Source organism: Cyanistes caeruleus, chromosome 22, assembly GCF_971803275.1.
Source record: "Cyanistes caeruleus chromosome 22, bCyaCae1.hap1.1, whole genome shotgun sequence".
Classification (NCBI taxonomy): domain Eukaryota; kingdom Metazoa; phylum Chordata; class Aves; order Passeriformes; family Paridae; genus Cyanistes; species Cyanistes caeruleus.
Window position 1 is genome coordinate 6,504,128 of NC_141722.1, and position 121,896 is coordinate 6,626,023.

At 45.3% G+C, this 121,896-nt stretch overlaps 7 protein-coding genes across 18 annotated transcripts in view; 5 read left to right on the forward strand and 2 right to left on the reverse strand.

The window, feature by feature from the left end:
- Nucleotides 1-17,876, forward strand: part of ACAP3 (ArfGAP with coiled-coil, ankyrin repeat and PH domains 3) — a 67,840-nt gene extending 49,964 nt beyond the window's left edge. For 2 of the 6 annotated variants that reach the window (XM_086860168.1, XM_086860170.1), the window contains 14 exons: nucleotides 1,535-1,586; nucleotides 2,278-2,378; nucleotides 2,927-3,038; nucleotides 3,617-3,825; nucleotides 4,267-4,336; nucleotides 4,440-4,534; nucleotides 5,435-5,649; nucleotides 8,368-8,475; nucleotides 8,899-8,982; nucleotides 11,501-11,593; nucleotides 12,278-12,498; nucleotides 12,864-12,973; nucleotides 13,417-13,527; nucleotides 14,060-17,876. In XM_086860168.1, the coding sequence (XP_086716294.1) occupies nucleotides 1,535-1,586; nucleotides 2,278-2,378; nucleotides 2,927-3,038; nucleotides 3,617-3,825; nucleotides 4,267-4,336; nucleotides 4,440-4,534; nucleotides 5,435-5,649; nucleotides 8,368-8,475; nucleotides 8,899-8,982; nucleotides 11,501-11,593; nucleotides 12,278-12,498; nucleotides 12,864-12,973; nucleotides 13,417-13,527; nucleotides 14,060-14,207 (1,729 nt within the window). In that variant the 3' untranslated portion in view covers nucleotides 14,208-17,876. The remainder of the gene's footprint in view (nucleotides 1-1,534; nucleotides 1,587-2,277; nucleotides 2,379-2,926; nucleotides 3,039-3,616; nucleotides 3,826-4,266; nucleotides 4,337-4,439; nucleotides 4,535-5,434; nucleotides 5,650-8,367; nucleotides 8,476-8,898; nucleotides 8,983-11,500; nucleotides 11,594-12,277; nucleotides 12,499-12,863; nucleotides 12,974-13,416; nucleotides 13,528-14,059) is intronic. The other 4 variants (XM_086860172.1, XM_086860173.1, XM_086860169.1 and 1 more) reach the window with 3 other exon arrangements.
- Nucleotides 17,877-21,831: 3,955 nt separating this feature from the next.
- Nucleotides 21,832-43,944, reverse strand: SCNN1D (sodium channel epithelial 1 subunit delta). 3 transcript variants are annotated; one of them, XM_023940535.2, is made up of 13 exons: nucleotides 42,400-43,944; nucleotides 36,167-36,492; nucleotides 34,798-35,266; nucleotides 33,013-33,206; nucleotides 32,210-32,313; nucleotides 30,893-31,056; nucleotides 29,661-29,759; nucleotides 28,474-28,594; nucleotides 27,558-27,636; nucleotides 26,634-26,691; nucleotides 25,987-26,042; nucleotides 24,943-25,018; nucleotides 21,832-24,094 (listed from the first exon to the last, which is right to left on the reverse strand). In XM_023940535.2, the coding sequence occupies exons 2-13, from the start codon at nucleotides 36,475-36,477 to the stop codon at nucleotides 23,798-23,800; spliced, it is 2,028 nt and encodes a 675-aa protein (XP_023796303.2). In that variant the 5' UTR covers nucleotides 36,478-36,492; nucleotides 42,400-43,944; the 3' UTR covers nucleotides 21,832-23,797. The 3 variants fall into 3 exon arrangements, with proteins under 3 accessions (XP_023796303.2, XP_086716660.1, XP_086716659.1); XM_086860534.1 differs by lacking the exons at nucleotides 21,832-24,094; nucleotides 24,943-25,018 and having other exon boundaries at nucleotides 25,930-26,042; XM_086860533.1 differs by lacking the exons at nucleotides 21,832-24,094; nucleotides 24,943-25,018; nucleotides 25,987-26,042 and having other exon boundaries at nucleotides 26,234-26,691.
- A 3,718-nt stretch (nucleotides 43,945-47,662) lies between these two features.
- On the forward strand, nucleotides 47,663-58,918 carry UBE2J2 (ubiquitin conjugating enzyme E2 J2). The gene is made up of 7 exons (XM_086860531.1): nucleotides 47,663-47,854; nucleotides 50,423-50,553; nucleotides 51,645-51,685; nucleotides 53,025-53,127; nucleotides 53,217-53,355; nucleotides 54,161-54,241; nucleotides 55,490-58,918. The coding sequence occupies exons 2-7, from the start codon at nucleotides 50,423-50,425 to the stop codon at nucleotides 55,769-55,771; spliced, it is 777 nt and encodes a 258-aa protein (XP_086716657.1). The 5' UTR covers nucleotides 47,663-47,854; the 3' UTR covers nucleotides 55,772-58,918.
- A 3,523-nt stretch (nucleotides 58,919-62,441) lies between these two features.
- On the forward strand, nucleotides 62,442-76,177 carry C1QTNF12 (C1q and TNF related 12). Of its 2 annotated transcripts, XM_023940214.2 has the most exons (9): nucleotides 62,442-62,594; nucleotides 63,327-64,775; nucleotides 66,851-66,970; nucleotides 67,782-67,893; nucleotides 68,971-69,158; nucleotides 71,451-71,559; nucleotides 72,300-72,390; nucleotides 74,697-74,775; nucleotides 75,308-76,177. In XM_023940214.2, exons 2-9 carry the CDS (start codon nucleotides 64,611-64,613, stop codon nucleotides 75,404-75,406), a joined length of 963 nt encoding a protein of 320 aa, XP_023795982.2. In that variant the 5' UTR covers nucleotides 62,442-62,594; nucleotides 63,327-64,610; the 3' UTR covers nucleotides 75,407-76,177. The 2 variants fall into 2 exon arrangements, with proteins under 2 accessions (XP_023795982.2, XP_086716308.1); XM_086860182.1 differs by lacking the exons at nucleotides 62,442-62,594; nucleotides 75,308-76,177 and adding an exon at nucleotides 74,896-75,109 and having other exon boundaries at nucleotides 63,251-64,775.
- An 18,051-nt stretch (nucleotides 76,178-94,228) lies between these two features.
- On the reverse strand, nucleotides 94,229-98,285 carry B3GALT6 (beta-1,3-galactosyltransferase 6). The gene has a single exon (XM_023940215.2). The coding sequence runs from the start codon at nucleotides 97,540-97,542 to the stop codon at nucleotides 96,526-96,528; it is 1,017 nt and encodes a 338-aa protein (XP_023795983.2). The 5' UTR covers nucleotides 97,543-98,285; the 3' UTR covers nucleotides 94,229-96,525.
- On the forward strand, nucleotides 98,238-110,871 carry SDF4 (stromal cell derived factor 4). Of its 2 annotated transcripts, none has more exons than XM_023940537.2 (7): nucleotides 98,238-98,446; nucleotides 99,100-99,486; nucleotides 103,059-103,195; nucleotides 103,561-103,674; nucleotides 106,864-107,022; nucleotides 108,114-108,289; nucleotides 109,505-110,871. In XM_023940537.2, the coding sequence occupies exons 2-7, from the start codon at nucleotides 99,182-99,184 to the stop codon at nucleotides 109,679-109,681; spliced, it is 1,068 nt and encodes a 355-aa protein (XP_023796305.1). In that variant the 5' UTR covers nucleotides 98,238-98,446; nucleotides 99,100-99,181; the 3' UTR covers nucleotides 109,682-110,871. The 2 variants fall into 2 exon arrangements, with proteins under 2 accessions (XP_023796305.1, XP_023796306.1); XM_023940538.2 differs by lacking the exon at nucleotides 98,238-98,446 and adding an exon at nucleotides 98,592-98,894.
- Nucleotides 110,872-111,722: 851 nt separating this feature from the next.
- Nucleotides 111,723-121,353, forward strand: TNFRSF4 (TNF receptor superfamily member 4). 3 transcript variants are annotated; one of them, XR_015278691.1, is made up of 7 exons: nucleotides 111,723-112,002; nucleotides 114,137-114,259; nucleotides 116,099-116,238; nucleotides 117,234-117,300; nucleotides 117,952-118,199; nucleotides 119,321-119,446; nucleotides 120,056-121,353. XR_015278691.1 is itself a non-coding variant. In XM_086860389.1 (7 exons), the coding sequence occupies exons 1-7, from the start codon at nucleotides 111,855-111,857 to the stop codon at nucleotides 120,124-120,126; spliced, it is 882 nt and encodes a 293-aa protein (XP_086716515.1). In that variant the 5' UTR covers nucleotides 111,723-111,854; the 3' UTR covers nucleotides 120,127-121,353. The 3 variants fall into 3 exon arrangements, 2 of the variants coding, with proteins under 2 accessions (XP_086716515.1, XP_086716516.1); XM_086860389.1 differs by having other exon boundaries at nucleotides 116,099-116,197; XM_086860390.1 differs by lacking the exon at nucleotides 117,952-118,199.
- Nucleotides 121,354-121,896: the final 543 nt, after the last annotated feature.

Genomic DNA, 121,896 nt, shown 5'->3' on the forward strand with positions numbered 1-121,896 from the left:
AGAATTGGGGATCTTTTAATTGGCCATGGGATCCACACAGGGCATCCAGCGCGGCTGGGCTGTGCTTAGGCTTTGGAATAGATACGTGAAATAAATGAATTAATTAAAAGCTTCAACAAACTGGTTTTATGCACAGAAACTGCCTTTGTTTGCATGGAAAAAAGGGCTTGGAATTAGAGATTTTTGAAAGGCTTGGATAAGAATTCCTTCTCTTCAAATCTTTCCGAGGTTGAGGAGATTCCAGGGAAATTTAACATCAGTCCTTGTCCCTCAGGCTCCCTGGCAGGGAGGGAGGGAGCAGCTCCAAGGCTCTGCTGGGGTTCAGAGCTGTGGGGAGGTGTCTGGGCTGAGTTTTTATGCACATTTCAGGATTTCCTGCTCGGTGTTTCCCTTGATCCAGCCTTGCTCCATAGCTGCTTCTATCACACCACATGTGGAGCAAATGCCATCTCAAAATGTGCCAGGTTAATCCAAGATCTTGGCTCTTGGGACAGGATTTACCTGGAGTTATTCCTCTCCCCTAGAAACTCCCTGGGAATTCATGGATCCCTCCAAAGGGTGCTTATCCTGGAGGGAACACCATCCTCTTCTGCCTCAGCGGCTCCAAGTTTGTTCCCTGCCTTCAAATCCCAATTTTCTTCCTGAAATCCTTCCCCAGCCCAGTCCCAGCAGGCAGCAGCCTGCCGCAGCTCTGTCCCTGTCTTCATTCCCACCCACAGCCAGCTATTCCCAGCTTTTCCCAGCTCCTGGAGCCCACTCATCACCTCCTCGCTGTGCTCAGCTTCTCCCTCTCCCTGGAGCAGCAAAATCCTCCCCAAATCCCAAAATATCCTGACTTGGAGTGGAGCTGAGCGCAGCCTCTCTGAACCTTCTCAGCTCATCCAGCTCATCCCACACGGATGGAACACCCTCCAGTCACCTGGATTTTCCCATTTTTACCCCACATCTGTCAAATTCTTTTATCTCTTTGATGTTTCAGCTGTGACAAAAGGCAGAGAATTCCGTTTTATCTCCTTTTCCCTGACAATTTTTTATTGTTTTTTGCCAGCAGAGCAAAAATTTACATTCATGTGTAATCCATGAATGACTCTGTGCTCAGGTCAGTGAGCACATCCCAGTGTTTTCTTCCTGCTGGGAATGTTTTTCTCTGCTTTCCCTGAAGATGATCAGGTTGTTAAATAAATTAAATGATTTTTAATGGAGGCTCCAACAGAGCCTTGGAGCTGCTCCCTCCTTCCCTGCCAGGGAGCCTGAGGGACAAGGAATGACACCAGATTTCCCTGGAATTCCCTTCCCCTGCCTCCTCAGCACCAGGGGAAGCTTCAAAGAGAAGGAATTCTTATCCAACCCCTTCAGAAATCTCTAATTCCAAGCCTCATTTTTGTTTCCCTTGCAAAAAACAGGCAGTTTTTGTGCACAAACAGTTAATTGTATTTAATTAATTAATTTATTTAATCTATTCCAAAACCTCATTAAAATTGTAATTTTTAATGGGGAAGCCCTGATGTCTGTCTGTGTGTCTGTCCCCCCTCAGGAGGTGGTTTTCCATCCAGAACAGCCAGCTGGTCTACCAGAAGAAGCTAAAGGTCAGTGGGGCTGCCCCAGGTGACAGCAGGGGATTAACCAAGTGGTTAATTAATTAATTAACCAACTGCTTCATTAACCAACTGCTTGGCTGGGGGGTCCTGCAGGGAGTGGGGATTTAGGTCAGAGGGACAGCAAGGCCACGAGCGTGCTCCAGGGTTGGAAAAGGGCAGCAAATATTTATTAAAGAATTCTTTATTAAAAATTGCTTATTAAGTAATTCTTTCATTTGGATTCGATCTTCCTGCTCAGTGCAGGTGGTTGGGGAGGTGCCCAGCAAACCTGACGTGATCTTGGGTGATTTTATTCCCATAAAATCCCTTCCTGTGGCCCTGGAATTACCTGGGGAGGGGCTGGCTCTGCTCTCGGCACACTCAGCTTGGGCCAGGAGGGGCTGGGCGGGAGTCTGGGAGCTTGGGCAGGAGTTTGGGGGTTTGGGAAGGAATTTGGGAGCTTGGGCAGGAGTCTGGGGGGTTTGGGAAAGAGTTTGTGGTGTTTGGGGGGTTTGAGCAGGAGGTTGAGAGGGTTTGAGGGGCTTGGGAAGGAGTTGGAGGGGTTTGGGCAGGAATTTGGGGGATTTGGGCAGGAGTTTGGAGGTTTTGGGTAGGAGGGAGTTTGGAGGGTCTGGGCAGGAGTTTCTCAGTTGTGCCCCAGGCCCTCCAAGCCCCCCCAAGCCCTGCTGTGTCTCCCCAGGATGTCCTGACCGTGGTGGTGGAGGACCTGAGGCTCTGCACGGTCAAACCCTGCGAGGACATCGAGAGGAGGTTTTGCTTCGAGGTCGTCTCCCCCACCAAGTGAGTTTGGGGCTCCCCAGGGCTCCCTGGGCTGGGCTGAGATTTGAGCAGAGGCTGCCCTGGCCTGCTAAATTTTGGCTGGGAGATGCCAGAATCCCTGGGAAGTTCCTCAGACTCCCCCAGAAGCTGGATCTGATTGTATAACTATATCTATTATATTATTCATATAACATTCATTATTTCTGTTGATAATTTATACTTGATAGATAATGCCCAGTTCTATCATGCCCAGCTTTTAAAAACAGTTTCCAGACTTTCCTGGAGGGTTTGGATTGGGAGCACCTCTGGCTGTCCAACCTTGTGGGGTTTATTTTTACCTGGAAAGTTTGGAGAGGGAACACCCCAACCTTATGGGGTGATTTTTTGCCTGAAGGGGTTGAAGGGAGAACACCCCAACTTTGTGGGTTTAATTTTTACCTGGAGGCTTTGGAGAGGGAACACTGCAAGCTTGCAGGGTTAATTTTTGCAATGCCTGTGCTGAGGATGAAGAACAACAGCCTGACCCCAAATATCCCCTGTGGTTTTTGGCTCCCCTCCCTGCTCTCCAGGAGCTGCATGCTGCAGGCTGACTCCGAGAAGCTGCGCCAGGCCTGGATCCAGGCTGTGCAAGCCAGCATCGCGTCTGCCTACCGGGAGAGCCCCGACAGCTACTACATCGAGGTGAAGGAGAACCCATGGAAAAGCCAGAATTCCCTGTTCCCTTTGTCAGCTTGATGCCTTGGAGTGGCTGCCTGGAACAGAGGCTGGGCAAGGTTAAGAGAATAAAAGTGGGGATTTATTGACGGCTTTGGCCAGTCAGAAAGCCACACCCAAGATGGACAATGGTCACAAGTTTTTAGGCAATTATAAGTTTGTTTATTTATTTACATACCAGGGGTTAATCCTCCAATTCCAGCTTCAGGAAATGAAGGAATTTACCCCAAGTTTGCTGTCCCCAACTCACTTTTGTTTCCATCTCTCAGGCCTGGGGCAGTGAGGTGTCCTTGATTCCCAGGCCTGGAGAGGAATTGCTGTGTCTGCCCAAAATGGGAAGGCAGCAGCTCCCACTGTGTGTGGAGTGTAGAGTTCTGCACTGAAGAGCTGCAGGGTTACAAATCCATGGAAAATAGAAAAGCTGAAATCCTAAATTACCATCCCACTCCTTCAGAGCCCCTCCAAGGCATCAAACTAAGCCCAGTTCAGTCTCCTCCAGGCGTGTTTGAGGTGTTCATATCCTGATTTCTTGCTTTTCCCTGCAGAGGCTGGACAGAACAGCCTCCCCCTCCACCAGCAGCATCGACTCGGCCACAGATTCCCGGGAGCGCGGCGGGAAGGGGGAAACAATCCTGCAGAGAGTGCAGAGCGTCCCTGGGAACGACCAGTGCTGTGACTGTGGGCAGCCAGACCCTCGCTGGGCCAGCATCAACCTGGGCATCCTGCTGTGCATCGAGTGCTCCGGGATCCACAGGTGCTGCTGGGCTGTGGGATTCCAGGGGGAAATCCCAGGAAAACAGCCAGGGATGGAGTGCAGGGGTCTGGGCAGAATGGCCAGGGGTGGACTAAAAGATTCCTAGAAAAATGACCATGGATGGAGTGCAGGATCCCAGGAAAAATGGCCAAGGATGGAGTGCAGGATCCCAGGGAAAAGAAGCAGGGATGGAGTGCAGGATCCCAGGGAAAATGGCCAGGGATGGGGTCCCAGGGAAAGTGGTGGAGCTGGAATTGCAGCTGATGCAGTTTGTGCCAAGAGATCCAGCAGGAATTGTCACTGTGTGGTTTCTATGCACAGCACCCCTGGTTTAGCTCCATCTGCACAGAGATAATTAAGAACTGGACTAACCTCATTAGGGAAATTCTGGGTTTGTGGAATTATAATAATTTTTGGATTTTCTTCCTCTTGGCTGAGCAGGAGCCTGGGTGTTCACTGCTCCAAGGTCCGATCCCTCACGCTGGATTCCTGGGAGCCGGAGCTGCTCAAAGTGAGTGCTCGATTTTACCAGCCAGGCAGAAATGGTGGGAATCCAGGGATTCCCTGGAATTCCTCACTGAGGCTTTAACTCCCTCCCTGAATTTCACTTTCAGCTGATGTGTGAGCTGGGCAACAGCACCATGAACCAGATTTACGAGGCACAGTGTGAGGAGCTGGGGCTGAAGAAACCAACAGCAGGGAGCTCCAGGTGAGCTGTGCCCCAAAATCTATGGAAAAGCACGTTCAGGGGTCCCCACGGCAGCCCCAGTGCCACCAAATCCATGGAAAACCAGGTTCAGAGGGCTGAAGGTACCTCAGGTACCCCCATCCCATCCCACTCACTGAGCTGGGCTCTCATGGTGGTCGCTGGGATGTTGGAATGTGCCTGGGAACCAGGAATTGCAGGATTTGCCCCCGATTTGGGGAGTATCCCAAATATCTAAAACTTGTGGTGGTACCTGGGGCTGAACATCTCGTTCCACTCAACCCCTGCACCTTTTGGTCAAGCTTTGCAACAACCAAAAAAAAGAGACAATTTTAAGTTGGAGAAATGGGAATTTTGGGCCTCAGGTGGACAAAATGCCCCAGAGCAGCAGCTCCATCCCCTCGTGGCTGCTTTGGGCAAGCCCAGTACCCCCAAATCCATGGAAAACCAGGCTCCAAATGCCTCAGGTACCTCATCCCATCCCACTCACTGGGCTGGGCTCTTGTGGGGCATTGGAACATGCCTGGGAACCAGGAATTGCAGGATTTAGCCCCAATTTGGGACCTCCCAAATTCCTGAAGCACCTGGGGCTGAACATCTCAGTCCACCCTCAACCACCCCCTTTTGGTTGTGTTTTGAAACGGGACAAGTTTTAAGTTTGAGAAATAGGAATTTTAGGCCTCGGGTGGACAAAACACCCCAGAGCAGCAGCTCCATCCCCTCATGGCTGCCCTGGGTGAGCCCAGTTCCCTCAGAGGGCTGAAATGCCTCTTTTGGAAGTTTCAGAAATTGGGAATTTTAGGCCTCGGGTGGACAAAAAGCCCCAAAGCAGCAGCTGCATCCCCTCATGGTGGCTTTGGCCAGATGCTCTAAATTGCCGTTCCTGTGCTGTCCCTCCCTCAGGCAGGACAAGGAGGCCTGGATCAAGGTGAAGTACGTGGAGAAGAAGTTCCTGAGGAAGCTGCCGGGCGGGGAGGTGCTGGCGGAGAGCGAGCGCAAACCGCGGCGCTGGTGCGTCAAGAAGTGCCAGAGACACAACAGCAGCTCCAGGGCGCCCACGGCACGCAGGAAATACCGCCAGGAACCGGGCAGTGCCTCCCCCGCCATGCTGGCCTCAGGTGGGCACCTCCCGCTGGCCCTGCCGAAACAGGGCTCCTGCTTGGGAACATTCAATGCTCCTTAATTATATATATATGTGTGTATATATATATATGTGTGTGTGTATATATATATATATCTCTTCTATTCATTCATTTATTATATCTTTAGATTATATTTTTTTATCCTATTTATTTCTATTTATTCTATTTTATTCTATTTTATTTATTATAAATAATATATATTTAATATATATTATTTCTATAGAATCTATTATAATAATAAATAAATTATGATAAATAATATAGTAGTAATATATTAATATTATTATACAATATATAATATATATTATTTACATTTATCTACTTTAAAATGTATTTAATAAATATAATAATACATATTTATAGTTATAATTACATATAATATTTATATATAATTATGTATAATGTTTATATATACTATATATTATATATAATATTCATATATAAATTATATATATTATAATATAATATATGTTATAATATATTATAAAGTTAATAGGTAATATCTATATAAACTAATAATATATAATAATGTATGTTATTTATATTTATATCATTATATATTAGATATAGAAAATATATATAATAAAAATTATTAATAGTAAATTGTATAAAATTATATAGAAAATTATATATAATGTGAAATTCTATTATTATATATAAATAATAATCTATTATATGAAAGAATAAGTTTTAATTTAATAATAAATATTAAGTTACATATTGTATAAATATAATGTTAATGGTAAATTATAATAATAACTTAATGCATTTTAAATAACATTTAATTTAATAAATTTTAATAAGGGATAAAAGGGACAGTGCTGGGTGCTTGCTAATCTCCCAGAGGCACTCCAGTTAGCTTTAAACAATTTTCTTACCTAATTTTTCATTGCATTTGGTTAAATGCATATTGATGAGGATTTAATATATTCAAATTTGCCTTTGAGTTCCATGTTCTGGGAATTCTGCTTGGTTCAACCCTTGTCCTGAGTTCCTAAAGCACATGTCACAATGCAGGTGGAATTTAGGTATTTTATATCTTCACAAGGAGGTTTTTGATAGGGTCAGTGGTAAATTCCTCCTTGCCTACCTTCTTTCACTGTTTATTTTCCTGCTGCTTTTCAATACAGATAAGATGCTCCATTAATCCATTAAATCACCATCAGCTATTTTACAAAATTATCGGAATTATTCTCACCATTGTCAGCTATTTTCACAAATGAAAGCATTAGCTACTTCTGTAAAAGTTAACATTACACACTGTCTCCATCTTAATATTTACTATTTATTATTAATATTTATTTATAATTATTTAATATTTATTATTAATATTTAATTTTAATATTTTGCCAAAGCCAAAATATTTCTATATATAAACATAGTTATAAATGTATAAATAAACTGTACATATTTATAATATTATTTATAATATTTATAATTTAGATTTAAATTTATTTATAAATTATAAAATTATATTTATAAATTTATAGGTAATTAATAATATCTTAATTCAATTAAATTATCAATTAAATAACTAGTAGGAAATAGTAAATAATTAATTTATACTATTACTTATAATACATAATTTATAATTATTTATTAAAAAATTATAGTGATTAAAAATAAGCTTATTAACTATATTATATATAATGTATTTATCACGCTTAATACATATATTATATAATATGCATTTATCACACTAATATATACAAGCTACACAGGGTTAGGTGATAAATTATATTATATTAAAGCAGTTAAAAGTGGTTATAAACTGTACTATATCAAAATCGTTGTGATTAAAAATAATAATTTGCAAAAGCCAACAGAAAATAGCAAAAGCCAACAATACATACTTATTAATAAAATAAATATTTATAAATAAGTATCCCCAGATCCCTGGGATCCCCGTTCCCTCCCGGGACCTGCCGCAGCTCTGAGTGAAATTGCACAAATTGTGGTTTTTAAAGCCATTTCCTGATGTTTTGCAGCTGTTCAAGGAGGTTCCTGTGGCTCGAGGGGATCACCAGGGTGACCCTGCCATGTCCAAGCTCGCTTTGTGCACTTTTTGTCTTCAGATTCCTGCTTTGAAACAGATTTTAAATCCTTTTTGATTTACCTCTGCGAGAGATGCTGTGCTTAGGAAGGGTTCTGGCTGCTCTGGCATGACTCTGGTCAAAAAATTGTGTTATTTTGGGTTCTTAGGAAGGTTCTGGCTGCTCTGGGATGGCTTTGGTCAAAAAATTGTGTTATTTTGGGTTCTTAGGAAGGTTTTGGCTGCTCTGGCATGACTCTGGTCAGACATTTCTGATATTTTGGGTTCTTAGGAAGGTTCTGGCTGCTTGGGGATGACTGGTCATCAGTTTGTTCTTTCTTGGTTTCTTTGGAAAGGTTCTGGCTGCTCCCAGAGCTCTGGGATAGCTTTGCTGAGGAGTTTTTGCTATTTTAGGTTCTTAGGAAAGTTCTGGCTACTTTTTGGTGAGGAGTTTGTACTATTTTGGGCTCTTAGGAAGGTTCTGGCTGCTCTGGGATGACTCTGGTCAGTCATCTCTGATATTTTGGGTTCATAGGAAGGTTCTGGCTGCTCTTTGGTGAGGAGTTTGTGCTATTTTGGGCTGTGTGACCCCAGCGTGGCGCTGGGAGAGCAAACCCAGCTGGGGAATTGTCTCTCACTAACTCTGAATTTCCCGTGTGAAGCAGCCGCCACCCTGGAGAGGAAGTTCCGCCGGGACTCGCTCTTCTGCCCGGACGAGCTGGACTCTCTCTTCTCCTACTTCGACACCGGGGCTGGCTCCGGCCCTCGCAGTAAGTGCCAAGCAGCTCCTCCCTGCCCTCCCAGCTCTCCCAGCTCGTGCCCAGGCCAGCTATCCCAGGAGAGGGTGACCATTCCAGCACAGGGATCAGGAGTTGGTTGCACAAACTCCAGCCCCATTATTGCTCTTTTATTGCACCAATTTTAATGCCACACTGCTGTTTCTGCCGGATTTTTTTTTTTTCCCCCAGCATCTTTTACTCCCAGATTTTGCATTCCATTGGCTTTTTTTTTTTTAATTATGTTTCTCATTTTGGCTTTTAATTAATTTTTTTATTTTTTTATTATTATTATTATTATTTAGTATTTTTTTAGCCAAGCCTCGCTGCAGACAAAGTATTTTTTTTCTCTTTTTCTTTTTTTTTTTCTGTTTGTGCCAATGAACTCCCCTCACATTCCCGTCCACCTTCCTCTAGGTGCCAGCCACATCTCTCTGCAGCACCCGCTGGCAGGTGGCCCTTGGAGTGGGATGGGTCCCGCTGGGTCCCTCCTGGACGGAGGTAAGGTGACGCTCTGGCAGCCAGCAGCAAAAGAGACACCCAAGTTTCACTTGTTCCACCCCAAAATTCCCAGGCAGTGATGGATTTCTGGTCAGGGATTCCTTAAATTGCCAACTCCTTTGGCTGTGGCAGGTTTTCCACAGGCAAAACGTTTCCAAAACTCCCTTTATGGAATCAGTTCCTCAGAGGATCTAATCCTGGACAGGTGGGATCTCAGACAGGAAATTTATTAACTTTATTTATTTAGTGTTCTACATCCCAGAGTTTTTGTAGTCCATTATCATCCTTAGCTGAGGAGGTATTAAATTTCCTGGCTCGGTTGCTTGTCCTTGTCAGAATTCAGAATAAATATTTACAGCCCTGAGTTCAGCACAGCAGAAACTCACAGGTTTTTCTCCAAGTCCATGTTTTCTCTTGGAATTAAGGAAGAAGGTGCTTTAGGGCTTGTCTGAATCAGGGCTTCGGAGGCTGGTCCAGTTTCGAGGAATTTAGTGCTTTTTTTGTGCCTTTTTCATACATTCCACAAGAACGGGAAGTTCAGGACTTCAGAGTCCCTCAAGTCGCTCAGAGGGAATCTTGCTCCTGGAGAAGAAAACAGCAAATTCCTCAGAGCCTCATCTTGCTCCTGGAGGAGAAAATAGCAATTTTATCCCTGATGCAGTGAGAACAGGGCTGGGAATGTGAGGGATCCATATCCACATGCCAGATCCTCCCTTCTTGTTTTGCTGGGAACGTGGAGCAGAGGCACGAGGCCTGGCTGGAATCACGTTTTCCCTCCTTGCCAGGCCGTGGGTTTGCTTTCTATAAAAATCTGCAGCAGCTCTAAAAAAATCCCCTCGTGCTCTGAAACCTTTCCTGCCGTGGCTTTGTTCCCTCCTCCGGCAGTGCTGGAGAATTCCACATGATCCAGGATTTCAGGAGCCTGATCTTTAGCTGGGATTTTGCTCTGGGGAGTTCAGCACCCTCTGTGGTTCAGGCTCTGGTTCTGCCAGGCTTTTCCAGGCTCTGTGGTTCCTGCAGCCTTTCCTGGTGTTTCTCTTTGCACGGAGCACTCAGCTGGTGCAGGAACATTTTCCAGGCTTGTTTTCCTTCCCAATCTCAATGGTTTGGGATTAGGGGCATGGGGATTGAAGCTCTGGAGTTCTGGGGGGACAGACTGAGACAAAGCAGCAAGAAGGTGAAAGCAGAGAGAATTCCCAAGGCTGGCCAGGCATCCCTTAGGACACAGGGGATGTGCCACCCTCAGGGGATGTGCCACACCTCTTCCTGCAGGAGCGATTCCTGCACTGCTTCTTCCTTCCTTTCTCCCATTTTCCTGACTGTTTTGGGTGGAGGCTGAGGAAGTTTCCCTGCCACGGACACCGTGGACAAGTGGCTTCATCTCATCACTTCCATCCCTGCAAGTGTCCCAGGCCAGGCTTTGGAGCACCCTGGGGCAGTGGAAGGTGTCCCTGGCCACAGGTTAGGAGCAGGATGAGCTTTAAGATCGCTTCCAACCCAAACCAGTCTGGGATTCCAGGATCCATGAATTTCTTGCATGGAATCAGCCAGCTTTTAACATTCCTTGGCCAAGCAGGGAAGCTCTGTAGGAAAGGGAAGAGCTGTTGGGAAGGTGGATGAGCCAGCGGCCGATGCTTTCGGATGTGATCTGGCCCAGCCCTGTCAGTTGATGCCTTGAGAGGCCACTGGAACAGAGGCTGGGCAGAGTTAAAGGAATAAAGTGGGGATTTATTAAAAAGCCTTCAAAGGATCACCTTGGGCAGTGCAAGAGCTCAGCTGAGGCTGCACCCAGGATGGACCCAAAATGGACACAATATAGACTCCATGTCACGAGTTTTCACCCTTTTATAAGTTTTGGTCCATGTCCACATCGGGGTTAATTGCCCAATCACAGCTTCAGTTAATGAAGTCCCATCCTCTCAGTTTGCTCCATCAATTCACTGTTTACACTTTTTGGGCCTGAAGCTGTCAGGTGTCCTTGGTTTTGGGGCTGGAAGGGATTGTTTTAACAATCCTTTTAGTTAATTATCTAAACTGTGAGGAGAGCTTGCTTTCTATGAAGTCCAGAGTTATCCCAGTGCAATGCAGGGTCTGGAAAACACAAAAGCTTAAACTTAAGGCATCACAATAAAAACATGCCCAGTGACAAACGAGTGATCCCAGAGTGTGACCAGCGCTGAAAGCAGAGTGGTGACACCGCCTGAGCTCGTGCCACGCTGTCTCTGCTGCTGCTCCGCTCCAGTCTCGTCACAATCCCGTCACAATCCCGCAGGATTGTCCCCAACAGCCCCAAGTGCCATGGCAGTGCTGCATGAAGGGCAGAGCGGGGACACAGCCACCGTCAGGGGCTGAGCGGGGTGCCATCCTCCCTGTCCCCATGCCATCCCCCCTGTCCCCAGCTGTGTGCGTGTGACATCCTGCACAGCCCTGTCCCCCCGGGCTGGCACTGGGGCTGTGCCTGGCGCTGCGGGGCCGGGGTGTTAAAGTGCCCTTGGTTTGTGTCCTGTTGGCCCTGCAGGTCTGAGCAGTGACAGCGGCCTGGGAGGGAGCACCGATGGCAGCAGTGACGTGCTGGTGTTCGGCTCCGTGGTGGACAGCGTGACCGAGGAAGGTGGGTGGCACCAGGGAAGGTGGCACAGAAGGTGGGTGGGTGGCACATGGGAAGGTGGCAGATGGGAAAGTGGCACACAGGAAGGTGAGTGGCACAGGGAAACGTGAGTGGCACATGGGAAGGTGGCAGATGGGAAAGTGGCACACAGGAAGGTGAGTGGCACAGGGAAACGTGAGTGGCACAGGAGGAAGGTGGGTGGCACAGGAGGAGGAGATCCAGCTGGAGTCAGGCCTCAGGGGTTTTGAGGGATTGTTTTGTAAAATCGAACTTTTCTATGAAATCAACAACCTGAGTCCTGCCAGAGGGCAGAGATTGATGGGATTTTGGGAAGGAATTTGGGATTTTGGGAAGGAATTCTTCCCTGGGAGGGTGGGAGGTCCTGGGATGGATTTCCCACAGAAGCTGTGGCTGTCCCATCCCTGGAAGTGCCCAAGGGCAGGTTGGAGCAACCTGGGATGGTGGAATTTCTTTGTCTGTGGAATAAGATGAGCTTTGGGATCCCTTCCAGCCCAAACCAGTGTGGGATTCTGTTTTCTCACTGAATTTCCCCTAAACAAAGCCAGAGCCCCCCAGATCCCGGCAGGCCCAGCTTAGGCAGGGTGGGTGACCAGGATGCCAAAGGGATCACCGAAAATGGGGTGAGAAGCTTTGGCCTGATGTCTCCCACCTTTCCTCGCCTGGCAGAGTGTGAAGTGTCAGAGGAATCCAGCGGGGAAGCCGAGATTGAGCAGGAGGCATCAGATTTGGAGGATGTGCGGGAGCTGCAGCCCGGGCTGGTGATGTACCGGGCGGCCCGGGCGCGGAACCTGCCCCTGATGGCCGAGGCGCTGGCCCACGGCGCCGAGATCAACTGGGTCAACGACGAGGACGAGAGCAAAACGCCTCTGATCCAGGCCGTGAGCGGGGTGCGTGCCACTGGGAAACCGTGCTCGGGATGGGAGGCTTTGGGGAGCGGGAATTATCCAGTCTGGCTGAACTGGCGTGGAAATTCCCTTTTCGGAATTGTCCCGTCTGACATTGATGTGGAAATTCCTTTTTTTGGAATTGTCTAGTCTGGCTGAGTTGATGTCGAAATTCCCTTTTCGGTGTATAGAATTGTCTGGTTTGGCTGCATTGACATGGAAATTCCCTTTTTGGGATTGTCCAATCTGGCATTGATGTGGAAATTCCTTTTTGGGAATTTTCCAGTCTGGCTGAATGGATGTGGAAATTTCCAGTTGTCCAATCTGGCTGAATGGATGTGGAAATTCCCTTTTTCCCCCTTTTCCAGGGCTCCTTGATCGCCTGTGAGTTCCTGCTGCAGAACGGGGCCGATGTTAACCAAAGGGACTCTCGGGGCCGGGCGCCCCTGCACCACGCCACCTACCTGGGGCACACCGGGTGAGTGCCAGGCTGGCACATTCCCGCCTGGAATGGAACCCGCAGCTGGAATCACACAAAAAGTCTGGGGGAGCTGGGAGTGGGGGGAATCGACTTGTAAAATGTGGATTTTGGGGCGTGGTAGCAGCTCGGAGCTGGCACAGGACAGGGTAAGGTGGCATATTGGGGGAAAATCTTTCCCTGTGTGGCTGGGAAAGGGCTGGGATGGAATTCCCAGAGAATTCATGGCTGGGGAGGGGCTGGGTTGGAATTCCCAGAGAATTTGTGGTTGTTCCATCCCTGGAAGTGCCCAAGGGCAGGTTGGAGCAACCTGGGATAATGGGATGGGTTTTGGGATCCCTTCAACCCAAACCAGAGGAACTCTGTGTGTCTGGGAATTCTGTCCCTTGGGGCTGGCATTCTGTGCCCCTGGCACCGTGTGGCTGAGGCGCCGCTGTCCCCAGGCAGGTGTGTCTGTTCCTGAAGCGCGGCGCCACGCAGCACACGCCCGACGCCGACGGGCAGGACCCGCTGAGCATCGCGGTCAGCGCCGCCAACGCCGACATCGTCACCCTGTGAGTGCACCCGGGAAATAGTGCCAGGAAATGGTGCTGGGAAATACCGGGAGATACTGGGAAACACCAGGAAATACTGGGAAATATTGGGAAACACTGGGAAACACTGCCTGGGAACTGGGAAACACTGGGAAACACTGCCTGGGAACTGGGAAACATTGGGAAGCACTGCCTGGGAATTGGGAAACACTGGGAAACACTGCCTGGGAACTGGGAAACACTGCCTGGGAACTGGGAAACACTGCCTGGGAACTGGGAAACATTGGGAAACACTGCCTGGGAACTAGGAAACATTGGGAAACACTGCCTGGGAATTGGGAAACACTGGGAAACACTGCCTGGGAACTGGGAAACACTGCCTGGGAACTGGGAAACACTGCCTGGGAACTGGGAAACACTGGGAAACACTGCCTGGGAACTGGGAAACACTGGGAAACACTGCGTGGGGCCCGGGAAACAGCGGGAAGCGGCAGCAGCAGCAGCAGGGGAAGGAATAACCAAAGGCTCCCCGCCGTGTGTCCATGGGCTGCAGGCTGCGGCTGGCGCGGATGAACGAGGAGATGCGGGAAGCGGAGGGGCCCTTCGGCCAGGCCGGCCAGTACCCCAGCAGCAGCCCCACGGAGCTGCAGTACAGGAAGTGCATCCAGGAGTTCATCAGCCTCAACATCGACGAATGCTAGGGACAAACCCGCGTCCCCTCGGCCGCCCCCGAGCCGGGCTGGATCCCTGGAGAGCCCCGTCCTTGGATATTTGGTGTTTTCCTTGCAGATTGGTCTGGTTTGGACGCCTGCGGCCCTCGGGTTGAGCTGCCCGCAGGAAGGCCGAGGGCTTTCCCCGTCAGCTTTGAGTTCTCATGCTTGACTACTGGATGGTTGATTTTTTGTTGTTGTTGAGTAGGAGCCTCCCAGGGCATAACCACGGACCATGGGATGTGTGGGGAGTGTGGGAGATCGGTTTAAACAAAAAAAAAAAAAGGAAAAAAAATTAAAACTAGAAGGAAAAACCCTCCTGTGGCCAGGAGGGAGCCACCAACACCAGGAGCAGGCAGAGCTGTCCCTCGACAGCTGGCTGGGAGTTCTGGCAGGGAGTATGGCGTGGAGCCTGCTCTGCCCCTGGGAGGCCCAGGCTGGTTTTTGGGGCAGGGATGCTCCGGAGGCCCAGCAGAGCGGGATCGGGATCGGGAGCTCCAGCTCCTCACCCTGCGCTGCTCTCAAGACTAACCCAGCCACGCTGCCCTCGTTCGCTGCCCTGGGTGCTTGGCTGCTCAAAGCCATAGCTGCCCTGCTTCCTGGGAGGATTCCCACCCTGCAGGATTTCCTGGAAGCAGCAGCACTGATCCCTGCAGCTGGTAGAAGCTTGTCGCTGGCGATGGGCTCGGGGCAGGGAGGGGAACCAGCTCAAGCTGCTCAGTGCAATTTCACAGAATCCTAGAATCATGGAATCCCAGAATTCCAGAATCATGGAATCCCAGAATCCCAGGTTGGACAAGACCTTTAAGATCATCGAGTCCAACCCAGCCCTAAAACCTCAACTAAACCACTGCCACATCCAATCTTCTTTTAAAGACACCAGGGATGGGGAATTGGACTCCACTCGCTTCTCTGCTCCCTTCAGGTTTCCGTGGAAGAGAATTCCACTCGCATGCGTCCCCTCCGTGCTCTCTCCCCGCTTGCTGGAGCAGCTCAGCAGCTTTGGAGCTCCCCAGTTCCTGTTCCCAGCAGGATTCTGGTGTTTCTCTCCTTTTTCCCGCGGGGCTGCAGTGAGGGAATGTGGTTCTCCTCGGAGCCCTTTGGTGCTGGCTCGTGTCTCATCCCGTCTTGGGAGGGTTCAGCGAGCACAGGCTCCTCTGGAATCCTGGCTGGAGGATTTTTTTTTTCCAATGTCCCCAGTGAGGAATTGGGGTGACATCCCTGCCTGGGCTTCAGGGTCAGGCCACAGTGCCTTAGGGATCATCTTGGGATCTCCAGGGCCTCCAAGGAAACCACGAATCCCAGGCAGAGTTCCCCACCCTCCTGCCCTCCTGCGGCAGATCCACAATCCTCTGATTTCCATCCCATCCTCTCTGGAATTCTTGATGTTTTCGCTGCCAGGCTGCTGCCCTGCTCAGAAGCTTCAGCAGGGTTTGCTCCTGGGGCTGGAACTGTGTCCTCAGGTTCTGAGGGAGCAGCTCCTGACCCTCAGAACTCACCCAGCAGCCCTCTCTGTCCTCCCACACCAGGCTTTCTCCTGGCTCGAGGCAATTCCTGCTTCCTTAGGAAGTGCTGTCCCAGGTTTTCCTGTGTTCTCTGGTTGTGCGATCCCTGTTCCAACTGGAGCTTTGGGATGAGCAGTTCCAAGGGCTGAGCTCTGTTCTCAGTCCCAGTCTGGAACGGTCCTGGCGACTCTTCAGCACAAAATCTGCCCCCAGGGCCTCCTGTGCTTCCATGGATCAACGACCTCCTGATCCTGGGGAATGAAGATTCCCCCTTTTTGCCTGTCCAGTGCCTGGGCTGGAAATCTCTGTGGAACTTGGGCAGGCAACGCTCCCTTGGAGCCTGGGAGTGGGAAGTGGAGGATGAGCAGCTCCTGTGCTCATCCCTGCCCAGCTCCGGCACCCTCGGGAGCGGCCCTGGCGTGGGGCATGAAATCCCATCCTCGCTGCAATCCCATTGGCGAGGTAGCGGGATGGAGAAACCCCGGAATTCCCAGCTCTGGGAACAGAGGTTGTAGCTCTGATTTGGGGTTCCCCCAGCTGATTCCGGCTGTGGCACAGCTGCTCTGGCCTCTCCTTCACTTCCCACAGAACATTCCCAGGATCCAGCACCTCCTGGCCCCATGGGCGGTGGCACAGCCCTGCTGCTCCCTGTGCCTCTCCGAGATGAGCAGCTCCTGGAGCTCATCTCTGGCTCCTCGGCTTTGGGATTTCTCTTCTTTCTGTCCCAAATCACCCCCAATTTCCATGCCCCCCCTCTCCTGAGCAGGGCGGTGCCATCCCTTGGCTGTCGCTGCCACCTTCTCCTTCCATTCCAGCCTCTGGATCCTGCTGGTGCTACTGCCATTGCTTTCAAAGTTTCAAAAAGCCAGGTTTAAAAGTTTCAAAGCCAGGGTTTCAAAGTTTAAAAAAAGTCAGGGTTTAAAAGTTTAAAAAAGCCAAGGTTTGAAAGTTTAAAGGGTTTGAAAGTTTCAAAATTAGGGCTGAGCAATGTTCTGTAGCCCTGGCACAGCTGGGATGGGGCTGGAAGTTATGGTGCTGATCCTGCTCCTAAATCCAGCCCTAAATCCAAATCCTGCAGCCTTGGCACAGCTGGGATGGGGCTGGAAGCTGATCCTGCTCCCAAATGTGGCCCTAAATCTGAGTCTGCCTTCAGCAGGACATCCCCAGAGCCGTCTGGACCGCCCAGCCCCTGGAGAGCTCCAGGAGCCAAAATCTGGCTCTGGTCTCTGCAGGGAATTCCCTCTTCAATCCCACCGGGATTTGTGCCGCTCTCCATCGCTTCGGGCGTTTTTTGGTGCTGATCCCCTCGAGTCGTGCCCTTCCCACGCTGGAAATGTTTCCAGGCTCCTGCAGAGCTCTGGAGAGCCAAGGGGAGGTTTCACCCCTGCCACGGTCCTGCTCTGCTCATGGATTTCAGCATGGTCATTGTTGGTTTTTTTCACCTGTACAGCGACTTCAAACTGGTTTTCAAACCCCCTCTGGTTTCCCCAGCTTTTTAGGAAGGAGTTAAAAACCTGACTGATCCTTTCTGTGAGCCAAGAAGCACAGCTTCCGCTTTTGGGTCGTTTTATTTCACTTTTTCTGGGAATTCTGGCCAGAAATCCTGGCTGGTTTGCACCCTGGAAGCTCAGACTCACTGCTGAAGTACATGAAGTGGAAAGAAAAAATGTAAATATCGATGCAAAGAGCGGCGTCTTGCGAGACAATGGATTATTTAACATGTATTGGTACTTTTCTTTAGAGTCGATGTATAAAAGCGACTTGGTGCACTTTTCCTACCTGACAGTATTGGGGGGTTTTATGTTCTTTTGTTATGGGTTTTGTGCTGTCTTTTTTAAGCCGTGGAATTGTTAAGTATTTAATTTATTATTGATGTGCCCAGAGGACTAGTGCAATTTTTATTCAATACAGTTGGTCTGTATTTAATGTCAGGATTTTTTTGGTAGCGTTTTTAGGGAATATTTTTCCAAACCTGCCTTTTTTTCCCTGCCCCCTCTTTTCCTCATTTTCCTTTCTTCCCCCCTTCTCCTTTCTGTTTCCGTCACACAGCTCCCGAGGCATGAAACACCTCGGATTTGAGATATACCTACGTCCTGCAGTCCCTAAAACCAAAATTTCTCCAGGAAAAAACACGTTAAGGATGCACTTCTCCCTATTTGCTGTGTTTCTTTGCTTTTCATTTCTCCTTGGGGGGGTTTGTGGAGGGGTGCGTGCTCCGAATTTCAGCGCGGAAGGTGCACAGAAAATTTCATTTCAGCAAAGGAAATGCATTGTCAGGCTCTGAGGAAGATGAAAAAATGAACATTTTGTTGTTTTTCCCGCCTCAAACGCAGCTGGATTCCTGTTCTACCATCCTGGTTGGAGTATTTGCTGCCCCAGTCTGCTGGTTTTCCATTTTTCCATTCTCCCTTTTATTTTTCTGAGGGTGTGAGAGTGTTCTCTCTGGATGTAACCACATTTAACAGGAGGAGTTTGCCTTTGTCTGCAAAGCAAAGTGCCCAAAGCCTCCTCAGCCACCAGGATCCTCCATCCTTGGAATTTTTTGGGATCTGGGGGAGTATTTCTGTCCCAGCCCTCACTTTTAGTTGACTCAAGTGCCTGGACTTGGACTGAGTCTGGGTTTGGATCTCTGGGTTTGGCTCTCTGGGCTCTGTCCCCGATTCCAGGTGGGTTGAGCTCAGCTTGGATTTTCTGTGAAATCCAGGGTCTTTCCAGCTCATTTCAGCGCTGCTGCCTCTAAGCTGGGACATTTCTTGGAGTATTTTAAAGGAAAAAAACCTCCGTGGGACTGGAAGATTTTATGCCTTTAGCCAAACCCCAGGTGTGACAAGCTGAGCTGCGGCCCAGACGGAATTATTCATTGGGAAAGGCCTCTGAGATCATCAAATGAACGATGCTGCGGCTTCAGAGAGAGAGCTGGAGGGAGGATTTTGGGATCAAGGGATCAGGAACATCTCAGAGCAGCACAAACGCTGCGATTTGTGCAGGAAAGGCCCGGAAGCTCCTCAAGGAGCGCTCGGGACCCTGCAGGGCCGGGCCAGCCCCAGCGGGGCCGGGACAGCACCGAGACAGCGCCGGGGAAGGGCTGAGCCACGGCCCGCGGGAAAAAAGGGAAATTTTACATTTGGAGAGGCCGGGATGGCTAAGGGATGTTTCCACAGGAACATTCCCACCTCCCTCCTGGCTCCTGCCGGGCAGCTGGGGCTGTGGCCGGAATTCCCGGTGAGAATGCGGCAGAGCTGGGCCTCAGGGAGGGGGCGCCGGGCGGGGCCTTCGCTGCGGGACGGAGCGGCCGGGAATGGTCCTGGGCCCGGGGGTGGCACCGGGACCGCGACCGCGGACACCTGGGCCGGGACGGGCTGGACAGGGCCGGGCTGGACTGGACAGGGCCGGGCTGGACTGGACAGGGCCGGGCTGGCTGGGCTGGACTGGACAGGGCCGGGCTGGCTGGGCTGGGCTGGACTGGACTGGACTGGACTGGACAGGGCCGGACTGGGCTGGGCTGGGCTGCCGCGACCTCGTGTGCCCACAGGGGGGATGGGATGGGGACGGGGCAGGAGCAAGGACAGGACAGGGACGGGGATGGGACAGGGGTATGGACAGGGATGGGACAGGGACGGGGATATGGACAGGGACGGGGATGGGACAGGGATATGGACAGGGATGGGACAGGGATATGGACAGGGATGGGGATGGGACAGGGATATGGACAGGGACGGGAATGGGACAGGGATATGGACAGGGACGGGAATGGGACAGGGATATGGACAGGGATGGGGATGGGACAGGGATATGGACAGGGATGGGGATGGGACAGGGATATGGACAGGGACGGGAATGGGATAGGGATATGGACAGGGATGGGACAGGGATATGGACAGGGATGGGACAGGGATATGGACAGGGACGGGGATGGGACAGGGATATGGACAGGGATGGGACAGGGATATGGACGGGGATGGGACAGGGATATGGACAGGGATGGGGATGGGACAGGGATATGGACAGGGATGGGACAGGGACGGGAATGGGATAGGGATATGGACAGGGATGGGACAGGGATATGGACAGGGATGGGGATGGGACAGGGGTCACTGCAGGTCCAGGGAGAGGTCCTTTGGTCAGCTCAGAGATCCTTTTTGGCCAGCTCAGAGGGTTTTTGACCAGCTCAGAGGATTTTTTGACCCACTTAGAGGGTTCTTGACCAGCCCAGAGGGTTTTTTGACCATTTTGGAGGATTTTTGGCCAGCCCAGAGGGTTTGGGTCCAGCCCAGAGCCTTCTGTGGCCAGGCCAGAGCTCAGGGGCTCTGCCCTTGCTGTAAATAAACTCTCACCCCTCCCTCCCTTTGCTCCAGGATTTTCAGCCCCTCTCCCCACAGCCCGTGGGCACCTCTGGAAACCCAGAAATTCTCTCTGCAATGACCTTTGTACGATCTCAAAGTTCCTGCTCTGCTCTCAGCCTTTTTTCCCTCCTCTGTCTCCCTTCTCTGGTCTCTTGAAGCACTGTTAATAAAGATCTGGAGAAACTCCTTCCCTCCTCTTCCTCAGCTTGGTTTATTGCTGGAGGGATCCTTGCCTCACTGCCTGGATGAACAAAAATCAGCATTTTCTAACATTATTTTAACATTTTACTTATTTTACATTACAAACATTACATTTCTTTATTTTTAATGTTATTTTAACAGCATTTTTTAACCTGTTTTCCTTCTCCAGGCTGAGCTGTGGGGCACTGCATGGCACAGAAAAATCTGGGTTTTTTTGTTTTGTTCTGTTTTTGTGCTGGGATTTCTGTGACTCTCTGGTGATGGTGATGATGGGATTCCTTTCTGTGGGTTCATCACCAGGAAGAAATTAGTTTCAGGAAAAAAAATCCCCCAGAAATGTGAAATCAGGGCCATCATTAATGGCATGAGGGTGCTTAATTACCCCCAGAATCGCAGCACAAACCATCCCTGCTCAGGAGATTCTCTCCTGAACTCTCTGCCTTCCCCTGAGGCAGAAATTTTGTTTTGTTCCTGCTCCAAGCAGCTCTGAAAAATCTGATTTGACCTGAGCCTGGGTTGATCCCCTGCCCTGGCACTCATTCCTGGGGGATTTTGTCACTTTTGGGGGCTGGATTTTTGCTGGAAGGTGGAAATCTCCATTTGGGACCATCCCAGGCACTCAGGGGTGACCCTAAAACAGAATTTGGGGTGAAATCCAGGGTTGGTTCAGGTCATTTCAGTGTTGTTGCCTCTGAGATAGGAAATTTCTTGGAGCATTTTAAGGGAAGAACCTCTGGGATTGGAAGATTTGGTGCCTTTACCCAAGCCAGGGGTGAGGAGCTGAGCTGTGCCAGGCACCAGGAGGAATTGTTGAGGTTGGAAAAGACCAAGCCAGAGGTTCTGGAATAAAGAGGAGCCTCCTAAACTCAGAATTCAGGCCCAATCTCGGTGCAGAGAGTTCTGAGCGACCTCCGGTTGGGATTTTGTGCTTCCACCACCTCCAAAACCATTTCATCCCACTGAATTTGGCCTGTCCCGCCCCTGAACTGTCCCCAGTTCCCATCCCTGGCCCCAATTCCCATCCCCAATTCCTGTCCCTGTCCCCAATTCCTGTCCCTGTTCCTAATTCCCATCCCTGTCCCCAATTCCTGTCCCCTATTCCTGTCCCATATTCCTGTCCCCATTCCCATCTTTGTCCCCAATTCCCATCCCTGTTACTGTTCCTGTCCCTGTCTCCAATCCCTGTCCCCGTTCCCATCCATGTCCCCATTTCCCATTCCCAATTCCCATCCCTGTTCCCATTCCCTGTTCCCTTTCCCATCCCATTCCCATCCCTGTTCCCATTCCCATTCCCAGTTCCCATTCCCTGTCAGGTCTCCTGTGCCAGACCCTCCCTGGTGCAGGAATCTCCCCCTCTGGGCTTTCCCGGAGTGTTGGATCCCCCAGTCCCAAACTGGAGTGAAATTTCTTCACTTGCTCCTCCCAGGAGGAAATTCCCTGACTTTTTATGCATTGAGGATTAAGCGAATCGAGCCAAGTTCTGACTCCAAACTGTGGATTTGCCTTGGTCTGTTCCGCTTTCCCAGCGTTCCCGGCATTCAGAAATAAAATGGAGGCAAAACGAGCCCCAGGGATGAGCAGGAGGCAGAACCAAACCCAGCCCAAGCTGGGCCCAGAGCATTTTATTGTTTAAAAAATGACAAAATCCCCAAATTTGGGCTTTCCCGCCCCCTGCGAGGCTCCAGCAGCCACAGCGACCCCACCGGAACAAAGCTGGGCTTGTTTTGTGTACAGAAAAATCACTGCCAATATTGACATTATCCCTGGTAACATCATCAATTAATAACAAATAATAACATTATATCTGTTAATATTATCAATTAATAACAAATAGTAACATTATCTCTGGTAACATCATCAATTAATAACAAATAGTAACATCTCCATTAATATTATCAACTAATAACAAATAGTAACATCATCTCCATTAAAATTATAAAATAGAAAATATTATCTCCATTAATATTATCAATTAATAACAAATAGTAACATTACCTCCATTAAAATTATGAAAGAACAAATATTACCTCTGTTACAATTATCAATTAACAACAAATATTAACATTATCTCCATTAACATTATAAATTAAAAACAAATATTAACAAGATCTCTGTTAACATAAATTAACAAATATTAACAATTATCTCTGGTAATATTATCAATTACCAACAAATATTAACAAACATTATCTCCATTAAAATTATTAATTAACAACAAATATTAATAATTATATCTGTTTACATAAATTACTGTCAAATATTAACATTATTTCCATTAACATTATTAATTAACAACAAGCAGAAACATTTTCTCTGTTTGGTGGGAATCCGCTGCTTTTCCTGGCACCCAGAACAATTCCCAACCTCGGTTTTAACTCTTAATTTCCCTCTGGAAGAGTCAGATTGTGGGAATTTTCTGGAGAAATCCAAAAGCATCTCAGCAGCCTGGAAAGGGAGAGGGCAGGAGATGCTTGGGAATTCTGGGATCAGAGGGCAGGAGATGTTTGGGAATTGCAGGCGGGATCAGGACAACCCTGGATGTGAATCCCAGGGGCAGGGAATGTTTTGGGGTTGGAAGGGTTAAACCCATCCCATTCCAAGCCCGTTCCCCATCCCACACAATCCTTGGCTTCTCCTGGAATTCCCTCCCTCGGTGAAACCTGGCTGGGCCCGGCCCAGCCTCAGAGTGGGCTCCTCACCAGGGCTTGGGAATTACAGCTGGGAACAGCCTTTGGAGAGGATTCCAGGACTCCCAGAGTGCAGCTCCCCCTGCCCAGGGGGAAAAATCACACAAAAAAAAATCCCTGGGAGCCAAAACCTCAGGATCCAAAACCTCGGGATCCAAAACCTCAGGATCCAAAACCTCGGATGCAAAACCTCGGGATCCAAAGCCTTGGGATCCAAAACCTTGGGATGCAGGACCCAAGGATGTGCTGTAGGAACCTGCAGGGGCAGGGGGAGCTCAGCTGTGGATCCAGGACATCCCTGGCACCTTTCCTACAGAATTAAGGGAATTCCAGGCATTTCCATGCTCAGGGAGCTCCCAGAGAGGATCCAGGACATCCCTGTGACTTTTCCAGCAGGATCAAGAGAATTCCAAGCATTACCAGAGCTCCCAGCTGTGGATCCAGGACATCCCTGACTTTTCCAGCAGCATCAGGAGAATTCCAAGCACTGCCACTCTCAGGAGAGGATCTTGGCACATTTCCAGCAGGATCAGGAGAATTTCCAGCATTTCCATGCTCAGCTGTGGATCCACAATGTCCCTGGCATCTCTCCAGCAGCATGAAGGGAATTCCAGGCATTTCCATGCTCAGGGAGCTCCCAGAGAGGATCCAGGACATCCCTGTGACTTTTCCAGGAGCATCAGGAGAATTCCAGGCATTGCCAGAGCTCCCAGCTGTGGATCCAGGGTATCCCTGGCACCTTTCCAGCAGGATCAGGAGAATTCCAGGCATTTCCATGCCAGCTGTGGATCCAGGATGTCCCTGGCACCTTCCCCAGCCTCAGGAGAATTCCAGGTCTCAGTTCCTCACTCCTGTCCCAGCTCCCGGCTGCTCTGGAACCCCTCCAGTTCCAGCTCTGGGTGCTGTGGGAGCCCCATTCCCGATCCTCGGGCTCCCTGCTGCCCTTCCCGGGGCTCCTCCTGCCGCTCCCTGGAGCTCTCCGGGGCCGGGGGCCGCTCCCTGGCCCGGAGCCGGCGGAAGCAGCAGAGCAGGGCCAGGACCAGAGCATCGGCGAGCAGCTCCAGCACCTCGAGCACCGACAGCACCGAGGAGCCGAACCACAGGCTCCACTGGCTCCCCATGCTGGACAGCAGCAGGTTCTCCTGGAAAAAATTCCATGCTTTTATTGGCAGAGCTCTGGGAAAGGGAATTCTGCTCTCATCAACCCTGTGGGGTTGGGGAAAAGGTGAAATTCCCAAGAGTTTTTCCAGAAAAATCCCTCCCTGCAGCCAGCCCAGCAGCCTGGACTGGAGGCAGGGACAGAGCTGGGGGTGGAATTCCAAGAGAAAAAATTCCAGGGTTGTGGTGATTAGGACAGCAGAGCTCTGGGAATGGGAATTCTGCCATTGTCACCCAGAGAGAATCTATGGGGTTGGGGAAAAAGTGAAATTCCCAAGGGTTTTCCAGAAAAATCCCTCCCTGCAGCCAGCCTAATAAATTAATAATTATCACATTAATAAGCACAGATTTATATATATATCAAAATAAAAATGAACATATAAAAACAATAATTAAAAATGAAAATTTAGAATTAATATTATCATATGAAGATATATATTTATATATCATAGAAAATGAACATAGTAAATAAACAATTAATATTTTAATTAATACTATTGTATTCACAAATATATATTTATATATCACCAAATAAAACTGAAATTATAATAATATTATCATATAAATAAATATAGATGCTTATATAAACATGAAAAAATAAAATCTAATAAGTAATTTTAAATTAATGCTGTCATATTCATAAATATATGTTTTATACCACATACATTAAGAATAAAAATACAATATATTAATTAATAACTAATATTATCATATTGATAAATAGATATCTCTAGATATATAAAAATAAGGGGAAATGATTAATTTCCAGGCATTAATCCCTTCTAAAATTCAGGAATTCTGTTGGAAGTTGATGGGAAAGGTTGGGACGTACCGAGAGCAGCGGGGCCTCGTTCAGGGCCTGGGAGCGCAGCTGCCGGTAGAAGATGGAGACCTTGGCGAGCTCCTTCCTGCGGAAAAGCGGGAATTCCTGCTGGAATGGGCATTCCTGGCTGGAATGGGGCATTCCCAGTGGGAACAGGGCATTCTTGCTGGAATGGGGCATTCCCAGATGGAAAGGGGCATTCCTGGCTGGAATGGGGCATTCCCAGTGGGAACGGGGCATTCCTGGCTGGAATGGGGCATTCCCAGATGGAAAGGGGCATTCCTGGCTGGAACGGGGCATTCCCAGTGGGAACAGGGCATTCTTGCTGGAATGGGGCATTCCCAGATGGAAAGGGGCATTCCTGGCTGGAATGGGGCATTCCCAGTGGGAAAGGGGCATTCCTGGCTGGAATGGGGCATTCCCAGTGGGAATAGGGCATTCCTGGCTGGAACGGGGCATTCCCAGTGGGAACAGGGCATTCCTGGCTGGAACGGGGCATTCCCAGTGCGAACAGGGCATTCCCGGTTGGAACAGGGCATTCCCAGTGGGAACAGGGCATTCCCGGCTGGAATGGGGCATTCCCAGTGGGAACAGGGCATTCCCAGTGGGAACAGGGCATTCCCGGCTGGAATGGGGCATTCCCAGTGGGAATAGGGCATTCCTGGCTGGCACTGGGGACATTCCCTGCCAGGGTTCTGGTGCTGATCTCTGGGAAAAAAGAGATTTCCCCACTGCCACCAAGTTTTTCCTGGAGGTTTTTCAATCAGAGCTTGGAAAAAGTTCCAAATTTTACAGTGAGGAAAAATTGGGATTTTTTTTTGGAATTTATTGTGGGTTTATTGTGAATTTATTGGGGATTTATTGAAGATTAATTGGGAATTTATTGGGGGTTTATTGGTAATTTATTGGGGATTTATTGGGAATTTCTGGGAGGTTTATTGGGAGTTTCTGGGGGGTTTATTGGGAGTTTATAGAGTTTTTTTGGATTATCCTGCACATTTTCCCCTTCCCAACCCCACATCCTGCTGGATTGGGAATGAGCCCTGGATTTACCTGCTGCTGCTGGAATTGTATCCGTTCTGGTGCCTCAGAGCCTGCAGAACCCAGTCCTGTGTTTGGAATATTTGTTGTTGGAATGTTTCTATTGGAATGTTTCTACTGGAATATTCATTATTGGAATGTTTGGAATATTGGAACAGGATTGAATTCCAGTTTGGAGCTGAGAATTGAGGCACTGAGGGGATTTATAGGGAATTTTGGGTGGGAACAGGGAACTGGAACAGGATTGAAGGAACTGGAATGGGATTGAAGGAACTGGAATGGGATTGAAGGAACTGGAATAGGATTGAAGGAACTGGAATGGGATTGAAGGAAATGGAACGGGATTGAAGGAACTAGAATGGGATTGAGTTCCAGTTTGGAGCTGGGAATTGAGGCACTGAGGGGATTTTTAAGGAATTTTGGGTGGGAACAGGGAAGTGGAATGGGATTGAAGCTCCGGGAGCAACCTGGGCACTGGGAATTGTCCCGAGCCATGGCTGAGTGAAAGAGATGAGGTTTAAGAGAATAAAGAGGCTTTTTAAGGAAAACTCTATTCTTTCCAAGGCTTTCCCAAAGATCCTGGGATTGTATCCTTGGAGCTCAGCCCAGGAGCATTCCTGGCTTTGCTTTGGGGCGGATTCCGGGGTTTTGTGCAGTACCTGGGATTTTGCCGAGGGCCACTTGGCTGTGCCAGCTGAGACCTTGTACAGGGATTCCCTGAGGAGAGAAAAACCAGGAATTCTGAACACGAGGAGCTTCCCGCGGAGAATGTCCCAGAAATCCCGAAAATTCCCAGGGCAGCTCTTCAGAACCTTGGGAAAAGCTTCCTGATTCAGCTCAGAAAATCAGCCCCGAGGTGGCCTGGAAACTGCTCAGGTCAGGAGGAAAATCAGAATTCCCAGGTTTCAAAATCCTGGGAACTTTGGGATGCATCCAAAATGAGAACTTTTGTTGTTTTTGCTTTAAAATTTTCATTTTGAACCCATCCTGCAGTACAAAAAAAAGGTGAAACTGAAAGAATTCAGGTGGAAAAGTGACACAAACAATTTGGGCTGGGCCCTAATTAAATATTCCAGGGTGATTGAAACAATTTCTGCTTTCACAGATAAAGTTCTAATTTAATAAATTAAATTAAATTTTTATTTATTGTATTATATTTTATTTACTGCTCCCATTTTAATTGAATTTTAATTTAGTTTAAACAGAAATAGGAATAATTTTTGGTTGAATTTTAATTTATTAGATTTATTATTTAATAATTTCAATTTATTTAATTTTAGGAAAAAATTTGGTTGAATTTTTATTTACTAAATTTATTATTTAATAATTTTAATTTATTATTTAAATTTAGGAAAAAAATTGGTTGGATTTTAATTTCATTTAAACAGAAATAGAAATTAATTGGGGTTGAATTTTAATTTCCTTTTTCATTCCTTTTACAGAAATTCAATTTCAATTCCATTTTAATCAAAAGCTCCCAGCTTGGTCACACTGGGGTGCAAAACCCCCCCAATTCCATCGGATCCATGGATTTCCCGCGGAATTCCCGGCATTCCCGGCTGTTCTGGCGCAGTTGGACTGACCTGCAGGGCTTGGGGCACTGCTGGAAGCAATCCAGGCGGTGGCTCCGGAGCCGGCGGTACAGTTGGTAGAAGCAGTGCCCTGGGAAAGGGGAACGGGCTGAGGAATTCCCTCTGCCTTCACAAGAATTCCAGAGGCACGACCCGAGTGCGACCCGCCGATTTCCAGGAAAAGAATCACAATTCAATCCTCAAATCCCAGGATTTGGAGCTGGAAGGGATCTTAAAGATCAATTCCCACCCCATCCACGGGTGGGGATATTCCCATTTATCCCGATCCACATTCCCACGATCCCAGAGTGCCCATGACTTTTCCAGGGGTGGGGCGGCCACAAATTCTCTGGGAATTCCATCCCAGATTTATGAATTTCAGCCATAAATTTCTTCCAGGTGTTGAGGAGATGAAGGAGTCGGACCCCAATTCCTTAAAAAGTATTTTCTAGCTCAACTTGGTATCCACAAAAAAGTGCCTGGGATGCAGCTGGAATTCAGGGATTCAAGGAATGTTTGGAAAACACTCTGAGGGACAGCGTGGGGGTTTTGGGATGTCTGGGCAGGGCCAGGAGCTGGATCCACGATCCCTTAAACTCAGGATATTCTGGAATTCCATGGATCCACGATCCTTTAAACTCAGGATATTCTGGAATTCCATGGATCCACGAGAGGGAAGAGCCTCAGCAGAGCATGGGAGTGACCCAAGGAATCCAGGGAGGGATTCAGGAATGTGTTCCTTTTTCAGGGATTTTCTAGGGATTCAGGACAAGGGATTTTTCAGGGGTTTAGGAATTTCCCGGGATTTTCCTGGGTCTCAGGAATTGCAGGGATTTTTCAGGACTCTGGAACTGCTGAGATTCCCGGGCCTCGGGAATTCCCAGATTTCCCAGCCTCGGGACTCGCGGGATGTGGGAGCAGCCCTTACCCCAGGCCGGGTGCGCGCCATAGTCGCAGTGCCGCGCTCTCCCGGCGGGCAGCGGGTACCGGGAATAGCCGCAGCCGCACTCGCGGAGCATCCAGCGCTGGAAGCAGGAGTGCAGGCAGGCCTGGTGGGAAAATGGGAAAGAAAGACATCGGGATAAACCAAAACAAATTCCAGTTCTGTGGGAATGCAGCTTGGAGGTGAAAAAGGCAAAATAATGGAATGTTTCGACTGGAATGTTTCTTACTGGCATGGTTGGCACTGGATTGTTTCCATTGGAATTTTTCTTATTAGAATGTTTCTACTGGAATATTTCTTATTGGAATTCTTGTTATTGGAATTTTTGTTGTTGGAATGTTTCCATTGGAACATTTCCATTGGAGTGGTTGTTACTGGAATGCTTCCATTGGAATTGTTGTATTGGAATGTTTCCATTGGAATTGTTGTTATGGGAATGTTTCCACTGGAATGTTTCCATTGGAATGGTTGTTATGGGAATGTTCCCATTGGAACGTTTCCATTGGAATGGTTGTTATGGGAACGTTTCCATTGGAATGGTTGTTATGGGAATGTTCCCATTGGAATGGTTGTTATGGGAATGTTTCCATTGGAATGTTCCCATTGGAATGTTCCCATTGGAATGGTTGTTATGGGAACGTTTCCATTGGAATGTTCCCATTGGAATGGTTGTTATGGGAATGTTCCCATTGGAATGGTTGTTATGGGAATGTTTCCATTGGAATGTTCCCATTGGAATGGTTGTTATGGGAACGCTTCCATTGGAATGGTTGTTATGGGAATGTTTCCATTGGAACGTTTCCATTGGAATGTTCCCATCGGGAAGGTTGTTTCAGGAATGCTTGGTGGATGCTGCCCAGTGACACCTCCAGGAGCAGCCCACAGGCTGCAATTCCTGCCGGGATCAGCGGCCAGAGCGCCGGGAGCTCCCCAGGGCCTGTGGCTGCCATGGCTCCCGGGGTTCCTCCCAATTCCTGCTGGGGAGCTCCTCGGGCCTGAAACGTCCAGGAGAGGAAGGAACGAGCTGCTGGCTCCTGACACAGCCTGGCTGAGGTGGGTTTAGCTAAACTGGGTTTGGCCAAGCTGGGCTCAGCAGTACCTGCAGCGTGTTGGAGTCCTGGCTGAGGCAGGTTTAGCTAAGCTGGGTTTGGCTAAGCCATGCTCAGCAGTACCTGCAGCGTGTAGGAGCTGTTGTAGAGCAGCTCCACGGCCACGCCAGCGCCGTTGGTGGTGCACTTGCCGTAATTGCCACCCAGGCGATTCACCTCGTCCTGTGGGCACAGAAAGGAGCCACGAGTGATTAATTGGAAGGGTTAATTGGAGCCCCGAGTGATTAGCAGGGTTAATTAGAGCCCTCAGTGATTAGCAGCAGTAATTAGAGCCAGCCATCACCCTCTGGGCCTCACTGCAGGCAGCAGGGCTGGACCTTGGCAATAAATATCAGGGAAACAATAGAAATTAATGTTGTATATATGCTTAACATGCAATATATTATATACATTAGTATTATCTATTTATCTAATTTCTATATTTTCTATATTTATCTATGTTATATATAATATTTTATATATTTTATAGAATTATCTATTATTGTACTTCAATATTAAAAATAAATACAATAGTATATATTTTTATAGTTATATTTACAACATATAAATATTTTTATATAAATTATTATATATTATATAATGAATAATATTATAGATAATATTTTGATTGTATACCTATACATATATACACATATATAATATTTTATGTGCTATATATTATACATATATGTATTTATATATCTGGATTGCCACATTTGGGATTATTTGATTTGGACCTGAGCCCAGTCAGGAGAGGAAATAAATCCCTCCTGGATGTTTGTTCTCATCCCAGTTCAGCTCCTTGGGAAGAGCTGGGGTGGGATCTAAGAGGAGCAGAAGCCTCCAAAGTGGGAATCAGTGGAAATCTCCAATGTTTTGAGAGCTGGAAGAACATTTGGGATCATTTTAGTTGGACCTGAGCCCAGCAAGGAGAGGAAGGAGAGGACCCTGAGCCTGCTGGGGGTCCCTGAGCCACCGGGGGTGACATTCCCAGGCCACGTTTGGGATGATTGGAGTTGGACTTGAGCACAAGGAGAGGAAGAAGAGAGGAAGGAGAGGACCCTGAGCCTGCAGAGGGGACATCCCAGGCCTTTAGGTGGTGCCCAAACCTGCTGGACTCCAAAAGACCACATTTGGGATGACTGGAGCTGGCCCCAGGCAGGATCTGTGTCCCAGAGGGGCCATTCTAGGCCATGTTTGGGATGACTGGAGCTGGCCCTATCAGGATCTGTGTCCCAGAGGAGCCATTCCAGGCCATGTTTGGGATGACTGGAGTCATCCTGTCAGGCTCTGTGTCCCAGAGGGGCCATTCCCACCTGCTGGATGCCGATGGTGGTGGCGATGCCCGGGCGGATGTGGAAGCCCTCGTGCTCCAGGAACGGGGTCTGGTTGTGGCTGTGGATCATCACCTTGACGCCGGCGGCGGTGGAGAGCAGCGGGATGTGGTCCTTCTGCTCGGCCCGCAGGATAAGGGACAGCCCTGCCGAGCACACAGAGGGGATTCGGCTGCAAGGAGAACCTCTGGAATGCTCAGCGTTGGGCAAATCCCTCAGCTTTGGGCTTGGATCCCAGGTTTGGATTCTGGGATCCCCCATTTTGGATCCCTCAAGAGCCATTTGTATTCCTTGGAGCCCTGGTGACAACGGCAGCTACTCCAAACCCTCAACAGTCCCATAATAAATATAATAAAACAATAATAAAATATAATAATATCATAATAATATAATAACCCTGTAAATAAAATCCAATAAACCCAGATTTGGATTTTGGGATCTCTCATTTTGGATCCCAGAAAAGGCATTTTTATTCCTTAGAGCCCTGGTGACAGTGGCAGCTGCTTCAAAACCTCAAAGTCCCATAATAAATATAATATATAATAAATATAAATATAAATATAAAAGCATATTAAATAATAACCCTATAAATAAAACCCAAGAAACCCACCTTTGGATTCTGGGATCCCTCATTTTGGATCCCAAAAGAGACATTTTTAATCCTCAGATACACCCATAATAAATAATAATAACCCTATAAATAAACCCAGATTTGGATTGTGGGATCCCTCTTTTTTGATCCCAGAAAAACGCAGAAAATTTTTAATCCTTAATGCCCCGGTGACAATGGCAGCTATTCCAAACCCTCAATAATCCCATAATAAATACAATAAATATAATAAAAAGAAAAATAATTCATACATAATAAATAATAATAATAACCCTATAGATAAAACCCAATAAACCCAGATTTGGATTGTGGGATCCTTCATTTTGGATCCTAGAAAAGCCATTTTTACTCCTTGGAGCCCTGGTGACAAAGGCAGCTATTCCAAACCCTCAATAATCCCATAAAGAATAGTAAATAATAAATAATAATAAAAACAACCCTATAAATAAAACCCAAGAAAGCCAAATATTCTGCAATAAAAACTGTAAGAGTTTTCTGCTCAAAACCAAAAAAGAATATTCTGCTTTTTGAGGCCCAGCTGTGGCTGGCATGGTTGGCACACAAGCCAACAATTTGTGCCACCAGAGCAAAAGAGAGGCCTAAATTTGTCACTAAATCCTGCACTGAAGACAAATTTAATTAATTACCTTAATTTTAGCTCTTTTCCCCCATTTTGGCAGTTCACTTACCATAAGGAATTCCTGGTTTTGTGGCTGTCCAGAAGGGATCTGTCCCCTTGCTGTTCAAAGTGTAGCAGCTCCCAAAAACTGGGTGGTGGAAGTGATCGTAATCACTGGGAAACCAAGAGAGATTTGATGGAGTTTTGATTTTGGGTTTGGCAAAACTTTAACTCAAAGCTGGCTGTGCTTGGGAAAATGGGAATGAGCTGTTGGAAGTGTGGCAGCTCCCAAAACTGGGTGCTGGAAGTGAACAAAATCCAGAAAATCAAGAGAGATTTGATGGAGTTTTGATTTTGAGGCTGGCAACACTTGAATTCAATGCTGGATGAGTTTGGGAAAATGGGAATGAGCTGTTCAAAGTGTAATTTCAAGTGGGAGGAGTTTGGGAAAATGGGAATGAGCTGTTGGAAGTGTGGCAGCTCCCAGAAACTGGAAGTGAATGTAATCCAGAAAATCAAGAGAGATTTGGTGGTTTTACTGGAAATATCAAGTGAGATTTGACAGAATTTTGATTTTGAGGTTCATAAAACCTTCATTCAAAGCTGAATGTGTTTGGAAAAATGGGAATAAGCTGTTGAAAGTGTGGCAGCTCCCAAAAACTGGAAGTGAATGTAATCACTGGAAAATAAAGAGAGATTTGATGGAGTTTCACTGGGAAATGAAGAGAGATTTGATGGAGTTTCACTGGGAAATCAAGAGAAATTTGATGGAGTTTTGATTTTGAGGTTGACAACACTTGAATTCAATGCTGGATGAGTTTGGGAAAACAGGAATGAGCTGTGAATTCCCTGGCAATCCCAATTTCCACCCACCTGGGCCTGCAGGGCTCCCCGTTGTACTGGCAGGAGTAAACCACGTCCTCAATGGGCTCCTCGTGCTGGGAAATGTTGATGATGGCGGGCAGCTGGGACATGATGTTCATGTAGTGGAACCTGTACCACTCCAGGATGGCATCCATGCCCGAGGAAAAGGTCTTGTAGAAACAATTCCCACCTGTGGAATTGCACTGGGAGAGAGGGGAAAAACTCAGGATGGCAGGAAAAAAGTGGATGCGGGAATGAGGGGAACCATTGTTTTCCCCCAGAGGGGAAATTTTTTGAGTATTTCAGGGATTTTCTGCTTGAGCTGCTTCATCCTCAGCAGGAGGAAGGAGCAGGAGCTTGGGATGACAAAGGTGGGAATTTTCACCAGGAGCAGAGCCCAGAGAGAATTTCTCTGTTCTCTGTTCATACTCAGGGTTCTGGAGAAGGTTTGGCTGGTCCAGAACAGGGATGGGGACAAAAATCACCCCAAAATTGCTGAAGGACTCTGGGACAGGGCAAGGATCAAAAACCACCCCAAAAATGCTGGTGAGAGACTCCAGGACAGGGCAGGATGAAAATAATCACCCCAAAATTCCTGAAGGACTCCAGGAAAGGGCAGGGGTTCAATAATCACCCCCAAATTACTGAAGGACTCCAGGAAAGGGCAGGGGCTCAATAATCACCCCCAAATTACTGAAGGACTCCAGCAAAAGGCAGGTGTTCCATAATCATCCCAAAAGTGCTGCCCTTTCCTGCCACACCAATCCCTAGGACAGGGATGGATGGAATGAGGCAGGGATGGAGGAACTGCCCTGAACCATTCCCCAATCTCTCATTTCCCAGCTCTGGAATCAGCAAATCTCTTTTTTCACTCTTTTTTGTTGGTTTTTTGGGTGTTTTTAATATACCTTGGAAGGCCCTGAGCAGCCTCAGCTGGAGCTTCCAGCCACACTTCCAGGAGCAAACTGAGCCCCAGCTGGGAATCCCAGCCCAAATTTGGGATGTGGGACAGAGCTGCTTCCTCAGCACAGATTCAGATTTTTGTCCTGCTCATAAATTTCCCTCAGGTCCACAATTTTAGAACTCTATTTTTAGAATTCAATTCTTTATTCACACTCTAATTTGGCTCATCCCCTCTTGAGGTGTGTTTCTCCATTTCCATCCCAAAATTCCTGTCTGGACCTCCTGTATTTCATCTTGGAGAAGAGTTCCGAGAGAAATTTCATCCTGTTTATTCTGCAGAGTGAGATCCTACAGCAAAAATTAAAACCAGGTTCCAATTCAACTGCTTCCAAGTTGAACTTTTCCTAATTCTTTGCCATAAGGATGAAGCCGTAGGGGTGGTTTTGAGCCACTCCTGTTCTAGGCCCGTAGAACAAGAATAAATAATAAATAATAATAACATTGGAAGCAGAATATCTCACTAGAAATCTTCCCCTAATCATGGATTACAAATCTGTGTGGATCCACAATGGCTTGACACTTCAGGAATAAACCCTGTTCCTTGTTGTTCTTGGAAAGAAGAAAATTCCCGACCTGATGAGCTGAACCCTTGGTTGGAGCTGGACACCACCTTGAGCTCTCCCAGGAATTCTGGGATGAATCCTCAATCCCAGGTATTTTGGGGTGAATCCCCATTCCCATTTTTTTTGGGTTGAATCCCCCATTCCCAGATATTTTGAGATGAATCCCAATCCCAAGTTTTTTGGGGTGGATCCCCATGGCCATCCAGGTTCCCTGGGGGAGCACCCAGAGCTCCTGTCCCTGCCCGAATCCTGGTGAAATCCCACTCACCAGCCGGAATCCCACGCTGGAATGTTTCCTGCCTGCCCTGAGGTCAGACACCCTCAGCAGGGAGAAGTTGTGGCTGAGTTTAAAGCTGGAGCTGTTGAGCTTGGCCAAGGCCTGGGCATGGATTTTCCTGTTGCTCTCCTGGATTTTCCTGTCCCTCTCCTGGATTTTCCTGTCCCTCTCCTGGATTTTCCTGTCGCTCCTGCGGATTTTCCTGGTGTTGAAGTGGATTTTCCTGTCCTTGATGTGGATTTTCCTGTCCTTGATGCGGATTTTCCTGTCGTTCTCATGGATTTTCCTGTCTTTGTCGCGGGTTTTCTCGTTGTTCCCATGGATTTTCCTGTTGTTCCCATGGATTTTGCTGGCGTTGACACGGAATAGCCAGGCCGAGGCGTTGATGCCATACAAAAAGGTGATGGATTCCGCTGCCATCCGGTCCAGCTGCTCCAGGTGCTCACTGACCAGCTCAAACCTGCCAGGCACGGCATTCACGTGGATTTGTGAAATCAAATTCCATAAAGAAAATCCACTAATTAAATTAATTAATTCAATGGAATCCACATTTCTAATCACTTTGTGCCCTCACAGGAGCTGTGGAAATGTTATTCCTTGGTGGCTGTGGGAGAATATCCCAAAATTCTGCAGCTCAGCACATCTCGTTTGAATAATATTAATTTAATATTACAATAATTAAAAAATAATAATTAATTTTGATAAATTCTGCTGCTTAATTATTATTAAAATAACAATATTAATTATATAATTATATAAGCAGAAATTCTGCTGATTATTATTCTTAAATTAATACTATTAATTTAATTAATTAATCAAATATTAATTTGATTTAATAAATTATTTTTATTTAATTTATATTTATACATAAATAATTTTATAATAACATTATAAATCCACAATAAAAATTTAATTAACGTATTATTTAATTAGCATATTTAATTAAAATTTCTTTTTATTAGACTTAATCTTTATAATTAATGAATATTTGTTATTATTTAAGCATATAGTTTTATATATATATATATATAATATTATTAGAATTAATTTATATTAATATAAATAATTAATATCCTATGGGATGCATCCCTGACCCTTCCCAAAACTCTAGGATCACCCAGGTGTGCTGGAAAGAAGCTGGGGATGACTGAAGTCCCTTGTCCTTCCTGGGGGATGAATCCCCAACCCTTCCCAAACTCTTGGGATGCATCCCTGACCATTCCCAACCCTTTGAGATCCATCCCTGACCATTCCCAACCCTCTGAGATCCATCCCTGACCATCCCAACCCTTTGAGATCCATCCCTGACCATCCCAACCTCCTGGCTCCATCCATGTGTGCTGCAGGTGGCCCAGCTCACCTGTAGGGATGCAGGTTGCAGACGGTGACGGCCGGGAACATTTTGGGCTCGGAGTGCATGGACATGGTGAGCACCACGGGGTAGGCCCAGAACTGGCGGAACATGAGGCCGAACTGCCAGTAGAGCATCCCGAAGCTGGCCAGCAGCAGCAGCGTCCAGAACGCCGTTTTCATGCGGTTGCTGCCGGAGCACACTAGGCGGATGGTGCCATGGATCGTGGTGTTCTTGCAGAAGAACTCGAACATCTCCCTGAAGGAGCCATAGAACTCGATCAGCCCTTCCTGCTGTGCTTCTCCTCGCGATGGCTCCATCCTCTAAGTGTCCTCCTGGCCATGGGAACAAATGGGAAAAGCTTGTTAATCTGAGGGAATGGCTTTTCCAAGTGGCCTTTCCAAAGAGACCTTTTCCAGACAGGCCTTTTCCCTCTTCCAAAGACACCTTTTCCACATGGGCCTTTTTCAAACAGGACTTTTTCAAATAGTTTTTTTTTTTTCCAAAGAAGCCTTTTCCAAAAATATCTTTTCCAAAGAGGCCTTTTTCAAAGAGGCTTTTCCCAAATGAGCCTTTTCCAAAGAGACTTTTTCCAAAAATGCCTTTTCCAAAGTGGCTTTTTCCAAACAGGCTTCTCCAAAAAAACCTTTCCCAAACAGGCTTTTCCAAATGGGCTCTTTCCAAACAGGCTTTTCCAAACAGGCTTTTCCAAAACAGCTTTTCCAAATAGGCTCTTTCCAAAGAGTCTTTTCCAAACAGGCTTTTCCAAGGAGGCCCCAGATCAGTTTGTAATTAGGAAATCCTGCCATAAAAGTGCAGAGAACCTGAATCCAGGAAGATCCCTGGAATCTGGATCCAGGAAGGAGCAAAGAACCCAAATTCTGCTGCTGCTGAGGAATTGGGAGTTGTTTTCCCACACCTTCACAGGATTTCTCTGCCAGTGTGGATTTGGGACTAATTCTGGGAAGTTTGAGACCAGAAAAAGTCAGGAATTTTCTTCTTTCCAAGAACAACAAGGAACAGGGTTTATTCCTGAAGTGTCAAGCCATTGTGGATCCACACAGATTTGTAATCCATGATTAGGGGAAGATTTCTAGTGAGATATTCTGCTTCCAATGTTATTATTATTTATTATTTATTCTTGTTCTACGGGCCTAGAACAGGAGTGGCTCAAAACCACCCCTACGGCTTCATCCTTATGGCAAAGAATTAGGAAAAGTTCAACTTGGAAGCGGTTGAATTGGAACCTGGTTTTAATTTTTTGCTGTAGGATCTCACTCTGCAGAATAAACAGGATGAAATTTCTCTTGGAACTCTTCTCCAAGATGAAATACAGGAGGTCCAGACAGGAATTTTGGGATGGAAATGGAGAAACACACCTCAAGAGGGGATGAGCCAAATTAGGGTGTGGATAAAGAACTGAATTATAGAAATTGAATTCTAAAACTGTAGAAACCACTGGAAATAAAATAAAACTGCTCTCAGGTGTTTCTGAAGACCACCAGAATATTAATTAATGTTATTAACAGTGATTTTGCCACATTAATATGAATTTAAGTCTTTGTATTTTACATCAGTGAAAAGGCAGCACAGAAATGAAAAATCACTCAAATGAGCAGCATAAATAAAAATAAAATCCAGATTTTTTTATCTCCCGGTAATTAAAGCTATTCCAGTGATAATTCCAGCCTTTCTGAGCATGGACAACTGGCTCTGGTGGCAGTTTGGGACACCGGAGTGACGTGGGCACATTTCCACGTCCGGAACATGACACGGAGTAAGGTGAGAATTTCCAACATGACAGCAGCATGTGAATCATCCTTCTCATTATGTCATTAAAAGAAGTTTACTGAGTCCAAACTTTGGAACAACCTTAGCTCCAAATAACAAAAAAATTAGGGATACAGGAATAGAGCTTGAAATTGAGGAAAGCAGAAGCAACTAAAGAATTGTTGGGAGAGGTTCTGTGATAATGAAATTAAAGCTCTGAGTCTTTATCCATGAGAAAATGTGGAAATAAAAAGAATAATTACCCAAAGTCAATGCTAAAATAATCTACTCCTTGCTCATGAGGAAATGTGGAGAAAAAAAAGAATAATTACCCAAAGTGAATACTAAAAGAATGAATCAAACACAGTTTAATCTCTAATTTTGACTCAAAAACCTCCAGATAAAAGCCTGGTTTTCAGAGATAATTCAGTTTTCAGGTGTTCTGAGTGGGATTTTAAGTTTGTGGTGAATTCATCTCCTTTATATCTGCATTATTCAAATTAATAGAATGAAAAAAAAAAATAAAGGAAAATAATTCAGAAACAATCTGGAAAACAGCACAACCCAACATTTCCAGCTATAAATACAAAATTAAACATTAAGAAATCAGATTCCAACCAAATTAGAGCCCCTCCCCCACTGTACCTTGGCAGAAACTCTGATCTCTGAGCGTGTAGAAAAGCCACTAAACCCAGCCCTGGTCTTAATCCTGAGCAGAAGTCAAGTCTTGGCCCAAAGCTGTGGGATTTGGGAGTGCAGAGCTCTTGGGAGCTGTCCAGCCTTTATGGAGGGAATTGATGACATCAAAAGGGGCAGGACTTGAGGGAGAGCTCATGGAAATTATTCAAAGCATGATCCAGGGAATAATAGGAAGTGAATAAACTGGCCAAACGGGTTAATGTGGAGCTTGAGCTGGGTTTAAGTGCTGCTGGCATGTTCACCTTGATTTTCTTCCCTCATGATCGAAGTCATAGTTTCTAGGGAAATAACCATGGACTCCAGGATGTTCTTCCCACTCTGGATTATCCCATCTAGGGAGGACCTTTCTGCCTTCATTCCTTGTTTTCCAGAGCCTGGCAGGATCCCAGGGAAGTGAAGCCATCAAAGTGTGCTTGAGGAATTGCATTCCTTGGTGGAATCTCAACTGATCAGTGGGGATTTCCTCTTGATTCTCCAAGAATAGCGCTCATCCCATCCCATCCCATCCCATCCCATCCCATCCCATCCCATCCCATCCCAGGATTCAGGTGCTGAGATGAAAACAGAACCAAATCAACCCTGTTTAAATCCGGTTTTGGGGATGTGGTTCAGTTAGAGTGGCAGAAGTGATGGAGAAATGGATTCAAGGCACCTTGGAGACTTTCCATGATTATTTTTGATCCTTTCCCACGTGGAAAACAGCTCTGCAGGAAGTTTTTTTTGTGTGAAAATAGGAATATTTCGGTTCCAGATGGAGTTTAGAGCCCCAAATCAGAGCCTGCCTTTCCAAATTGGATTCTCTCCCACTGGAAGCTGTGAAATATCAGCATTTGCAAACAAACAATGGGAATTTCTTGTGAAATTTGATTCAGAAAGCAGGGAGAAAGGACAAAGGTGAAGAGAAGCAAACTTCCCTGATTTCGACTGATTTCAATCCTACTTACACTTGATTCATGCTGGATTTTGTTCCAGAAACCCCTAAACGTGTAGAATGTTCCTCTCAAATTTTTAAATTATTATTTGAAGATCAAAAGATTCAAATCCTAGTACACCGTATGGAACATACCTGGAACCTGGTCTAAATAAAAAAAACCAAACAAAACAAGCTATTATTTTAGAAACTTTTAATTCAAAATTTTAATTCAAAAATTTTTACAATTTTAATAATTTAATTTTTAATTCAAAAAGAAACCAAATTGAAAGAAGAGCTGCAGCAGAGCCACGTGAAGAGTTAATTAGCTAAAATCTCATTAAAAACCTCCCAGCACTGTGAAACTCATTCTGTTCATGTCTCTCTGTCCCCCACCCTTCCTTCTCTCTCCATCCCGCGTTGTGCAATGGAAAATGCAACAATCAATCCCTGACAATGGAATTATTGCACAAGGAGCAGGAACGATTCAGCTCCTGTTGCCTCACAATGGCAGCACCTTAGAAAAAAAATCCCTGCAGAGTTTCCTCCAGGATTTCTTTTTTTCCCTACAGGGAAATAGGGAAAAAACTGGATCAGCATCACTCAAAAAAGATCCCAGTTTGGTTGGTTCATTTTTATAGATCCTGAACTGGGAGAGAAGGAGGGGTAAACTCCTTCACCGCTTAAAAATGTGGTGTTTTTCTCTTTTTAAGACGCAGAGATTGTGGAGATAAGAGCCCTGAGAAAGTCCTGTGGGGTTGCAGGGCTGTAATTAGAAATTCTGAGTAAGAAATGTTGATTAGGGCTTGTAAGGGAGGGAAGGAGAAAATGTTTTTTGTGTCCTGAGGACCAGCAACTCCAGACATGTCCAGAAGGTTCCTTTTCCCACTGGATCTTTTTAATTTGTTGATTTTCATGGAATCACATCCTATTTAATTGATGAAGGCAGTAGAGATAAAGAAAATGAAGGAATTTTGCTATTTTGCTTGGAAGTTTTCACTTACGAACTGTGCAAACTCTGCCCTTGATTATCATTATATTAGAATATTTATGGATGATAAAATGGTTCTCGACTAGCTGATAAACTACTGAAACAGAAATAAATACCAAATTGTAGCAAGATGCCAATATGAGCCAGCCAGAATAGCAGGAGAATCCCATGGATTATCCTGCAGGCACTAAAGGAGATTTTAGCTCCCTCACCTAAAAGTGAGTCAGTGAATTCACATTCCTGGTGGGATGGACTCATGAAATCAAGGAAATCTTCTGCCAAACAGGTTTTTTTTTTTGTTCTTGAATATTTCCTTACACCTGAAAAATCTTTTGGAGAGGTTTGAGTGAAAGGAGAGGCTCAGCTCATCCTCTAGAACTCAAGGATTAATATATTTTGCCCAATTGAAAATTCCCAGAAGAACAATAGAGGAGGGTCTGGCAGGGCAGGGGTGTGAAAATCCCACCTGAGCTCATTCCAGCCTCTCATTCCTGCAGATTTTCCTTAAGGTTCTCCAGAAAAATTCTAACTCCAGTTTTCCCTGGGCCTCTCCACACTGAGGCTCTGCTGGAATTTGCTGTCCACTGACCAACTCACCTTGGGATGAACTTTCTCCCCGGCAGCGTTTGTCTCAAATTATCATGCGCTGTTTCCTGACTTTCCATTGCTGTGTTTTCCAGAGATTCCCACTTTTTCCTTTGGATTGGGAATGCAGAAAGCCAGCCCTGGGCATCCCCTTGCTCCAGCAGAGGCGGGGATGTGGAGGAGGAGAAATCCTGCCCTGGGGAGGCTTTGCAGCCACCTTAATCTCGAGTTTAGCAGAGCTGGCTTTACTCACATCGCCCCTTCCTAAAATGGAGTTTCTTCCCCTGGAATGCCCCTGCCAAACCCTCTTCCCACATTTTCTCCCCTCACACACCAGCCCGGTTTTCCTCTCGGGAATGAGTTCTGGCTCTCCCTCTCCCTGCTTTCTTCATGGCCACTGGATCAGCCAGTCCATCCAAACTCCCACTCCAAACTCCTGTGGGCAACTCCAGGAACCTCCCAGTGTTCCTCCTCTGCCTCCTCTGCTTTTCCCAGTCCTTGCTCTCCCAAACATCTGGAAGCAGAATTCCAGTTTGTTCAGGAATTGTTCAGAATTCAGTTGTTCAGTGCCTGCCCTGGAGAGCTTCCAGACGTTTCTTCAGGGCCTCCCTGTGATCCTGCCTAAAAGTGCTGCTGAATTCCTGCATTTTCTGGATGTTTTCCTCCTCTCCTGGAATGTCAGTACAGCTCTGCACTCCAAAATTCCCTCTGGGAATCCCTGAATTGCCTTTTTTCCCCCTCTGGGAACCCCTGAATGGCTTTTTTTTACTCTGGGAGTCCCCCAAATTGCTTTTTGTGCTGCTGAATTCCTGCAATATCTAGATGTTCTCCTCCTCTCCTGGAATGTCAGTGGAGCTCTGCACACCAAAATTCCCTCTGGGAATCCCTGAATTGCTTTTAGGTGATGCTTTGAGCCCTGCCTGGGGGATTTCTCTGGAATTCCTCCCAGGGATCTGTGCCTGCAGAACTGGGGTGGCCCCGATGTCCCAATGCTGCCAAACCTGCTCCAGGCGGAGGTGAACACCTCTTAACCCGTACTGGGCTCCGTGGCACGCTTTTATCCCCAATTTTCCAAAATGCAGCTCCCTAGCAAATCCTCCAGAGACCGGCAATGAGCACATGAATAATCTGCTAATCACCAGCCGTGGAAGTATTCCTTAATTACCCCTCTGGAATGAGCAGGCTCCACGTCAGCCCTGCCCTGGCTGCAGAGGGTTAAAATCCAGCCTCAGCACCAAAATCCTGCTGGTTCCCGGGATGAGCAAGCATTCATTTCCACTCACTCACCTGGCTGAGGAAGGTGGCTGCAGCTGCTCCTGGCATCCCTCTGGAATAACTATTCCTGGAGTTTTTGGGTTTTTTTGGATTCTCTTCCTCTTCTTGTTTCTTTACTCACGGCTCTTCATCAGCACCGTATCCCCACTCCAGATCTGCCACCCCCTCAAATCCCAAATATTCACAGGGTGAGATCCTGGCTGCTGGATGGGTTTTTATCCTGCTCCAGCTCCAATTTCCGATCAGATCCAGCAGGATCTGTCAGAATTCCGAGGCAATCAGGGCTGGCAGGGGTTGGAGAACACCAAAACCTTCTTGCTCCGCAGACGTGCGAGGTGCAACCATCCTGGAATGCCAGGCACCATCGCTCCGTCCTGGATGAAGAAAAAATTCCACAAGCAGCGGCTCCAACTCCTGGAAAAAGAAGGGGGAAGCACTCCTGGCTCCTGGAATGGTCCCCAGAACTGTTTCCCAAGGCTTGGAAGCAATTCCCAGGGGTTAATCGATCCAGGAACTTCAGCTGGGAACTGGAGCAGATGTCAACAAGAAGAGGTGCTCCAGTGTGGCACTGAGGGAAGGAGGGGATGAAGAAACCGGGAACCGACTGCGCAAGGGCAAAACAGTCATTAGCAAATCCTAATTAAAACTGGTGATTACATAATGCCTGTGTCAGCTGGCGTTCCTCTCCCAACCCGACAGGGACTTTTTTTTGGGATAAATCCAGCTGCAATTCCATGTTTTCCATCTGGAGGATTTCCCCACCTCCTCCCACAACAGCTCTGTCCGTGCAGGAGTTGGGAATTGCAAATGAAGCTCTGTGCAAACTTTAAAGAACTCAGGAATCTTCCTCTGGATGCAGGGAATAGTCTGGATACAGGGGAAACGTTGGGGCTTGGAAAAAAGAGATAGTTTGGAAGCCTTTAAATGCTGCTGAAGGCAATCCCAAAACACCAGGCCAATGCCATGGCTGAGGTGAAATATTCTGGATTCATTTAGACCTGCAGGAATGATTTGGGAGAGCCCAAATCCCGCCCTGTGCTCAGGCTCTGTTTGCTCTGGGGTGTTTATTAACATTGTTTCCATACATTAAGCACCAGATTTAACCTTAAATTTTGCTGTTAAACCCCTGCTTTTAATTATTTTTTTTTCCGTGCCCCAAAACAACCTTTACTCATCAGTCAAAGAATAAAAATGCTGCCACGTGACTTCCAGGCCCCATTTCCTCTATGAGTAACCCAGAGCGAGGAGGGCACAGGAACAGCACAAATATTCCTGGTCGGACCTGTCCGATCAGCACTGGCAAAAATCCCCAAACAAAGCCCAAAAGAGATGGATCAGGAAGGGTTTGTGACCTCAGGGATGCTTCATCAGGAATTGGGAGTGCCAGGACAAAGGCAATGGCTTCAGAGATGGGATATTGGGATGGAATTCTTGCCTGGAAGGCCCTGGCAGAGAATTCCCAAAAAATCTCATCCCTGGAAGTGTCCAAGGCCAGGGTGGAGCAGCCTGGGATAGGGGAAGGGGCTGGGGTTGGAGCTGAATGGGCTTTAAGGTGCCTTTGAGCCAAAGCAGTGGGGGATTCTGTGTTTTCTCACCCAAACAAAGGCAGAACTCTACAAATCCTTCCCAATTTTTGTCCCCATTCCCATCCTGTTGGCCAAGGGGATCTGGAGCGTCTCCCAGCACATTTAAAGGAAAAAAAAAGACCCAAAATCTCCCAGACAAAACAAAACAACAAACTCAGAAGAAAAGATTTAATTCCACCCACCAGAAGCACAAAACCAATGGCGATAGATCTCAAAATTCCCAACTCCACTTCCCTGAAAACCCACCTGGGAAGCTGCAAACTCTTGGAACTTTTCTCTTCTAACCCTGGACAAATCTTTTTGCTTCACCTGCGAGGCAGCCCCGATGACACGGGGTTGATTGTTAATTAAATTGTTAATTGGTGTTTGTCCAGAGCACCGCTGATGTCACCTGCCCTGGGATGGCTTCGTCAGCACTCCGTAATTGCAGCAGCACTGCTTGGAGTCATTCCACCCTCGTTAAAAGTTGGGGGTTTTTATGGGATATTCCTCGATCTCAGCTGGAATGTGGAGAGGCCCTGCCTGCTCCTGGATTATTCTGAGCCTTTTAAGGGGCATCAAATCCCAAATATTTTGGCTGTCAGCTTTTCCAGGAGCTCCTTGCATGCCCGTTGCTCAATGCTGAGGACTTTCCTCTCACTCCAGCACATCAGATCTGGAGATTATTTTCACTCCCAGGCTGCTCTGTCACAGATCTGGAGATCAGCAAAACTCGTAACTTGAATTTCCTGTGTGATGCATTTGATTTGCCTCCAGGAAGGGAAGGTGTGAAGCCTTTCCCTGCTATTTTTCCTGAAAGTTGGAATTTTTTGGAGAGGGATTCGCTCCTCACACAAGGACTCGCTCAAACCCCCGGTGCTTTCTGTATGAATATTGAACAGTAAAAATATCCTGGGTTTCTCCATTGTCCTGGCGTTTTTCCTGATTCTCTTCATTATCCCTGGTGTTTTTTCCTCCATAATCCATGGGTTTTCTCCACTATCCCTGACATTTTTTCCAGGCTTTCTTCATCATCCCTGGCATTTTTTTCCTGATTTTCTCCCTTATCTCTGGCATTTTTTCCTGATCTTCCTCATGATCCGTGGCACTTTCTCCTGATTTTCCTCATTACCTTGGCATTTTTTCCTGGTCTTCACCATTATCCCAGCATTTTTCTTCCTCTTTATCAGCTCAGCATGGATCTTCTAAATTCTTCTTATAGTCTAATTATTATTATTATTACTATTACTATTCTGTTTAAAACAATCCAGAACATTTTGCCACAAAAAACTCACTACAGAATCCCAACTGATTCCACAAAAAATGATTTTCTGGGAAGATCCAGACAGAGGTTCCCTGGCTTTAAAGGAAGTTTGGGAATAAAGGAACCCCGGGCATTGGGATGGCTTTGGAAGGGGAAATAAATTAATGACGATTAATAGTCCTGCAGGGCAATAAATTAATGATTGAATCCCAGGGAGTGAGGTTTGAAAAAAAAAATCAAATCCCACTGGAGAGGGTGGTGAGAGCAGGGAAAGCGCTGGAATGTCCCAGCAGGTGGCTTTGCACCTCCAGGTGATGTCACCCACTGCTGGCTCCAATTATCCCAATTGTTTTCGGGAAAACCAGGATGGGAGCTGGATCTTTGGGATAAATCAGGAAGATGGAGTTTTGCAATTCCTGAGTCTGGAATTTCCTCCCTCCCTGTCCATCATCACCATGGTCACGCCTGACCTCACCCAGGAGAGGAAATCCAAGGAAAAACGCTCAGATTCCAGCAAAATTATCAGGGATTCCACAATGTTAGTTAATTGCTGAATTTAACCCATTAATTTGAGTGCTCTGCCACTTATCCAAGAGGAAAGGAAGGAAATCCCAGCGGGAATGATGGGAATATGAACTTGTCTCATTACTCTTCTTATATTCTAATTATTGTTCTGTTTTAAACGATTCAGAATGTTTTGTCACAAAAACTTGCTGTGGAATTCCAACTGATTCCATGAAGAATGATTTTCTGGGAAGTTCTGGGCAGATTCCCTGGTTTTCTCCATTATTCCTGGAATTTTTCCCCTGTTTTCCTCCCCTTGAGAGGACAAAAGGCCAAAAATAAGGGAAAGAAAACACTTGTAAATTGCATTTTGGGCAAAGATTAAAACAGCACTGAGTCAGGAGCATTTCCTGAAAAATTCCTAACAAAAATTCAAGGAAGTTGGATTATTTTAGATGGGAAATGCCATTGCCAGTTCAGACCTGGAAGATGCACCTGGAAATGGAAGGGAACTCAGGAAGGCAGGATGCCATCATTCAAAACCTCCGTGCTCTTTTGCTCAGGGATCTCTCTCGGTTTATTGTTTTGGGAATCTGCACCAGGGCCTCACCATCCTCGCAGGGAAGAATTTCTTCCCAATATCCACCTAAATCTTCACACCATCTCCTGTCACTCCATCCACAGCCTCCTTCCATCTTCTGTTCTATGGGAATCTGAAGAAAATATTCACATTTACAGCAAAAAACCACACAGGAAAGGAAAACAAGACAACACCGTGATCTCTGAGAAATCCAGCGCTGAGCTGGACTCTGCTGGCGTTTGTGGGTCCCTTCCCCCTCGGGATCTGTCCCAGCCAAAGCTCCGGAATGTTGGGACACAGCTCCCGTGCCCAGGCTGGGATTGCTGGTGTTAGAAATGACATTATTATATTGGCTTTGGCATTTATGCATTGGCTTCTGTGAGTTATTATTGACCACAGAGATGTTAATGTGGTGCAATCTGTAATTCCTTTTAAGTGCTTTTTGGTATAGTACAATCTGTCAGTTTATGTATGCACCGTGTAAAGCGGTGTGATAAACAGAATAATCTTATATCTGATCCATAATCTATAACATTCTTAGCATACTATTAAAACTATGTAATGTTAAAATGCTTTTATTTGTGCAACTAACTCAGATAATTAGTGGGATATTTAATTAAGTCATTAATGAGATAATGAGTGTGAAACAGCTATGTTTCATCTGTGATAACAGTGACAAGAACCAGGATACCAAGAGAAAAATTTTTTACTGACTTTCTGGTTATCAGGAGTGTCAGAACAACAGAATAGAGCCTTGAAAAGAAATAAAATAAATTGATTTAATCTACAGGATGGCATGCAGACAAGTCAAAGGTTAAAACCAGGCAAAAAAGTTCCTAGAACATGTCTGCTCACAAGGATGCTCGAGTATGTATAACCCTCATAAATATGCATTTAACCCATAAGTGTAACTATGTACATTTTTACTGTACAAAGAAATATATTACTGTAGAAAACATACAAAAATATTATTTAAATTAAGAATATTAAAAAATATTTAAAATTATTAAAAATTATCCTGTATTGTAAAAATATATTTAAAATATCATTTTAAGCTAACGGCGTGCTTTTTCCAAACTGCCAAGCACCCCAGCGCTGGATATTGTCCCTTTTAGCCCTTATTAAACTTTTTTCAAGTCTTTTTAAATAGCGACCCCTATTTCTCACGGTTGGCGTATCCTGGCCAGGATCGGACCATCCTGCACTCCCTTCCCGCTCGGGATGTGCCGCCATCCCGGATTTTTATCGCCTTATGTCGCGACAGGCGCGCGCCGCCAGCCCGGCCCTGCCTCCCCTCAGCGTTCCCGCCGCGGCGGGAGCGGCTCCGGAAGCGGAAGCCGCGCGGGCCCCGGAAGCGCCGCCGCTCCTTCCCGGAAGCGCCGCCCCGCGCCGCCATCTTGGCAGGAGCCGTGAGGGAGCCGTGAGGGAGCCGCGGCCGCTGCCGCCCGCCCCGCCCGCTCCGCCGCCATCGCGGCCCGGCCGCCGCTCCCCGCCTGCCTCCCTCCCGCGGCCACGGCCAGGAGGGGCCGCCCGGGGCCTGGCGGCTGCGGAGAGGTGAGCTCCTTCAGAGCGGCTGCCTTCGTGTCTCCCCCTCTCTGCTGTTCTCCCTCTCCTTCCTCCCCTCTCTTTCCCACCTTTCCCTTTCTTTTCCAGCGCCTCCCTTCCCCTTTCCCTCCTTCCCTCCCTCTCTGGTTCTTCTTCCCCCCACTCCTTTTCATTCCCTCTCCTCCTTTTCCCTCTTTCCCCTTTGCCTTTCAGACCTTTCCTGCTTGCCTCTCCCGTTTCCCCCCTTTTCTTCCCACTTTTCCCCTTTTTTCTCCTTTTCTCTTCTCCCTTTCAACCCCTCCATTCCTCTCTCCCCTTTTCCCTTCCTCTCTCCGTTTCCTCTTTTCCTCCTCTCCCTTTCAGTCCCTCCCTCCTTCCCTCCCCCTTCCTCTTTTGCCCCTTTTCTCCATTTCCCCTTTTCCCCCCTTCCCCCCTTTTCCTCTCTTTTTCTGCCCTTTTCCCCCCTTTCCCTCTCCCCCCGCCTTTTTAATGCCTTATTCTTCCTTTTTCCCCTCCCCTATTCCCCATTTCCCCCCTTTTTTCCCTCCTTTTTTCTCCCCTTTTCCCTCCTTTTTCCCCATTCTCTCCTTTTTCCCCCCTTTTTCCCCCTATTATTCTCCCTTTTTTCCCTCCTTTTTCTCCCCTTTCCCCCCTTTTTCCCCCCCTTTTCCCCCATCCCCCCCCCTTTTTCCTTATTTTTTCTTTTTCCCTCTCCCTTGCACTCCCTCCATCCCCTCCCTCCCACTCTGTCCTCCTGTTCTCCCTCACTTCTCCTCCCTCGTGTCCTTATTCAGGTGGGAATTCGGGATTTTCGTTTGTATTCCTTTATTTTCCTTCTTTCAGGTGTGTAAAAATCCCAATATTTCAAATATTCCCGTTTTTTGTGCTGCCCGTGGTGAGGCTGGCTATGGAATAGACAAAGAATTGAGCTTAAATAAAAACTTTTTATTTTAAAGTCAAAGCTGGTATTTTTTTTAAAGAGAAAAAAAAACCCTTAATGTTATGATTTCAAGACTGACTTCAAAGTTAAAATGTTGTTAAAATCAATAAGTTAGAGCAATTCTGGCAAAATTCAGGTTGAACAGATTTATTCTGAGGTTGAATATTTGACCACATATAAGTGCTACTCATGAGTTAAATTGTTTCTTTTGAATTAACTGTTTATTAAATTGTTAGACAATTAATTTTTAAGTAAGTTTTACCTATTTGCAATAAAGGAATAGAGAGGGCTACAGGAATTTAATATAATTTTATTTATTTAATTTTATTTTCATTTTTAAAATTTATTTCATTTATTTTAAGTATTGTATTATTGTTATTTTAGTATTGTATCAGAGATATTGCTTTATATTTTTATTTAGTTCTGCTCAAATTTCCTTATGTAAAATCAAAGAATTCCCTAAACCCATGGAGGGAAAGGTAATTAATTGGCATCTGTTAATTGCTGTGTGTTGTATAGGTGAGTTCTTCCTTTGTCCCGGAATTTCAGCAGGGAATTTCCTCCTTCCTCCCTGATCTGGCTCCTTTTGGATGAGGTTTTATTCCAAAAGAAGAGATCTTTCAAAACAGATCTTTCAAAAGAATATTTCAAAGAGAATAACCAGAAATTCCAAATATTTCGCTCCCAAGTCAGGTTCCTGTTTGTTCTTTATTTCAGGGCACTGGGAGTGTAAAAACAAGAAAAACAGCAGATGAATTGAATTTAAAACAGACTAAATCTATATTTATTCACTCAAAAAAAGCTTTAGGATAGAAAGGAATGGAATAAAATATCCCAAGGTGGAAGGGATCCCGAGGATCCCCCAGCTCAGACATTCCTTGGGATTTCATTATGATGATTTTTTTTCTCCTTAAAAACCCAAATCACTGAATTTCAATCTCAAATACAACCCCTAAAGTGGATTTTATAAAAACCTGGAGAAAGAGTCTATGAAGCTCTGTAGTTGATTAATTGCATTAATTGTTAATTAAATTATGTTATGAAGATTTTCCATGATTCCTGCTCCTTAAAACCGAAATAATTGAATTTCTATCTCAGATACAGCCCATAAGGTGGATTGTCTAAAAACCTGCAGAAAGGTTTTATGAAGCTATGTGGTTAATTGCATTAATTAATTGTTGTTAATTAGATTATATTATGAAGATTTTCCATGATTCCTGCTGCTTAAAAACCCAAATCATTATCGCTTCAAATACAACCCATAAAGTGGATTTTATAATGAGTAATGTATTATACTATATATTTATGTATAGTGTACATAACTTTTTATGTATTATGTACATTATTTTATATTTATAATTTATGTATAATATTACAATATTGTATTAAATATGTATAGGATATATAGTATGTACCATATATTGTATATATTATTAGCTCTAGGGATATATAATGTTTAACATATATATATTATTTCTAGGGCTATTATTAGTTATAATATATATATACTGTGTGTAGTATTGTATTTATAAATTTTATGTTATTATAATATAATAATACAAGAACAGTGACCCTGGAGAAAGGTTTGGTGTGGCTGATTGTTTGCATTAATTAATTAACGAATTGCTGTTAATTAGATGAGCAACGCCAGCAATAAGAGAGCCCCAACGACGGCGACGCAGAGGCTGAAGCAGGATTACCTGAGGATCAAAAAGGATCCCGTGCCTTACATCTGTGCAGAGCCCCTCCCCTCCAACATCCTGGAATGGTGCGGATGGAGAGGCTGGGAACTGGGATTGGGAACTGGGATTGGGAAACTGGGATTGGGAAACTGGGATTGGGAACTGGGGAATGGGGAACTGGGATTGGAAACTGGGATTGGGATTGGGGAACTGGGATTGGGGAACTGGGATTGGGAACTGGGGATGGGGAACTGGGATTGGGATTGGGGAACTGGGATTGGGGAACTGGGATTGGGGATGGAGGATTGGGAACTGGGATTGGGAACTGGGATTGGGATTGGGAAACTGGGGATGGGGAACAGGGATTGGGAACTGGGGAATGGGGAACTGGGATTGGGAAACTGGGATTGGGGATTGGGGATGGGGAACTGGGATTGGGATTGGGGAACTGGGATTGGGATTGGGTAACTGGGATTGGGATTGGGGAATTGGGATTGGGGATGGAGGATTGGGATTGGGGATGGAGGATTGGGATTGGGGAACTGGGATGGGGATTGGGGATGGAGGATTGGGATTGGGGAACTGGAATGGGGATTGGAGGAGGTATGGGGATGGGGATTGGAGGGGGTATGGGGAACTGGGATTGGGAAATTGGGGATGAGAGTGGTCATTGGAATTGGGGATGGGGAGAGTTGGAAATGGGGAATTGGAGATAGGAAATTGGGATGGGAATTCGAGATTGGAGTGGGGATAGCAATGGGAATTGGGGAGGGAATGTGAGTTGGGGATGGGAATCAGGGTTGGAATTTGGGAAATTGGGGATAGAGAATTGGGATGGGAGTTGGAGATGGAGGATTGGGCTGGGAATTGGAATTGGGATGGGATTTGGGGTGGGAGTGGGGATGGGAATCGGGGTGGGAATTGGAATTGGGGTGAGAACTGGGGCTGGGAGTGGGGCTGGGTTGTGTTTCCCCCCAGGAATGAGACTGGGGCCGGGAATGGGGCTGGGTTGTTTCCCCTGGGAACGGGGCTGGGTTGTTTCCCCCTGGACAGGGCACACTTTCCCAGGCTGTCCTGTCTCTCCTGGCTCTGGGCAGGGGGAGGGAGCCAAGGCCGAGGCTGATGCTGATTTTTGGGATATTTGTGGTTTCCCAGTGTTCCATTCCCCTTTTTCCAGGCACTACGTGGTGCGAGGGCCAGAGCTGACCCCCTATGAAGGTAAATCCCTGCCTGTGGGGTTTGGGTGGAAACTCAGGAATTCCAGGGGCTGGGAAAAGCCAAAATAATCCCACTGAAACTTCCCACTAAACCATCCAAAAACTGGGAGAGAGAGATGAAGAAATAAGGATGCTGTTGTCTATCATTTTTATCAAGGGCTTTAATCAATTAAAATTCAGATTAAACTGAAGGCAAATCATAGTAAATTTCAGAATGGTTTACAGCAAATGTTCTCCAATTTCTGACAAATAATTTCAAAAATTGATGTTTTTACAACAGAAATGTCCTCAGTGAGCTGAGATTAAAATTTACTTCACCCCCTTTTGCGGTAGTTTAGGAGAAGGAATAAAGCAGGGGAATTGGGATGGAGATTTGGGATAGGAATTATTTATTAAATATAATTTAATACATATATATTAAATAAAATTTATTTAACTCATTTTGGGGTAGCTTAGAAGAAATAAATCGGGAATTTGGGCTGGGGATGGGAATTATTTATTAAATAGAATTTGTTTAACCCATTTTTTTGTAGTTTAGAAGAAATAAAGCAGAGGAGTTGGGGTGGGCATTATTTATGAAATAGAATTTATTTCACCCATTATTATGGGGAAGTTTAGGAGAAGGAATAAAGCAGGAGAATTGGGGATGGGAATTGGAATTGGGGATGGAAATTGGAATGCGAATTATTTATTAAATAGAATTGATTTCACCCATTTTTGGGAAGTTTAGGAGAAGGAATAAAGCAGGGGAATTGGGGATTGGAATTGGGATGGGAATTATTTATACAATAGAATTGATTTCACCCATTTTGGGGATGTTGAGGAGAAGGAATAAAGCAGAGGAATTGGGGTGGGGATTGGAATTGGGGATTGGAATTGGGATGGAAATTATTTATGCAATACAATTTATTTCACTTTTTTTGGGAAGTTGGGAGAAGGAAAAAAGAGGAATTGGGGTGGGGATTGAAATTGGGGATGGGAATTGGAAATTGGGATGGGAATTATTTATGAAATAGAATTATTTCACCCATTTTTGGGGGGAAGTTGAGAAGTAATAAAGCAGGAGAATTGGGATGGGGATTGGATTGGGATGGGAATTATTTATGCAATACAATTTATTTCACCCTTTTTTGAGAAGCTGAGGAGAAGGAATAAAGCAGGGGATCTGGGGTGGGAATTATTGGTGCAGTAGAACTGGTTTCACCCATTTTGGGAAGTCGAGGGGAAGGAATAAAGCAGGGGATCTGGGGTGGGAATTATTTATGCAGTAGAATTGATTTCAGCCCTTTTGGGGCGCTCAGGACCTGCTGCCCAGCCCAGCTGCTCTCTCTGTGCTGCAGGTGGATATTACCACGGAAAATTAATATTCCCTCGAGAATTCCCTTTCAAACCTCCCAGTATTTATATGATCACCCCCAATGGAAGGTTCAAGTGCAACACCAGGTGAGGACTCCTTCCCAACATTCCAGCCGTTCCTGCTGCAGCTCTGTTCCATCCCAAATCCCTGTTCCCGGGCTGTGTTTTTTTGGAAGGTTGTGTCTGTCCATCACGGATTTCCACCCGGACACCTGGAACCCGGCCTGGTCGGTGTCCACCATCCTGACAGGGCTGCTCAGCTTCATGGTGGAGAAGGGGCCCACCCTGGGCAGCATCGAGACCTCCGAGTTCACCGTGAGTTCCAGAGCCACGGCTGTTCCCTTGGGAATCTGGGAGAGCTCAGGGGTGAAGCCTGGTTGGGATTTGGATCCTTTTTCAAGCCATTTTTCCTTGTCCTTGATCCCACAGGATCAACAAATATCAGCTGTAGTAAATAACACTCACAAATGTGATGTGGGGAGGTGTTACAGACCATTTGGGAAGCTTTGGGAATTTGGGAAGCGTTGGGAATCTGGGAGATCTCAGGGATAAAGCCTGGTTAGGATTTGAATCCTTTTTCCTTGTACGTGATCCCACAGGATCAAAAATTCCTGGAATTTCCATCTCTTCTAGTCAATAACACTCACAAATTTGATGTGTGAGGTGTTACAGAGTATTTGGGAAGCTTTGGGAATCTGGGAGATCACAGATCCCAGCCTTTACCCCAGAACCCTCATCCCACAGGATCAAAAACTAACAGAATTTTTGCCTATAAACCTCAATTTTAGTGAAAAATACTCACAGATTTGATGATTGAGGTGTTACAAAGCACTTGGGAAGCTTTGGGAGTCTGGGAGATCTCAGGGATAAAGCCTGGTTGGGATTTGGATCCTTTTTTCAGCCATTTTTCCTTGTCCTTGATCCCACAGGATCAAAAATTATCAGAATTTTTGCCTATAAACCTCAGTTTTAGTGACTAACGCTCACAGATTTGATGTTTGATGTGTTAAAACTCCTTGGTGTGAGGTTTGCACTGTTCTGGTGGGAAATCAGGTGTGGAATTTGAAGAGATGAATTGAATTTTCTTGAAATTGCTGAGAAATGTGGTTTTTCTCCCCAGAAAAGGCAGCTGGCTGCACAGAGCTTAGCATTTAATTTAAAAGATAAAGTCTTCTGTGAGCTCTTCCCTGAAGTGGTGGAGGTAAGGAAATATTCATTGTTTATTATTCCTACCAAGAATCCCCTTTTCTGGGCTTCTTCAGCCTCTCCTGGTCAGGATTTTCCCAGTCTGGAGTTGATTTGTTCATTTTGGAAACCTTTTCAAAGGTTTTAATTCTTTCACACAGCGTAGAGACTGCAGGAGAGTGGGAAAAAAGACTTTCCAGTTTTTCCTTCTCCATGAGCTGTGTGGGATTTCAGCTTTAATTCATGTACCTGAAGGAATTCTGATTTAGGACCCATTTTCCCTTCTCACCGTTCCATCCTCTTCCCCTTTTCAGGAAATAAAAGCCCCCAAATTGTCCCAACTTCTACTTTTCCACTGAATTTTCTCTTTCCTTCTGTAGGAAATCAAAAAAAAAAAAACCCAAATCACCACAAGTTCATTTTCCCAATGAATTTTCTCCTCCCCTTTTCCAGGAAATCAAATGAAAGGCCCCAAATCACCACAAATTCCATTGAATTTTCTGTTCCCCCATGGAGGAAAAGCACTCAATTCACCCCATTTTCTCTTCCATTCTATTTTCTTTTTGGCTCTGCAAACAAAAGCCCCCAAATCATCACAAATTCACTTTCCCATGCAGGAAATCAAACAAAAACCCCCAAATCACCACAATTTCTGCTTTCCCATTCAATTTTCACTTTCCCAAGCAGGAAATCAAACAACAAAAAAAAAACTCAGATTACCAAAAACTCCATTTTTCCCATCAAATTTTCTCCTCCCTTCTGCAGGAAATCAGCCAAAAAAAAGCCCCCAAATCACCCCAAACTCCACTTTCCTATGGAGGAACTCAAACAAAAAGCCCCCAAATCACCACAAATTCACATTCCCATTCAGTTTTCACTTTCTCACGCAGGAACTCAACCGAAAAAGCCCCAGATCACCCCAAAAATCCATTTTCCCATGCAGGAAGTCAACCAAAAACCCCCGAATCACCCAAACTCCACTTTCCTGTGCAGGAACTCAACCCAAAAACCCCCAAACTCCACTTTCCCATGCAGGAACTCAACCCAAAAACCCCCAAACTCCACTTTCCCATGCAGGAACTCAACCCAAAAACCCCCAAACTCCACTTTCCTGTGCAGGAACTCAACCCAAAAACCCCAAACTCCACTTTGCCATACAGGAACTCAACCCCCAAACCACCCCAAACTCCACTTTCCCATGCAGGAACTCCACCCCAAAATCCCCAAACCGCTTTGGCAGCGAGTTTTCTCCTCCCCTCCGCAGGAGATGAAGCAGAAGCAGAAAGCCCAGGAGGAGCTGAGCTCCCGGCCTCCCTCGCTGCCGCTGCCGGACGTGGTGCCGGACGGGGACGCGCACCTGGGCCACCACGGGCACGCGCTGCTGGCCGGGCAGCCGGCAGGCCCCGGGCGCGGCGCAGCGCTGCAGCAGCCCCACAGGAACCACGGACTCTTGGGGGGAGCCCTGGCGAACTTGTTTGTCATCGTGGGCTTCGCCGCCTTCGCCTACACAGTCAAGTACGTGCTGAGGAGCATAGCCCAGGAGTGAGGGCGTCCCCAGGACCAAATTCCAGGGGGGTCTGGGCTCGGCGGGACTCGGCGGGGGCAACGTTTGGGGCTTTCGGCCTTGCCGGGTTGAGCTGGGGATTTGGGTTGAGGAGTCGAAGCGTTGTTGGGGAGCCACTGCATTTTGTTGCTTTGGTTTGTAGAGTTCTTCTCCATCTGTGGTTTCAAAATTGAAAAATCTGCAGTAAATTCTTATTCCATTGAGTTTTTAATTCAGGAAATTTGGGGGTTTTGTCCTTCTTGGGTTGTGGTGGGGTTTTGGGTTGAGGAGTCAAAGTGTTGCTGGGGAGCCCCTTTGGTTTGTAGAGTTCTCCTCCATCTGTGGTTCTAAATTTGGAAAATCTTCTGTAAATTCTTATTCCATTGAGTTTTTAATTTGGAAAATTTGGGGGTTTTGCCCTTCCTGGGCTGAGGTGGGATTTGGGTTGAGGAGTCAAAGGGTTGTTGTGGCCCACTTTGGTTTGTAGAGTTTTCCTACATTTGTGGTTCTAAATTTGGAAAATCTTCCGTAAATTCTTATTCCATTGAGTTTTGAATTGAGGAAATTTGGGGGTTTTCCCTTCCTGGCTTGTGGTGGGGATTTGGGTTAAGAAGGTTTTACGTCTCACTGAGAGGTCAAAGCATTTTTGGGGAGCCCCTTTGGTTTGTAGAGTTCTCCTCCATCTGTGGTTCTAAATTTGAAAAATCTTCAGTAAAGTTTTCCACTGAGTTTTGAATTCAGGAAATTTGGGAGTTTTGCCCTTCCCAGGTTGAGCTGGGGATTTGGGTTGAGGAGTTGAAGCATTGTTGGGGAGCCACTGCATTTTATTGCTTTGGTTTGTAGAGTTCTTCTCCATCTGTGGTTTCAAAATTGGAAAATCTGCAGTAAATTCTTACTCCATTGAGTTTTACATTTAGGAAATTCGTGGTTTTTCCCTTCCTGGGTTAAGGTGGGGTTTTGGGTTGAGGAGACAAAGCGTTGTTGTGACCCACTTTGGTTTGTAGGGTTCTCTTCCATCTGTGGTTTCAAAATTGAAAAATCTTCAGTAAATTCTTATTCCATTGAGTTTTGAATTGAGGGAATTTGGGGGTTTTGCCCTTCTTGGGTTGATGTGGGATTTTGGGTTGCGGAGTCGAAGCGTTGTTGGGGAGCCCCTGCATTTTGTTGCTTTGGTTCTTCCATTCAGTTTTGAATTCAGGAAATTTGGGGATTTTCCCTTCCAGGGTTGAGATGTTTCATTTTCAGTGCTTTGATTTATCGAATTCTTCTCCGTCTGAGCTTTGAAATTGGGAAAATCTTCCAATTTTGGCTCCTTTGAGCAATTTTTACAAATCCCCTCCCATTCCTGCATCTCCCTTGTGTTTTCCTTAGGGAAGAGGTGGGAAGGGATCCAAGCAAAGATTCCACGTGGATTTGGGAATTAGGGGTGGGTGAAGGTTGATTTGATAGAAAATTTGGGGATTTTATTCCCAATAAATCGCCATCCTTGTGTTCTGCTCAGTGCTGATAAATGGGAAAGAAAGAATTCCAAAATTTCCCTCAGAACTCCCACAAGCATCACCGAGGGTTTGATTTATCAGGGAAAAACCAACTTTGGAATTAGAGGGAATTCCCACATCCAGCCTTGGATTCACGTTGGGGTTTTTCCTTTTGGGAGGGAAATGATAAAATTTCATTTTTGTCACAAGGGTGCCACTGGTGGGAAAAAAAAACAATAAAAATGCAGCCACCCCATGGAGAGTGTGTCCCAAAAACTGGGGTTTGTGTCCCAAAATTGGAGTTTGTGTCTCAAAAATTGGGGTTTGTGTCCCAAAATTGGGGTTTGTGTCCCAAAACTGGGGTTTGTGTCTCAAAAATTGGGGTTTGTGTCTCAAAAATTGGGGTTTGTGTCCCAAAAACTGGGGTTTGTGTCCCAAAAATGGATTTTTTTTTCCCAAAATTGGTTTTATCATCCCAAAAATGGGGGGTTTATCCCAAAAATGTTTTTTTGTGTCCCAAAAAATGGTTTTATTGTTCCAAAAATTTGTTTTATTGTCCCAAAAATCAGCATTTGGGGCTCTGGGGATGAGGGAGCAGCACCTGGAAAGGGAGGAATTCCAGGTTTGGAGTGGGAATAACGAAGGAGCTCCTGCAGAGAGGCTGAGGCAGAGGTAAAACCCCAAATTCAGTTCCAGTTGCTTCAAGTTTTCCTTCAATTCCTGAAAAACCCCAAATCCCAATCCTAAAATTCCTCTGGGATTCATCTGCTGAGGTAAAACCCCAAATTTGGGTCCATTTGCTTAAATTTTACTTCAATTATTTTTAAAAAAACACAAATTCCTCTGGAATTCTGGAAATATTTTCCCCCCCAACCGCCAAATTCCTCTAGGAAATGTTTCCCCCACCTCATCCACGAAATCCCATTCCCAAAATTCCTCTGGAATTCTGGAAACATTTCCCGCCCCAGCCCCAAATTTCACCTGGAATTCTGCTCTGGTAAAACCTCAAATTTGGTTCCTCTCCCTTCAAGTTTTGCTTCAATTGTTGGAAAGAAAACCCCCAAATTCCTCTGGAATTCTGGAAATATTCCAAATCCCAAAATTCCCTTGGGATTCCTCTGCTGAAACAAAAACTTCCATTTTCTGCTGCCTTTTTGCTCCCCCTAAAAATTGGTTTTATTTAAACCCCAAAATTCCAATTCCGGTTTATTTTGAATTCCCTGGATTTGGAGGAAGATTTGAAGCATTCCAGGTGCTGTTTGTGGGATCCCTGTGGATTCCAGGAGTTGGGAATGGAATTTTTATTCCCTTTTTTTTTTTTTTTTTTTTTTTTTTTGCTGGGGGGATTGATTTGTGTTTTTCTGGGAATTCAGGATCTGATTTTCTTCTCCCAAAAAAAAGGAGGAAAAATGAAATTTCAAGCTCTCCCTCAGGATAAAATCTGGGAATAAATCCTTGATTTTCCAAGCTGCAATTCCGTGGATTTCTGGAAAACCATTGGAATTTAAAGGTTGGCAGTTTTTCCATAAAAATCTTGGTTTTTAATAAAAATTCCTGGATTTTTGGGGAGTTCTCCTGTTTTTCCTGGAGATTCCAAGGCCATGGAGCGTCCCGAGGAGTGGGCGTGGCTGCGTCATGCCGTGGTTTATTCCTAATAAACATCCCTGAAACATCCACTTGCCGGGCTTGCTTTTCTTGGGAACAAATTCCTCGGGAACAAACGGAATTGGGAATATCTCAGCTCATCAATAAAAGGATGGAAAAACCTCGTTTTCCCTGATTTTGTTCCTTTTCCCAAATTTTCCAGCCTCCCTTCGCTGTCTTCGTGTCTTTATTCACGTCATCAAGAATTCCAATAATTCCTTTAAACCGTGCGCTCCTAACGGGAATTCTGGGATCCATTGGGATCGTTTCTGCTAATCATTACAAATAATTATTAATGTCTGTTAATAATTCCAGGTAATTAATGATTAATTGATCAATCCCAAACCAGGTGACGCCGTTTTCATGGGAAAATTTTGGATTTTTAAAGCAGGAAAATCCCATTTCCAGTGGGAAAGTCCCATCAAAAAGAGCGAATTCCATAGAAACTCCCAAGCATTCCCAAATTCCTGGAATTTCTTTTGCAAGCCAGGAATGAGGAGGGTTCACTAGGATTAATTGGGAATTCTTAATTGGGTTATTTCCCATTGGAAGCAGGAGAGATTTGGGGATTTTTCTCGTTTTTCTGGGAATTCGGGTGGACTTGGCGGATCGGCCACGAGGGGGCGCCGCCGTGTCGGGAATTCGGGGCTGGAGCGGCGTTTTGGGGAATGCTGGAATTCCCTGAGCTGGGAATGATCCCCAAATCCCAACCGATATTCCCGGGGCTGCGGCAGCTTCGGGAACGTGGGAATTCCCTGGAGAAGCTTTTTATGGGATTATCACAAAATCCTGGAGCCTTGGAGGGGTTTCTGTCCCGTCCATTCCCCATCCTGGCCTTGGGCACCAGAATTCTTTGGGAATTCCATCCCAGGGCAGAGTTTATTCCTCAATCCCGATCCTTACGGAGCAGGAATTGGGATTTGTGGCAGCCACTGGTTAAATTTCCCATTCCCTGCCAAGGATTGGGAATTCTTCAATAAATCCCAAAGAATAACGGAAAATCCCACTTTTTGCCCTTTTCCCCAATTTCTTCCTGGCTCCATGTGATTTTTCCAAGCCCTGCATTCCCGTTTTCCCAGAGTTTGGGAACGTTCCTGTGGCTCCTTTTAGGATTTTCTCCATCCCACCTTTTCCTGCTGCCCTCTCTGTGTCAAGGATTGGGAATTCTGTGCTAAATCTCCAATAAAAAACTGGGAAAATCACACTTTCCCCCCCTTTTTCCCTTTGGAGCTCATTCCTGGTCAGGAACGGGAAATTCCAGGAGCTGGGATTGAAGGATTTCCCAATTTCTTCCTGACTTTTCACTCCTCTGGATCCACACGATTTTTCAAATAAAAAAAAAAATAATAAAAATAAAAAAAATCCCAAATATCCAGGTGAAACCTTAATTTCTGTTGGAAAAAATCCCCAAATATGTGATTGAAACCTTCCTTCCTGTGGGAAAACGTTCCCAAATTCCCAACTATCCAATTTAAACCTTCATTCCTGTGGGAAAAAAATCCCAAATTCCCAAATATCCAATTGAAACCTTCATTCCTGTGGGAAAACGTTCCCAAATTCCCAAATATCCAAGTGAAACCTTCATTTCAATGGGAAAAAATTCCCAAGTATCCAATTGAAACCTCCCTTCCTGTGGGAAAAATTCCCAAATATCCAATTGAAACCTTCATTCCTGTGGGAAAAAAATCCCAAATTCCCAAATATCCAAGTGAAACCTCCCTTTCTGGGGGGAGAAATCCCCAAATTCCCAAATATCCAATTGAAACCTCCCTTTCTGGGAGAAAAAATTCCCAAATATCCGATTGAAACCTTCATTCCCGTGGGAAAAATCCCCCAAATTCCCAAATATCCGATTTGAGCTTTCCTTGGAGCGAGGTTTCCGCTCCTCCCGGGCTGGATCCCGGTTCCCGGAGCTCTGGATTTGCGGTGTCGGGAATTGCCCAAAGCCCAGCAGAATTCCCGAATTCCCTCCCGGATCGGAGGCCTCGCTCCTTCCCACCCAAAATCCGGGAGAAGAATGTTTGGGCCGATTCCCAAACCCCTCCGGGAGCATCCGGAACAAATCCGGGATGGATCTTCCCAAAATCCCAGGCGGGATTTGGCGTTCCCGCTGCTGGCAGGGATCGATCCCATTAAATTGTCATCGGGAGCGCTCCCACAAATCCCGGCTCGTCTGCCCGACCTGGAAATTCCAGCCCGGAGTGTGGGAAGGCGCCAGGGAAAGTTAAATATTATTAACAAATCCCGGGAGCCACGTCCTCGTCATGGAATGTGAGCGGGAGCTGCTCTTAACCCTTGCCGTGCCTGCCGCACTCCCGAGGGCATTTTCATCTTCCCCAATTCCAGGTTTTTTCTGGGAAAAAAAGTTTGGAAAAAGAAAATTTCTTGCGAAAAAAGCTGGGAAAAATGAGATTTTTACTCCCTGTTGTGCTGGGATTCTTTCGTGCCTCAGTTTCCCTGAGCCGCAGATCCGGAGTTTTCCTCCTCATCCACAAGATTTTCCTCCTGATCTACAAAATTTTCCCCCTGATCCACAGAATTTTCTCCCTGATCCACAAAATTTTCCTCCTGATCCACAAAATCTTCCTCCTCCATCCCCTGTAAAATCCAAGGAAAAGCACGCTGGCAATTTTCCCTTGGATCACAGAATTGATGGGAAAGGAATCGGTGAAAGGAAGGAATTGTTATTTTATTTATTCTCGTTGGATGCATAAAAAGCTTCAAATCCTGGGATTTTCGACCTTGTCTCATTCCCTGGATTTTCTCCCGGGGAAATCTTTGCAGCAGGGTCGGGATTTTGGGGGGAAAATGGGAATCTCTGGTGCCGGTGGTGGGGGCTGGAAGGGATCTAAGGTGTCCAGGCACATCCCGAGATCCCTTGGGAAGCACTGGTGGGTGAAAATCCGGGAATTCTCTTTGTAAGGAAAACAGAAGGGGGGAAACTGGGAAAATCGGAGATGGAACACTCCAAACTGGGAAATAAAGTGGGAATTCTGCCCTATCCAAAAGGGAAATCATATGGAACACCCCAGACTGGGAAATAAATCAGGAATTCTGCCCTGTCCAAGCGTGAATTCTGCCCCATCCAAGTGGGAATTCTGCCCCATCCAAATGGGAATTCTGCCCTATCCAAGTGGGAATTCTCCCCTATCCGAGCGGGAATTTTCCCCTATCCAAGCGGGAATTCCGCCCTCTCCTGCTGGGGGTTTATCCCAAGCCACAGATTTCCAGCCCTGGCGAGTGTTAAAACTTCCCAGGAAAAGGGCGATTTCCCCGGGATAAGGAAGGGGCGGGAGCGGGGCCTGGGCGCTGATTCCAATCTTCCCGGCACGCTCCATTATCTGGGAATTTAATGGGAATGTGAGGAGAGGAGGCTTGACAGCTCATTAGTATGTGAGCCCTCCTCCTTTCTTTTTTTCCCCTGTTTTTTTTCCTCTCCTTTTCTTGGAGTTGATGGAAACTCCTTCGGGAAAGGAGCGCTGGAAGAAGCCGGGAGGAGTCAGAGCCTCGGGAGGACCTGGAATTCTGCCTGGAATTCTGCCTGGGGAGGAGGATTGGGATGCAAAATCCACGCGGTTCTGCCCCCTGACAGCTTCGGGATTTGCTGCTCATCCTTAGGGAAAAGGGAGGAAAAAGCTGGAAAAGGAGAAAAAACCTCGGGCAAACTTCACCTGCTCCTCATGGACTCGGGAACACCCGCGGAGGTTCTGCTTCTCCCCGACTGAATTTTTGGGATTTGAGGGATTTGTTTTTTGGGATTTGAGGGATTTGGTTTTTGGGGTGTGAGGGATTTGTTTTCTCCTTACAAGGCTGAGCTGGGATGCTCGCGTTTCCCTGGATTCCAATTCCCTGGAATGCCGAGAGGCGAGGATGAGGAATTATCCCCGGAGCAGCAGAATTCCAGAGGGAATGGATGGGGTGGGGGAAATCTCCGGCTGAGCTCGGGCTCAGCTCTGCCCGCGGCGCTCGGATCTCTGCAGCTCCAGGAGTTAAAACCGGTTCTAAACCCGAGCCGGGGCGCAGAAGGGGCAGGGTAAAACCAGTTACAAGCCCCGTTTGGGGGCGCTGAGCGCCTTTAAAACCAGTTTCAATCCCGATTTAGGGGGGCTGAGTGAAACCGGTTTTAAATCCGATTTGGGGGGAGCAGAGTAAAACCGGTCTCAAGCCGGATTAAAGGGGTCAGAAGGGGCAGAGTAAAACCAGTTTCAAACCCGATTTAGGGGGGCAGAATAAAACCGGTTTCAAGCCCGATTTTGGGGGGGCTGAGAGCCTTTAAAACCGGTTTCAAGCCGGTTTTGGGGGCCAGAGCAGCCCCTCCCGGGGGCGGCAGCGCTTCCAGGGCCTCTGGGATTTCTGGGAAGCGCCGTGGACTTAGCTCCTTCTCCCGGGAGATCCAGAATTCCAAACAAATTCATCTCCACCTTTTCCATCCCAAGGAGTTGCTCGGATCCTTCTGGAAGTTGGATTTTTTTGGACACAAATCCGAATTTTTTTGAAGGATTTTGCACCCGGCTGCTTAGAACTTCCTGAAATTTGGAATTTTTTTTTTTTTGGAGACAAATCTGCTTGTGTCCTCCTCACCTGGTTAATTTGGATTTCTTTCTAGAGACAAATCCAGTTTTTCTTGTAGGATTTTGCACCTGGCTCCTTGATCCTGACCGAGTAAATTTGGATTTTTTTGGAGACAAATCTGTTTTTTTTATTGGTGACTGTTTGGATCCCTCTCAGCTGGTCAATTCTGGATTTATTTTAAAGACAAATCTGATTTTTTATTGCTGTTGAACCATTTTGCACCTGGCTCCTGGATCCTGACCTGGTTAATTTGGATTTTTTTGGACACAAATCCAGTTTTTTTAGTCAAAGGATCTTACACCTGACTCCTTGATCCTGATCTAATAAATTCGTATTTTTCGGACACAAATCCGATTTTCCCTTGATCCTGACCCGGTTCATTCAGATTTTCCGGACACAGATCTGGCTTTTTCTCCCTCCTGGAGGATTTCACACCTGGTTGCTTCATCCTGACCCAATTCATTCCGATTTTCCACACACAAATCCGGTTTTCCCTGGATTCTGACCCACTTAATTCGGACTTTTTGGACAGAAATCCATTATTGCCTTGATCCTGACCTGGTTCATTAAGATTTTCGGGACACAAATCCATTTTCCTTTGATCCTGACCTGCTCCGTTGGGATTTTCGGGACACAAATCCATTTTTTCCATTTCATTGGAATTTTTGGGACACAAATCTGTTTTTCCCTTGATCCTGACCTGGCCATCTTGGCTTTTCAGGACACAAATCCAGTTTCCCTTGATCCTGACCTGTTTCATTGGGATTTTTGGGACACAAATCCAGTTTTCCCAGGATCCTGATCCTTTCATTGGGATTTTTGGGACACAAATCCAGTTTTCCCTTGATCCTGACCCGGTTCATTGGGATTTTCTGCACACAAATCCATTTTTCCCAGGATCCTGATCCTTTCATTGGGATTTTCTGGACACAGATCCGTTTTTCCCAGGATCCTGACCCATTTCATTGGGATTTTCTGGACACAGATCCATTTTTCCCAGGATCCTGATCCTTTCATTGGGATTTTCTGGACACAGATCCATTTTTCCCAGGATCCTGACCTGTTTTATTGGGAATTTCTGGACACAGATTCATTTTTCCCAGGATCCTGTCCCGGTTGGTTGTCATTTTGGGGATTTGGGGAGCAGCATGGGGCGCTGCCGGGCCCCGCTGCTGTGGGTGCTACTGTGTCTCCAGCTGTGCCTCCAGCTGTGCCTGCAGCTGGGGCCCCGCGCCCCCGGCGCCAGGAGGGGCAGGAAGGAACCGCCCGAGCCCCGGAACACGTCCCTGGCCAACAGCGAGGAGCATCCCAAGGTGCGTTCCGGAACATTCCCGGGATGTTTTCCTGCCTCCCCCGGCTGCTTCCAGCTCGGGTTAATTTTGGGGGTTCCCCCAGGCTGGGAACGGCAGAGAACTTCCAGGGGGTTGTTCAGGATCCTTTGGGATGAGTGTTTCCATGGGATTATTGGGAATAGAGGAGGGGATTGGGAATTCGGAGCAGGTTTTGGGGTCGGGAGCAGGAAGGGCAGTGAGAAATCTTCCAAGGAGTTGTCCAGAGTCCTTTAGGATGAATATTTTTATGGGATCTTTGGGAATCACAGGGGGTTTGGGGAATTCAGAGCAGGAAAGGAATCTGGAAAGAGCAGAAAACTTCCAGGGGGTTGTTCAGGATCCTTTGGGATGAGCGTTTCCATGGGATTTTTGGGAATAGAGGAGGGGTTTGGGGAATTCACAGCAGGTTTTGGGAATTCAGAGCAGGTTTCGGGATTGGGAGGGGAAGGGCAGTGAGGAGGGAGGGAATCCCCATCACCCTCAGCCCTCAGTGCCACCCTGGTGACACAGAAATGTCCCCATGGGGTGACACAGATATGTCCCCATGGGGTGACAGAAATGTCCCCATGGGGTGACACAGATATGTCCCCATGGGGTGACAGAAATGTCCCCATGGGGTGACACAGAAATGTCCCCATGGGGTGACAGAAATGTCCCCTCAGGGTGACACAGAAATGTCCCCATGGGGTGACACCGAAATGTCCCCTCAGGGTGACACAGAAATGTCCCCATGGGATGACAGAAATGTCCCCTCAGGGTGACACAGAAATGTCCCCATGGGGTGACAGAAATGTCCCCTCAGGGTGACACAGAAATGTCCCCATGGGGTGACACAGAAATGTCCCCTCAGGGTGACACAGAAATGTCCCCATGGGGTGACCTCCGGGCCAGCCTTTGATCAGCGCCATTGGGGCTGGCAGCTGCCATGGCAACCAGGGACAAACCGGGAATGCCGACAATCCCCGAGTTTGGGAACAATTGCGCTGCCCCAGGAATATCCCGGGTAATTGGTTCAGGCTGGGCAGGTTTGGGCCTCCAAACCCTTCTGCTCCAGCCAAATTCCATTAAAAACAAAAAATCCCTGTCAAGTCCCTGTTTTCCATCCGTTCCCCCTCAAACGGGCGGGTTTTCCCGCTGGTTTTTTGGGATGTGCCACAGGGCTCTGTGGCCTTGCGGAATTCCTGAGGTTCTCCACCAAAAACTCCTCCAATGCTGCCCCTGCAGAGGGACCAGGCTGCGATCCCAGCCCAGCTGATCCCGGGATTCTTTTGGATGCTTTGGGAGATTTGGGTTCACTTTGGGGGCGCCTTGGAGGGCACCGGGTGCAACCTTAGAGACAGAACCGAGTTCCCTCAATTAGAAATCCCTTCTAGCCAGAACGGATCCAAAGGGATCCAAATCCAGAATGGATCCAGGAAGGATCCAGGTCCAGGACTTATCCAGAAGGGATCCAAATCCAGAATTTATCCAGAAGGGATCCTATTTCAGAATTTATCCAGGAAATCTTGAAATCCAGAATTTATCCAGAAAATATCCAGACACACAATTTATCCAGAAGGAATCCCAATCCAGAATTTATCCAGAAGGGATCCAAATCCAGGCCCCGCAGTGTCTGAGCTCCTCTGGAAAATTCCTCCCAGACATTTCCAGGCTGCAGGAATGGGCCAGGCACTTCCATTTCCCAATTTTCTGTGGATTTTGTGGATTTTGTGGATTTTGTGCCTTGCTGGGAGCCGCGTTTTCCTCTCTGGGCCCCCTTGTCCCACTGCTGGCCAGGATTGGGAATTTGGGGTGCATTCCAAGACTTTCTGAGTGTTTCAATCTCTCGTTTGAGCCGGCTGATAACAGCCAGGTGCCAGCAGGGAACAATCCCTGGCATCTGGGTGGGTTTTCCATGGAATTTCCAAGGATTATAGGAGGAATGGGAATCCCAGCAGCTGGGAAAAGGTTTCTGAGGGAATCTCAGAGCTCTTAGCTCCTCCCGATCCCTCCTGGGCTGGGTTTTTGCAGCCCTGGGGCCAGGCAGAGCCATCAGCCCTGTGCCGGTGTCTCGGCAGCTCCCGGAGTCTCCCGAGCTGCGGATCACGGACCCCCGGCGCACCTGGATCTCCTTCGTGCACCGCCCTGACGACGGCAGCAATTCCAAGAGGAGATGCAAAGGGAAAGACAAGAAATTGGTAGGATCAGCACTCCACGGTTCCCCTTCCTGCTCCTCATCCTCAGGGTTCCAGCTTTTCCCAGCCCAGGGAGTACCAAGGTTCCATTTCTGCTGTTGAATTTCTCCATTTTTGGAGAAGTCGGAGCCTTGGGAGAGAAGATGTGGGAATTTGGACTGGGCCTTGGTTTGGGTGATTTTCCCGCTCAGTCAGAATAAAATCCATCTTTTTCTTCTCCTTTCCAGGAGATAAAGTCCACATATCCCAAAGGATAAATTAATCAAGTTGTGGACAAATGATTGTTAAATAATTTTAAATTAAATAATAATATAATAAATTATAATAAAGAATATAATATAATATAACATAACATAACACAATATGATATCATATTGTATCATATAATATCACACAATATAATATAATATGATATCTCATAATATCACATAATATAACGTAACGTAACGTAACGTAACGTAACGTAATATAATATAATATAATATAATATAATATAATATAATATAATATAATATAATATAATATGATATAATATAATATAATATAATATAATATAATATAATATAATATAATATATGAAATAATTAAATTATTTCAAATGAATGAACTGAGTGACACCTGACCATGCAGCACTTTGAATCTAAAGGAATTCCTAAAGGAATCTTGGCTTCCTTTAACAATTTCCCTCTGTGCAGTCAATTGGAGGAAACAGGAATTTGCTGGGAACAGCCCCCCTGACGCTGCTGGTGTCCCTGTAGGATTTTCCACAATTCCCAGGTTTTAATCCCAGATTTTCCTTTGTTTGTTCCCTCAGCGAGGCCTGGTGGGGCCGCCAGGACCTCCTGGGCCTCAGGGGCCTCCAGGAGCCCCCGGGGCCGAAGTCACCAGGGAAGTTCTTCTGCAGGAGTTCAAGGAGATCCTAAAAGGTGAACGACTTTCAAAGATTTTGTAGGATGTTGAAGGTAAAGGTGATTAAAGGCTGGAAAAGCTTTGTTTTGGTGAAGCACCGGCACAAATCCAGCACCAGTTTCACCCTAAAGCATCTCCTGGCAACCAGAACTGCTCCCCCAGGGCTGCTAGGGAGATCTGAGCGCAGAATTCCAACCCATCAACGGCTTCATAGGCCAGGCCCTTAAAGGAGGGGTTTATTTCATTTTATTCCTTCTATTGCCTTTTCCCCTTGCAAGCCATTGAGCACTGGGCATCCCCAGCCATTTCAGCCCACCCCAGGCCCTTAAATTAGGGTTTTACTTCATTTTATTCCCTCTATTGCCCTTTATCCCTCAGAAGCCATGGAGCACTGAGCCTTCTGACCATCCCAGGCCCTTAAATTAGGGGTTTATTCCCTTTATTCCCTAGAAGCCATGGAGCAGAGACCCTCCCCGGTCATTTCAGCCCACCCCAGACCCTTAAATGAAGGTTTTATTCCCTTTTATTCTCTTTATTCCCATTCCTGCCAGAAGCCGTGGAGCACCAAGCCTCCCCAACCACCCCAGGGCGTTAAATTAAGTTCTTATTTCATTTTATTCCCTTTATTCCCTTTTCCCCCAGAAGCCATCAAGCACTGGGCATCCCTGGCCATTTTGGTTTGTCCTGGGTCCTTAAATGAAGATTTAATTTCATTTTGTTCCCTTTTATTGCCCTTTATCCCTCAGAAGCCATGGAGCAGTGATTCTCCCTGGCCATCCCAGGCCCTTAAATTAGGGTTTTATTCCCTTTATTTCCCAGAAACCATGGAGCACTGAGCCTCCCTGGCCATTCTGGCCCATCCCAGGCCCTTTAATGAAGATTTTATTTCATTTTGTTCCCTTTATCCCTCAGAAGCCACTGAGCACCAAGCCTCCCTGACCACCCGAGACCCCTAAATTAGGGTTTTATTCCCTTTATTCCCTTTATTCCCTTTCCCCCCAGAAACCACGGAGCAGAGAGCCTCCCTGGCCATTTCAGCCCATCCCAGACCCTTAAATGAAGATTTTATTCCCTTTTTCCCCTTCATTCCCCAGAAGCCATGGAGCAGAGAGCCTCCCTGGCCGTTCCATCCCGTGCCAGCCCGCTGCCGGCCCTGGAGCAGCTGCCGGCCCTGGAGCCGCTGCCATGGCGCCGGCGCGTGGAGCAGGCGTTCCACTGCAAACTCAAGGGCCACGTGGTGGTGGACAAGAAGACCTTGGTGGAACTGCAGAATTTCCAGTCGGTGAGGAGCAATTCCAGGGTTAGCCGGGGTGTGGAGAGGCTCCAGCTCCTTTCTCGGCTCTGTGGAGCTTCCTGGCTCATCCCAGAAACTCCTCTTGGGCTGAAAGGAAGAGAAAAATCCAGGAGAAAGTGTCCAAAGGAGGGCCAGAGGTGGATCCACCTTGGATCCCCTTTTAATTCTGATCTTCCAAAGGTTCTGTCACTGCTGAATCCACCTTGGAACCCCTTTTTAAATCCATTATTCCCAAAGTTCATCACTGCTGGATCCACCTTGGATCCCCTTTTAAATCTGATATTCCTAAGGCTCTGTCACTGCTGGATCCTCCTTGGATCCCCTTTTAAATCTGATATTCCCAAGGTTCTGTCACTGCTGGATCCTCCTTGGATCCCCTTTTTAAATCCCGTTTTCTGCAGGTTCTGTCACTGCTGGGTCCACCCTGGTGGATTCTCCCCATCTCCATGGGGAAGGATCTGGAGGGGATGAGGGCGCTTGGAGGAGATTTTGGGGTCTGCAGCTCTTCCCGAGGGGCAGCTCCGATCTCTCCGTGCCAGGGACAGGACCCAGGCAATGCTGGAGCTGTTTCAGGATGGATTTCAGGGAAAGATTCCTCATCTGGAGGGTGCTGGGGCTGTTCCCAGGCTCCCCAGGGATTTGGCACAGCCCTGAGACCTCCGGGAGGGTTTGGATGTCGCTCCCAGGGACGCCAGGCTGGGATTTTGGGATGGCTGGGCAGGGATCCGTGATCCTGTGGGTCCTTCCAGCCTGGGATATTCCATGATTTTGTGGCTGAAGTGGGCACTTCCTGACAAACCCAAGCCAGGATTTCTCCCTCTCTTCAGCCCAGCAGGATCTCCCAGAGTTTTTCATGTGATCCCAGCTCCAAGAGCAGCCAGGTTTCTAATTTTAATGATTTAAATAATTACAATTATTTTATAATTTCTTTTAATTATTGATGGAGGAAGACTTGTCTAGGTTTGGAATGAGCAGGATCTGAAGGATCCAAAGTAAAATTCCAACGTAGATTGTCAGAGGCAGACAGAAACCACTGATTATAGATTTGGGAGCCCAAATAAATCCTGGATTTTGTTTGGTGAGCCAGTTCTGATGCTTAAATTCTATAAATAGTCTCATATTAATGACCTAATCAATATTACCTCTATAACTGAATTACCATTAAATCAGGAGTCATTCTAATCATGGCCACAACAAGCTGCCAAATACTAAATCTAACGTTAAATATGAAATTTCTGATATTAAATCTTGGAAGAAACCGTTCCAGTGGCGAACGGGCTCTGAATTTGCAGCATAAATTTTAGGACAAGCAAGAACAAAACCCAAATAATGATTTGATCGTTTACTTCTCCTGGATTTTGGGGTCCCCGAGGCCCTTGGGGGTGTTTTCGAGGTGGCAGAAAGGGTTTGAGGCCGGAACGTGCCAGGGACAATCCCGTCCTTCGGGATGTTTTCCTGCTGCCGCTCCGGCAGCTGCAGCACTGCAGGCAGTGCTTCTTCCCCAAATAAGCCGCATTCCTGGATTTTTCCCAAATTTTGGCAGCTTGGCTTGGCAGCCAGGCAGGCTCAGCCCTGAGGCATGGGCAGGGCTGGAGCGGAGCTGCTGCCTCATTAATTAGCAGGGAAAATGGGACTAATTAAGCCATCCCAGGGTGGGAGCTGCTTCCCATGCCTCAGGGGTGGGATGCCCAACTCCTTCCTAATTTTTCCTGGCTCGGAGCTGCTGGAGAGGCCCTGGATGCCAAGCTGGCACGGCAGCCTGGGACAAGACGTGTCTGGTTTTGGCTTGTGCCTCTGGAAAAGGGGAATTCAGAGCCAGGAGCAGCCCAGGGATGGATTTGGGAGCAGCCCAGGGATTCAGGATCAGCCTGGGGATTCAGGATTCAGGATCAGCCCGGGGATGGTTTCAGGATCAGCCCAGGGATGGATTCGGGAGCAGCCCAGGGATTTGAGATTCAGGGTCAGCCTGGGGATTTAAGATTCATAAACAGCCTGGGGATTCGGGATCAGCCTGTGCATTTGGGATTCAGGGTTTGGGATCAACCCAGGGGTTCAGGATCAGCCCAGGGATTTGGGATCAGCTCAGGAATTTGGGATCAGCATGGGGATTCAGGATCAGCCCAGAGATTTGGGATTCAGGATTCGGGATCAGCCCAGAGATTTGGGATTCAGGATTCGAGATCAGTCCAGGGATTTGGGATCAGGCAGGGATTTGGGATTGGGATCAGCCCGGGGATTTGGGATCATCCCCCGGCACTCAGCTGTGTTTTCTCTCGGCAGCCCCTGGCCAAGGGCGCCTTCCTGCGGGGCTCGGGACTGAACGCGGCCACCGGGCGTTTCACCGCCCCCGTGGGCGGCATCTACCAGTTCTCGGCCAACGTCCACATCGGTGAGTGCTGCCTGGAGCCCCCGGAGAACCCCCAGAGAGTCCCCAGAGAGCCCCCAGAGAGCCCCCGGCGAGCCCCCGGAGAGCACCTGGAGAGTCCCCAGAGAGTCCCCAGAGAGTCCCCAGAGAGCCCCCGGAGATCCCCTGGAGAGTCCCGGGAGAGCAGGCAGCGAACACCTGGATATGGCACCACCACCTCAGGGCTGGGTCCTTCCACAGGGAGACCCAAAGGCTGCTCAGGGTGTGCCAAAAATCTGCATTCCCCACGGAGCAGGGATTGATCCATGGGAGCTCTGCCTTCCACAGAACCTGCAGAAAAAAGGCAGATGTTGGGGTGGAACTTCATCCAGGCAGGCTTTCCATGGGTTTTCCCTGCTGGAGCATCTCTTCCCCCACATTCCCACTCCTCCCTTCTGTGCCTTTTAAAATCAGACATTCCAGAGGTTCTGCCGCAGATGGCCAGGGATGGATCCCCTTTTTAAATCCGTTATCCCAGAGATTCCACCACTGATGGATCCACCTTGGATCCCCTTTTGGAATCCATTATCCCAGAGATTCTGTCGCTGATGGCCAGAGGTGGATCCACCTTGGATCTGCTGGCTTTGGCTCCATCAGATATAGAGGAACCTTCTGGCACCTTCTGCAGCCCCAAATGCGGACATCCCAAGGCTGCTGGTGTCCCTCTGGAGCCCAGATTCCAGGATTTGTGGAAATGCTGACATTTTTCCCACTGTTTTTCCCAGACCACAGCGAGCTGAAGAGCAAAGTGCAGCTCCGAGCCAGGGACAATGTGCGGGTGCTGATCTGCATCGAGTCCCTGTGCCACAGATACACGTGAGTCATTCCAGGGGCATCTGGGATCCTTCTCCTCAAGGTTTCCATATTTATTTCCTAATATTTCCTAATATTTTCTAATATTTCCTAATATTTCCTAATATTTCAGCCACCTGTGGAAGATGAAGTTCACCAAAAATGGATTTTAAATCATAAATTCTTGTGGAGCTGTTTTGCAGAGTATCCCTCAGGCTTTAGGTGTTTTAATTCTGAGCTTTAACCTCTCAGTGTTAATCACCTAAGAACTGCTATTATTTATAACCATCACTATGAAATATTCTAAATTGTTATTTCCAGTAGTGTTTCATCACCTGAATATAAAATAATGCACCCAAATTGCTATTATTGATAGTGATAATGACCAAATAATTATTAATAAATTGTTATTTCCAGTAATGTTTCATCACCTAAACATAAAATAATGCCCCAAATTATTATTATTTCTAGTGAGAAATAATGTCCAAATAACTATAAATGAATTGTTATTTACAGTAATATTTAATCACCCTGAGCACCTCCAGAAGTCCACAGATCCATTAATCCACTCCACAGGTGCCACTTGAATCCCCCAAATCCCAGAAATCTGCGGCCAGAGTGGCTCCCTCAGCACTTCCAAGGCTTTTTTGGGAGCTGGACTGGACATCGGGTTTTGGGATAAATCGAAAACCTCTCTCAGGTTTCTCTGGACTCTTGAAAATCCCTCAGGAGTCAGGGAAAGAGGGGTGGGAAGTCCAGGAGAAGACAGGAACCACTGGAATCTCCTTGGAGGCTGTTTTATCCCAGGATGGATTTGGGACCAATCCCACAGCAGGGGGAGTGATCAGGATGGGTTTGGGACAGATCCCAGTGCCAGCAGAGCACGGCTGGGATGGAAGGAGGTGGCAGCAGGGATGGGAACCTGGCTGGACACACTCCCTGTGGAATTTCCTGGGGACATGGGCACGGCCCCATCCATGGATCCATCCACCCATCCATCCATCCATCCATCCACCCATCCATCCATCATCCATCCATCCATCCATCCATGGATCCATCCATCATCCATCCATCCATCCATCCATCCATCCATGGATCTATCCATCCATCCATCATCCATCCATCCATCCATCCATCCCCACATGGAGCTGGAAGAGCCCCCAAGGCTTTGGGATGGGCCATGGGAACTGGAGTGCTGGGAATTCCCCACTGCAGGCAGGATTTGAGCAGGATGTGACACAGCCTTGGCTGAGGAGGTGCCAAGTGGCTCCCGCTTTTCATTTATCCTGGGAAAAACACGCTGGAACTTGCCACTCAAAAAGAAATAAAGAAAGGAGGAAAGGAGTTGGTTTGACTGGGAAAAGAAGGAAAAACAACTGTGGGCAGGGAGGGAGGAGGAGCTGGGAGCTTAAAACTGAGTTTAACCAGGCTGTGCTGGTTGTTGCTGTCCCAAGGACCTGCCCAAAAACCTGAATTTGGCTTGGGAATTGGGAATTCCACAGGGAGCGGCTCTCCCTGATCCAAAAGCTGATGTGGCGCTCTCCCTGGATTTTGAGCTGTGGGACAATTATGGAAAGATTTTTTTTTCTGTTGCTTTTCCCTGATCCCTGATTTCAAAATCCTCCCCAAAATTACAAAATTTGTCCTTTCTCATGCGGAAATTCGTGGTTTGGGTGGAACAAACCTTCCATCCCTGGAAAAGCAAGGGAATTTTGGAACAGATCCAAACCGTTGTGCTGCTCATCAAACTGGGATGGAGGTGGATCCAAAGGGATTTTCAGTGCCTGCTCCGGGTGGGAATAGAGAGGACAGGACCCTGGAGAAGTCTCTGGGAAATGGTGGCTCCCAGTCCTGCCTCCAGCTGAGTTCTGTGTCCAAAGTCCTGAGGTTCTGTGGATTTTCCATCATTCCTGCAGTAAGGAAAAGCTGCTCTTGATTTACTTTTAAGGCAGCTGGAATCATGGAATTATGTAATAATGGAATTGTGGAATTATGGAATAATGGAATTATGAAATAATATAATTATGAAATTATGAAATTATGGAATGATGAAATTATGGAGTCATGGAACTGTGGAGTAATGGAATTATGGAATCATGGAATTACAGAATTATGGAATTATGGGATGGACCTTAAAGATCATCTCCTTCCCATGGGCCACCTTTCTCCATCCCAGCTTGCTCCAACCTGACTTTAAACCCTGCCAAACATCAAAAATCCAGACAAAATTCACCTTTTTGCTCCAGCTGCTCTGATTTCCAGGGAAATTGAGGGAAAATTATCCTTACACACACAACTGTGGGGTTTAATCTGTTTATTTCTTCTTTTAGGTCCTTGGAAGTCATTGCTGGGCTGGAAAGCAACAGCAAAATCTTCACTATTTATGTCCATGGGTTGCTGCAGCTGCAGGTGAGGCCCTGAAAATTGGGAATTTTTGCCCCAAATTTCTGGGCAGGACATGGGATGGTCGGGCTGGACACTCCCCTGGGGGTGGGGGAGCATTTAGGAACCTTTTTTTCTGAATTTAAGGAAGGGAAATTCCTCGCCTGGGGCAGGATCAGGAGGAAAAACTTGACTTGGGTTTCTCATTTGGAATTGGAGGCACAGGAAGCAGCTTCCCTCTATGAATTACTCAATATTTCCAATAAATTGTTATTGATTTTAATATAAATTTCTAATAAATTTATAATCAATTTTGAAGATCTTTCCCTTTCCCAGCTCCACCCCGGCATTGCCAAGATGCCAAATTGAATTTCCTCCTTCACCCAAAAAGCCGCCAGGGCAGGAAGGATTTGCTCCATAAAAACGACACCAAATCTCCTCCACCAGATCAACCCCAGTCCGGCTGCTGGGCTGAATTCCTGCTGCCCCGATGGGATTGCTCCTTGTTTTCCCTCTGGAATGTGCCAGCTCTTCCCTGTTTTCTCCCTTCTCCCTGCAGGCGGGGCAGTACACCTCCATCTTCGTGGACAACGGCGCCGGGGCTCCCATCACCATCCAGAACGGATCTGATTTCATGGGAATGCTGATGGGAGCCTAGCAGATTTGGGGAATTCCCAAAATCCTGGACTGAACCACCCCCCCCCACCCTTTGACCTTGAAATTCCTCCCGTACCTGCAGCGGTTTTAAATCCTTTCCCAGCTCCTCCAGCTTTGCTTCCAGAAGCTGCTGCTGCTGCTTCCCAAGGTCCTCATCAGAATTCCTCGTTATCCTTTGGGACTCTATCCCGCTGGGAATGTTGAGTTTATGCTTCACCAGACGCTCACGCCGAGATTTGGGACCTTGTTTGACTCCTTCACCGTAGCACTTGTAACGGGCACGGGCTTTTTGTTGGGATTGCCTGGGGGGTTTGGGAATGAAGGATTGAGGTGGGAAACAGCAGAAGGAATTCCGTGACTCTTTTCTGGGCCTGGGGAGGGAGGGGACAGGGATTTCCCAGCCAAACTGCTTTTCCCATGGGATTTGATCCCACAGTCCAAGGAATGCGAGGCCTGAACTCTTTAACTGTGGTTCTTTAGATCCAAAGATTTCCTTGAGGATCCAAATCCCTCCCTGGCAGCACCTCGGGGTGGGGAAAAGGGAGAGCCAAGGGGAGCACGGATCCCTCGCCGTGTTTTGATGTTTGAATGAGAGGCAAGCTGAGATTTGGGTAAAAATCCCTCCAAATCCTGGCAGATCTGGTGGGAATGGGAGCCTTGGATCAGGCATGGAGCAGTTTGGAGCCTCAAAGTGCTGCCAAAACAAATCCCGGGAATTTTTTTCTGGATTTCTGGGTGCAAAATAAAGGTTTGAGACTGAGCTTGGCCCAGAGATCCAGGCCCTCCTCTGGTTTTAAGTAAAAGAATTCCATGGAATTTTTTACCCAAGGCCTGGAATTAACCCCCCCTTGTTTAATGACCCTCTGCAGATTTTCCTGGAATTTTATGGATTTACCTGAGCTGAGGAAATTCTTGTGGCAAAGCCTCATAAACAGAAGGGAAAGGCCCAAATTGGAGCCTCAAGTGCCACAAAAAAATGAATCCAGGGGATTTTTTCTGGATTTCTGGGTGCAAAATAAAGGTTTGAGACTGAGCTTGGCCCAGAGCTCCAGGCCCTCTCATCTGAAGTAAAAGAGGGATGACATTCCATGGAAATTTTTTCCCAAGGCCTGGAAAAATCTTTGGGATTCAACCCCCTCGTTTAATGCCCCTCCGCAGCTTTTCCTGGAATTTTACGGATTCACCCGAGCTGAGGAAATGAAATAGATAAATCGATAATAAACAGAAGGGCACAAGGCCCAGAACGGATTCCAACTTTTCCTTGGAAGTTTTCCCTTAAAAGGCTGGAATTTGGGAGCAGCTGCAGCGCCTTTGTGCAAGGAAGCCCCAGCAGAAAGGCACAAAATGTCATTTATTCCTCTTTCTTGTGCCGAGAAGCTCCAGAGCCGTGAGGTTTTCCCATCTCTGGGCGATGTAGCAAGGAAATATTCCCGGAGCTGGGGAAAAACCCTCTGGAAAACAGGTTTGGAATTGGCTTTAATTTCCATTTGAAACCCCTTGGAAGGGATAAAATGAGATTTTCCTCTCTTTGTGGATGATCAATTCCATCAGGAGCTGCTGGAGGAAGAAAAGGATCAAATTGGCGCCGTTCCAGGTGAAAAAGGGAATTTGATTTTTCCCGTTTATCCCCAGGATGGAGGTTTGGCCCTCCAGGAGGTTTTTGTTGCATCCCTAAAATCTTTTCACCAAAAATTGTTATTTTTAATTATTTTTTAAATCCCTTGCCCATGGATTTCAAACCTTGGAACCCAAAGTATTCCATAATTCCATGAATTTCCCTACCCAGCTGCTGGAATGTGCTTTTCCCAACATTTCCCTTGTTTCTAAATCCCTTCCTGCCCCTCAATAATGGCAGAATTCCAGTTTTTTCCAGCACATTTTGGGGGGTAAAAATTCCTTGGAAGTATCAAAGGGATGCAAGAGAGCTCTGGAAAACTGAGAACACATTAAAGAGCATGGAAAATTTCATTAATTAATAAAATAGATTCATAAAACTAATAAAATAAATTCATAAAATATTTTATTAATAAAATAATGACTAAAGGTCATTAAATATCGCAAAACAGCATTAAATGGCATTAAATTAATAGTATAAAATATCATTAAATAGCATTAAACAAATATAATTAAATATCAATAAATATTATTAAATATTTCTAAATATCACTAAATAGCAATAAATATAATAATATAATAAATATAATAATAAATAAAATAATATAATATACCTAAATCAATATAATTAAATATTGTTAAATAGCACTAAATATCACAAAATATTATTAAATATTACTAAATAACATTAAATAGAATTAAATTAATAGTACTCAAAACTTGAAATAACATTAAATAGTATATTATATACATCATTATTAATATATATTATTATATTATTATATAACATATTAATATATATATTATATCATTAAATATAATTACATTCATATAATTTAACATCATTAAATAGCATTAAATATCACAAAATAAAATTAAATATCACAAAATATTATAGAATATCACTAAATAACATCAAATATCACAAAACAGCATTCAATACCACTATTGAATATCACTACATATAATTTAAATATCATCTCAGAAAAATAGGAGTAAAGCCTGAAATCTCCCTGGCGAGGAAAAGAAAATTATTAGTAATAGTATTAGTATTAGTACTAGTATTAGTATTAGTACTAGTACTAGTACTAGTATTATTTGTATTATCATTATTTGTATTATTATCATAATTATCATTATCATTATCATTATTACTAATATTAATATTAATATGTACTTAATATCTAGTTATAATATATAGGAATAATGATGATGTTTAATAATATATATATAATATATATAATATATCTAGTATTTATTACATATATGTAATTATATATATATCATTATAGTTCTATTATACATAATAATTATATAAATTCGATGTTATATACTAAATATATTAATTTTAATAATTATAATAATTTTTAGGAAGTAATAAAACAATAATTAGGAATTCATCATGCTGCTTTTACACTTCTCACTCCAACTTTTAAGGGCGCTTTTCTGCTGTTCTCACCGGTTCAAAAATTGGAATAAAGCCTTAAATGTCCCTGGGCAGGACAAAAAAATTGATTATAATTAGAATAATTATTATAAGTATATTTTATATATATATATATATATACACGCACACACACATATATATACATATATATACACATATATACACATATATATGATATATATAAGATATAATTGTATCTACATAATATATGATATATAATATATGATATATATTATATAATCTATAATATGTGATATATAATATGTGATATATAATCTATAATTTTTCATATATTATAAATTATATATTATAAATTATATATTTTATAATAATAATACATAATATATATTATACAAAATACATAATACATATTATATATTATATACAATACATAATTCATAATACATAATACATAATATGTTGTATATACTATATACTATATGATATATTATATACTTTACACAATATATATTATATAATATATGATATATGATATATGACATATGACATATGATATATGATATATATGATATATGATATATGATATATATTATATATGATATATATTATATATAATAATTATTTCAGAGCTCTCCTTCCTTTTTTAAGTGTGTTTTCCTACTGTTCTCCCAGCTCCAAAGAATTGGAATAAAACCTGAAATCTCCCTGGGCAGGAGAAGAAAATTAATTATAATTATTCTATTATATTCTATTATTAAAATATGAAATATAAAATGCAAATGTATAACATATATAATTATTGATAATTAATGACTGGTAATTAATAGTTGATAATAATTAATTAATAATATTTTTTTCAGCCCTCTCATTCTTTCCTTTAATGGCGTTTTCCCGCTGTTCTCCCAGCTCCAAAAATCCGGAATAAATCCTGAAACCTCCCTGGGCAGGAACAGAGAACTCGATTCAAATTCCTGGAATTTCCCTGGGAGCAGGAATGAGGCCTCAGAATCCCGGGAGAAGGAGCGGGAAGGATCTTTGGGATGATCCTGGCTTTGGCTTCCTGGGATTTCCTCTGCATCCCTAAAATTGTTTGAGCCATTTTTTTCTGGGTGTTTTTGGATTTTTTCGGGAGTTTTTTAGCTTGGGATGTTCCCATGGATTCCTCGTTCACTGCAGCTCCAGCCAAGATGGACTTCTGGGCAGTTTGGAATTTTGGGAAGTTTGGAGTTTCCTGGGTCCAAATCCAGGTGAATTTTGGGAAGTTTGGAGTTTACTGTGTGGTTTTGGGGAGCCTGGATTTTCTTGTGTCTGAATCCACAGAGATTTTGGGGAGTTTGGAGCTTTCTGGGTCCAAATCCAGGTGAATTTTGGGGAGTTGGAAGCTTTCTGGATCCAAATCCAGGTGAATTTTGGGGAGTTTGGAGTTTCCTGTGTGGATTTGGGGGATTCAAAGGGGGCAAAATGGGTTGGAACAACAAAAAAAAAGACCCAAAACCACCCAAAAATGGAGCCTCTGCAGGAAAGGTCCATGAACAGCCGGAAAATTCCCAAATCCAGGAAAAGTGAGGGATTCAGCAGCTCTGGATGAGGCCGGTGATGACAAAATCAATCCCTGGAGTCTCCGGCCAGGAAAATCCCAGCCTGGGCAAGGGGAGGAAGCTGAGAAAGAACCAAATTCAATATTTGGGGTTTGGGACCTCCAGACATTCCCAAAAGCAGCGGATTCACCCCCAAATCCCAGATTTTGGTGCCTGAATTCATTCCTGAATTAATTTTCAGGATGTCAGGGTGACCCTTGGCCACAGAAACCTCCTGTCCTGGGATCTGCTATCCCAGGATTCCTGCTCTTCCCAGAATTCCCCAGCCCTTCCCAGCTGGAATTTGCAGGGAAATATTTATTTCCCTCCCAATATTCCAAACCCATCCAGCCCCTTCCCAAACAAACCCCAGGAATTCCTTGGATTTTTCCCATTGGTTTTGGAATTCCTTGGATTTTTCCCATTGGTTTTGGAATTCCTTAGATTTTTTCCATTGGTTTTGAAATTCCTTGGATTTTTTCCATCGGTTTTGAGGTTTTTTGAGTTCTCTTGGAATTTCACATTCTGGAAATGCTTCTAATGCCTCACTCCAGGCTGACTCCGGGTGAATTTATGTGGGATTGGGAGAATATTCCATGTTTTCCCTTGCTCCTGGCTCGTGTGAGCTCCCCTCGAGCGGCCGATTGAAGCACCGAAAACTCCGATCGTTTCTCCTTCCAATTCCCATTAAAAGCAGGATCTGGGATTTCACCGCTCTCCCTGTTCATTTCCCACTTTATTTCTTTCCTGGTGCTTTTGTTCATTCCCTCTTTTCCCAGTGTATTTCCTCACTCTGTCTCAAACCAAACTGTCCCTCAAATCCTGGAATTCCAAACTGTCCCCCAAACCAGGAATCCCAAACTCTTGCTTAAACCAGGAATCCTGGAATCCTGAGCTCTTCCTCAGAACCAGGATTCCAAACTCTCCCTCAAATCCTGGAATTTGTTTCATTCCCATTTTTCCTTGGCTCCAGGAGCTCCGGGAGCTGGGAATTTCAGTTTGGATTTGGGTGCCAAAGATCCGATAGCATCTCTGGCACCTCCCTGGCAGCTGATTCCCGGGAAAAATGGGAATGTTGGGCTGGAATTTGCTCCTCCTGCAGCCCTGGGGGCTTCCCCTGCTCCCCCAGCTCAGGGAAAAAGGGATTTTCCAGGATTTTCCTGCAGCTCCTCCCTCCCTGCCCATGCCCAGTCTCCCATGGAGCCATTAAAGCTGGAAAAATCAGGGGAAAATCTTTAATTCTGGGATAAATCTTTAATTTAGGGATAAATCAAATCTTTAATCCCAGGAGAAAACCTTAATTCTCTCCCATCCCATCCTGAGCATTCTGGAGCTGATCAATCTCCCTGTGGGGTTGGGATGAGGAATTCTGGGAATTTGGGAAAGGCAGATTCCCAAGGGGAATCCAGGGAATCTGGGAGCTGTGAAAGCAGAAGGAAGGACTGGGAAAACCTGGAATCTTTTTGGCTTTGTGCTTCATTTTTCTGGAATTTAAATCCGCCTCTTTTGGGATGAGCACATCCCTTTTTTGGGGGCTGGGATCTCTGGGAATTCCCAGCTCCCAGAAATTCCATGGAGAAAAGGGAGTTTCAGCTTCCCACCCGCTGCCATTCCCTGGCCTGTCCTTAACGCCTAAGGGGAACATGGAATTTTTTCCAGGATGGGATAAAGACCCTCCTTTCCTCACACACTCCTGGGCTGGCTCTGCATCCCAAAAAAATTCCATGGAAAAGTGGCCAAAAATTCCTCACATGGAAAGAATCCTGGTGAAAGGCAAATCCCAAGGGTGATTCCAGCCTCTCTGAGCTGATTCCTGCTGGCAGGAGCCTGTTCCAGGAATTCCCAGAATTCCCAGAATTCCCAGAGGCAGGGACTGCTCCAAGACATCCCCTCCAGAGAAGAGGGAATTTGGTGCTTTTTTCCATCTCTGCTCCATCCCAAAGATTTTCCCTTTAAATTCTTTCCCAGGACATCTCCCGCCACAGAATTCCATGGATTCTCCTTCCCAGCCGCACAAATTGTCGCTGGTTTGGAGCCCCCCAGGAAAATCCCCTGCCTTTGATTCCCCATTTTTCTTTTGGAATTCCTGGGAAATTACCACCAAAAACTCCAAAGAAAAATATATGGAATAAGGGCTTGAGGAATTTTCCTGGCAAACTCAAATCATCCTTTTCACCCCCAAAATGATCTCGGCTTCCGAACCCAGCCACTGCTCCCTCAGGGCCATTTCCCAGGAATCAGGGATTGGAGCTGACCCAGGGATGCTCAGAAGGGCAGGAATTCTCTCCAAATTTCCTTTTTTTTCCTTCCAGGAGCTGTTTTCTTTTCCTGGCAGGTTTGGATTTCCTTGCTTTCAGCTCGGGCTCCTTTGGCGCTTTGATCCGCAGACTGAGGAGCAGGAACGAGCTGAGGGCAATTCCCGGGATATCGGATTTCCCCCCCCCAAAAAAAACCTCGGAAGGGATGAAAAAACGGGAAAGGAAAAGTGAGGAATGCAAATGGAAGTGCAGGATGGGCCCCGGGCCGGTTCCTGGGATATTCTGGGAGTTTTCCTGTTCTGTCCCCAAGGCCTGGGAGCAATTCCAGAGTGGGAATCTCCCATTTATCCCTCGGCACTGCCTGGGAAGGAGCCACGGGAGCTGCTGGCCCTGATCCCGCTCCTGGCGCTTCCAGATGCTCTGGGAGCCAATCCAGGAGGATTTGGGGAGTTTGGAATTTTCTGTGTGGATTTGGGGGAGTTTGGATTTTCTTGGGTCCAAATCCGGGAGGATTTGGGGGAGTTTGGAGTTTTGGGGAGTTTGGAGATTTCTGGATCCAAATCCAGGCAGATTTTTGGGAGACTGGAGTTTCCTGTGTGGATTTGGCAGAGTTTGGAGTTTTCTGGGTTCAAATCCAGGTGGATTTTGGAGAATTTGGAATTTTCTGGATCCAAATCCACATGGATTGGAGGAGTTTGGAGTTTTCTGGTTCCAAATCCAGTTAATTTTGTGGAATTTGGAGCTTCCTGTGTCCAAATCCAGGTGAATTTGGGGAATTTGGAGTTGATTCCTTCCCCTCCACCCTGCAGGAGCCGCTCCCGGTGCCTTTGAGCCCAAACCTTGGGAAGCGCAGCTTGGAGAAACTTTTGGGAATCTCCATTTTCCCATTGTTTCCAGCACAGTCTGGAGCCAGAAATGAAACAACGATCCCAATTTTCCCTGGAAGAGCCGATTCCCTTCCAGCCATCCCCACCTGGCCCTGGAAGCAGCTGGAATTCCCTTTCCCAGCTGATCCCGGGAATGGGATCTGGCTCACCTGGCTGGGCCGGAGCCGGGATTCTCCTTCCCTTTGTCAATCCTGGGAATTTTCAACTGGCCTCATCTGCCTGGAATTCAGCCAGATGGGAACTTTTAACGCATTTTCCCAGAGTTTTTCCCCACTTTTTCCCAATCTCGCTGTGAGAATTCCCAATCCTTTGGGATCCAACCCGTTTGGAAAAGGGATGGGCTGGAAAAGCTGCTCCCAACGCCCAGCACCTGCTCCTGGGGCTGCTCCAGCTGAATTCTGCAGCTGGAAAATGAAAGAAAGGAGGGAATGGTGGAGAGTTTGGGAATGAGGGGAATATTCCCAATGGAAGAGCAGAGGGAAGGTTCCCTGGGAAGGTTTTAAGGGCAGAAATCCCATCCTGGGTTTTCCTGGAGAGGGATTTTGGCCAAGGGCTGGAGTGGCAGTGCCAGAGGGGAAGTTGAGGTCGGATATTGGGGAAAAATGGGAAAAAATTCCTTCCTGTGAGGGTGGGGAGGCCCTGGGATGGAATTCCCAGAGAATTTGTGGCTGCCCCATCCTTGGAAGTGCCCACAGCCAGGTTGGAGCACCTTGGGATGGTGGAAATGTGGGAATGGGATCGGATTTAAATCCCCTCCATCACAAAGTCCCCAGGAATTCAGGAGCTGCTCAGGAAATTCAGGAATTCCTCAGGATTTTAGGAACCCCTCAGGAAATGCAGGAATTCCTCAGGATTTCAGGAACTGCTCAGCAAATTCAGGAATTCATGAGAAATTCAGGAAGTGCTCAGGAATTCTGTAATCTCCCAGTGTTCCCAGCAGGAAGAATCTCCTCCCATTCCCCTGATGCCTCTGGGACACAAAATCCAGCATTTCCCAGATTTTGGTCTGGAAAAGCAGCTGACTCTCCCGGGATGCCGGTTTTGTGGGAAATGCCGGATTCCTGGATGTCAGAATTGTCCAGAGGGAAGGAACTGGAGGGGAAGGAAAAGCCCTCGGGACATGGGAGCAGGGTTTGCACAGCAGATTCCTGATTTTGGCAGGAGTTCTGGGGTTTCTCCCTCAAACCCCATCTCAAGCTTCCGGAAAGGGAAGGGACAGGAAAAGCAGGGAGCAAACAGTGGGAAATTCTGGGATGCTTTCAGAGCATGCCCAGGAGTGCGAAAGGAGGAAGGAATTGCTGGGATAAAGCAGGAACGGGCAGCGCTGCCTACGGGATGGACTTTTCCATGGATGCCTTTACATTTCGGATTTTCCCAGGAAAGAGGGGAAATAGAGGCCTGGAATTGTGGCGGGAGAATCCGCAGGGAATCCCAGAATGGGATTGGTGGGAATTGGAATTCATCCTTTTCCATCCCTGCCACACTCCCAGGGGCTCCAGCCTGGCCTGGGTGCTTCCAAGGATGGGGAATCCATGGAATAATCGGGGCCTCTTTACCCTCCCAGGGAAAGATTTCCGGAGCTGGAGCCTTAAAATAACCGGGATATTTCCTCTGGGAAGCTCTGCAGGTTCATTTATTCCCTTTGCAGCCCCATCTTGGAGTGGGGAATTGATCCAAATAAATGTTGGGAATAATGGAAAAGAAGGGAAACCCCCCTTCATTCTTTGAGGTGAAACCCTAGAGCTAAATCCATGAAAATCCCCCCAGCCCTCAAAACCTGTGAGAAAAGCTCCCTTTTCCCAACCTTCCAGTCCTTTTTTCTTTGGAAGTTTTCCTGCAGGGCAGATCAGGAGTGGGACAGAGTTTGAGCCGCTGGTTGTTACTGGTTTTACTGGAGCCAAACCTCTGGAATTCCCACTCTGGAATTGTTCATTTTTGGAAGATTATCCCTCCACACGTTTTCACCTCTTGGGAAAACGAGGAGGGGGAAAACCCTTCATGCTCAGAGACAAAATCCTGGAGTTCAATCCCTAAAAATCTCAAAAAAAACCTGGACCAAGCCCCCCTTTCCCAAACTTCCAGCCCGTTTTTCTTAGGAAAGGGAACGTGGGGGAGAGCAGAGCCTGCAAATCTTCCCGAGCCGAGGGCCGGGCTCCAGGCAGGAATGTGGATGCGTCTGGCTCCGGCCTGGCTGGGAATTCCTGGCTGGAGCCAGGCTGGGCCCAGCCCTTTGTTTGCCCACCCTGGATGGGCCACGGTTCTCGTGGGCTGGGAATGCTCCAAGTGGGATCTGGGAATGCTCACACTGGGATTAGGGAGAGCTCTTGGTGCCACGGAGGAGATCTGGGGGGAGCAGGAGGAGTTGAGAGTGAAATTGTGGGGATTTCCTTTCCCTTTCCCTTTCCCTTTCCCTTTCCCTTTCCCTTTCCCTTTCCCTTTCCCTTTCCCTTTCCCTTTCCCTTCCCTTCCCTTCCCTTCCCGCACCTTCCCTTTCCGCACCTTCCCTTCCCAACCCAACCCCAACCCCAAACCCAACCCCAACCCCAACCCCAACCCCAAACCCAAACCTTCCCTTAGCACATTAACAATTAATTTCTAATTAAAAATCAGCTCTCAGGGATGATTTTCCCTCAGGTTTTAATGATTCCACCCCATCCAAAGCCTGGGAAAGGCCAGGATGTGCTCCTGGATCCGCTCCCGAGGATCCCTGTCCTGCGGGAGAGAATCCACACAAAATCTGGGTGTGAATTCCCAAATATTGATCTGCGGCTGCAAATCCCAAGTGGAACAATTCCCTTGGGGAAGGCACCAGAGCCAATTCCTGGGGACAGCAGCTCCCAGGGAAAGGAGGGACCTGTGAGGAACGGAATTCCAGGAGAGCTGGAAACCGCCAGAAATCTGAGAGTCTGGAATGCGACTAAAATAAATATTCCCTGCCGGGTGTTTATTTTGTCTGGAGGTTCCTGCTCAGGGCTGCAAATCCCGGGATTCTCCAGGGACTGAAGGTGGATTTGGGGATTTCCCTGCTGCAATTCCCTCTTTCCTGCTGGGATGAGGCTGGAATTGTGCTGGGATGCCGTGGAATTGCATCCTGGGATTCCAGACAGATTCAGCTGGGAAGGAATTCCACTAAAAGGGATTTTCCCTTTTTCAGCTGAATCCTTGGAAAAGTGTCCAGGAAGGATTGATGGGACTGGGAAAGGCCTGGATGGGAGCCCTGCAAATCCCTCCCTCGGGATTCTCCCGGGAATCCAGGGTCTGCCACTGTCCTGAAGGGGATTTTGGGATTTCCCTGCTGCAAATCTTTCCCTCATTCCGTCATTCCAGGCTGGGAGGGATGAGGCTGGAATTGGGCTGGGATGCTGTGGAATCACATCCTGCAATCCCAGAATGAACAAGAAAGTTCGTACTTGGAAAAGAAAATAGTTTTCTGCTTAGAAATAAAATTCCCTAAAATCTCAAAAAGCAAAGAAGAGGAGGAAAAGTGACAGAATTCCTTGGAATCTGTGCAATCCCGGAGTGTTCCCTGTTAGGAAAAGGAGATTCCAGCCTGGGAGAGCAGAGCATGGGGGAGCCCAGAGCGAATCCAGCTGATTTTGATTCCAGGAAATTTGGATTCATCCCCTGGAGGATTTAATTAGCCATGGAAGGAACTCTAATTAGGCTGGAGAAGAAAGGTTTGGGAAGGAGAACCAGGAGTTTTCCATTGTTCCCAAATAAACACCGGAGGCCTGGGCAGGTTTTGGGATGCAAGGAGAAGAAAAAAGAGGGAAAAAATTATTCCAACCTTAAAAAAAAAATCAGGAAAAACCTTTCCCAGGAGCACGGTCTGGGTTTTCCTGGCAGAAATCACCCAGGGGTCACAGCTGTGGGGATTGAAATCCCAAGAAATTGGGGATTTCCTTGGGATAATTCCTTGGGAATGAGGGGCAGATTTTCCCTTCTTTTCCACCTTTTTTTTTTAGCTGGAAACAGATGGGAAATGGGCCTGGAAGCTGCAGTGGGGAGGGGAGGGTGCCACACATGGAAACGCTTTTGGGGAGCTTTCCTGAGATTAGGATGGGTTTCAATTGGAAAATCCAACTTCCCAATTTGTTTTCCAGGCCTCACTGCCTGGATAAAAAATCCCAAATTCCCACCAAAAAATCCCACATTGGGACCACAAAGAATTGCTCATTGCATTAATACGGAATGCCAAAATTTGGGATTATTCCCAAAAGCTCAGCCTCGCCCAGGGCCAGGCCTGCTCCTTCCCAAGGGATCATGGAGCCTTCTCCTTCCCAAGGGATCATGGAGCCTTCTCCTCATGGATCATGGAGCCTTCTCATGGATCATGGAGTCTTCTCCAAAGAGATCATGGGATCTTCTCCCCATGGATCACAGAGTCTTTTCCTGTGGATCACAGAGTCTTCTCCTAAGGGGTCATGGAGGCTTTTCCTCATGGATCATGGGGCTTTCTCTTCATGGATCACAGAGCCTTCTCCATGCATCAGGGAGCCTTCTCCTCATGGATCATGGAGACATCTCCTCATGGATCAGGCTGCCTTTTCCTCATGGATCAGGGAGCCTTTTCCTCATGGATCAGGCTGCCTTTTCCTCATGGATCAGGGAGCCTTTTCTCCACGGATCAGGCTGCCTTTTCGTAAGGGATCATGGAGCCTTTTCCTCATGGATCAGGGAGCCTTTTCCCAGTGTCTGTGAGCTCAGATCCCTTCTGGGAAGGCTCCAGGTGCAGGAATTCCGGGGCTCCCGGCCCCATGTGGGAGCAGGGTGAGCCCCTGATCCCGTCCCCCGTTCCCTGGGAATGCTGAAGCCCCGGCAGGCTCCGCCTGGGATGCAATTCCTCGCTCCCAGCGCGGTGCGGCTTGGCCGGAGCCCTGCTGGAACGCTTTAATTCCCTAATAACAGCTCTTCCCTCCAGCCAGGCTGGAGCCAGCGCCCGGAGCAGCCCCTGGCATGAAAACCTCCTCTGTGTCCGTGACACTGGGCTCTTTGATGAGCCAGCCCGGGATGGTTTCAGCAGCCGGGATTAAATATCCCAAATATCCCAATTAGTGCAATTCACAATTAGCAACGAGGCCGCTGCCTCTCCAACATTCCCGAGGGAGCGGCGCTGTTGGAGGAGGGAGGCGGCAGGAGGATGCTGCAGCAGAGATTATTTGATGGATTATGTGGATGAATTGGAGGTGAAATGCACTTCCCAGCCCAAATCACCCATCTCCGAGGCGTGGAAAAATGGAATTTTGGGATTCTGGCTTGCAAACAGCAGAGGAGAAGAGGCTGGGTCTGAACTCGGATCAATTTGGCCAGCAAAATTCTTTCTATTAATTTCTATTAATTTCTATTAATGTCATCTAAAGAATGAATTAATTCATATTTGATATCCTGCCCGAGGCCCCAGACACAGGAATTCCCTCCGAATTCCCACTTCTTTGTGGGAATGAGAGGAAAGAAGCTCTGACAGGCCCAAGGTGAAGCACAGGAATGTTCAAAGTCTCCTGGAAATCCAGCTGGGTTCCTGACCTGTTGAGGGTCCCAATCCCTGCCAGATTTGGGACTCAAAGGGTGGAAAAGCCCTTTAGGATCCTCAAATCCAGCCAAGAACCACCCGGATGCTGCTGTTCCCCAAAATTCTCTTTGCCCAAGCTCTTTTCCTTGGATCGTTCTGGATTTGCTAAGGAAAAGAATAAACCAGGGAAAAAATTCCTCCCATTTCCCTGTAACCTGGATTCCCCATTCCCAAGCAGGGCAGGATCCTCCCAGCACCACAGGGCGATCCCAAGAATCCTTTAAGGATCATTTCATCCCAGTTTCTATCCTCAGTTCTTCTCCTCACCTTCCCTTTCCTTCTCTGCAAAGCCGGAGATGGGAACGGGCAGAGCCGTGGAAAAATGTTGGATTTAAAGTGTTAAAAAAGGACAGGGAAAAAAAATTCCTGGCTTTTAAATCAAGCTCAGCGTTGCTGATGCCGTTGTTTATGAGCCTCCGTTCCAGGCCATTTCACGGAGAAAAGCCAAGGGAAATGAGCTGTTTGATGTCTGGAAAGCCATGGAAAAGCCATGGAAAAGCCTCCCATGGAAAGGGAAGTGGTGGGATAAACACTCCCTGATTGCAGGGAAGGGGCTGCGGGGAAATCAGGGAATCACAGGCTGGGCTCGGGCAGGAGGGGAGAGGGAGAATTCAGGGAATGGGATGCTGGGAATCACGGAATGAGGGAATAGCCTGAGCTGGAGGGAGCCATGGGATCACTGATTCCCATCCTGGCCCTGCAGGACTTCCCAAAATCCCAGCCTGTGCCTGAGAGCACAAACAGGGAAGGGGCTGGGAGGGAATCAGGGAATTGGGCTGAGAGGGAATCAGGGAATCATGGGCTGTACTCTGGCAGGAGGCAAAGGGAGAGTTCAGGGAATGGGACACCAGGAATCACGGAATGAGGGAATATCCTGAGCTGGGAGGATCCATGGGATCAGAGACCAGCTCTTATCCCTGCCCAGGACACCCCAAAATCCCAGCTGGGAGTGTTGTCCAGAAAGTCCCGGAGCTCTGGCAGCCCTGGGAATTAGCTGTTCCCTGAGGATCCTGTTCTTCCTCTGGGAAGGAGCCTTCCCTGAGATCCAGGGAGCTGTTCCCAAACCCAGGAATCTTTCCAGCAGGGATGCTGTGAGGGAGGGCGAGCCTGGGGGTGCCCTGGTGATGGAAGCTCCATTTAGGGTCTGGATGAAATGGAAGCAGCTCCCTTTGGCTCCAGAATTCCTGGGAGAACCGGCCTGGAATTTCCATCCCATTAGCAAGGACCTTCCCATTAGTCCCTGGTTAATATTCCTAAATTTCCTGTTTTTTTCTGCATAATCCCACTCTCCTGCTGCTGCTAACTCAGCCTCTCCTGAATCCCTGATCCAGGAATTTGCAGCCATTCCCAACCTGTTCCGGCTCCTGCCTTTCCTTTTCCTTCCAAACTGCCCTTCCCAATCCATGGAGAAATCCCTGATCAATACAAGCCACGGAAGGGAATGCAGAGGGAGGGAAGGAAATGTTGGGCCTTTGATGTCGGATTTCATCTGGAATGCATCGAGAGCCAAATGTTTTGGGATAAACAACTGTCAGGAGCAGGGAATGACCGGATCCACATGGATGGGGTGACCCAAAGCAAGGGAAAATGGGATTATCCCAAGCATTCCCACTGCTGGGGCATCCCCTCCTCTGCCACCCTGGTACATCTAGGGCCGAGAGGAGGCAGGATTGCTTCCAGTCCTGGGATAATTGACCCTGGAAAACCACTGCAGGTGGGAGCAGAGCCGGTTATTCAGGGATTTCTCCACGTGGATTTGAAAATTTCCAATGTTGGAATGTTCCAGAGCCCCTCTGGGCAAGCTGGGCCAATAATTCAGTGTGGGAATGATGAGGAAAATTCCTTTAAATCCACTTTGAACCCCTCCCATGTGGCTGCGCCCATTGTCCTCCCATGGCTGCGGAGAGCTTGGATCTGTCCCCAAATTCCCACAGGAATTTTTAGCTTGGAATCCATCCCTCTCCAGGTTTTCTATCCCAGGTTTATTTTCTCTTCCCCCAGGTGATGCCTGAGGTTCCACCTGGAGCTGCTGCCGGATCAGGCGCCCTCGGGAGCCCCTGGCTTCCCCATCCTCCTGCCAAACTCGGCTCTGTTTATTCCCTGCCTCCTTCCCAGAAGGAATTGCAGCCCGGAGCTGCTGCTGGGACACTCCAATGAAGATAAAATCCCTCTTGGAATTCAAGCCAAGTTGTTCTCCCCCTTAATTCCTCCTTTTCCCCTCAGTTCTCCCCCAGCTGCCCCCCTGAGGTGCCCCACGGGAAGCCAGGCCCTGCCGATCCCGGTATCCCACACCTCACAATATTTATGGATTTCCTTGGAGCCAGAACTCCTCGGGAGCCCGCAGCTCCCCGGGCTCAGGTTTTAGGATTTATTTTGGTGTCTCCAGTGCTGCTGTCTGAGCCTGAAAATAGCAACGGAGTCTGATCTTATCAGCAGCTCTTGGAGACTCCAATTATCTCCTCCCGCCACTCCGGAGAAATCGGATCCCGCTTCTTGTTTGCTTATCCCTCTCCCTGTCCTCGGAAACCTCCCAGCCGCGGCCTTCGGAGCTCTTCAGGAGCCAGACTGGAATTTTGTACAGTGGGACAGGCACTTCCCGAAATCCAGCCAGGCCTGCATCCCAAAGCCGTGGGCCCAATGTTTTGAGAGAGAAACTGAGGCAAGAATTCCATTTTAGCAGCTCTTCCCACTCAATTCCTTTGGTATTAGGGATCCACAGCACCAGGCTGGGATTTGGGAAGTCTGTCCTTGGATATGGAGTGGGAGACTCCAGGACCTGACTCCAACGAACTGCAATTCCCTAAATCCAGCCAGGCCTGCATCCCAAAGCCTTTGGGATTGGCACCTGAGGGTAACGATGTTCCCAATGTTCTGAGGGAGAAACTGAGGCAAAAATTCCAGTTCATCATCTCTTCCTGCTCAATTCCTTTGGAAATTGGGATCCACAGCACCAGGCTGGGATCAGGTTGGATATTTGGGAATATTTCCTTCCTAAAATGCTGGCCAACCACTGGAATGGGCTGCCCAGGGAAGCGCTGATCCCTGGCATTGTCCCAAAAACCTGTGGATCCCAAAACCTCCAGGATGTGACACTGGGGACACGGGTTAGTGGATTCCTGCTTGGATTCACATCTTGGAAGGTTTTTCCAGCCTTCATTCCAAGATTCCAGGGAGCAGCTGAGTGACCCACACGCCGCAGAACAGGAGGAAAAACCCAGAACTCCTTCCTAGCCAGGAATCCCTTTGGAATTAAAGTTGGGAATGGGAAAGGAAAGCAGGGTAACTCCAATTTTTCCGAGTTGTTGAGCACAGCGCCTCCAATTGGGAAAATCCCTGAAGGTCCTCCAGATGTTTTTTGCAGCAGGATTTGGGAAGGGACGGCAGGAACTGCAAATCCCAGGAAAAATCACCCAGGAAACCACAAAAAACTCCAAAATTAATCCTGGTCTGGGATCTGAGTTTAGTAAAGCCATGGATCCCACCTGGATCCAGCCCAGCACATTCCCAAGGGTGAGCAGGACGCTCATTTTTGTGGGATCAGGGCATGGAAAAAGGAGAAATGACTAACCAAGATAAAATCAGACAGATTGGCCCCAAATTCCAGCTCTTAGCACCTCAATTGTCGGGATTTGGCAGATCCAAATCCACGATCCTGGCTTGAGTCCTTCCCTAAAGTCAACATCTAAAGTAAATATTTGGAATTCTCCCGGGCAGGATCAGCTCTGGATAAATGTTTTTTCCAGTGGTTTGCGCCGTGATGATTCCAAGCCCTTTGGCACCATCCCAAATCCATCGATCACCAGCAACGACGACGCTTTCCTTGATTTCAAAGCTAGGGAATTACTCATTTCCCAGCCTTTTTTGTTCCTCCCGGATCTTGTGCTTTGTGGGAGCTGCTCCACTTGGCCGGAGCTGGAGAGTGGAAAATAAACAGGGCTCACATTCCCGGGATTTTGGCTGTCAAGGGAAGCAGGGAATGACAGGGACCACCAGAAAGTGGGAAAATCCAAAGTGGGAATTGTGGTTTTCCAGGAGGGGACACTCCTTCCGAACTTCCTGGATATTCCTTCGCTCTTTTCAGAGCTCTTGGGATCCATGGGATTGTGGATTTCTGAGCGTTCCTCAAAACTTGGAGCAGTCCCTGGATTTTTCCTCATTCTTTCCGTGTTTTCCATGAGTAGAGGTTCTTCCGCCTCATTCCCAACTTTTTGGGGACATCTTGGTGGTGGCCTTGGCATCTCCAGAGCTCTCGGAATCTGTGGGATTGTGGATTTCTGAGTTTTCCTCAAAACTCGGAGCAGTGTCCAGATTTTTCCACATTTTTCCATGTTTTCCACATTTTCCATGTGGAAAAGTTCCTCAAATATAACAAAATTCTAATTTTTCCCTAAATTCCAGCTCCTAATCCAGGTGAATCTTCCCACTAAAAATAAAGAGGAATTGGTTCCCAATCCCAGAAAAAATCCCTCAGGAAGCTCCTGGAGTATAAATAATTTTTCATAGGAACATTTGTAATTCCTATACAGTTTTTAATCAGCCCAAAAATTGGAGGAGGGGTCCAGGTTTGGGAATTAAAATCCTTTGGAAATTCCAGGGAACGGTTTCCCTTTGGAAAATGAAATTTCCCAGCTCAAATGCATGGAATTTTCAGCTGAGGAAACCCCAAAAATTCTTGATTAAACAGGGACATAGGGACTGGGATTTTGGGTTGAGTTGTTCCATAAAAAAAAAAATAAAAAAATCTCTGAATGTTTTTATTGAGTTTAATTAAATTTTATTCATTTTATTAATTTTTCCTGAATTTTGGGGGCTTTTTTTTGGGCTTCCACAGAAGTTTCTCTTTAGGTTTCCACATGAATTTCCCGTTAATTCCATGGAAAAAGACAGTGGTTCCAACCTCGATAATTCCCTCATAATTCCATTTTTAATTGGAAAATTTTTTCCTTTCCCTTTTTTCCCGATTATTTTATGTTAAAATCAGAGAACACCACCCGATTTTAGTCATAAACACTGGGGTTTGGACAGTTAAATTCTCAGTTTTTTAAGGAATTCAGGCTTCCAAAGGCTTGGAGTGACATCTAGTGACTGCCTGGGACAGGCAGAAAAATTTGGGAATAAATCCCATAAGGAACCCTTTGCTCCAATAGCAAAATCCCAGAGTTATTCTGAATTACTTATGGAAAAAAAATGGGATTAATTTAATTTTTGAGGGAAGTTTGAGTTCTTTCAATGTTTGAAATTTGGAGGAAAATCGATTTTAAAAATATTGGAATGGCAGGGATTAAAGATTCCAAGAAAATCAGGGGGGGGAAAAAATTCCCTTTAAAATAATTTGGCTGCATCCTCAGCTGATTTTGCTTCCCGGGTGGAATTTTCCAGTGAGAATAAAGAGGAAAAGTGGATAAAATAATGGGAAAATGGATGTTATTCTGGGAATAAATGGATTTATTTTTAATTTTCCTGGGAAAAAATGAGTAAAGATGGATAAAATAATGGGAAAATGGATGGTATTCTCGGAATTAATGGATTTATTTGTCATTTTCCTGGGAAAATAAAGAGAATACACTGGCAAGAATTATAAATAAATATAATTATAAATAAATATTCACATTACAGGTAATTTATCACAATACAGACAACATTAACGAACCTCAGATGGCAAATGGATGTTTAAAAAACTGGAATTTGCTGTCATCTTGGAAAATTCCTGGTTTGGAATAGGATATTTTGGGAAAAAAAGACTCCCTGGTAATCCCTAAGCATGCATTATAAAGATAATTATAATTATTATAATCATAATAGTTGAGTTTGACATGCAAAAATAATTGAGTTTTTGCAGGATTTTAGTTTTGTTTTAGGAGGAAGTCATAGCCTTGAAATTTTCAAAATAAAGCAGATTTCTGAAGATTTTTAATCTTCAATAATTAATTAATCAAAATAAGAGAATAACAAGAAAAAAAAACCCAACAAAAACCCAACAGAATTGATCCCTTTGGCATTCCTAAAATTCCTAATTTTGCTAAGAAGCAAAAAAGAAAGAGAAATTGGCACTTCTTGAATTTTCAATTTTTCTTTGCCTTTTGTCTCTTCCAGCCAGAGTTGGGGAGGAGGGAATGGGACGGGAATGAAAGTGCAGAGTGCAACAAACACCAAAGAAATCACAAAAAAAGACACTGAAAAAATGGAATTTTACATTTACAAAATAAAAACCGCTCACGCCGCAAGAGCCGCGGCTGGGACAGGGGACTGGAAAAATTTTGGAGCAGCTGCCAGTGAAAAATGTCGGAATTCCAGGTTTGGAGATAAATCAATGTCTGAGACCTGTGTGAGCTCTGATTATTTTGGTGTAGCCAGGACTGAGGGAAAAACGCAATTTGTGGATGTGTCACTGCCAATTAATTCCATTTTAATTCCTCTACAAGGAATTTTGGAAGAGAAGGAGGGAATTCCCTCAGCTTTGAGCACCTAATTGGGATTTTTTAGTGTGCTGAAAAGAGAAATAAAGTTCTCAAAGCTGAATTTTTGGGGTGGGGGAACATTTTTCTCTTGACTACACTAAGTTCACTTTTACGCCTTAGATCCCCACCTTTGGGCAAATGGTTTTTGGAACTCCCACTGATCAATTCCTGCTTATTTGCATTAATAAATCTAAATTTAAAGTCTGCAATGGCCTGGAGCAGCCAGGGAGTTCTTGAGTTTTGGAGGGAAATGAGCTCAAAACAACACCTGGAGGCTTTTTCAAAGCCAAAAAATGTCCCCAAATCAGAATAAATTCGATTTCTGCCAAAACTCAGCCACATCCCTTCAGAGCTGCCAGATTTATGTACATTGCCCGTCAAGCAGCAAAAAAGAGACAAATGAACAGATTTCATCATTCCAGAGCGCTCTCCCTGCAGGGATCCCAGGAAAAGCTGATCCCTTTTCCTGCCTGTAGCAATCACCTGTTGCCTCTGGAATCATCTGTTCCCAGTTTGGGCTCTTCCCTCCGCACCAAGCCGGTGTTTCCTTGCCAAGGAATCACCAGCAGCCTCACCTCAGTCTCAACAGCATCAAAACTCAGCATGGCCTTTATCAAATGAACCTCAGAATCTGCTCAAACTTTTCATATTCCAGTTCTCTCCCTCTGATTTTCTCTTCTCCCTGGGTTTTGCCACCTTTTATTTGCCTTCAATCCTGGCGTTTGACCTTTTCCTGTGCTTTCTGTCACCTGTTTTGGGGGTTTTTTTAAGCATCTCTAACTGTGCCACAGCAGCAGCTCTGGGGTGACAGAACGAGCTGCGCAAAATCTTCCTAAGAGTAATTAACCCCTGACTCCAATGAACTGCTCTTCCCTAAATCCAGCCAGGCCCGCATCCCAAAGCCTTTGGGATTGGTGCCTGAGGGGAATGATTTGTTCCCAATGTTCTGAGGGAGTAACTGAGGCAAAAATTCCATTTTAATGGGATTCTCCTCCATGTAACAGCAAGCAGAGTCCATCCTCCTGAGGCTTCTCCCCAAGGCTTTCAGGGGATGCCATCCTTCCACAAAAATTCCATGTTAGCAGCTCTTCCCGCTCAATTCTGCTGGAATTATGGATCCACAGCAGCAGGCCGGGATTTGGAAAGTCTGTCCATGGATATGGAGTGGGAGATTCCAGGAGTCCTGACTCAAATGAACCACTCTTCCCTAAATCCAGCCAGACCCGCATCCCAAAGCCTTGGGCCCAATGTTCTGAGGGAGAAACTGAGGCAAGAATTCCATTTTACTGGGATTCTCCCCGTGTAACAGCAAGCAGAGTCCATCCTCCTGAGGCTTCTCCCCGAGCCTTTCAGGGGATGCCATCCTTCCTCTGGCAGCACTGGGAGGGAGGCACTCCCCAGTCGTACATGTAGGAAAGCCTGAGTTTCACCTCTTCCTTACAGAGCTTCCCTTCCTTCGCCAGCGTCTGGTGCTTCTCCAGCATGTCCTCGATGCTCTGCTTGTGAGTCACGATGTATTTGTTGTTGCAGCCGCGCGATTTGTACTCGGTGTCGAAGCGGGGGTCGTGCACTCTCTTCACGTCGATGGGCGCCAGCCACACCCCCAGGGACACGTCCTCGCTCTGCCACAGGTTCAGGTAGTCCCTGCTGAGGCGCAGGTAGCGCACCAGGTCGGCGGAGATCACGTAGCCGCCGCCCAGCGCGTAGGGCAGGTAATAATCGCACAGCAGCCAAGCGCTCTCCTTCCACTTGCCCCCGGATTTCACCCTCCCGCGGCCCGAGAAGAAGCCCCAATAGAGGCGCCGCGGCTCCTTGGCCCTCAGCTCCTCCACCAGCACGTCCAAGCGCACGAAGGTGTCGTCGTCAGCCTTGAGGGCGAACTGGAAGTCCAGGTGCGTGTCCAGCCACACGTAGGTGGCCAGCACCTTGGCCGTGAGGTTCTCGTACGAGTCGCGCAGCTCCGGCAGCAGCAGCAGGTCCCGGTGGCGGCTCTGCTCCAGCTCCAGGCTCCGCAGCTCCTCGGCGCCCAGCCCCGCCGTGCCCACCACGAAGCGGCTCCAGACGTGGCCGTGAGGCGCCTGCCGCGCCGCCGCCATCCAGGTGCTGCGGATGATGCTGCGCCGCTCGCTGTACTTGGGGCCGCTCATCACCACCACGGCCAACAAGGCGCTGCCCTCAGGGGCGGCCGGGGGCGCGGCGCGGGCCCCACGGCCGGGCTGACTGTGCGGGAGCGCGGGGGCCGCGGGCAGCGGGCGCAGCCCCTCGGAGGTGCACTTGGCGAGGTAGAGCAGGACGGCGGCGCAGAGCGAGAGCCCGCCGAGCCCCAGCGCGGTGCGGTGCCGGCTCAGCCGCCGCAGCGCCTTCATGGCCGCGGGGCCCCTCGCGCCCGGCGCCGCCGCCACGCCCACACCGCGTTCAGGCGGGAACGGCGGTATGGCCGCCGGGAGGGGACAAGCTTCCTGCGGGAGCGCTCACCGCGCGTCGCTGCGGTGCTGGGGTGGTTTCATGGTTCTCCCGCGCTCTCCGCCTTCTCCTCGGCGAAGCGGCGGCTCCGTCCCTGCTCCTGCCGCGGCTCCGGCGGTTCCCGCACTAGGGGAAGGGGCGGGAGGAGAGGCGGTGGCCGCAGCGCCTGACGCGGCGGCCGCCATCTTGGAGTAGGGCAGGTGAGGCTAGGGGAGGAGCCATCTTGAATTTGGGCACTGCGCTGTGACTGTGCCTTGTTCATGGAATCACGGACTGGTAAAAGGTTGGGATGGACCTCAAAGCCCACCCAGTGCCACCTCCCGCCACGGGCAGGGACACCTTCCACTATCTCAGGGTGCTCCAAGCCTCAACTTCCAATCTGGCCTTGGACAATTGCAGGGATCCAGGGGCAGCCACATCTTCTCTGTCCCTGGGAGGGATTGGCATTAGATGCTATTTAAGGTCCCTTCCAACCCAAACCGTTCCACGATCCAATAAAACCAGCACGCACGCGCAGCCGGGAAGCAGGAGGAGATATACCTGACATAACGATGCGAACGCCAGAAAACGCCCCTTTGCCCCCTTCCTGCCGGCGGCTGCCCTCACTCAAGATGGCGGCTGCCCTCACCTAAGATGGCCGTCGCGCCTTCCCGCCGCGCGAGCAGTGACCAAACTTCCGCCTCCTCCCCGCTTCCCTCTGCCCGGCCAGCGCCGTGAGGGGCCGTGAGGGGCGGCCGGGCCCGGGCTGAGCCTCCCCGCGGCCGGCGCGGCGCTGGGGCAGCTCCGCTCCCTCCCGAGCGGCTCTCGGTGAGTGCGGTGGTTCCTCCCGCAACCCCGCGGGGATCCCGGGGGGCTCTGAGCGGCTCCTGCGCGCGCTCCCTGTTGGATTTGGGATTTTCCCCCTGGAATTTCCCCCTGGAAAGGATGATCCCTGTGGGTCACTTCCAGGGCAGGATACTCTGATTTTACGGCTCCCTGACGGGTCCGCCCCGCCGCTGCTTCCTGGGTGTTTCCAGCTCCGCTTTCTCTTGGATCTGTGTTTCCCTCAGTCAGCCTTCTCCAAAAAGCCTTAATTTTTTTCCAAAGAGCATTTTTGTTGGTATCTCTGGAATACTCCTGGGGCTTTTCCTGCATTTTCAAGGATGTTTCTTTCCCAAGTCCTCTGCAGACTGAAAGCTAAGGCATTAATTCCATATATTTTTTTTGTTTAACAGGCTTTTTTAATGTCTGGCATCAAAAACTCTTCTATTTTTGTGTAGGTTCCTCTGACTTTATTCTTGTGTGTAGTTTTTTTTTACTCATATATATATATATATATATATATGCAAATATATATGTACTTATATATGTACATAATTAAATTATTAATATTGTGCATAGGTTATTTTTAATTTTAGACGTTCATTAATGACCTCTTGCTTCAGAGTTTAATTTGGTTTTTCTCCTTTTTTTCCTTTTAGATCATTTAACCCACAGCGATTTCAGCAGTGGAGAAATAATAATAAAAGAGGAAAAATAACTTAAAAAAGGAAAAAAAAAAAGATGTCGAGGCAAGCTTTCCTGTGCAGTTTGGGGTCTCTTTATTTCTCCCTGCTCTTCATCTTCCTCTCGATGGATGTTTATGCCAGGCCTGCGAATAATTCCGTGCTGAAGGAAAAAGCAGCTGAGGGCAAAGAGGAGAACGAGATCCTGCCCCCGGATCACCTGAACGGCGTCAAGATGGAGATGGACGGACACCTGAACAAGGAATTCCATCAGGAGGTTTTCCTGGGAAAAGATATGGAGGAATTCGAGGAGGATTCAGAGCCCAGGAGGAACAGGAAGAAGCTAATGGTGATTTTTTCCAAGTGAGTCGCTGGCAGTGCGGAGGGAAACGGGGCCAAAAAACCCCCAAAACTGGGAATTTAAAAAAATATTTTAAAATATTAAAAAGTATTAAATTTATTGAAATTATAAAATTTATTAAAATTGTATTATATTATATTATATTATATTATATTATATTATATTATATTATATTATATTATATTTTTATTTATTAAAATTACCAAATAATTCATTAGAATTATTAAATCATTAAAAGTTTAAATCACTATTCATGTTTTTAAAATGTGGGGATTTTAATTAGGATTTAACAATTGGGAATTTTAAGATTTCCAAATGGGAAGATTTAATTAATATGTTCAAAATTAGGGATTTTAATTAGGATTTAATAATTGGGAATTTTAATATTTCAAAATGGGAAATTTTAATGAATATTTTCAAAATTGAGGATTTTAAATGAATATTTTCAAAGTTTGGGGATTTTAATTAGTATTTCATAATTGGACATTTTAATGAATATTTTCAAAATTGGGAATTATCATTAATCTTTCCAAATTTGAAAGGGAAAGGTCTCACCCTGGAAATGCTGTGTTTGTGTTTGGTGCCAAAATATTCAGTTTCTATGTTGGAAAAACAACTTTAAAAGAGTGAAAATTCCTGTTTCTTTCGCCTGGTTAATCAAGAATTCATCCCCCTTGGATTGTACATCCAGGAATTGGGGAGGAAGGATTCCCTTAGGCTCCAGTTTTGTGCTAAGTTTGGTTTCAGACTTCAAAATTCGGCAATTTTAATTCTTTATTTAAAATTTTTGGCCTTTTTTTTCACCCAGACCTTGGGTCTTTTCCTGTTGGGACTTGTACAAATAAAAGGAAAACGCTGGGAAGACAATCCACAGAAAAGGGTCAGGGAAAATTACAAGAAATGAAAAAAAATTGGGATTTGTGCTCACAAAACTTCCAGTGGATGCTTCAGTGGCTAAAACGGCAGTGTTTTAAATGAATAATAAACAAAATAAAAAATATTAAATCAATTAAAAAAATAAAAAACTGAGGATAATTGCACATTCCAGGAAAGAACAGAACAATTCCTCAGAATTTAGAACAAGAAAAGAAAATAAAACATGGAAATAGAAAGAGAAAATTTCCCTTTTATGGCTTTTTAAAAAACTTTAAATTTTAAATTAATTCCTTTACTTGGTGTAAAAATCTGAAGTTGTATTTGAAGCCAATCAAGCATTTTCCTTTAATAAAAATTTCCTATTTTTGGCTCTGTTTCAGCACTTTCAGACACCAGGGGGCAGAGTTGGCTTTATTTGCATTTTTAAAATTAAAACATCTCCAGTTAATACCACAAGGGGGATATAATTACTAAATTAATAACAAATGAATAACAAAATAATAAAGCGATTTAATTTAAAACATCCATAAAAACGTTGGAAATTCAGGGGTTTTGAAATTCTCCTCAGGAATAGAATTCCAGCCAAACCAGGATTTTTTAAAAATAAAATTTAAAGGAAATTATTTATTATTTTTTTGTTATTCAAGCCCCTTACTTCAATGTTAAAATATTAAATAATTAAGATTTCTTTATTCCTGGATGTTAATTGGGAACATCCAAGTCCTGGTTAGGAAATCCCCATTCCCAAATTCGGATTTTTTTTCCTTGTTTATTTTAAAAGAAAACTTCAATTAATTGGATTTGGGATCAGTTCCATTCTGAGATTTATTTCAAATTCCCTCAGAGGATCAGATTAAGAATGTAGGGAAGGGTTTTGGGGGATTTGATGGATTTCTAGAGAGAAATCCCAGGAAAACCCAGTAAATCCCAGACTTCCAGATGCTCTGGAATTATTTTCTTGCAAGACAAACACAGAATGTGTTTTTAATCAATGAAAAAGCTCCATAAAAATCACAAATAAATTCAAAACATGAATTATTATTTAAGAGAATTCCTGAAAATACAGTTGGAAAAACTTCCCCAAGCCGTGATTTTCACAGAAAAACTGGGATTGAAATAATTCCTATTTTGCTGAAATCTTGATTTGGTTGAAACAGAATCCAGCCCTGAAATGATTCACATGAAAAACTGGAATTTTTGCGGGTGGGAACGTTGGGATTTAAGAACCCTGCGTTCATTGAAAAGGGGAAGGAAGCCCCAGAAATCGGATTTTCTTGTGGTTTTAGTAGAGAAACTGGGCTAAAATTGGTTTATTATCCATCAGAAGAATTCCGTTTTCCTACAAAATTCACGCTTTTCCTGATTCCATGCTCCCACTTTGTGCTTCAATGCTTTAAATCAGCAATAAATTGGATTTTCTTCCTTTTTTTCCCCTAATTACGCTGCAATTTCGGTGGAAAAGGATTGGAAAGAGGAATTTTCACAGCTGTGATTCGAGGAAAACCCCAAATTGGAAATATTGAGGGGGAAAATGCTGTTTTAAATCTGATTTTTATCCCAAACTTGGTCCCCTCCAACCCCTGAGCATCTCCCTGGTGTAAATTGTTATATTTCATCTCCTTAAATCTGCATTTTTAGGGTTGTTTGTCGCTTTTTTCACATTTAGTTGACATTTCAAGGCAAATCACATCTTGAATAATTGGAGTTTCAATAATAACAGCTCTGTGATTCCAAGAGATAACAAAGGCCAGACTCAACCTGGGGCTTTTTAATTCTGTTTTTTCTTTGAGTTTTGGTTTTTTAATTGAACAAAGTGTGGGTTGGAGATGCTTTAAATAGAATTTGAAATGGTAACAAGATAAAATCTGATTTTTTAGTGGTATTTTGAATTACAGAGAGTGGGTTTGAGAGGTTTTAAAGAGAGTTTGACATGATAACGTCACAAAATCTGATTTTTAGTGATATTTTTGAATATGTAATGTTCTGCTCAAAAAAACCCCTCAAAGTGGCAGAAAATTTGATTTCTTTTTGGTTTTGAATCATAATTTTCTAATTCAGTTCTTAATGAAATAACAATTGATGGAATGGCAAGAGAGAGGATTGATCAGGTTGGATTTTCCTGGTAATTTTAGTCAAGAAAAATTGAATTCTGCAGCTCTGAATCCAAGAAATTCATTGGGAAAGCAAAAGCCAGACAGAAAACTCATGGAGAACAAATGGATGTGCAAGTTTTAAACGAGTTAAAAATTAAAAATTCAATTAAATTAAAAAGAAAAAAAAGGGCTTGGAAAGATAAATTAAGTGGGAATTCAAGCTCTGGAAGAAATTTTTCTAAGCTGTGATAATCCTGAATTTGGAGTGAGCCAAAATTCCATCAGGGATGATTTGTGGGAAAAATTTCCTCAGAAATATTATTTAATTCCAGAAAAAAAAAAAAAAGTTTTTCACTGAGGAATAACTTAAATATTGCTAAATTTAATGAAATTAATAACATTATTTACATTTAATTTTGAAATAAAAGCTGAGCTGCCACTTGTTTTCTCGCAGAGAGCCAAAAATTAATTAAAAAAATTAAATTATTTAATTAATTGATTTTTCTGTCAGTTTTTACCAAATAAAACGATTTATAAATGAAAACAAAACCAGATCTTTTCCTCTTAAGCTCTAAATTTCAATCCTGTTTGTTTTACCTCACTAGGGTGGATATAAATAATGATAAAAAAATCAGTGCCAAGGAAATGCAGCGTTGGATAATGGAAAAAACAGATGAGCATTTCCAGGAGGCCGTGGAGGAGAACAAAATGCATTTCCGAGCTGTGGACCCTGATGGAGATGGTAAAATTCACATTTTTTTCCTTTAAAAAATCACTTTATAAGTCAATTCTGGGATCCAGAACTTATTTCTGGGATCAAATTTAGGTTGGGAATGGCAGATTTGGATTTTTGTGGGAATCCATGTGCTGCAGGCAGGTCTTTGTTTCATAAAGAAGTGGTAAAAAAATGAAATAAATTGGATTTTTCACAAAACCTTTGTGGCTTAAAGATCCTCAAAAACAAATTGGGTCACAGCTTTTATGTTGTCATTCCTAAAATTCCATGTGGGGTTGGGATGCTGGACTAAAAAATGTTAAAAATTTGCTTATTTTGAGATAATGAAATCAAAAATTCATCGTTTCAAGCTGAAATTTTCTCAATGACAGGTCATGTGTCCTGGGATGAATATAAAATTAAATTCTTGGCAAGCAAAGGCTTCAATGAAAAGGAAATTGCAGAGAAAATCAAAAACAACGAGGAATTGAAAATAGATGAAGAAAGTAAGTGCAGAATGGGGTTTGTGTTCCTGAAAGCTGGGTGGGAAAAACAAAAAGGTAGGGAAATGTTTGGTTCTTGTGCTCAGGGAGGATTTCAATAAGAAAAGACAAATTTTTCATTTTTTTCCAGCTAAAATTTGGTGCAAAAATGACAATTTTTGTAAGACAAGAAAAATTTTGCATTTTTTCCAGCTAAAATTTGGTGTGAAGATGAGGATTTTTAAGAGGAATCTTCCTGTTTTCCTCCTTAAATAAATTTAAATTTACTGTTGAATCAAATAAAAATGGGAGGGAAATGTTTGGGTTGTTCTGCTTGAGGAGCATTTAAATAATAAAACAAAAATTCTGTGGTTTTTTCCATCTGTGAAATGAGAATTTTTAGGAGGAATCTCCCTGTTCCCTCGAAAAAAGTTTCAATTTACTGTTAAAGCAAACATTTGGGTCAGAAAAAAGAAATTCTGCTTTTTTTCTGTCTAAAATGTGTTGTGAAAATGACATTTTTTTAAAAGGAATCTTCCTGGTTTTCCATTAAATAAGTATTTAAATTTATTCTAAAATGAGCCCTAAAACTGAAGTCAGAAGACACAAATCCTCCATTCATCCTAACCCAAACCTGCTGTGAAAATTGCAATTTTTAAGGGGAATCTCCTTCAAGAAATATTTAAATATTAATATAATAGTTGTTATTTAATTGATTTAATCTATTTCTTTAATGTATTGAACTTAAGTAACATTTATTATTTAATTAATTTAATATTTATTTAACTAAACATATGATTTATTTAATTAATATATAAATAATAAGATTGAAGTCAAAAGGCAGAAATCCTCCATTCATCCTAACCCAAATCTGCCATAAAAATTACAATTTTTAAGGGGAATCTCCTTCAAGAAATATTTAAATATTAATATAATAGTTATTATTAAATATATTTCTTTAATGTATTGAACTTAAGTGGCATTTATTATTTAATTAATCTAATATTTATTTAACTAAGCATATTATTTATTTAATTAATATATAAATCATAAGATTGAAGTCAAAAGGCAGAAATCCTTCATTCATCCTAACCCAAATCTGCCATAAGAATTGCAATTTTTTCAAGGGCAATCTCCTTCAAGAAATATTAAAATATTAATACAACAGTTATTATTTAATTTACTTAATAAATTTCTTTAATGTATTTAACTTAAGTAGTATTATTTAATTAATATATATTTAACTAATCATACGTTTTATTTAATTTCATTAATATATAAATAATAAGATTGAAGTCAGAAGGCAAAAATCCTAACCAGAATCTGCCATGAAAATTGCAATTTTTAAGAGCAATTTTCCTGTTTTGCCCCTTTAAAAAACCCATTTAAATTTCCTGTAAATCCCCCCTGAGCCTTTCCCTTTCCCTGCAGGAATGAGTCATTTCAGAATCCATTGGGTGACATTTTCCAGTGATTAAAAAACTGAAATGCAAAACAAAGGAGCTGAGAAGGTGCAGGGAAATCACCTGGGGGTGACTTCAGAAAGCTCTGAGTGCTGAGTCAGGGCCTCCATTCTGCACCTGGCCACCAAAAGTTTCTCTGGGAAAATCAAATTATTCATCTTCCACTTCCTCAGGGGTTTTTCCTCCTCCTCCAAACACCATAAAATTGATTTTTGGTGTTATTTTTTTTAAATAAAAAGCACCTGGGGGTGTGTCGTTTAAGGCATTTTCTGCAGAAATGTGGATTCCAGAAATTATTTTAAAAATATATATATAAAATAATAATAAAAGTAATAACAATACTAACAATAATAACAATAATAATAATAAAAAATAGTGATTAATAATCAAATAATCGATAATCAAATACAATATAATCAAAATATGTAAATATAATAGTTAAATGTAGTAACTAAATAGAAGAAATATAACATAACATAACATAACATAACATAACATAACATAACATAACGCTTATTTTAATTAATTGATGGATATTGGCAAATAATTGGATTGTGGGATGAAATAAAAGAATTCCATGGAATTTTGGTGCTGATTTTTCTGTTCATGCACCCCCAGTTTAACTTTCCTTGCAGCAAAATATATTGAACATTGTGATAAATAAATACCTGCAGGGTTTAAGCTTAAAAAACATCAGAGAGCTTGAAATAAATGGGTTGTGACCAGTTAAATCCTAAAAATGGATCGGGACAACCTAAAGAGTGATTGGGACAAATTTTAAACATTGTTGGGACAACTGAAATATTAAAAATTGGATTGGGACAATTTAAATCCAAAAAATGGATTGTGATAATTGGAGTTCTAAAAGTCGTTTGGGACAAATCTTAAAAATGGGTTGGGAAAATTTAAATTCTAAAAATGGATTGGGACAATGGAAATCCTTTAAAAATGGATTGAGACAACTGAAATATTAAAAATTGGATTGGGACAATTTAAATCCTAAAAATGGATTGGGGAAAACTGAAATCCTAAAGAGGGATTTGGGACAATTTAAATCCTAAAATTGAATTGTGACAACTGAAATCCTAGAGTGATTGGGACAAATCTTAAAAATTGATTGGGACAATGGAAATCCTTTAAAAATGGATTAGGACAATTTAAATCCTAAAGAGGGATTGGGAAAACTCTTAAAAATTGATTGGGACAACTGAAATCTTAAAAATTGGATTGGGACAATTGAAATAACAGAAATGGATTGGGACAACTGAAATCCTAAAGAGGGTTTGGGACAACTGAAATCCTAAAGAAGGAGTTGGGACAATTTAAATCCTAAAAATGGATTGGGAAAATGGAAATCCTAGAGTGATTGGGACAAATTTGAAAAGTGGATTGGGACAATTTAAATCCTAAAAATGGATTGGGGAAAACTGAAATCCTAAAGAGTGATTGGGACAACTGAAATCCTTTAAAAATAGACTGGGACAACTGAAATCCTAAAGATGGATTTGGGACAATTCAAATCCCAAAATTTAATTTTGACAACTGAAATCCTAAAGAGTGATTGGGACAAATCTTAAAAATGGATTGGGACAATTTAAATCCTAAAAATGGATTGGGAAAATGGAAATCCTACATGGGTTGGGCCAGGGGAAAGGACTCCTGGCAGGTGTTTGTGCCGCGTGGTGCGGCGAGTGCGGGTGGTCCCGCGGTGGGGCCGGAGCGCGATCCCAAGGTTCCGTGGGCATTGCAGCGCAGGAGGTGCTGGACAACCTGAAGGATCGCTGGTACCAGGCGGACAATCCCCCTCCGGACCTGCTGCTGAGCGAGCAGGAGTTCCTGTCCTTCCTGCACCCCGAGCACAGCCGCGGAATGCTGCACTTCATGGTGCAGGAGATCATCCGCGACCTGGGTAAGCCGGGATTCCCGGGAATTCTGTCCCTGTGTTCCCGGTTTTATGTGGCTGCTGCACTTGATGGTGCAGGAGATCATTTGAGACCTGAGAATCCAGGATTTCCTGGGAATTCTATCCCTGTGTTCCCGGTTTTATGGGGATTTTGGGAGGGTTTTTGTGAAATAATCTGATTTTATGAGTGAAAACCACGAGTTTTTGACATTTTTGTGGCATTTTTTCCAAAATTTTTGGAATTTTGTGGGGTTTTTTTATGCATTGCGGAATTTTTTTCTGGGTTTTAAATTGGGAATTATTTCCATAAATTCCCGTTTTTATGGGGATTTCGGGAGGGGGTTTTGTAAAATAATCCGATTTTACGAGTGAAGGTTTTGGCATAAATTTTGGAATTTTGTGGGGTTTTTGTGCATCACAGAATTCCAGTTCTGGGTTCTAAATGGAATTTCTGGGTTTTAATTTGGGAATTGTATCCGTGTATTTCGTGTTTTATGTGAATAAAAAAACATCTTTTTTTTTATCCACAATTCATGGTGCAGGAGATACCCAGGATTTAGGTAATCCAGGATCTCCTGGGAATTATATCCATGGGTTCCCCTTTTTATGGGGCTATTGGGAAGGTTTTGCTTTTTTCCCAGATCAGGAGGAAATTACCATTTTTGGGGGAATGAAAGCATTATAATTTAATTTTTTGTGGGAATTACGCAAATCTATTTGAAATTCTTGTGCTTTTTTTATGGGAATTATGCAAATCTATTTGAATTTTTTATGGGAATTACTCAAATCTATTTGAATTTTTTCTGCTTTTTGTGGGAATTATGCAAATATATTTGAATTTTTGTGGGAATTACACAAATCTATTTGAATTTTTTCTGCTTTTTTATGAGAATTAAGCAAATTTATTTGATTTTTTTCTGCTTTTTTATGGTGCAGATCAGGAGGAAGTTCCAGTTTTTACTGGAATGAAATCGATTTTAATTTTTTCTCCTTTTTTTCGTGGGGAACGAAACAATTCTATTTTGATGTTTGTGGTGCCAATTCCCATTTGCAGGGGGATTGAAGGGATCTCTTTGCATTTGGGGGGTTTCTCCCAGATCAGGACGGGGATAAGAAGCTGACGCTGTCGGAGTTCATCTCCTTGCCCGTGGGCACCGTGGAGAACCAGCAGGCACAGGACATCGATGACGACTGGGTGAGGGACAGGAGGAAGGAATTCCAGGAGGTCATTGACGCCAACCACGATGGGATCGTCACCATGGAGGAGCTGGAGGTGAATTCCTCATCCTTGGAAATCCCATTCCTTCCAAATCCAGCTTTAAAAGCCCCAAAACTTGAGTTACAGCTTATTTTTTTAATAGGTGTTTCATTAAAAAATTGAATATTTTGATTTCATTTTAATTTCATTTTAATTTCACTTTCATTTCACTTTCATTTCACTTTCATTTTATTTTAATTTCACTTTCATTTCATTTTAATTTCATTTTGAATTAAATAAGATTTGAATTACAGCTCAATTTTTTAACAGAAAAATGAAAAATAGGTTTTATTTTATAAAAAGAAAAAATATTTTAAAAAATATTTTAAAATATTTAATATTTCAATTTGATTTAAACTTCAATAAAAATTAGTTAAGTAGAATTTATTAATTCAGTAATTAAAATTCAGTTGAATTTTAATTTCATGGTAATTTCATGATCTTTTAACTTTAAATTAAATATATTAAAACCCAAAAATAGTTGAATTACAGCTCAATTTTTTAACAAAAAAATGAAAAAGTTTTTATTTTATAAAAAGAAAAATATTTTTTTAAAAAATAAAAAATATTTAATATTTCAATTTAATTTAAACTTTAAAAAAATTAAATATAATTTATTAATTCAATAATTAAAATTCAATTTAAATTTAATGTCATGGTAATTTCATATTTTCATTTTAAATCAAATATATTTAAACCCCAGAATAGTTGAATTACAATTCAATTTTTTATAAATATTTCATTGAAAAATGGAATATTTTGATTTCATGTTAATTTTAATTTCATATTAATTTGATTTTAAAATATTTTGTGGGAACAGCTGATAAAGCAGGAAAAACAATAGAATTTAGGTGCTGAAAATTGATAATTTTTCATTTTTAAGTGGAATTTGCTCCTGAGCTGAATTTGCAGCTCAAATTCCACAAATATTCCTTGGAATGAGTTGAGAAAAATTGGGATTTCTGTCACAACCACTTGAAAACTGGAAAAAAAAAGAGAATTTAGGCTCTGCAAATGATAATTGCTCATTTTTAACTGGAATTCACAGCTGAAAGTCCAGAAATATTCCTTGGAATGAGCTGAAAAAATTCCAGATTTCTGTGGGAACAGCGGGAGAACGGCTGTTAAAACACTTCCTCAAGCTCTTTCTCTCCGCTTAGGGATCCGAGGAGGGGATTTCTGGCAAACATGCGGGCCCGGGCTGAGGCCGTTTTTCCATGTTTTTTTCAGGAATACATGGATCCCATGAACGAGCACAACGCGCTGAATGAGGCGCGGCAGATGATCGCCGTGGCCGACGAGAACCAGAACCACCACCTGGAGCTGGAGGAGATCCTCAAGTACAGCGAGTATTTCACCGGCAGCAAACTCATGGATTACGCCCGGAACGTCCACGAGGAATTCTGAGCTTCCTCTCCCCTTTTCTGGAACTTTCCGTTTCCCAAAAAAACAACAAAAAAAATCCCAGGGAAAAAGGACTCGGCCGAGCCGCAAGAATTCTTCGTCGCAGTCGCCGCTCCTTGCTCAGAGTTGTCTCAAATTCCCGGTTTTCCGTCCATCCCTGGGATCTGCAGCTCCATGCCGGGAGAAATCGTGGAAATTCCTGGATTCTGGCAGTTTTCCTCCCTGGTTTGTGGGGTTGGATCCAGCTGGAATTCTGGCTGGTCCGGTTGGGGAGAATCCTGAAATATTCCCTTGTTGCCTTCAGCTGCTGATCCAGGGAATCCCAAATAAAGGTTGGATTTTGGGAAGGGAACGGCGATTCCAAGGAATGTTTGTCCTCCACACCCAATTCCATTTGGAAGGCTCCTTGAACAATCCCTTGTTTGCTTTTTCCAGCTGCTGAGCCAGGGAATCCCAAATCAAAGTTGGATTTGGGGAATTTTGGTAGTTCCAAGGAATGTTTGACCTCCTGGGAATATCCACACTCAATTCCGGTGTTTTTCTCGCCTTCCTGAAGAGTTATTGGGAATTTAATGGAATTTTTCACCTCTTTTCAGGGGACTGGGGAAGAATTTATTTAAAATGTTGAAGAAAATATTTGGAATTAAATGAATTGAAATGAAATGAAAATAAATTAAAATAACATTAATTAAAATTAAATTAATATAAAATCCCATTTTTTTGTTGACATCTGCATTGGGAATGGGAGATTACGGCTTTTAAAAATGAGATTTTGGTTGAAAACCAAACAATTGGGAAGGTTTTTTTGGAATTTAAGCTGGTGGACAGAGCAGTGGGAATTCCCATGGAGTTTGATGGCTGCTTAATTAAAATTCACTGCTAAAATGAATGAGCTCTGTGCTAATTAATGCTGTTAATGAGCTGCTAATGATGATTTGGGGGGAACTCCAGGCTTTGGGTGAGCTCTGAAAGCATCTCTGGCCCAAATAAAATGGACTTTTCCTCTGCTTCCATCTTTCCTGGGGAAAAAAAACCTCTTAGGGAAAGAATTCCTGAAAATCTGAGATGTTCTATTTGATTAAATTTATTCTTAATATAATGTAAATACAGGAATTGCTGTCCCTCTTTCCCTTTATCTGCTCTTTATTTGATATTTTTATTAAATTCCTTGGATAAAAGGTTTTATATCCATATTTTTGGGGGTTTTTTTTCCATTAAATATTTCTTTCCATGCTTTGGGAATGCTGCTGCTTTTAAGGTTTGTCAGGGAGGGCGAGAAATAAGAGGAATAAATTCCACTGATATTCTATAAAATAAGTTAAAACACAAAAATTCCAGTAAAATCAGCTGATAATTGTCATTTACCTATGAAGAGATCCTGCCAACCCCATCCTACATGAATTTTGGGACAGCATTAGCACGGATTCTCTAATTCCCAGTATTTTCTGGAGTCAGTGAAGGTAAAACTGGAATTCCAGGCAGCTGGAACACCTAAAATTGACATGCTGGACCCAATTCCAATAGACTGGAAAATGAAGTTCCCGTTATTTCCTGGACTCAGTGCAGGCACAACTGCAATTCTAGGGAGCTGTCCTAGAACTGGATCACCTAAAATGTAATCCTGGATCAAATTCCAGTAGGCTGGAATTAGGAAATTCCCAAATTCCCAGTATTTTCTGGAGTCAGTGATGGTAAAGCTGGAATTCCAGGCAGCTGGAATACCTAAAATTGAGATGCTGGACCCAATTCCAATAGGCTGGAAAACGAAATTCCTTAATTCCCACTATTTTGTGAATTCAGTGGTGCCAGGGGCCTCTCCTAGAACCTCAACACCTAAAACTGAGCTCCCGCTTCCAACTCCAGCGATCAGGAAAGTTCAATTCCCTAACTCCCGCTATTTCCACACCTCAGCCAGGCCAGTCCCACAGCGCTCCTCCCTCCATCCCTTCTTCTCCAGCCATTCCCGACGGGATTCCCCTCCCTCGAGGGCTCCTTTTACCCCTTCAAACCTCGAGCTCAGCGTTTCCTCTTCCTGCCGAAAAACCCCGGAGCGGGAGCGGGAAGGGGCGTGGAGAAAGCGGGAATTTCCCTCAGCCGTCCCCGCCCGGAGCCGCCCCTGAGGGGAACGGTGCCCTGAGGGGAACGGCTCCCTGAGGGGAACGGCGCCCTGAGGAGAATGGTGGGAACGGTGCTTCCAAGGATTCCTTGGAATTTTCCCGCTCTCTGCTGGCTCCTGGCCGTGCCCATTCCCGGTTCCCTGAGTTTGGAATGCCGGGAGCACCAATACCGCTTCCATGATAAATGCTGCAGCGACTGCCCCCCCGGTGAGTGCCCGCCGCGGGGCTGGGAGAGCCGGGCTTCAGGGGAACAGCGAATTTTTTCCTAGTGGAATATCTATTTTTTTAGTGAAATACCTATTTTTTTAGAGGAATTTCTAATTTTTCCTAGTGGAATATCTATTTTTTAGTAGAATTTCTGATTTTTCCTTAGTGAAATACCTATTTTTTAGTGGAATTTCTGGGTTCTTTTCTTAAGAAGCTATCTTTTTTAGTGACACATCTAATTTTTCCTTAGCGGAATATCTATTTTTTACTGAAATACCTATTTTAAATGGAGTATCTAATTTTTTTCTTAGTGGAATATCTTTTTTTTTCCTTAGTGTTTATTTTTTAGTGGAAAATCGATTTTTTTCCCTACTGTTTTTAGTTATAATACATATTTTTTATTAGTTAATATCTATCTTTTAGTGGAATATCTAACTTAGTGTAATGTCTGGTTTATGTTTTTAGTGTAATACCTATTTCTAGTGTAAATCTTTAGTGCAAATCTATTTTTAGTATATTTTTTCTTAGCGCAATACCTAATTAATTAAAATTAAAAGCTTAATTAAAGTGTAATATCTAATTTTTTCTGAGTGCAATACCTATGTCTACTTTTTAGACTGATAAAAATCACTTTTAGACCAGAAAAAAATGGGGAAATCCTCCTTTTTGATAGTAGTTTTTAACTTTTTTTGATCTCTTTTTGCTTCCTAAATGCCTCAGTCAGGAGAATTTCCTAAACCTTTTCCCCTCATTCTCTTGAGAAAGGATATTTGGGATCCACTGGGAGAAAGATTTGGGGCATTTCTGAATTTTTAGGGGCCGATTTGTGGGATTTGGCTGGTGAGGGAAGGCAGGACCTGTCCTAAAACCAGTCCTAGGCTGGAGGTCAGTCCTAGGTCTGTCCTAAACCTTTTCCCTCACACAGAACTAGAGGAAAAGGTGGCTTGGGAAGGGAAATCTGGGATGCAGTAAGAAAAAATTTTGGGGTATTTTCTCCATATCCAGCCGTCTCCAGTCCTTTTCAGCTGCTGCATTTTGAGTTGATTTTTCGCCTGGTCCAAACTTCCAGGGATTTTTCTCCTAAATAAAAACCAAGAACTACCAAATTCTGGGCACCATTTGTTCCCAAAGGATGAAATTCAGGATTTTCCCCCTCATGATCCCAGCCAATCCCGATTTGTTGCCAAAGGAAATTCAGGATTTCCCCCTCGCAATCCTACTGAATCCAAATTTTTGGGGTGTTTCTTAGGGGAAAGGGCCAATACCCATGCCAGGACACACTGATCCCAAAGGATGGAATTCAGGATTTTTCCCTTCACGTTCCCAGTGAATCCCGATTTGTTGCCAAAGGAAATTCAGGATTTCCCCCTCGCAATCCTACTGAATCCAAATTTTTGGGGTGTTTCTTAGGGGAAAGGGCCAATACCCATGCCAGGACACACTGATCCCAAAGGATGGAATTCAGGATTTTTCCCTTCACGTTCCCAGTGAATCCCGATTTGTTCCCAAAGGCTGAATTTCAGGATTTTTCCCCTTACAACTTCAGCCACTCCCGATTTGTTCCCAAAGGATGAAATTCAGGATTTTTCCCCTCTCGATCCCACTGAATCCAAATTTGATCTCAAAGGATGAAATTCAGGATTTTCTCATGATCCCAGCCAATCCTGATTTGTTCCCAAAGGAAATTCAGGATTTCCCCCTCACAATCCCACTGAATCCAAATTTTTGGGATGTTTCTTCGGAGAAAGGCCAACACCCATACCAGGATCCCAAAGGATGAAATTCAGGATTTTTCTCCTTATGACCCCACTGAATCCTGATTTGGTCCCAAAGAAAATTCAGGATTTTTCCCTTCATGATCCCAACCAATCCTGACCTGTTCCCGAAGGAAATTCAGGATTTTCCCCTCACGATCCCGATCTGTTCCCAAAGGAAATTCAGGATTTTTCCCCTCACGATCCCAACCAATCCCGATTTGTTCCCAAAGGAAATTCAGGATTTTCCCCTCACGATCCCGATCTGTTCCCAAAGGAAATTCAGGATTTTTCCCCTCACGATCCCAGCCGATCCCGATGCGTTCCCAAGGGAGGAAATGCGGGATTTACCGCAGTGAGTCCCGGTTTGGGTGTTCCAGGGCAGAGGATGCGGCGGCGCTGCACGGCCTGGGACGACACCGAGTGCTCGCCGTGCCAGGACGGCTACTTCAGCTCGCAGCACCACCACGGCTTCTGCCGCAGCTGCACCGTCTGCCAGACCTGTGAGTGCCGCACCGGCGGGAAATACTTCGGGGGCCATAAATCCCCTCGGGCGGGATAAATCCCTTCGGAGGGGATAAATCCCTTTCTTAGGGAAAAAATCCCTTCTGGGAAGATAAATCGCTTCGGGGGAGATAAATCCCTTCTGGGGGGAAATAAATCCCTTTGGGGGGAATAAATCCCTTCTTGGGGGAATAAATCCCTTCGAGGGGGGATAAATCCCTTCTGGGGAATAAATCCCTTATTGGGGGGAAATAAATCGCTTTTTAGGGGAAATAAATCCCTTTTGGGAAATAAATCTCTTCTTGGGGGAATAAATCCCTTCGGGGGGAATAAATCCCTTCTTGGAGGAGTAAATCCCTTCTAGGGGGGAAATAAATCCCTTTTTGGGGGGAATAAATCCCTTTTTGGGGGGAATAAATCCCATTTTGGGGGGAATAAATCCCTTCGGGGGGATAAATTCCTTTTTGGGGGAATAAATCCCTTCTTAGGGGAATAAATCCCTTTTTGGGATGTTTTGGGTGAAAAAATCATTTTTTTGGGAAAAAAAATCCCATTTTTGAGGGAATAAAATCCCATTTCTAAGGGAAAAAAAGACCTTTCTGGAGGAAAAAATTCCTCTTTTGTGGGGAAAAATGCCTTTTTGGAGGGAAAAGATTGCTTTTGGGGGGAATCCCATTTTTTGGGGAAAAAATCCCTTTTTGGGAGAAAGAAACCCTATTTTGGTGGAAAATCCCCCATTTTTGAGGGAAAAACAAAAGCCCTATCTAGTGGGAAAAAATCCCTTTTTGATGGAAAAAAAACATTTGGGGGGAAACAAGTCCCTTTTTGGGGCATTTTGGGAGAAGAAAATCCCAATTTTGAGGGAAAAAAAGCCTTTTGGAGGGGAAGATCACTTTCTGGGGGGAGAAAATCCCTTTTTGAGGCATTTTGGGGGAAAAATCCCATTTTGGGGGGAAAATAATCCATTTTGGAGGAGAAACTACCATTTTTGAGGAAAAAATGCCTTTTATGAGACATTTCTGAGGGAAAAAATCTCATTTTGGTGAAAAAAACCTTTTTTGGGGGCATTTTGGAGGAAAAATCCCTTTTTGGAGAGGAAAATTGCTTTTTTGAGGGAAAATGTCCTCTCTTGGGCCATTTTTGTGGGAAAAATCTGTTTCGTTGGGGTATTTTTGAGGCAAAAAGTCCCTTTTTGGGCCGATTTTGGGGAAAAATCCCTTTTGGGGGAAAAAAAATCCCTTTTTTTGGAGGCAATTTGGGGGAAAATCCCTTTTTAGGGGAAAAAAAACACTTTTTGGGGGATAAAAGTCCCTTTTTGGTGCTTTTTTGGCTGCTCCCCCCTGAGTTGTGAGGGTGGAACAGGCTTTGGCCTGTCCTCAAATTAAATTATTCAGTTGGTAAATTGTTAAATTATTAATTGTAAAATTGCTGAATTCTGCAGTTTCTACATACAGAAAAACCCCATAGGAATTAATTTTTGCTGTTAATTAATGAATTCCTGCTGTTAATTACTTAATTGTTGTTGTTAATTAATTAATGGTTACTGTTAATTAATAAATTGTTGCTAATAATTAATGAATTCCTGTAGTTCATTAATGAATTCCTGCAGTTCATTACTGAATTCCTGCAGTTAAATACTGAATTTCTGCAGTTATTTAATGAATTTCTGCAGTTAATGATGAATTCCTGCAGTTAATTAATGAATTTCTGCAGTTAACTATGAATTCCTGCATTTAGTTAATGAATTTCTGCAGTTAATGATGAATTTCTGCAGCTAATGATGAGTTCCTGCAGTTAATTAATGAGCTGTTGTTAATTGCGGGTGTGTGCCGTGCCAGGGCGGGGCAGCGAGGAGGTGAAGCCGTGCGAGAGGAGCTCGGACCGGCGCTGCCAGTGCCGGGCGGGGTTCGCGCCCAGCGGGAATGCTGAGGGCAGCGGTGAGTGGGGATCGGGATCGGCGGGAATGCTGAGGGGAGCGGTGAGTGGGGATCAGGATCGGCGGGAATGCTGAGGGCAGCGGTGAGTGGGGATCAGGATCGGCGGGAATGCTGAGGGGAGCGGTGAGTGGGGATCGGGATCGGCGGGAATGCTGAGGGCAGCGGTGAGTGGGGATCAGGATCGGCGGGAATGCTGAGGGGAGCGGTGAGTGGGGATCAGGATCGGCGGGAATGCTGAGGGCAGCGGTAAGTGGGGAATTCTCAGGAATCCTGAGGGCAGCGGTGGGTGGGGATCAGGAATCCTCGGGAATTCCCATCTGCCAGGGCCGGGAGCCCTGAGGGCAGCGGTGAGTGGGGAATCCTTGGGAATCCTGAGGGTGGGGATCAGGAATTCCCATCTGCCAGTGCTGGACGGGGTACGCGTGCACTGGGACTTCGGAGGGGAGTAGTGAATAGGGATGGAAACCCTCAGGAAATTGGGATAGGGAATTCCTTAGGAAGGGGTGAGTTGGGATTGGGAATTTCCATCCGCCAGTGCTGAGTGGGATTCGTGACTGCTGGGATTCCTGAGGGCAGCGGTGAGTGGGGATGGGGAAGAATTGGGATTGGGAATTCCTTGGGAAGGGGTGAGTTGGGATTGGGAATTCCCTTGGGAAGAACTGGGATCAGGAATTCCTTGGGAATTCCCTTGGGAAGAGTTTGGATCAGGAATTCCTTGGGAAGAGTTGGGATCAGGAATCCCTTGGGAAGGGGTGAGCTGGGATTGAGAATTTCTTATGAAGGGGTGAGTCCAGGATGTGCCAGCTGGAATTCCCTTTGGAATTCTGGGATGTGCCGCCTTCCCAAAATCCTGCCTCCCATATGGGAATTCCCACTGGAAAAGCTGCTCAGCCTTTGCTGAGGGCTCCACACAAGGGGGTAAAAAATCCCTGTGGAATTCCTGGCTGGAATTGTGAGATCCCTGGGTAACTGCTGGAATCCAGAATCCTGGATAATGTTAAGCTCAGACCCAGCCTTTTGATCCTGTTTTTCCCAGAGTGCTCCCGATGTCCTGAAGGGACTTTCTCCAGAGGAGGAAATGAGAACTGCCAGCCTTGGACCAAGTAGGGATCCCTTTCTGGGGAAAAATCCCTTTTATGGGGGGGAAAATCCCAATTTTGGGGGGAAAAGTCCCTTTTTTGGGGGAAAAAAAATCCTTTTTTGGGGGAAAAAAGTCCTTTTAGGGGAAAAAAGTCCCCTTTTGGGGGGAAAAGAATTCTTTTTGGGGGGGAAAGAATCCTTTTTGGGGAAAAAATCCTTTCTGGAGGAAAAAGTTCTTTTTTTGAGGAAAAAATCCCCTTTTATGTGAAAAAAAATCCCTTTTTAGGGGCAATGTGCTCAGAGCGGCTCTGGAGGTTTAATTTTTCCAGGAAAAGCCCAAATCTGGAGAAATAAATCAGAATAAACCCAGATTTAAGTTCCCCTGAATCCCATCCTTTGGGAATTTGAAAATCCCAAAAGGATTTTTAAGGATTTCCCACCCTTTTTAAAAAAACTTTTGGATATTTTTTTTGGGAGCAAAAAATTCCCGTGTCAGAATCAGCTCTGAAAATCCCAGGCTGGTTTTTCCGAGCAATTCCTTGGATTGATGGAATCATTCCCAGGGGATGTAGGGATGGGAAATGCTGAATTTGCAGGGATAAAAGAAGGTTTGGGATCGTTGTGTGGGTGGGATTTGGGAGCTGTTGGAAAACCCTCGGGGATTCCTTTTCCAGCTGCAGCTTTTTTGGGAAGAGCACGCTCCGAGCTGGCTCGGCAACAGAGGATGCCCTGTGCAGCAGCCCTGGCCTGGATCCCATTCCCACGGGATTCCTGGAAAACAGGGATCCCGTTCCCACGGCGTTCCCAGAAAATAGGGATTCCGTTCCCACGGCATTCCCGGAGAGCAGCTCCAACACATCCGGTCCCAGGGAGATTCCCGTGGTTTGTCGGGATCCCGGCGGCCCCGCGGAGCCCGGCTGGGGTAAGGCTGGGGAGGGAATTCCTGGATTCACACCAATTCCAGGATCCCACATTTCCAGCTGGGCATGGATTTCCATCCAAGTCGTCTTTCCTGGGAAGGGAATTCCCACTTTTCCCAAAGCCATTCCTGGATTTCCCACCACATTCCAGGATCCCACATTTCCAGCTGCAGCTGCTTTCCCAGTAAGGGAATTCCCACTTTTTTCAAAGCCTTTTCTCTATTTCCCACAGCATTCCAGGATCCCACATTTCCAGCTGCTGGGTTCCCACCTGGAGCTGCTTTCCTGGGAGCTGGAAATCCCGTTTTTCCAGAATTCCTTCCTGTTGTTTACACAACCTTTCAGTGAGCTACAGAATTCCAGATTTCCGGACTCTGGGAGCTGAATTCCCACTTTCTCTGAAGCCTTTTCCACAAAAATTCCTTTCAGAATTCCACATTCCCACATGCTTGTTTTCCATGTAAAACTGCTTTCCTGGGAGATGAAATCCCATTTTCTCTGGAGCCTTTTCCTCAAAACCTCTCGGGATTCCACATTTCCATCTGGAGCTGCTTTCCCAGGAAGGCAATTCCTGGATTCACGCCAATCCCAGGATTCCACATTTCCAGCTGCAGCTGCTTTCCTGGGAACTGAATTCCCACCTTTTCCGAAGCCATTCCTGCATTTCCCACAGCATTCCAGGATCCCGCTTTTCTGGCTACTTGGTTCCCACCTGGAGCTGCTTTCCCGGGAAGGGAATTCCCATTTTTCCCAAAGCTTTTCCTATTTCTGACCTTTCCTGGATCCCACATTTCCATCTGGGCAGGGATTTCCACCTGGATCTGCTTTCCTGGGAAGGGAATTCCCAGAAGCCAGACCTGGATTTCACAAAACTTTGGGATTTGCAATTTCCAGCTGCTCGGTGTCCATGTAAAACTGCTTTCCTGGGAAATCAAATCCCACTTTTTCCGAAGCTGTTCCTGGATTTCCCACAGCATTCCAGAATCCCACATTTCCCTGGCAGCTGGATCTCTCCATTTCCAGAGTTCTGGATTCTCCCTCTAGAATCTGCAATGCTCTGGGAGCTCCAAACAAAACCAGGAATTTTTCATTTTTTTAGAGAATTTTTCCTTTCTAATTCCAGGTTCTTTGTCCCTGTTCCTGCTGTGCCTGGTCCTGCTGATGGTGAGCGGAATTTCCATCCTGCTCCTGCTCATCCAGGCAGCCCGGAAAAAAACCAGGAATGGGCCTGGGAGGAGCATCCAGCACAGTGAGTTCCCTTTGTTTTTGTGGGATTAAAAAAAACAGGAAAAAAACGAATCCCCTGTTTGGAATGTGGTAATTAAGAAAAGAATTAATTAGGAATGCAGGGAATTCCAGAGGCTGATCCAGATTTAGTCCTGATTAAGAGCTCAGCATCCCAAATTTTCATTCCTTCATGAAAATAATCCCTGAATTCCCCGATTTTAGGCCAGGAATTCTCTTCCTGGCAGGATCCAGAGGCAAATTCCAAAAGTAAAATGGGGATTTTATCTTTGCCTCCATGGAATTGGAATGCCCTGGATCCCCCTGCAAAGTTGGGAAGGTCTGGCTGAGAAGAGCTGAGCTCTAAAACCAGGATTCAGTGGCAAAACTGAGCCTAAAACGGAGATTGAGTGATAAAACTGAGCCTAAAATTTGGATTCAGTGGCCAAACTGAGCCTAAAGCCGGGATTGAGCCACAGCTGCCTCCTGTCCCGTTCCCAGGGAATATCCCGGTGCATTCTCCCTGATCCCAGCCTGGGCATTCCCTGGAAAGCCAAAGCCGGCCCCAGAACCCCCAGGCCCTTCCCGCTTCCTCCCTTGGCGCTGATTCCCAGCACAATTCCCTGTTTTCCAGATGAGGGCAGCTGCCGGATTCCCGTCCAGGAGGAGCACCTGGATCCCAATTCCAGCCTCACCAAGAACTGATCCCGTGCCCAGCCCTTCCCGGCTTCTCAGAGCCCGGGAATTCCTGAGGAGTTAATTGGAGGCCGCTTGAACCCTTCCATTAACTCAGCGTCTCCCTTTGGAATTCAGGAGAATTCCCGAGGGAATTCTGGGGGAAATTTTCCCCCCTTTTTGGGTCAATCCTTGCTCAGATCCCTGAAAATGTTCTGGGGATGAATTTCTGCTGGAATTCCCAGCTGGGAAATCATGGAAATCCCGGAGCAGGTGAAACCCGGGGTGGCTCCGGGAAGAGAAAATCCTTGGATGCTCCTGCTGAGGGGAAAATGGGAATTCTCAACCCAATCTTGGGATTTTGGGGTTGGATTTGAACCCAGCTTGTGCTGCCTAAACCTGGGCTCAGCTTGGGGCCCAGAGCTGCAGAAATCTTGGGCTGGGCACTTCAAATGCCCCAGGTTTGATGGAAAAAAGGAATTTTACTCCTTTAAAGGTTTCAAATCCTCTCATATTTCATGAAAAAAAATGAATTTTATTCATTTAAAGGTTTCAAATCCTCTCAAATTTAATGGAAAAATGAATTTTATTCCTTTAAAGGTTTAAAATCCTCTCATATTTCATGGAAAAAATGAATTTTCCTTCTTTAAAGGTTTGAAATCCACCCAAATTTTATGGAAAAAAAAGAATTTATTTTTTTTAAGGTTTAAAATCTCCTCATGTTTCATGGAAAGAAATTAATTTTATTCCTTTAAAGGCTTAAAATCCACCCAAACTTTATGGAAAAAAATGATTTTTATTCCTTTAAAGGTCTGAAATTCCCAGATTTTGGGACAATCAGGATTTGGTGGCAGCTCCTCCCACACTTCCCAAAACGACTTTTCCTTCTCTGCTTCATTTGCCACAAATTTGGATTTTTTCGGGATTTTTCCCAACCTCTGGAAGGTTTGGGAGGAGCCTGAAGATTCCTTTGGCTGAATTTCAAAGATTTCTGTGGAAATCCAAGGAAAAATGGAATTTTTTCTTATTCGGGAGGGATTTTCCCTCAGAAACTCGGCAAAAACCGGGAATTTTACCCAAAGAGCACCGAGAATATCCCAGAAATTCCGGCTGGGAATGGGGATAGTGGAGGTGTTCAAATCCATGGATTTGGAATATTTGGGAATTGTATATGTCATACATATCTGGGGTTTATACCGTGTATAGGAACGTTTGTATCGTGTATGGGAATCTGGGAATAAAAGTCTGGAAAATCAATCCCGGTGTGTCCGGAGAAAGGTGGGAAAACTCCTGCGGGAGCCGGGGAGGGAGGGGGAGGTTTCTGGGAAAGGCTGGGATGGGGTTTTGGGAAGTTGGGATGGGAAAGATTGGGATGAATTTTAGGGAAAGGCTGGGATGGGTTTTAGGGAAAGGCTGGGATGGGTTTAGGGAAAGGTTGAAATGGATTTTTGGGAGAGGTTGAAATGGATTTTTGGAAAGGCTGGGAAGGAGTTTTCAGAAAGGTTGGGATGGAATTTTGGGACAGAGGGAAGTTGGGATGGGTTTTAGGGAAAGGCTGGAATGGATTTTAAGGAAAGGTTGGGATGGATTTTAAGGAAGGGCTGGGATGGGGTTTTGGGGAAGAGGGAGGATGGGATGAATTTTAGGGAAAGGTTCTTCCCAAAGAAGGAAAGGTCTTTCCAGAAGGTGGCTGGGATGGATTTTTGGGAAAGAGGGAAGTTGGGATGAGTTTTTGGGAAAGGCTGGGATGGATTTTCAGGAAAGGCTGGGATGGGTTTTTGGGAAAGGCTGGGACGGGTT

What these genes read in the sequence shown, in the direction of transcription:
- B3GALT6 (XM_023940215.2), bottom strand. Translation starts at nt 97,542, where the DNA reads ATGAAGGCGCTGCGGCGGCTGAGCCGGCACCGCACCGCGCTGGGGCTC.
- TNFRSF4 (XM_086860389.1), top strand. Translation starts at nt 111,855, where the DNA reads ATGGTGGGAACGGTGCTTCCAAGGATTCCTTGGAATTTTCCCGCTCTC. An exon ending in CTGCAGCGACTGCCCCCCCG is followed by an intron (nt 112,003 to 114,136) that starts GTGAGTGCCCGC and finishes TGGGTGTTCCAG; the next exon opens with GGCAGAGGATGCGGCGGCGC. An exon ending in CTGCACCGTCTGCCAGACCT is followed by an intron (nt 114,260 to 116,098) that starts GTGAGTGCCGCA and finishes GTGCCGTGCCAG; the next exon opens with GGCGGGGCAGCGAGGAGGTG.
- UBE2J2 (XM_086860531.1), top strand. Translation starts at nt 50,423, where the DNA reads ATGAGCAACGCCAGCAATAAGAGAGCCCCAACGACGGCGACGCAGAGG. An exon ending in AGGTTCAAGTGCAACACCAG is followed by an intron (nt 53,128 to 53,216) that starts GTGAGGACTCCT and finishes TTTTTTTGGAAG; the next exon opens with GTTGTGTCTGTCCATCACGG. An exon ending in TCTTCCCTGAAGTGGTGGAG is followed by an intron (nt 54,242 to 55,489) that starts GTAAGGAAATAT and finishes TCCCCTCCGCAG; the next exon opens with GAGATGAAGCAGAAGCAGAA.
- SDF4 (XM_023940537.2), top strand. Translation starts at nt 99,182, where the DNA reads ATGTCGAGGCAAGCTTTCCTGTGCAGTTTGGGGTCTCTTTATTTCTCC. An exon ending in CTAATGGTGATTTTTTCCAA is followed by an intron (nt 99,487 to 103,058) that starts GTGAGTCGCTGG and finishes TTACCTCACTAG; the next exon opens with GGTGGATATAAATAATGATA. An exon ending in GGAGATCATCCGCGACCTGG is followed by an intron (nt 107,023 to 108,113) that starts GTAAGCCGGGAT and finishes GGTTTCTCCCAG; the next exon opens with ATCAGGACGGGGATAAGAAG.
- SCNN1D (XM_023940535.2), bottom strand. Translation starts at nt 36,477, where the DNA reads ATGGAGCCATCGCGAGGAGAAGCACAGCAGGAAGGGCTGATCGAGTTC. An exon ending in CCACCATCGGCATCCAGCAG is followed by an intron (nt 29,760 to 30,892) that starts GTGGGAATGGCC and finishes CTGTGCCCACAG; the next exon opens with GACGAGGTGAATCGCCTGGG. An exon ending in ACAGCTCCTACACGCTGCAG is followed by an intron (nt 28,595 to 29,660) that starts GTACTGCTGAGC and finishes TTTTCCCACCAG; the next exon opens with GCCTGCCTGCACTCCTGCTT.
- C1QTNF12 (XM_086860182.1), top strand. Translation starts at nt 64,611, where the DNA reads ATGGGGCGCTGCCGGGCCCCGCTGCTGTGGGTGCTACTGTGTCTCCAG. An exon ending in GTTCAAGGAGATCCTAAAAG is followed by an intron (nt 67,894 to 68,970) that starts GTGAACGACTTT and finishes TTCATTCCCCAG; the next exon opens with AAGCCATGGAGCAGAGAGCC. An exon ending in ATGGGTTGCTGCAGCTGCAG is followed by an intron (nt 74,776 to 74,895) that starts GTGAGGCCCTGA and finishes TCTGAATTTAAG; the next exon opens with GAAGGGAAATTCCTCGCCTG.